Source organism: Ursus americanus, chromosome 21, assembly GCF_024610735.1.
Source record: "Ursus americanus isolate L20-20 chromosome 21, mUrsAme1.1.p, whole genome shotgun sequence".
Taxonomy (NCBI): domain Eukaryota; kingdom Metazoa; phylum Chordata; class Mammalia; order Carnivora; family Ursidae; genus Ursus; species Ursus americanus.
This window is the reverse complement of record NC_142147.1, coordinates 44,719,171-44,834,550: the sequence shown is the minus strand read 5'-3', so window position 1 is coordinate 44,834,550 and position 115,380 is coordinate 44,719,171. Positions and strand designations below refer to the sequence as shown.

At 45.3% G+C, this 115,380-nt stretch overlaps 5 protein-coding genes across 5 annotated transcripts; 4 read left to right on the top strand and 1 right to left on the bottom strand.

Annotated features, from left to right (window-relative positions):
- The first annotated feature begins 1,333 nt into the window (after window positions 1-1,333).
- Window positions 1,334-5,006, top strand: CCNP (cyclin P). Its single transcript, XM_087870788.1, has 7 exons — window positions 1,334-1,400; window positions 1,480-1,674; window positions 2,888-2,977; window positions 3,055-3,210; window positions 3,774-3,932; window positions 4,042-4,193; window positions 4,767-5,006. Exons 1-7 carry the CDS (start codon window positions 1,395-1,397, stop codon window positions 4,930-4,932), a joined length of 924 nt encoding a protein of 307 aa, XP_087726914.1. The 5' UTR covers window positions 1,334-1,394; the 3' UTR covers window positions 4,933-5,006.
- Window positions 5,007-7,506: 2,500 nt separating this feature from the next.
- Window positions 7,507-9,787, top strand: TTC9B (tetratricopeptide repeat domain 9B). Its single transcript, XM_045785395.2, has 3 exons — window positions 7,507-7,928; window positions 8,482-8,664; window positions 9,570-9,787. Exons 1-3 carry the CDS (start codon window positions 7,514-7,516, stop codon window positions 9,683-9,685), a joined length of 714 nt encoding a protein of 237 aa, XP_045641351.2. The 5' UTR covers window positions 7,507-7,513; the 3' UTR covers window positions 9,686-9,787.
- Window positions 9,788-9,958: 171 nt separating this feature from the next.
- MAP3K10 (mitogen-activated protein kinase kinase kinase 10) lies at window positions 9,959-25,293 on the bottom strand. The gene is made up of 10 exons (XM_045785372.2): window positions 23,618-25,293; window positions 19,566-19,746; window positions 16,505-16,653; window positions 15,887-16,062; window positions 15,041-15,287; window positions 13,342-13,458; window positions 12,673-12,844; window positions 12,449-12,561; window positions 11,453-12,103; window positions 9,959-10,560 (listed from the first exon to the last, which is right to left on the bottom strand). The coding sequence occupies exons 1-10, from the start codon at window positions 24,297-24,299 to the stop codon at window positions 10,238-10,240; spliced, it is 2,811 nt and encodes a 936-aa protein (XP_045641328.2). The 5' UTR covers window positions 24,300-25,293; the 3' UTR covers window positions 9,959-10,237.
- A 6,816-nt stretch (window positions 25,294-32,109) lies between these two features.
- On the top strand, window positions 32,110-110,953 carry LOC123784112 (uncharacterized). Its single transcript, XM_087870787.1, has 6 exons — window positions 32,110-34,878; window positions 36,488-36,592; window positions 94,545-94,599; window positions 94,865-94,991; window positions 96,257-96,355; window positions 106,231-110,953. Exons 2-6 carry the CDS (start codon window positions 36,537-36,539, stop codon window positions 109,089-109,091), a joined length of 3,198 nt encoding a protein of 1,065 aa, XP_087726913.1. The 5' UTR covers window positions 32,110-34,878; window positions 36,488-36,536; the 3' UTR covers window positions 109,092-110,953.
- Window positions 78,125-83,087, top strand: LOC123784123 (vomeronasal type-1 receptor 1-like). The gene has a single exon (XM_045785384.2). It carries the CDS (start codon window positions 78,851-78,853, stop codon window positions 79,751-79,753), a length of 903 nt encoding a protein of 300 aa, XP_045641340.1. The 5' UTR covers window positions 78,125-78,850; the 3' UTR covers window positions 79,754-83,087.
- Window positions 110,954-115,380: the final 4,427 nt, after the last annotated feature.

The following is a 115,380-nucleotide window of genomic DNA, read 5'->3' as shown; positions in this document are numbered from 1 at the left end:
TGTTCAGGCAAAGGGAACAGCAAGCACAAAGGCCCTGAGGCCAGCAGGTGCTGATGTGTTTGGGGAATGGAAAGAGACCAGGGTGTGTCAAATGGAACGCGGGAGGGGGAGAACAGAAGGAAATGGGGTTAGAGAGGTAACAATGGGCTGAAGGGACCGTGTGGCAAGGTAAGGAGTTTGGGTGTTATTGTGTGACAGGAAGTCATTGGTTCAGCATCTCATATTCCTCTGCTGGCTTTTCCAGTCTTGCTGACCTCCCAGTGCTTGAAAATAGCAATTCCTTTCCTACCTTAGTGCCTTTGCTCACGCTGTTTCCACCATTTGGAATATTCTCCCCTCCCTTTGCATTCCTGGCTCCTTGCCTTTCAGGTTTCACTCCAACATCACCTCCTCAGAGATGCCCTTCCAGGCCATGGTTCTAAGTTAGGTCCAGCCTGTTCACTTACTCATCCAACAAATATTTCTTGAGTACCTGCCACATGCCAAACTCCGTTCTAGGCACTGGGAATACAGCAATCAAAACACCAGACAAGCCTTGCCCTCCTGGGGTTCACATTCTCATCAGGAGAGAGACAGTAAATAAGATCGGGCTGTAAGTGCTAAGGAGAGAGTAAGTTACAAAGAATGGTGATAGGAAATTCTCAGGATAGCCCTTTTCACAGGGAAGGTAGCGTCTGAGTAAATACCTCGAATGAGGGATGTCTGAGGGAGGAGCATCTCAGGCAAAGGAAACAGCAAGGGCAAAGGCCCTGAGGTAGGAGCGTGCCTGGTGTGGGTGAGAATGAGCCTGGAGGCTGGTGGGGCAGGAGAGACAGGAGTTGGGGGGAGGGTTGGGAGATGAACTCAAAGGTGTGTGGGGATGGGTGGGAGGATAATAAAGGACCTCAAGGACTTTCAAATTGAGGGGGATGGGAGCCACGATGGAGTTCTGAACGGAGGCAGAGTGTGCTCTGACTTGGGTGTGTGCAGGATCCCTTCTGGCTGCATTGGGGGAACAGACAATGGGGGTGGGAAACGGGGAGCAGTGAGGAGGTCGCCGTGCTAGTCCAGACCCATCGCTGGCCACTTGTCTTACTAGTTTTGAAACAATCCCTAGTTTATAGCTGAGGAAAGGGAGCCTCGGAGGGGCTGTTTCTGATCCTATAATAAGTAGGAGGGGCTGTTTCTGATCCTATAATAAGTAGCAGGAAGAGGATTTGACTCCAGCTGCCTGACCTTAGGTTCGGAGGGGCCAGAGCCAACCTGCATAGTATTCGCCATCACCTCTGCACCTGCCCCTGTGAGGCGTGCTCAGCGCGCATGCGTGCAGGCACAATTTAAAGCGCCCGCCACGGATCCTTCGCTCCAGCAGGAAGAGGGCCTCTCGGCTTGGTCCCCCGACGCCAGCGTGGAGGATGCTGGTGAGATGCAGCCTCCAGGGCCCCGCCTCCGGGCTCAGGCCTCCCTCCAGGCGCTGAGCCGCATCCCTCGCCCTTGCAGAGTCCCGCCGCCGCCTCCCCCGCCCCTCCCAGCGCCCTAGGCCCAGACAGCATCCCCGAGGGCACGAGTGTGTCTCTAGGACGCCGGGAGAGGCCCCCTGGGCCGCGCGCGCCACCGGGGCTGGCGGAGGCGCTGAGCGCGCTGGGGCTGGAGGGAGAGCGTGAGTACGCTGGGGACATCTTCGCCGAAGTCATGGTGAGCGAGCCCCGGAGGGCAGCAGAGGGGTTCGGGTTGGACGAGGCGAAAGCTGACCGCTCGCCCAACACCCATTCCACAAGCCTTCCCGAACTCCCACCTGCCTGCAGCCCCTTCTACTCGTCCCTCCCATGTATTCGTTTACAAACCCTTGGCAACTTATTAACAAATGTTTCTGAGCATATTCTAGGCCCTGGGGATGCCGTGATGAACAACGTGGTCCGCTCTCATTGTGGACAACCAAGCAAACGTAGGCGGTAATAGCAGAAGGGAGACCAAAGTGCACACCCGGTCACCTCCAGATACCTGTGCAGGATAGAAACTGTCCGAAGAAATACTGCAGGGATGCAGTCGTTTCAGAAACTGAAGTGGGTGGGAGTCTCTCTTCCCAGCCAGGGACTCTGTTAGGAACTGAGATGCAGGTGTGATCCAGAGAGAAATCCCTGCCCTTGTGGGGCCAGCAGCCTAGGGAGGCAAACAGAACACAAAAGGAAACACCAGATGTCTCCAGACTGAAAATACTACGAGGACCATAAAGTGCTGACACAGAGTGGGGTGGGTGCAGGGAGAACTCTGCAGAGGAAAAGTCCAGGGAATTTGAGCTGAGGTTTCAACAATGCAAGGACCTGGGGAAGAACCATTCCAGGTGGAGGGAACGGTGCATAAGTGCAAAGGCCCTGGGGTAGGAGTGAGCCTGTCCTAGTCTAGGGCTAGAGAAGGCTGGTGTAGCTGGAGTGTGCGTTGTGAAGGGAGAGGGGAAAGAGGTGGTGTTGGCGCCGGGGGCGGTGCCTGAGAGCTAGCAATTAGGATTTTCTCCTGAGGGTACTGGAAGCCGTGGAAGGGTTTTAAGCTGGGGAGTTCCTTGGCCAGTTTTGTGTTTTAGAAAGACCCTTCTGGGAGCTCTGAGGAGGATGGGTTGAGGGTTGGTGACCACTAGTGGTCTGGATATCCAGGGGGGAGAGGCTCAGGAAGAGCCGTGGCCATGGGGGCTACAGATTGGAGAGGTGGAGTGGGGAGGCGTCCCGAACAAAGTCCAAGGCTCTAATGCGGATAAGGAATAGAAGCACATTTGGAGAAGACGTTGGAGGCCAGTTGCAGTGTGGCGCTCACGCTTGGTCCAGTTGGTGCGAGGAGGCTGCTGCACTTGGGGCTGGAGCTCAGGCGAGAAGCCGAGGCACGTGTGGAGAGTGAGGCCATTCCTGCCCAACCGCAGGTGTGCCGCGCGCTGCCCTGGAGCGCCCTGCCCCGGACCGTGACCCCAGAGATGCGCGCGCTAGTGGTGGACTGGCTGATTCAGGTGCACGTACGTATCCGGCAGGGGGCAGCGCTGAGCCCGAGTCGCAGCCTAGAGCCCTGGTGGTCACTCACGTCCCTCCCCAGGAGTACCTGGGCCTGGCGGGGGACACGCTCTACCTGGCGGTGCACCTGCTCGATGCCTACCTGCGCGCCCGCCGAGTGCGCCTACACCGCCTGCAGCTGCTGGGCGTGGCCTGCCTGTTCGTCGCCTGCAAAATGGAAGAGTGCGTGCTTCCTGAGGTACTCTCTGGAGTGGGGCTTGGGAAGGTGGAACCCTCGCTCGTCGCGTCATAGATGGAACACCTACTGTATGCCGAGCTAGCGCTTTACCTATTCTTGGAATCCCAGCATATCTGTATGAGACCAGGGCTTCCAATGCGTCCTTTTAGCAGAGGAGGAGACCCAGAGAGAGGGAGACGTTTGCCCAAAGCAGGTGGGACTTGGACTCAGTCTTGAATAGTTATAGTCGCTGTAGTGCTCCACTAGTTAGAGGGAGCCTTATCAGAGCTGCCTGGAGATGTACGGAGTCATATTTCCGTGTTATAGACGAGGAAACTCCGTCTGTTTCAGTGACGTCCATGTCACACGGTGTGAAAATGGTAGGGTTTGAACTTGAACCCAGGTCTTTCTGTTCTGAAGCCTTTGCTCTCCGTGGCTTCCACACAACAAATCAATAGCTCCATTTTACAGACCAGGAAATCGAGGTTCAGAACGGAGACTGAACCGATCCCAGGCGCGCCTCAGGGCAGGGAGCAACCAGCCGGGGTCCAAGACTCTCCCACCCCTTTCCCCGCCATCCGCAGTCGGCCTCCCTCTGCCTCCTCGGCGCTGGCTCCTTCTCGCGGGCCGAGCTTCTGCGCGCCGAGCGCCGCATCCTGAGCCGCTTGGATTTCCGGCTGCACCACCCGGGTCCGCTACTCTGCCTCGGGCTACTTGCCGCGCTGGCCGGAAGCAGCCCCCAGGTGCGGGGCGGGGGCGGGGGCGGGGGGAGAAAGACCTGCGCGGGTGGGGGCGTGGCCTGTACCGGGTTAGGGGCGTGGCCTGACCTCCCCGGGGGCGGGGGCTTGGCAGGTGATGCTACTTGCCACCTACTTTCTGGAGCTGTCTCTGCTGGAGGCCGAGGCCGCAGGGTGGGAGCCTGGTCGGCGCGCAGCTGCGGCGCTGAGCCTGGCGCACCGCTTGCTCGACGGGGCGGGCTCCGGCCTCGAGCCCTCGCTTTACAGGTATGGCTCCAGGGGAGGGCCTCTGTGGCTACAGGAACCTACTTGCCAGTCTTTCCCATCTCCTAGAATGAGAGACCATGGCGGGCAGGAGGCACCTAGACTTGATTTTTCTGGATGTGAGAAAATGGTGTGTCTGCCTAGTCTGGGGGCTGTCAGAGAATGAGGGGTTTGTCCAGATTTGGGGACCCTTAACCTTGCCCCTGGGTGGAAGATCCTAACTGCGTTCCAGGGTTGAGAATGAGCGGTCTGCCAACCTCGAGTCCCCCAGCTCCCCTGATGGCCGCAAATGGGGCGCCCCCCTCCCTGTTAACCATGTCACTGGAGGCCGGGGTGAGTCCTCTTTTCTCCCAGTCCATCCCCCATCCTCCGGGGTACAGCTGGATGTCTGCATCCTCAGCCCCGCTCCGTCCCTCCCCGAGGTTCCGGCTCTCCACTGGCTCGAGAGAGCCCCTGAACGGTCCTCGGGGACCCCAGTCAACGAGTCTTCTCAGCCTCGCGCCCCCAGCTCCGAGAACAGGTCGTCTTCACCGCTGCCCCTGCCCCCGCCTCAGTTTCTTCGTCTCCCCGCCGCAGCCCCGCAGAGCTGCGCCCGCTCGAGCCGTGCATGGCCCGCGCCGCGCTCCGAGGCCCCGCGCCCGGCCGCGCCGCCATCTTCCTCAAGTACGCGCGGCCCCAGCGCCAGGGCACCAGCCTCGCCGCCGCCCGCCTGCTCCGCCGCCCCCAGCCCGGGCCTCCCTGAGCCGGGAGACCCCATCAAAAAAGACTGTCCGTGTGTATCCGTTTCCCACTTCAATAAAAGAGGTTTTTGTTGTTTTTGTTGTTTTTGTTTTTAATTTTGAGCGCTCTCTGTCCTCATTGGGCGAATTCCGACCCCTGTCTCGCTTTTGATCGGTCACTTTCCAGGCCTCTCATCTTTCTGATTGGATGCTCTTTACCGAGTCCCTTAATGGCTGCCGGGAGACACGTTGCAAATTCTGGACCCTTCCGCTAGGGGGCACTGGCGGACTTCCGCAAGCGCGGCTCCGCGAGCTAAAACTAGGATCCCCGGCGCGACTGCCTGCTGGAGATAAATGGACAGAGATGCTGCAACCTGAGTGGTTCTCCGTCTCAGAGTCGAGAAGAAACTGGGAGGGATGGGGACTGTGGGAAGCTGTCCCAGTCATAAGGAATGCTACGTCAATGGTGCCAGATTTTCAGATTTTGTTCACGTGAATTTGAAAATCTACAATTCCATAAGTATCTCTACTTCCATATGTTAGCAACTAATTCAATATTTTGTAATGGTTGCACAAGCCCAGCACATCACAGGGAGTCATCAGTCTGGGATAGTATGGGTCTTGGATAGCATGTGTTCTATGAATGGGATCTGATTTACTTAACCCCTAGGGTGCCACGGTGCGAATAGGTATAAATTGCAGCCCCGGTCTCCTAGGGGTGTGCTGTGGGTGTGAGTTAATAGAGATGTAGAGCTTTAGGACCGTGCTTGACACCTAGTAGGTCCTATGGAGTTGCTAGCACTGCATCCCAGCAGGACTGCGAGCTAGGCACACTTGTCCCCTGTTTCTGCCAAACCCCCAGCACCTAGCTATTTAGCAGGTGCTCAGAAAATATTTGTTATAAACCAATGGACCTCCACGTTTTTTAACTAAAAACACGGCTGGGGTGATCTCAGGAATTCAACCTCAGGAATATTAATTAGACTCTTAACCAAGCCTAGGTTTGGAGGTGCAAGAGAGGAGGAAGTTTTTGCCCTGGAGATGTTCATGGTTGGAGGACCAGAGAGGGGAGAGACTCATTCAGCAAAGCTCGATAAGAGATGGAAGCAAATATTGCCGTTGGGACGGAAGGTGCTGTGTTCAGTTTTGGACCTGCTGGGTGGGACCTGCCATGTGGCCTCCAGGAAGAGGATGTGCAGTGGCAGGGGGAGGGGAGAGTGGAAATAGAAGCTTGGTGCTTGGGGCTGAGGCCCAAGCCAGGGTCTGGCAGGGAGCGGGAGAGGGTGGTAATACATGAAGCACATAAAGTTATCCCTTCACTTATTCCTTCAGCAACTCTACATGGATGCTGACTCAGCCATGCACTTATGATCACAGACCTCACAGTCTCATGGGTGATAAGAAACGGGGCTTGTTAACTGTCCATTCCTGTGCCAGGCCCCAAGCTAACTGCTTTATCTGCGCAACGTAATTCAGTCCCTATGACTACTCTGAAGTAAACTCACTCGTTATTCCCAGGTTACCCAGAAGGAAGGCAAGGGGGAAGCCAAGGTCCCACCACCAAGTGAGCAGCTAAGGAGGGTTGGAGATCAACCATCTTATTCACCCTGTTTTTCTCTTAAAAGCCTCTCATGTGCTTCCTTCTCTGTACACTCTCGTATTATTGTGCTGCTCACTCTGGGCTGTTGCTTGTCTGCATTCCCACTGCTTTTCCTACCCAGACAGTGAGCTCGAGGAGAGCAAGAAGCAGATCTCTTTTGTTCATTGAGTTATCCCCTCCTCCAGGAAGCCTTCACTCACCACCTCAGTCTAGGGCAGGCGCCTCCTCTGGGTCCTCACAGCCCGTTGTGCCTCCCCCATGCAGGGCTCGACCCACTGCCTGTGCCTTCCCTGTCCCACCCTGGCCACTTTGCCAGAGCTTCCCAGGCTAGCCCATCAGTGCTGTCACTGTCTGGTCACTGGTCTGTCTCCCCGCTGGACTAGGGGCTCAGTGAGGGTAGGGGCTGAGGCTCTCTAAGTCCCTGCTCTTTCCTGGCATCACCCAGACCAGAGCTGAGCACAGAAAAGATATCAGTGAATATTTGTTGCATAGATAAACAAATGAGTTTCCAAGTTGCTATCATTGTCCTATGGTACTGATGAGGATATAGAGTTCCAGGTAATTTGGGTGATTTGTCCAAGTACTACAACTATTGAGAAGAGCAAGGAATTGAATCTGGGCAGCCCAAGCCCATAACCCGTGTTCTTATCTAAATATGTGAAACGCCTAGGGGTCTGAAAACCTGCTTTCCACGAGGTTGGTATCTTCCAGCTCTTTCCCCCAGACTTGTCTTTTCCTTCCAGAAAGCTTTGGGAGCTTTGGGCAGGGAGGAGGAGAGCAGGCAGGAGGGTGGGAGGTAAGTGAGAAGAAGGGAGAGGCCGGTTGGAGAACTAGGGCTGGGGCAGATTTGGAGGATAGGAAGGGAAAGTCCTGAGGGGTTTCTCCAGACCCATAGGGGGCAGGCGGAGTCGGCTGCCGGAGGTGCGGGGGCGGAGAAAGGGTGGGGACCGGCCCCGCGGGGGGCGATGCGGTAGCTGCAGCGGCGGCCGCAGGAGTTTCCCACAATGCAGCGCGGCGCGCTGTCCCCGGTGCTGATGCTCAGCGCTGCCCCGGAGCCTCCGCCGCGCCCGCCTCCCGCCCTCTCCCCGCCGGCCCCGGGCCCCCGCCATGGCTCGGCTCGGCCCAGCCCTGCCCCCGAGCCGTCGGGGGGCCTGGGCGCGGCGCTCGACAGCAGCCTGCGGGCCGCCGTGGCGTTCAAGGCGGAGGGCCAGCGCTGCTACCGAGAGAAGAAGTTCCGGGAAGCCATCGGCAAGTATCATCGGGCACTGCTGCAGCTGAAGGCGGCTCAGGGGGCCCGCCCTGGAGGCCTGCCCGCCCCCGCCCCCGGGCCCGCCAGCAGCCCGGGGCCAGCCCGCCTCAGCGAGGAGCAGCGGCGCCTGGTGGAGAACACGGAGGTGGAATGTTATGACTCTCTCACGGGTATGGGGCCGTCGGGGGGGCGCAGAGGATGCATACGGAGAGAGGTGGGGAGTGACGGGCAATCATGAAGCTTTGGGCGGGGGGTTGGAGGCTTGAAGGGCCCAGACCTGAGGTCTGTGAAGAGAGACCCTGGAGCTTATCAAGGAGAGGAGTTCAGGGTGTAGGGGAACACAGGGATGGAAGGGCTGGGATGCAAGAAATGGGCTTTGGGCTGTCACCTGCGAACGTCAGGTGAGAAAAATCTTATCCTGGATTAGCGATTCAACGCCCCTCCCTCACCTGAGATAGCCTTTAGTACTCTCCCCTGCAGAAACTTCCCCGCTAATCGCCCGGGAGCGCCTGTCTGTGTTTTCGCTCCCTCTAGCGGCGGCGCAGATTGATTCTATCCTGATTGGTCAGAAGATCGGCGGCCCCGGGGGCCTGACCCTTAGGCCCCGCTCAGCGACGGGAAAGGGCTGGGGGTTCCTGTAGCCTGAAGGCCTGGCTCCTAGAAGTCAGGTGAGGTCTAGGGGTGCTGCCAGGCTCTTTGAGCACCTGTCCGGTGTCCCCACAGCCTGCCTGCTGCAGTCGGAGCTGGTGAACTATGAGCGGGTGCGTGAGTACTGTCTCAAGGTCCTGGAGAAGCAGCAGGGCAACTTCAAGGCCACCTACCGCGCCGGCATTGCCTTCTACCACCTGGGCGACTATGCACGCGCGCTGCGCTACCTGCAGGAGGCCCGCAGCCGGGAGCCCACAGGTGAGGGCCAGAGGAAGCAAGGAAACAAGGAAGGATTGGGGCAGCGCTGCTTCGAGGAAGTGCTGTGCCTCCTCCCCAGCATTTACTTCTCTATCTACCTACTCCTTACACACCCACTCAGGCACTCACCAGCCATTCATTCACTCCTCCCCTCCCCTCCCCTCCCCCATGTTCCCCTGACATTCACCCAACCACCTCCCATCTATTCAGTCATTGACTCATCGAAGCCTCCTCCTCACCTACTCAGCTACTCCCTACCCACTCACCCCCCATCTCCACCCACCCCCATTCTCATTCATCCACTCACTAACCCATTCACCCACTCACCTATTCATTCACCTCTTCACCCACCCACTGCTCGCGGAGCATTTGCAGGGAGGCAGACCCCAGGACGGACAAGGCTAATAAATTTGCAGGGATGGGGTCTGGGTTTGGGGGGGGGGGATGCTTGGCAGAGCTGGAGGCTTGTTGCTTGCCCTCAGGGACATCATAGTCAGGGTGTGGGGCGGGGCGGGGACAGACACAATATTGAGAGCCAATGACAAGGGAGCAGAACAGGTGCAGGACCCAGGGCTGTGGGAGCAGAGGCAAGACGAGTTTTCCTGATGAGAGGGTTAGAGGGAACAGACTTCTTGCAGATGTTATCGGAAGGTGGGCAGAAGTATGACAGCCGTCTCTGAGCAGAGGCATTCCTGGCAGAGGGCACAGCAAAAGCGAAAGCATGGAGGTGTGAAAGGCCCCGTTCCGCTTGTTGTGGCTGGGGCTTTGGGAGAAGGGCTCTGGCATGAGCAGCTGTGTGGGGGAGCCTCTGAAGGCTGGGGACAATGAGGTGTGAGCTGCCATGGTGCGGATGTCAGCCGCTGGCCCAGGACCCCCAGATAATGCCGTGCCCACCTCACCCGCAGATACCAACGTCCTCCGGTACATCCAGCTGACTCAGCTCAAGATGAACCGTTGCGGCCTCCAGCGGGAAGACAGCGGGGCCGGGGCCGGGGCCGGGGCGCGGGATGTCGTTGGCTAAGGCCAACCGAGGGGGCTTTCCCTCCCCCCACTCCCACCTCACCGTGTAACTTCCCCTGACTCGTGTGTTTGCTGGTAAAGCACTTGTCACTGGTGACCATAACTGCTTTGTGTGGTGTTCTTGTGGGGACCAGGGAGGGAACATGGGCCCCGGGCTTTGCCCTCTGGAGCTCAGAAACCCAGAGGCTCGGGGAGGAAGTGTGGGGTGGGGGTGCCCTCCTGGAGATGACCCAGGATCAGGGCCTGGGCTGGGGAAAGACACAGCCAAGAGTGGTAGGGGCAGGGGTTACCTTTAATGCTGCATTTTGTGCCGAATCCCTATGATGCCCTGTCCCTGAGTATCCCTGCCACCCTCCCCCCCACTGCAGGGTAGGCACAGGGACCCACCCTCTGGGGTACAAAGGAATAAATTAAGTGACCCCCTCCCCCCTTCCCCAATAAATAGAGTGAATATCCTGCCCAGGGCCTCTCCCCGCCTTGTGGCACGGCTGGCTGGGGCGGGGCCTGGGGCGCTACATTCATGGCTGCCCAGGCGGGCGGTGGAGGGTGGGCCTCAGCGGGAGCCATGGGCCCCACACAGGGGCACTGTGCTGTCCTGGCTCTGCCCCTCCATGTCCATGTCAAGCAGCGTGGGCTGCATGCTGGGGGGTCCAGGGCTCTCTGGGGTGTCCGGCCTGCTGGGAGGCGAGATGCTGAGTGTCCGGCCAAAGGAGACCAGTTTCCAGGGGTCCAGGCGGGGGCGGCTGGCAGCTGGCCGGGGTCTTGGGGCGAAGGTCAGGGTGGTAGGGCGGCCAGGGAACTCGGAGGGCCGGCGGTGGGTCGGGAACAAGGTCTGGGGGTCGGGCAGGCGGGGGAAGTCCAGGGGGTCTCGAGGGCCTGGTAAGAGAGGATCAGATGAGGTCAATGGGGAGGGCCAGAGGGTGGCATTGGAAAGCCAGGACCTTTACATGAGAATTGGAATTTCTGACTTCTTTTGAAACACCTGCTGATGTTGGGCCCGCTTTCCAGCTGAGGTGGGACCTTAACTTAGGCCCTGAGCACTCCTAATTGCTCACTCATCTGGGAGCCACTCTGAGCATCTTCCTTAAGCTGTCAGAGCCTGTTCCCTTGTCACCCCTCTAGACAGAGCCCTCATCCCCCCAACTCCCCTCTCAGGTGCTGGGTGCAGGGACACAGGCCGGCGGAGAGACCTGAGGCATAGCGCTGTCTCTGGAGGGCAGGGCAGCAGCAACCTCCCTAGGCGAGGGTTAAATAAAACAGTGCCTGGTAGTAGGTAGTTGACTCCTATGCTGATCGTTTTTGTCCTTGTTAATAAATGCATAGGGAACCGTCTAGACCTGAGGCATAGCGCTGTCTCTGGAGGGCAGGGCAGCAGCAACCTCCCTAGGCGAGGGTTAAATAAAACAGTGCCTGGTAGTAGGTAGTTGACTCCTATGCTGATCGTTTTTGTCTTTGTTAATAAATGCATAGGGAACCGTCTAGCACAGGAGTGTTCGCTATAGTCGTTACTGTTGCCACGAATGTCACCCGCCTGGCCCCTCGAGGCACTGAGGTTTGCCACCTCTCCTGCATCCCGGGACTCAAGCACCTGGGGACCCACAATGCCCCCAGCGGTGAGGACCCTGGGCACACAGACCCTTCCTCCCATGCTAAGCAGGAGGCCGCCCTGGCGTTGAGGGAGTGGCTGCTGGGCTGGGACCTTGGACCTTGGTGGGGGCAGGGGAGGAGGGTCGTTTTCTGCGCCCTGGGTGCGGGGCACCTCACTCACCAGGGCGGGGAGCCGCGGGCTCAGGCGCCCCCCGCTGCCCCAGCGCCCCGTCTGACGGCGTCCGCCGGTGCCCGCGGCTCACTGCGCGCGCGGCCGTCACGTGGGTGGGCGTAAGCGACTGGCGGGGGTCTTTCTTGAAGCTCTCCAGCTCCAGGTCCACCAGCGGGTTGGTGCCGGGCGGCGAGGGCGGCGGGGAGGGCGCGGCCGGCGCGGCCTCGTCGCTGTCGGAGCGCAGCAGCGAACGCGTGGAGTTGCAGTCGGACACGGACGACAGCGACACCAGGGTGGCCGAGGGCGCCAGGCCCAGGCCGGGGGCCGCGTCGTCGCGGCGGCCGGGGGAGCGCCCGGGCGGGCTGAGGCCCCGCGGGAAGCGGCCGGCGCGGGGGAAGAGGCCGTCCAGCCAGCGCCGCTGCTCTTCGCCGTCGGCCGCGCGCGCCTCGGCCACGTCGGCGCCCAGGCCCACGGCGCCCAGCAGCGTGGCGCAGCCCAGCAGAGCCAGCTCGCAGCGCCGCCGGCCGCCGTGGCCCGGCCGGCAGAGGGGCGCGGGCGCTCCCGGGGAGGGCTCGGCTGGCAGCGGCACCGTGAGGTAGGACGGGGTGGTGTAGGGGGAGGGAGGCACGCTGCTGCCTCCGTCCGCCTCCGCGAACTCCTCTGCAACCGGGAGAGGGCCGGTCACTCGCCTCCTGGGCTGGCCTTCGCCCCCGAGGTCCCCGCTGTCCCCGCACCCCCCCTCCCCCGGGACTTGGTGGCAAGGGGACTGCCCCGAAAGACCCTCCCGGCAGTGCGGCCACCAAGTCCCACCAAACATGGTTCTGGAATCTTTCTCCCCACAAAGCCCCTTGCCCCTGGGAATGACCCTGCACCCATGGGCTGCCCCCCTTTCCAGGAATGTTGCCTACTCACGGGTCCAGTGCTGTCGGACCCCCCCCATCTTGGGTTATGTTTCCCTCTAGATACCCCTCCCTCTGCATTTTAAAGGCACCCTCACCCTCTTACCCATCTCATTGAGGCTGGCAAAGCCTGGGGCAATCGGTGTGTGTTTGGGGGATTTGCCGAGATTGGGGGCGCTTGATGACCACTGTTTGCTTCCTTCCCCCAGGGCCTTCAGCCTGCAGGGGCACCAGAGATGGGGGGAGGGGGTTGCAGTGCAGGCCTGCTGGCTGCGGGGGCCTGGGGGCCAGGGGCAGGGCCAGTAGCAGTGGGCTCCCAGCGGCCAGTACCTCTCCTCCCCTCCAGCCCGCTCCTTCTGCAGGGTGGAGCTGGGTCCCCACGTCCGGCCCTTCTTCTTGCCTCCAACCAGTTCTTCCTTCTTTGGGGGCCCACTGCGGCCCCATGTCCCACTGCCACCACTGCTGCTGCCACTGCTGCTGCCACCACCGTCCACAGGAGTCACTGGGCCAAGAGAAGCTACTTGGTTACTGGGCCTTGCGCTCCTCGCCTCACTCTCAGATCCACCCTCCACCAGCAAGCCAAGGGACCTTGTTCTCTAACTCCAAACATGACCCTTCCCTTGCTTGTTCCCACCCCCGGCCTTGGCCCTTGCTGGCGGCTCTGGCAGGGACATACTTCCTTCTGATCCTGGCCCTCCTCCCTCCCTCTCACCCCGCAGGTCCCTGCTCGAACCCAACTCCTTACACAGGTCTTCCCGATGGAAAACAGCCATCTTGCTCTTTTATTCCCTTCCCTGCTTTCCTTTACAGTGCTTATCGCTACAGGAAATTGACCCGCTTCCTGACTTGTTGGCTTGTCTATTGTCTGTCTCCATGATGTGAACCAGGGAGGGGACCCTGCCTGTCTTGTCTCTGTCATTCCTCTGGCTCAGTACATGCCGTATGTGCGCAGGGGACGTTGTTGATGACGGACGGGTCAGGGCCCAGAGAGATACTCACGGCGAATGGCCCTCAGCCGGGGGATGATGCTGGGGCTCGCGGGGGGGCTGGCCCCGTCGGATCCTTTCCGCTTGTCCAGGGTTGGAGAGGCCTGGACTGTGATCTTATGCTCGAAGCCTGCGAAAAGAAAGAGACTTTCCTGAGCAAATGGCTTCGTGGGTAACCAAAGAGAAGTTCCCTTTGTAGAAGGATAGAAGGAGTGCTGGCATGGGAACAGCACTGTTTTGCATTCCCAAACCGTCCAGGTCACCTGGAGACTGGGGGTGGGGGGTGCTCACTCTTGGGCCTTCTGAATCGGCAACTCCAGGGTGAAGGACAGCCTTCTGACCATGACGAGCCCTCCAGAGACCTCTGGTGCATGCCGGAGGCTGAGAGGAAGGATCCTAATTGGGTCCCTAATTAACAAAGTCTTGACTATAGATCTAGGCTTAAGTGTCCAATGTGGTGGCCATTAGCCACATGTGGCCACGGAGCACCTCCCATGTGGGATTGCAGCTGAGGAATTGGAGAGTTTAAACTTCATCTGTGTGGTTACAGTGAATTTCAATTTAAACTTAAAAGCGGATGCTCAGTGCGGTTATTGGAAACACTGAAGCACGTTTGGAACAATTTGGGTATGTGAATCTACTTTTGTGTGTGTGTGTCTGAGCGTGTGTGAATCTACTTTCTCAACTGTAAATTTCATGAAATGCAAACGCAGGTCAAGTATTTTTGATGAAAATGCGGCGCCTGGGCCGAGATGCGCTTTAACTGTAGCATGTACAGTGCGTTTCAAAGACTGAGTGTGAAAAAAGAAGGTAGAACCCCTAACAGTGTTTCCTGTGTGGATGACATGGGACACGGTAACCTTTTGGACATATCGGGCTACATACAATATATTGTTAGAATCAACGGCACCTGTTCTCCAGCTCTTGGGGCAGCTATGAGATTCAACACTGAGCCGCGTGGCTTGCATTAGGGTTCTGGTGGCCAGCGCGGTTCCGGGCACTGCGCTATGGCTCGGAACGTCCCAGGGACAGAGTGGAGCAGACGTCACGTGCTTATGGCGGGCAGCACCGTAACAGTGCCTAGGAAGCAGGCTTCGGGAAAACACCGGCGAAACCTGAACCGACTGATTAAGCCTTGCCATCCACGTGAAACAAAAGGGGCTGAATGGCCGCAATTTCACATGGTTTAATACCACTTTATAGGAAATTCAGGGGATGGAAGGGCGTGTTAGGCGATGGGGGGGGCAGGGATTGCAAGCGGCAACGTCCGCTGCTCCCGCCTTGGGAGATGCCCCAGGATAAATGAGGTTCCTCAACGAAGTACTGGCAAGCGGGGAAAAGCAGCTGACTAAAAGATATTAAAAAAAAAAAAAAAATGTGTGGGAGACGTAACAATAAAGAGAAGTAGAAGAGTGAATGCCCTGAAAGTCAAAACAGAGGTTACTCTTGGCGGGGGGTGGGGGGGGGGTGGGGGGTGTTGTGTGTTGCTGGGAGGGGGCACGTGGAGGCCGGGGTGGGGGGCGGTGGAGGTTCTGCCCTCGTGGGGGTGATTATCTGCGCTCCTGAATCTGTGCTGTTTCCGGGTCCTTTTCCACATGGGTCATATATTTAGCAAGAAAAAAAAAAGTTTACAAACTAAAAGGAAGAGGTAAAGCCTGTCAGGGCTGCTCCCGGCAGCCTCCGGGGGGCGGGCGGCGGGCGGCGGGCGGTACCGGAGGGCAGGCTGATGTGGCTGCCGCCTTCCCGCAGCTTGAGCAGGCGGCTGCGCTTGAAGTTGCCCTTGCGTTTGCGGACCCTGGGCTTCTCCCGGCTCAGCTGGCACATGAGCAGGTGCAGCTCCCGCTCCACGATGTCCATCTCGCGCTCCGCCAGCTCCTGCTCCCGCCGCCGCAGCTGCTCCTCCTGGAAGCGCTGCTCCTGGGCGGCCCGCAGCAGCTCCTCCTCACGGCTCCGGAGCTCCTGGGGAGCAGATGGGCGGCTGGGGGCTGGGCCGAGGGGGCCTACCTATCTGCCCGCCCCACCCCCCCGGGATGGACCCCGGGGCTGCTGGGTCGGTAAGGGCACAGCACAAGCGCCCCTGGAGATGGGGCAACTCACTCTTTACCAGCCCAGCGTCCTGCCAGGACACGGGGTTGTTTTAGCAAAAAGAAAGGGGTGGCTTTATTTTTTCCCCTTTGATTTTTAATTTTTTGGCCTCTCAATTTGGAAAACTTCAAACATCCACAAAACCAGAGACAGAGTAGAGCACCCAATATACTCATCATTCGAGGTCATCAACTATTCATACTTTGCAAATCTTTTTTCATGTCACTTCTTGTCTCCTCCCTCCCTCCCACCCTCCCATTTTGGCTGCTGTGTCTTAGAATCAATCCCACACATCAGGCGGTATCACTTGTAAGAATGTCAGTGCAGGGTGCCTTTTCTTCGTATGCAAGGAAGCCCCCCTTGGCCCTGCAGGGACCCAAAGACTGAGGCTCAGGGGAAGGGTCTCTGCCCCACCGAAGGCACAGGAATGCAGGATCTCGCTCCATCCCTCCCACCCCGTCCCCTGCCTTCACCTTCTCTTTGGTCCGGAGGTCGTCAAACATGTGCTGGATCTCCAGCTTCCAGTCTTCCTGCAGCGAGTGGAAGGACTCCAGTGGCATCTGGAACAGGGCTGACTGTTCGATGACTTCAAGCTGCTTCAAGATGCTGCCGAAGTCTGGCCGCCCATGGGGGTCTGGGTCCCAGCATTCTGGGGTGGGGGTGGGGGTGAGGTGTCAGTGGCCACGTTCTGGGGCATCACCCGGCTCCGTGGAAGGCAGGGCTTCAGGGGACTGTGGACAAACAACTTCCACAGAGCCGAGGGGAAGGAAAGAAGACCCAAATACCCGGCAACATTTCACTCAGTGAAACTCTGGGAGAGAAACCTGGGGACCCGCTCCCTCACTTGTGGCAGAACCAAGGATCAGGGAGGAATCCTGGGACGAGTGAATGCTAACAGGTTGCCCTCAGGAGCTGTGGGTCTGGCCGGAGAAAAAGTGTGGGGGCCCTGGATGCAGTCTGTGGTCTGATGGATGCGGCCCCTTCTCCCTCACTCCTGGGCCCACTGGGATGGATGGGTGTGAAGGGGTGAGGCCTGGCCCAAGGGCCCCTGCCACCCGAGCTGAGCCTATCTCCACAGGGCCCTGGCTCACCCTCCAGTAGGCGGGCAAAGGGCTCGGGGCACGTGGAGGGGATGGGCAGCGTCAGCTTGTTCATAGCCACGCCATACGCCACGGCCAAGGCGTCGATTTCACGGTAGGGGACCTCACCCGTCAGCAGCTCCCAGAGCAGCACCCCGAAGCTGCAGGTGGGGAAGAGGGAGGGGTGATGCTGCAGTCCACCCCAATCCTCACCTACACCCCAGCCCTGCCTCTGGTCCCCTGGTGGGCCTCCCTCACCCCAACGTCCAGCCCTGGCTGAGGAGGCCACAAGAACATGATTGACCTCTGCTGGCCTGATCTCAAATAGATGTTGTGGGGTTGGTTCTCTCTGACGTCTTGCCTTTGCTCTCTCCCCCCTCACCCCTGCCTGAAAATCTTAAGTGTGTCCCCTGTGCTTATGGGGCAAAGCCACTTTTCTTAGTCCTGACCTCTGATGACCCCTATAGGCTTGCCTCTAAGCGCTCTCACCCCTGTACCAACCCCAGGGTCAGCTTGCAGCCACACTGAGCAAGTTGAAAAGTCCCATTCTTCCTAACCTCTGGCTTTGCACATGCTGTTCCCTTTGTCGAGGACATCCTTCCCTTGCATAACTGTCCTTTAAGTCAGAATTCAGGTGCCCTCTCTACCAGGAAGCCTTCCTTGATTCCACAGCCTCCAAAGCTAGGTTACAGGCCCCTCCTCTATGTTCCCACAAGAACCCTCAGCACTTACCTCTAAAAACCAGTTAACACTATTTAACATTTATAAAGCACTTACTCCAGGCCAGCACCGTGCTAGGCGCTCTCAGTAATCCTCACAACAGCCCTGTAAGGCAGAAGGTATTGGTATGACCCCCATTTTATCCGACCAGCAGGTGCAGGCTCAGAGCGGTTCAGTTATCTGCCTCAAGGTCACACAGCTAGTAAGCGGCCAGGTCTCAGTCCACACTTGGACTCAGGCCTGCTGGACGCCCATGGCAGTGTCCTTACTGCATACACGACCCCGGGGCGTGCACCACTCTGCTAGTTGCCTGCAGGTCTGTCTTCTCCAGGAAACTGAACTCCCTCAGGAGCCTAATGACCATTTTGTGCAGCGCCTGGCACGCAGTAGGCCCCTGGGCTCCCCCCACATCCACACGCACATTCATTCGACATATAAACACATCTGCTGCGTGCCAGACACTGTTCCAGGGCCCGGAGCAAGACGGACGCAACGTCTGCTCCCCTACAGCTGCTGGCCTCCCTTCTCGGGGCGGCACTGGCAACCCAGAGCTGGGCGCATCCTGTCTGAAATACTTTTCCATCCTCCTTTGCAGCTAAGGAAACCCCTACGGCGATGGCTCTGGCCAGCGGGATGGAGGAGGACGTGTCCTCTGCAACTAACTTCCAGGAAGCGTCCTTAGAGAGAAGGGGTGTCTTTTCAGCTTCTGTCCTTCCTAATGTGGACCTTAAAGCTGGAGCTCAAGCAGCCATTTTGGATGATGAGGTGAGCTTGGGAATGGAGGCCATGCAAGGTGGAGGAAAATAACAGTGGCTTTCAGTTGGACGTGGCGTGAATCCCCCACCTCCCCACATCACTGGAAACCCGTGGGGATGTTTGGATGGTCACAATGACCGGGGAGTGCGATGACCTATGGGGGCCGGAACTACGTATACCTGGTGTCCTGAAAAGTCCAGGGCGGGACCACACCAAGAATGATCTTGCCTGATGTCAATGACACCTCTGTTGAGGACCCCTCCCCCTGACACAGGATCCTGTCGCCGGGGGCACCACAGCAGTCCTGGGCTTTATATGTGTTTGTTTGCGTTTGGGGTTTTCTGCTCCTTGCCACTTAGATCTGGCTCTGTTAAATGTTGGGTACCACCAAGGAATGCCTCAACGTAAAGCCACTCAGAACCTTCCCCAAAGGGCTGTGCTGCTCTCATGGAGACTTCCTGTCTGATTTGTCTGCCCCAAAGCCATGACTTTCCTGCTTGTCCGTCTGGAGCCCCCGCTGAGGTCTGACCCGGGTTTGGCTCCCTCCCAGGAGAAGGCCAGGGGGTGAAGAGGTTCTGTTGCCCCCATCCAGTCTGGCTGGGGAGAGCAACAGCCCCCTCACTGGCCTCTCGCCCCCACTACTCCTGTTCCCTACAATCCATTCCCGATTGTACAGCTGAGGGAGCCTTGCAATGCTTCGCCAGACCAGGCCATTCGTAAAGGCCACTCATGGCTTTCCCCTGCGCTTAGAATAAAGCCCGGCGTCTGGTCCCCGCCCAGCTCTCTCTCCTCTGTTATTTCCTACCACCTTTCTCCTTGCCTGCTCTGCTCCAGCCGTGTGGCCTTGTGGTTCTATCTGAAGCAGACCAAGCTCATTCTTACGCTGGTGTCTCCTTTGTGGGCACTGTACCCTCTGCCTGGGAAGCTTCTTCCCCCAAACTGTGGGTGGGGGGCTCCTTCCTGTCAGCCCACACTCAGCCCAAGTATCACTTCCCAGAAAAACCTTCCTTAAAGTCATCCTCCGGCCCTCAGAGGGCTTTTCGATCAAACTCCTGGCTCTTAATACTATCTAATGCTTTGTGCTGGGGGATTAGCTCACTATCTTTTGAAAATTCTTTTACGACTTTATAAACTTAAAACCAGTGATTTCTCCAGCTTTCTTGTATGTTTATTTACTTATTTACTATCTCAGTGGGCAGGAAATGTGTCTGCTTTTATTTCCTGCTGTATCCTTAGCACCCAGTGTGGACGGACGGACAGACGGATGGACGGATAGATGGATGGATGGATGGATGCCTCCAAAAGCCTCAATTTCCTGCTGCCAAGTGGGGCAATGTGCTGGATGGTGTCTGAGGGCCCTGGTGCTGACACCCTATCTCTAGATCTTTGGAATTTTCCACTCGAATCCAAATCCTTCTCAGCTGCCACTTCAGCCAACAGAACAGACACCTGCTTTGGTGCTTGGAGGGCCTGACCTTGCCAGCAGGCCCCTTTGCCAGGCCCGGATCCTCACTTCAGTGGGAGACCACCCCTCCCACTCTGACCCCCGCCCCCGCCTCCCCCATTGCCAGGACTCCCCAGCCGCCCCCATCAGCACCTCCAGACATCACTGCTTTTGGAGAAGAGGGAGAGACGGATAACCTCTGGAGCCATCCAGGCGTAAGTCCCCGCAGCACTCATTTTGGTGGTCTTGTGCCACTCGCGGGCGAGGCCGAAGTCTGTGATCTTGAGCACCGTGTCTGCGAGGTTGTGGTTCTCAATGGCCTCCAGGATAAGGACTGGGAGGGAGGAAGAAAGGTGGGTCACCCCAGAGCTTCTGGACTGCAGACCCAAGCATCCTGGCCCCTGTCTCGGCTGGAACCCCCTACTTGCTCTCTCCCCCACCTGGAGCTGTCTCCCTCTGCGGCTGAAATACCTCAAACCCCTCCCTGCGGTCCAATCCCTACCCGGGGCTGCCATGAAGGGGGAGGGGCTTCCTCTGGGTCCGCTTCCCTCCTGACTCCAACCTGGGCTCTGGGGAGCTCATCGCAAGGTCGGTAGCCAAAGCCTTGGTTCTTCTTGGTCCAGGCCTTGGATTCCCAGCCAGCCCAGAGGTGGGAACTACAGACCACAAGCAGAAGGGAAGAACGTGGTTCTCCTTTGTCTTTGTTACCCCCTGTGGCAAACTGCATTCAGGGGGTCCCCCGTTCTACTCCTTTCTGCAGCATCCCACTCTTTGCCACGTGACTGTGCATTTCTTCCCCCCGCCCCCCCGAAAGAGGCAGAGCGTATTTCCCCCTCCTTTACTTTGGGCTGGCCATATGACTTGTTTGGGTCAACAGGATGAGGCGGAAGGGACAGAATGTCAGCCCCAAGCCTAGGCCTTCAGAGGCCTCACCTGTCTGCCTGCTCTCGCGCTTCTGCCTTCACCACGAGACCATGCTCGGCTAGCCTGCTGGTCCAAGGTACGTGGGAGCTACTTGGGGTCAAGCCTCTCTGCCTGAGCCCGACCTAAATCAGCTTACCCTCCAGCAGGCGTGCATGTGTGTGAGCAGTAATAAATGACATCAAGTTTTAAGACACTGAGTTTTAGGGGTGGCTTGTTTCGTAGCATTACTGTGACAAAATCGGACGGATATATTGAGTGGTTCCAACTTGCTGCCTGGGATTGTTACTAACGACAATGTCATCATGGCTCGTGTTTACTAGCAGCCTATTATATGGCAGGCACTGTGCTAAGCTCTTCACAGGAATTAACTGGAAAGCAGCCCATTTTAGCAACTGACAAACTGAGGCGCAAAGAGATGAAGACCTTGGCCAAGATCATAGAGCTAGAAAACTGTGCAGCAAAGAAAAGACGTGATCTAGATCTGTCTTGAGAGCCCAACCTCTTAACTGCTATGATATTCTACCAGCTTCTATCAAACAGAGGCCCCAAAGCGTACAGTGTCCTGCCTAGGTTTGAATCTCAGCTCTGCCACTTATTAGCTGCATAACCTTGTTAATGTATTCTTCTTAATGCTAAGATTTCTCCTCCGTTAAATGGAGACGGTGGTAATATTTACCTTAGCGGGTTGTAGGAAGGATTTATGGCCTGAAGCAACAGTACATCCTTACAAAATGTTAGCTATTATTATTAGTGCATGATGTCGCCATAATTGGCCCTTATTTCTCCACCTGGATCTTTGATCCTTCCTGGCTACTTCTTCCGTCATAACAGTGAGCTAATTCTACTATCATTGAAGCCCAGAGGCCTCCCTCGACTCTCTAGCACGTGACTCCATCTCTCCCTTCTTGGGTCCCACCTCTCCTATTTGTGGGGTGACCCTGCAACAGAGGGGTGACCCTGCGACAAAAGGAACACACTATGGCCTTACACTTCATCTGCGTCACCCCCTGCTTAGAAACCCTCTAAGGGCTTCCATGGCATTGAATAAAATACTCCAAATCCTCATCACGGCCCCCAGGGTCATCATGACCTGGGCGCTGCCTACGTTTCTGACCTCATCTCCTAACTCTGCCTCATTCCTCCTCTTCCAACCCCTCTGGTCTCCTTGCTGTTTCTCCAACAAGGCGTGCTCATTGCCACCTCAGGACCTTGGCCCTGCCCAGACCTTCGTAAGGCCGGGTCGTCTTTGGTCAGGTCTCCACTCCAGGATTGCCTCCGCTGACCATCTGACTGAAGGAGCTCCTTCTGCCTCATCCTCGATCTATTTTATTTCCTTCAGAGCCCTGGATACTCTATGGAAATTCTGTCATCTATCTGTCTATCTATCTATCTATCTATCTAAACATCGATCATCTACTTCCGAGTATTAGCCTCTAACTTCCATATGGGGAGATCTTGCCTGGTTCAGTCATCCCAGAGCTTAAGACAGGGCCTCGTATACTTAATTCTGCTTACAAGTTACTGGTTGAATGAACCAGTGTATGAGCGACACCGGGTGAGGGATTCCTCAGGGAAAGAGGAATGGAGGAAGCCAGACTGCGGAAGCCCTGTGACCTGTCCCAGGCTCAGAGCTGTCCCGTTGCCTGAGCAGGAAGCCCTGGACTACAGAGCCCAAACAACCCTATGTCCAGGTGGCACTGGCTGCAGGAAACCCTGGGGGCACAGGTGTGTGTCCTTACACCCCACCTTCAGGCTGTTGAATCAGCAGGGGTGAGGAAGGGCCAAGAAGAGCATGCTCAGCCTTCCAGAGGAGCACACTGCCCGTCCTGCCTCCATTTGCCCAGCATTTTGGAGCCTCAGGAAAGGCAGGAGCCATCTGTGTCTCCTGCCCCATTCCCCAGCCCTGGCACAGTGCTTGGCACCCCTTGAGCTCCTGGCGGCTCAGTGCCCAAATGCGAGGCCTGGAAGGTAAGAAACACACATCCCTCTGCTGCAGGGGCTTTGCCGTTGGTGGTGGTGGGCCGTAGAGCAATAACATTGTAAAAAAAAAAAAAAAAAAGGCGGAATGGATTCAAACAAATGTCAAGGTGCGGAATTGGCAGGAATCAGAAGTAGATGAGATGTGAGGGTCCAAAGGTGAGGGCAAAGGGAACCCGTCACGTTTCAGGTGAGGGCAGGGCACACGCTGGCCTCATTCACTGCTGAGCCCTTTCCTTAGCGCATGATTTGGCCCGGCAAACACCAAATGAAAAAAGAAAAGAATGAGTACATCAGTGTAGAAAGGAAAGGGAGTGAGGTGGGGCAGAGGAAGGATGGGAGGAGAGCCAGGAAGGTAGGATTTTGCCCCTGCTATATACTTAGGACCCAGGGCAGGGTGTGGCACACAACAGGCGCTCGGGAAATATGTGGGGAATGAATGAGATCTTCAGCTTGTGAGGACAGAAAGGGCGGAAACCACTGAGAATACATGCTCACTTAATATGTGCTAATATCACAAGAAGCTCCTGGATCTAGATGGGGGTCCTGGGGAGCCTTCCCTTCTGCCTGGCCCCAGTTCCCATTCAACCAACCAATCAACTTCTGAGAGCCTGGGATCAGCCAGGCAGCCTGGAAGCTTTTACGTAAGGCACATCCCTTTTCCTCCTCCCTCACCTCCACTTTGCCTCCGCTAGCTGGGGCAGAGAGGCCTGGGAGGACGCCAGGAAGCGGTTCTCAAATGGGGGCGGCTTTACCCCTTCCCCCTCCCCAGGGGACACTTGGCAACGTCTGGAGACAAGTTTCGGTTATCATAATTGGGGATGGGGGCGAGGATGCTACTGGCAACTGGTGGGTAGAGGCCAAGGATGCTCCTAAAACAGCCTCTGACACAGGACAGCCTCCTACGATCATCTGGCCCCAAATGTACACAGTGCTGAGGCCGAGCAACCCCGACTCCAGGCTAGGTTCTTTCTGTCTCCACCTGGCAGACTCTGGCATCGCGGTTAGGCAGTGAATGTCATGAGGACAGGCGCTGCATCTGTGCTGTTTTATGCTAAGAGTGCAGGGCCGGTTGTATTTATTGAGCTACTGTGACTGTAGGCTAGGGGACAGGTGGTTCCTCAACCTTTCTGAGCCTCCTTTTCCTCCCTTAATGGCCAAGACCTGCCTCACTTGGCCCGGAAAGTATACTGCTGCCCCTTCTCGCCCTCGGCAGTGTCGTCTGGTGTCCCCATTTCCCGCCACCTACACTTGACCTCACAAGATTCTGTGGAAGCAAGTTTTGGGGGGAGGACACCACTTACTGTTGATGGACTTGAGGTCCCGGTGGATGATGGGCACAGGGGCATCATTGTGTAGGTAGTTCATGCCCCGGGCCACCTGCACAGCCCAGTTGACCAGCACATGAGGGGGCACCCGGCGGCCTGCCAGCACCCTGCTCAGTGCGCCCCCCCTGGCATACTCCATCACCAGGCAGAGGTGTGGTGGGCTGAGGCAGGCCCCTCTGAGGGCAATGATGTTGGGGTGCTTCAGGGCTCCGAAGAGCCTGGCCTCCTGGCGCACCTGCTCTGCTGTCACTGCCGGGTCCCGCTCAGGGTCCAGCCGGGCGGCCTTGACAGCCACCTCCTCGCCGCGCCATAGGGCCCGGTAGACCTTGCCAAAGCCCCCTACACCGATGATCTCCTCTAGCTGCAGCTCGTGGAAGGGGATCTCCTGGGGCAGCTGGAGGCCCGCTGGCGCGGCGGGGGCGCCGGGGGCTACGTAGTTGCTGGGGAAAACGCCCACACGGCCGCTGGGTAGCTGCCCGGTCCACCAGCCCTCGTCGCCCGACACCGCACAGTCCTGGGAAAGCACCTGGACGCGGTCGCCCCTTCTCAGGGTCAGCTCCTCATCGCCTGCCGCCTCGTAGTCGAAAACCGCGGTCCAGACGGGCCCCGTGGGGGTCGTGCCCCACTCCTTGGCCGTCCCCCCCTCCTCTTCCTCCATGGGGGAGGGGCCGGGGGCTTGCGGGAGGCCGCTTCACACTGGCTGCCCGCGGGATGCAGAGGGCGGGCCCCGGCGGCCAGGATGGGGGGCAGTCCCTGCGGGTTCTAGGGGGCTCCTGGTGGCCATGGCTGGGGGGGGGGCCCTCCGCAGGAGCAACAAAAAGCCTCCTTCAAAGGGCAGGGTCGTCCCCTCTGATTCAGCTGCCCAGGCGGGGCGGGGTGCGGGTAGGGCGGCGGGTTCACCTGTCCCCCCCAAATGTCAGGGCGCTAAGAGGGCCTGGACGCGCGGCTCCCGAATTCCTGCCGGGGCCCGCCGGTGGGGGACGAGGGTGAGGGAAGCAGGCAGCCCCCTTCCCCGCGCCTCTCACCCCGCGCAGCTCCACCGGCGGCCCCCGGCTCCGCATCCCGGGCCACGACTGCCGGGTGGGGTGGGGGTGGCTGGGCCCGGGGGGCGCCCGCCCCGGGACGGGGTGGCGCGCCCCTCGGCCTTCTCACGCGCGGGGCGGCCGGGCGGCCCCCATCCTCAGCACCGGCCTCCCGGTCGGCCCCAGCCCTGCCCCCGCCCGCGCCGCTTCCCCGGGCCGCCGGCGGTGCCTCAGTGACGTGCTCGCCGCCGCCGCCGCCGCCGCGGTGCCGCCTGGGAGTTGTAGTCTCTGGCTGCGCGGCCTCGAGGCTGTCCCCTGGCCCCCAGAGCCCCGCTGCCAGCCTCGGGCCGCAGTGGGGGCCCCGCGGGGCCGAAGGAATCCTCCCGGGGAGATAAGTCTGGCCTCGGACCCTGGGACCAGGTGGGCCGGACGCCTGGAAGAGGGAAGGAGGAGGGGGCCAAGCGCTCCTCACAGACCCTGCGAGTCCGCGGCTCAAGGTGGGATTGACGGTGGCTGACTGGCGTCGCAAAGCGAAATATAGGAGCTGCCCCAGTGGCTGTTACTGCCTCCAGCCTCTAACGCGGCTGGGACCAGGTCCCCTTGGCTGTCCGGCCCCTCGGGGTCCCGACCCGAGGTGCACGCCGGGAAGTGTAGTCCGTTCTCGGATCCGCGCGGCGGGAGGCGGCCCCAAACGCTGGCAGCCGGTTGGTGGCTCTTGCAAGCTCGGGGGTCCGGCTGATGGCGAGGCCTCAGTGGGGAAGACCCGGCTGGCAGGACATGTTTACTGTCCGTGGGGAAATCACAGCCATGTCTTTCCCCACCAGCTCTGGGTTCTTCTGCCTCAGCAGTCAAACCTAGTAGCCTCGAGAATTCCCCACCTCCCAGAATAGGAACTTCAATTTATTGGAAGCTTAATGCGCATCTTGTGCTAAGTGGTTTGCACGCGTGGCATCATTAAATTCTCGCAAAAACCCATTTTACAGAGGACGCATTGAGAAGCAAAGTCACTTGTCCGAGGCCACAGAGGTCTAAATGGCAAAGCAAGAATCAAAGGCGGATTTTTAAATTAAACATGATTTTTAAAAAACACCGCCTTCCCGTTTAAAGAATGAGGAAACTGAATCCTTCAGAGGTTCGGTGGCTAGCTCAAGATCTGTAAGTTTGTAAGCGGCAAAATTCTGGCCTTTTTCACATGGCTTCGTCTGAGTGGTCCGGAGGTCTGGAGGGAGGAGAGAAGAGAGGAACTATGATGGGCTCTGGTTCCCAAACTCCAAAGAACTACCCCCAACCTTCACACACACACACACACCCCCGCAGCGGACTCCTGGGAAGTTTTTCCACACTGAGAGGGAAGTGGATACCTGATCTCCTTGCTACATGTCAGGGAAACTTTGGACCTATCAAGAATGTTTGTTGGAAGATAGAGTCTCCGCTTATTCTGGCGGGTTCTGCCATGACTGATAGATGCATTCCTGAAAAAACTGGGAGTTCTACAAAACAGTGTGCTAAAAATAACAAGGCTTTATAGGAAAAAGAAAACTAGGGACAGACGGTTCAAAACGTATGCAACTTTATAATCAGAGAGCTACAAAACCAGTAAGGATTCTAATAGAAATACTAGCACAGGGGCGCCTGGGTGGCACAGCGGTTAAACGTCTGCCTTTGGCTCAGGGCGTGATCCCGGTGTTATGGGATCGGGCCCCACATCAGGCTCCTCCGCTATGAGCCTGCTTCTTCCTCTCCCACTCCCCCTGCTTGTGTTCCCTCTCTCGCTGGCTGTCTCTATCTCTGTCAAATAAATAAATAAATAAAATCTTAAAAAAAAATACTAGCACAGTTAAATTTCCACGGATATTCACGCTAGCATAAATTTCCACGGATATTCGCACTTAGCAACACCTTCAGTCCCTTTGCAATCTTTAAAGGCTGGGGCTCGTGCTTCCTTCTCAGAGATGCTGGTCTGGAGATATTAATTTCTAATGGAGACCATTTCCATCGAAATTAGAAATCTGATTTAGGGGTTGTCTTCATTAATCTGTTGTTTTGATATGAGAAAATATCATTGTGGTTTCTTCATCTGCATTCACATCTTGGCTACATACCATAACATTGCAGCAAGGATTATGGTCTTTGAAACCAACAAAAGGAGCCACTGTGGAGCTAAAGGAAGAGACTTCTGCAAATTTGCAGCTTTTTGTGTGTGAAGATATTCTTTGATCACTAAGGCTTCCCCTTTAACTGTGAAAAAGCTTGCCCCTGATTCAGAATATTAACTTCCTGGAGAAAGTTGCATATTAACCAACATGCTTGTGTTATGCGACATTGTTACTCTGTTTACCAATTGCTTATGGGTTGATTCAAATCAGAGAGAGTCAGGTGGGCAGCAGAACAGGTGGTTTCCAAGTGGCTGTCTAGACTTGGATGAGCAAGGGGACCTGGCTTGAGTCTAAACATCGTGGGGTCCTGTGGGGGGGGATGGGTAGTGGGATGGAACTTGTCAATTCCATAACAAATGCTTTGGATTTTGATTGGAATTGTAATGAATAAGTTATTAATTTGGGGAGAATTTATGATTTTGTAATCTTGAGTCTTCCATCTTGGACACAGGTATAATTTTCTCCTGGAATATCTTGTATATGCTTTCTCTGGTTCTTTCACTGGGAGTTTACTGTTTTTACTTATTTATTTATGACTTGGAGTTGTTCTTCTGATCAGTTACTGCTGTTGTGTTTTTTATTGCTTATCTTGGATCTGGCTCCCTTGTTGAACTCACTCTTACCTGTTTTAAGTCTCCATACTTTCCTGGCTCGATGATCCTGTTGCAGTAACAAAATGACAGTTTAGACTTTCCAATCTTTGTAACTCATTGCTCACCCCTTTCCCTTCGGCTAAGAGTTCCAATACAATGTTACGGATAGTGGTGATAATGAACAGTGCTTGTCTTGTGCCAGACTTTTTTTTTTTTTTAAGATTTTATTTATTTATTCGACAGAGATAGAGACAGCCAGCGAGAGAGGGAACACAAGCAGGGGGAGTGGGAGAGGAAGAAGCAGGCTCATAGCAGAAGAGCCTGATGTGGGGCTCAATCCCAGATCGCCGGGATCACGCCCTGAGCCGAAGGCAGATGCTTAACCGCTGTGCCACCCAGGTGCCCCTTGTGCCAGACTTTTAATAATATTTAATTTAGGTTGTTCTGCATTTGTTTTCAGAATGGGATTGGCCCCGGGGTTTTCTTTCTTGTGCTATCCTCCCCCAGTGTTGACATTAGGGAAATGATAGCTCTGTTCTATGATTTGGGGGAACCGTCTACCTTATTCTGCAATCTGGAATGACTTGTGGTACAGTGGAGTTATTTGCTCTTTGAACATTTGGTGGAACTTGACTATAAAGTCATCCATGCGTGGTGCCTTTTTGGTAGGTCTTTGTAATGTCAACTTCTGTGGATGTTGGTTTATTCACATTTATTACTTTCTCCTGGAATAGATTTTTATAATTTATATCTGCCTAGAACAACCTCTATTTTATGTAGGATTTCAGATTCATTGGCATAATTTTATACATTTTTTTATGATTCATTTGCATCTGAAGTTATATTTCCTTTGGTTTTCCTGATATTTATTTGTTCCTTCTCTTCTTTCTCTGGACCAAATCTTATAGTTTTATCAGTCTTTAAAAAACCCCAGCTTTTTGTTTACTGATAATCTCTCCTACTTATTTTGTGTGTGGGGGGATTTTATTTCACTTATTTCTGCTTTGTTGGCTCATTCTCCACCCCCCCCCCTTAATGTTTATTTTGTTATTCTGTGTACTCCAGGTTTTGATATGTGGTGCTTTCTTTGTCATTCAGTTCCCCAAAAGTGTAATGTCGATTAACCCCCAAATTTTTTAGAAATCTCTTTTTGGATATCTACATACCTGGAGTTTTCCTTGATTATCTTTTTGTAGTCGGTTGCTGATTTTATTCAATGAACATGTTCTGAATGATATAAATTCTTAGGGATGTGCTGAGATTTCCCTTTTGACCTAGTATGTGGGGGTTTTGTTTTGTTTTGGAAATGTTCTGTGTGTTTTTAAAGGATGTTCCTTCTGATTGTTGGGATCAGGGATCTGACTATACAGGTTTATCAGTTCTCTAATTCTTATTCACTATATCCTTACTTTTTTTTCCTGTTTTATCTGTTGGCTTCTGGAAGGTATAATAAACTCTCCCATTATTAGTGACGTTATGTCCATTTCTCCATTTAGCTGTATCAGTTTTTGCTTTATATATTTTGAAGTTATATTGTTAGGCGCATGAAGATTTATGATATTAGCATGACATCAGTGAATTATTCCTTCCATCAGTATGAAATATCCTTTGTCGTCCTTCCTTATGATTTTTGCTTGTATTGCTTCCTTTTCTTAACATTTCTCATTCGCTCGTTCTTTTTTTTTCTTTTTCTGAGAACTGATTTTACCATACTGTTTTATTTCTGACACACTATTAGCAGTAACTTGTGTAAAGCTATTTTTTAAAGTATTTTATTTATTTATTTGACAGAGAAAGACACAGCCAGTGAGGGAGGGAACACAAGCAGGTGGAGTGGGAGAGGAAGAAGCAGGCTCCCAGTGGAGCAGGGAGCCCGATGCGGGGCTAGATCCCAGGACCCTGGGATCATGCCCTGGGCTGAAGGCAGATGCTTAATGACTGAGCCACCCAGGCACCCCACGTAAAGCCATGTTTTATGTCATTTTTTTCTCCCATATCTCCCTTCCCACTTCTATCTCTTCTTCCACCTCATAGCCACACTTTCTAATGCGTTTAATTTGTGGTTATTGGAATGTGCCTATATTCCTAAAAGATGTATTGTGCTTTATATGCTTTTTTTATGTTTTTAATGTACAAAAGTGGTATTAATTGAATTTCTATTTTTACTTTTTTTTGCTCAATATTGTTTTTTGAAAAATATTTATTTATTTATTTACTTTAGAGAGAGATCACATGTGTGTGCACATGCACTGTGGGGGAAAGGCAGAGGGAGAGGGAGAATCTCAAGCAGATTCCCTGCTGAGGGTGGAGCCCAAGGCGGGGCTCAGTCTCATGACTCTGCGATCATAACCTGAGCCGAAATTAATAGTCGGACACTTAACTGTCTGGGCCACCTAGGTGCCCCACTCAATATTGTTTTAAGGACATTCCATGTTGTTGTTTATATGTCTGGTTCGTTGCTTCTTTTTTAAAAAATTTTATTTATTTTTAAGTAATCTCTACACCTAACTTGGGGCTCAAACTCAAAACTCCGAGATCAAGAGTTGCACACTCTTACCAGCTGAGCCAGTCAGGCGCCCCTGGTTCATTGCTTCTGACTGCTGCATAGCTCTCCAGTTTATTAACTCACCATCCTTAATTATTCACCAACTAAGGAAGATCTACACTGCCTTGAATTCTTTGCTACTACAGATAATACTTCAATCAACAATCTTGAACTTGTATCCTTTGGGACTTGTGCAAGAGTTTTTCTGGATTATACACCTAATATTGGGATTACTGGATCATAGAATATACATACTGCATTTTGTTTTTAAAGATTTTATTTATTTATTTGACAGAGAGAGAGACAGCCAGCGAGAGAGGGAACACAAGCAGGGGGAGTGGGAGAGGAAGAAGCAGGCTCCCAGCAGAGCAGGGAGTCAAATGCGGGGCTTGATCCCAGGACCCTGGGATCAGGCCCTGAGCCGAAGGCAGATGCTTAACGACTGAGCCACCCAGGCGCCCCTACATACTGAGTTATACCAACTGGAGGTGCAGGATAATTCCAAATTCCACATGTCTTCACTGACACTAGTTCCTTTCTGAGTTTCTATTTTATTTATTTTTTATTTTTTAAATTGTATTTTACTTTATTTGTTTTCCTCTCCAAGTTTCTAAATTTGGCTACTCTGATAGATTTAAACTAACATATTGTCATTTCCTAACTGATTATGAATGAGGTTGAATATCTCTTCAGACTTGTTAGCCATTTGGATTTTCTTTTGTATTAGTTGTCTATTTTATTTTTTGCCCATTTTTTCTATTGATTTTCCATTCTTAAAAATTTGCAGGATTTTGTTTATTCTGGAAATTAATCACTTTTTTTGGGAAGCCAAAAATATCTTCTCCCAGTTTTTCACTCATTAGTTAACTTTTTCAGTTATGTCTTTGTTTGGAAGAAAACTTTAATTTTAATATGTCACATTCATCTCATTTTCACTATATTGTTTATGATTTTCTACGCTTAAAAATCTTTATTCACTCCAAAGTCATAAAGATAGTCTACATTTTTCTACTAGCTGTATTGGGTTGAATTATTTGCACCTCCCCTTCCCCAAAATACATTGAAATCCTAAACCTCAGTATTCTAGAATGTGATCTAATTTGGAAATAGGGTAGTTGCCTATTACTTAAATTAAGATGAGGTAGGGGCCTGCCCTACTCCAGTGTGACTGGCGCCTTATAAGATGACAGCCATTAGAAGACAGACACACAAAGGGAGAAAGGCAGAAATTGGCATTACGTAGCTGCCACCCAAGGAACCCCAGAGATTGTCAGTGCATCGCCAAAAGCTAGAAGAGGCAAAGAAAGATTCGCCGCAGGTTTCGGAGGGAGCATGGCCCTACTGACCCTTGATTTTAAACTTCTAGCCTCCAAAACTGGGACATGATACATTTCTGTTAAGCCACCCGGTTTCTGGTATTTTTTGCTGGCAGTTCTGGGAAAGTAATAAGCTAGCTTTATAGATTTACCTTTTCTTTCTTTCTTTCTTTCTTTCTTTCTTTCTTTCTTTCTTTCTTTCTTTTTTTTTTAAGATTTATTTATTTGAGAGAGAGCGCGCGAGCAAGCACAAGCACAAGTGGGGGAGGGGGCACAGGGAAAAGCAGACTCCCCACCGAACAGGGAACCCCAATGATGTGAGGCTCTATCCCAGGACCCTGGGATCATGACCTGAGCCACCCACACACCCTTATAGATTTATCTTTAATATTAGGTCTCTAATCCATTTACTTGACCTTTGTATTATAGTGAGCGGTAGGGAACCCACTTTTCTTGTAAGGAGCCAGCTTCCCCAGTATCCATTAGCAATCGTCTCTTCCTTTCTGATTAGGATGCTTACTTTGAAATATTGCAAGTTATTTTAGGTACACGTGTCTATTTCTGGCCTCTCCATTCTGTTCCTTTGATCAGTTTGTCTGTTCATGTGCCATATCACCTTTGTTTTCTTTTGTGAACTCTGGCTTGTTAGTATATCTTATGTGACTCAGGAAATCCCTGCCTGTGCCCCCCTTTGGTCATTCTTTTTTTTTTTTTTTTAAGATTTTATTTATTCATTTGTCAGAGAGAGAGAGCACAAGCAGGGGGAGAAGCAGGCAGAGGGAGCAGCAGGCACCCCGCTGAGCAAGGACACACACACACACACACACACACACACACACACACACACACACACCCCGCTGCAGGACTGGATCCCAGGACCCCAGGATCATGACCCCAGCGGAAGGCAGACGCTTAACCAACTGAACCAGCCAGGCGCCCTCATGCCTTTTTAACTTTTATTACTATTCTGAGTAGAATCTTATTTTTTTTTTTGTTAGAGTTTTTAGTTGTTCGCTATTGGTATAGAGGAATGCTATTCATTTTTCCAATTTGATCTTTTATTTGGTCACTTTGCTGAATCTCTTATTAGTTTTAACAGTTTGGCGTTTCTATATGGAATGCCAGATCACATCCAAATGACAATTTTGTTTTTCCTCCTCCCTCTCCGTATATGCATATTTATATACGGATTTATAATGACTGTATTTATATCCATAGTAATATTTATAAGGACTTGTTGCAATGGCCAAGACCCCCAGGAGTGAACAGTGGTGGTGATGGAGGCCAGCTGTGTCTGTTTTACTGGTCTTAAAGGGAATGAGCTTAAGGTTCGATATCAAGTGTGAGGTTTGTGATAGATTAGTCTTTATCAAGTTATAGAAGTTCCTTTCTATTCCTCATTTTCTGGGAGCTTTTATCATAAATAGATGTTGAATTATATCAAAATTTTTTAAAATTGTCGCCTGTGGAGGCGACCATGTGACTTTATTCCATAATATATATACTTTATTGCATAATATAGTGCATTACATTGTTAACCTTTGATGTTTATTAAAACTACTCAATGCCATTTTATTTTTAACACATTGTTTTTGCTTATCTAATATCCTATTTAGGAATTATATATGCATTTAGAAACTAAAATGGGCCTCTAATATTGTTTTCCCGAATTGTTCTTATTCAGTTGAGGAATCAAGGATATACTAGCTTCATGAAATGAATTTCCCTCCCCCCCCATAATAATTTGCATATAGCAGGTATTATTTGTTCTCTGAAAGTTTCATAGAAACCCCCGGTAAATCTTTTGGGGCTGCTTTTAATTAAAATTTCTGGTTCTTTCATGGTTATTGGTCCATTCAAAGCCTACTGTGTCTTCTTGTTGTAGTATTGACATTTTCTATTCTTATGGGAATCTGTCCATTTTGTCAACATTTTAAAATGTATTGGTTTAGGGGCACCTGGGTGGGTCAGTTGGTTAAGCGTCTGACTCTTGATTTCGGCTTAGGTCACGATCTCAGGATTGTGAACTCAGGCCCTGCATCGGGCTCCATGCTGGGTGTGGAGCCTGCTTGATTCTCTCTCTTCCTCTACCTCTGCCCCTCCCCGCCCCCACTTGTGCACACACTCTCTCTCTTAAAAAAAAAAATGTATTGGTTAATAGAGTTTCAATTTTTGTTTTATTATTCTAAAAATATTTATATCTGTAGTTCTTTCTCCCTTTTCACTATGAATTATGTTTTTATTTGGCATCTTTCTTTTTTCTCTCCATCAGCTTTGCCTGGAAACAGTTCAAATAGCCCACTTTTGGGTTTTTGTTAATTTTTTCTGATTTTTCTACTGTATTTCTGCCTGAAAATGTTTTTCTTCTTGTTTTTTTTAGATTTTCTCTATTGTTTCATATGTAATTTATTTTTTAAGATTTATTTATTTATTTGAGAGAGAGAGAGAGAGTGCACGCGAGTGAGGGGGAGGGACAGAGGGAGAAGCAGACTCCCCACTGAGCAGGGAGCCCAACACAGGGCCTGATCCCAGAACCCCATGACCATGACCCGAGACGAAGGCAGACTCTTAACTGACTGAGCCACCCAGGTGTCCCCTCATATACAATTTCTTAAGCTAAGGCTTTCTTCACTGGTTTTCAATCTTCTTTGATAACAATGTTGAAAGGTAGAATTACCCTTGAAACACTGCTTTTGGTCATGCTTTTATTGCCATCCAGTTATAAGGATTTCTTTCTCTGATGTTTTGTTTTTAAACTCGAGAGTTATTTGTATTCTATTATTTAAGTTTTGGGGGCTCCTATATTTTTGCTTTTTAGAGCTGCCTGCACTAGAGTTCGGACTGAGATATAACAAAGAGAGTCCAGAACAGAATGCCTCCAAAGACATTTATTTCACGAAAAAGCCCCAGATCGGGCAGGTGGCCCCACCTCATAGTCCTACCTTTGCTATTGCCCTGCTCTGAGCATCATCCTGACTCACATGGCTGACGCCATCCCCCCGTCACCAAATTCACGTCCCAGTGTGTGAGAAGACAGAACTTGCAGTATGGAGCCATTAGCTTCCTTTTAGGGACACGACCCAGAAGACGCCCACCTTCCTTCTGCTCATATCCAATTGGCCAAAATTTAGTCATATGGCTCCAGGAGGCAAAGTGCATCAACTGGGGTTTGGTCAGAAAAACTGAAATTGAACCAGTAACGTGAACAGTCTATAAGCCAAGGAGAGAGGCCTCAGCAGAGATCAAACCCGCCAGCACCTCCATCTTGGATGCATCGCCTCCAGAACCATGAGAACATTAATTTCTGTCGTTGTTTGAGCCACTCAGCCTGTGGCACTTTGTCACAGCAGCCCAGTGAACGAGTACCGTCTCTGGTGCTATACTTTCAGACACAGTGTTTGCCCTGGAAGGAGGAACTGGGCCTTGACACAGGAGCCTTTCCAAAGCTGTTCACATCACACCCATAGCACAGCCCGGTTTGGCAGCCAGACTGAACAAGCCCAGGCCTGGGACGTGTCTCACGGATGCATCAGGATGTTTCTTTCTTCAGGGTGTCATTCACGTCCTTCTGCTCAGGAATGAATCTGAGGACAGGCAACATCTTGGTGAGGCTCCGGACTCTTCCAGCTGCCTTGGCGGGGAGGACCTGTGGGATGCACTGGGAAGGACTGGGGGAGAGGTGAGAACAGCAGGGGTGAGGATGAGGGAAGAGAGAAAGAAGCCCCCTCTCAGTCATGGAACCAGATTTCTTTCAGTGGGTGTGGGGGAGGAAGGCACTTTATGAGGTCTAGAAACACACAGAGGGAAATTCAGGAAGGGAACAGTGTCTGGAGAGTTCAGGACAAGGAATCCAGAGATGGCGCAAATGTCCCGCCTCTTCTGTCTCTCTCAATTAAGTCAGGAGGCTAATTTCCTCATAGCTAATTGCATCTGTTAATGTTGATTATTTCCTTCCCTCGGTCTCTATGTATGACAAATTCATTGTGTCACTGAAAAAATATTTACTGAGCGTGAGCACTGTACTGCCACAGAGCAGTGGTGCAGACAGCGCCTGCCTTCATGCTGCTCCAGTCTGGGTGGGCAGGAGGCGCACCGAACAAGCGCCACAGGGAGTGTTGAGTGTTTCACAGGCGCCACTAGGGGGGCGCTGCAGGAGCACTCGCACAGAAAGAATACTGGCTCTGAAGGCCTCAGTGAGGAAGTTGAGACCTGAGAGATGAACGGCGGGGGGGGGGGGGGGGGGGGGGGGAGTGGAGAGAGTTCCAGGCAAAGAGAACTGTGTTGTGAAAACCCTAAAGCAATTAAAGTGTCAGTGCATGGCACTGAAGAAGCCCAGGGGCTGGACTGTGGAGTGACCAGGACGGTGGTAGGGGCTGAGGCAGCAGGCGGGAGCCTGCTGGAAGAGCTTTCTAGGAAAAGGTAAGGGTGTTAGACTCCCCAAAGGCCAGTGGGAAACTATGGATTTAAGCAGCATGACTGGATTTGGGCCCTGTTTGTTGGTGAGATGATGGACTAATTGTACAGCAAGCTGCTGTAGTAGAAGTCCAGGCAGGAAATGATGGTGGCTTGGAGAAGGGTAGCTTCTGTGGGGACTGAGAGAAGTGAGAGAACTTCTGGAACATTCTAAAGGATCTGATAGGGGGTCAAGGAGAGGGAAGAGCTAAGTGTGACTCTCAGATTTCTCAGGAGACTGTGAAGAGCTGGAAGACAATAGGGTCTAGACATCACTCTACAAGGTCTGTCAAGGGGAAGCAAGATTTTTTTTTTTTAATAGAAGTATGGGGCTGCCAGGATGGCTCAGTCAGTTAAGCATCTGACTTTGGCTCAGGTCATGATCTGAAGGTCCTGGGATCGAGCCCCACTTTGGGCTCTGCTCAGCAGCCAGTCTGCTTTTCCCTCTCCCTCTGCCTCTCCACCCGCACATGCACAATGCACTCTCTCTCTTTCAAATAAATAAATAAAATCTTCAAAAATAGAAGTATGGAGAAGGATTAACAATATCTGGAAACACCACTGGGCTGCCAATATGATAACACATTGTATTATTGTTCACAATATTTGTTGTCTCTACTGAAGGATACCCGGTGGATATCAGGCTTGGCCATATGACTCACTTTAGCCAATGAAATGTGAACACAAGTGACATGCATCTTTTCAGAGTGGAAGATTCAAGAGCCAGCTCATGGTGGTCCATGTGTCTTTTCTCTCTGCCAGGGGATTGGCAATGTTTTAGAGGTTGCCCGTGAATGAAGGGACTGGGTCCATGGGCGAAGGTGTGGAGCAGAGCCCAGCCACCCTGCGTTGGACAAGGGGACACGAGTGAGTCTCTACCATCATGTGTGTGAACCACTGGGGTTTGGGCTCATTTGTTCCTGCGGCATATGGTGACCACCCCTCTCTTCTTCTAGACGTTGAGCTGTTTGGTGAGTTGGGGGAGTGGAGTGCCTTCAGTTAGGATTGTGGGGATATCTCCAGGGAAAGAGCTGGGTTTAGTTAGGGTTAAAGTCAGAGGGAATATTCAGGGAGTGGTTTGCAGGGGTCACTGTGGAAGAGTTTGGGAAGGATGGAGGGAGGCAGGAGATGGGCAGTGCAAAAGACAACACAGAGAACGATGGAGATGAGAGAGGGAAGCCGGGATGACGAAAGGGGACTGTACTGGGGGGATTCCCAAGGAAAGCAAGATGGGAACCGTGATGAATTTGGTCATGCCGCCCCGGGAGGGCGATGGGCTCTGAGGCTCAGAAGCTCATAGTGCTATGAAAACAGCCCCTCAGTCCCTCCCGCATCTCATGATGAGACTCATCTGGCCTGAGTTGTTCATTGCTCTACCCTGAATGCCAGCTATCTGTGGATGAATGAATTAATGAAATGTATGGACCTGTGCTATCGGTCAAATCTCTCCCATCAGCAGAGGGTGCCTCTCAGCGGTCTGTAGACCAAGGCTGACTCTCAGCTCATGTTTAGTGACCATGAGCAAGTTACCCAACCTCTCTGACCTTGGTTGCCGTAGCTCTAAAATGGGATAATAATAGTTCTCTAACTCCTGGGGCTGTTCTCAGAACTAAATGAGATGCTGGACAGCCATCCAGATTTTTGGCAATTCTTTTGTCCTAATTTTAGTAATGACATCTATGCTGGCGCCCAGTGCAGACAAATATGTCACTCCTCTCCACTAGAATGCCACCCATTTCCCTCCCCCCAAGCTTTCTGCCCCCAGCCTTAGCAGAGAGGAAAAGCAACTTGTCCAAAGACCCTCTGGGCAGATTGAAGACCCAACCCAGGGCTTTTCCTACTATACCTGAACAAATCACCACCGTCTTAGAGGCTTAAAACAACACCAATTTATTATCTTCTAGATCGAGAAGCCAGAAATCTGAAACGCGTCTCTCTGGGCTAAAACCATGGTGTCACAGGGCTGCATTCCTTCTGGAAATTTGAGGGGAGAATCCATTTCTTGCCTTTTCTAGCTTCTGGAAGCCACCTGTATTCCTCGGCTTGTGGTCCCTTCCTCCATTCTCAGAGCTAGCGGTGGCACCACCTCCACATCCCCTTCTGACCCTCCTGCCTCCCTCATTCACTAATGAGGACCCTGGTGGTTACATTGGGTCCACTTGGCTAATCCAGGATAATCTTCTCAACTCAAAATCCTTAATCCTTCATCACATCTGCAAGCTTCCTTTTGCCAGGAAAGATAATACCTTGGCAGGTTCCAGGGATTTGGGCATGGGCATTTGGGGGGGGGGCATAATTTTGCCTACCACAGAGGGCAAGTTGGAAATTGGCTCTCAGGCCTCAGGGACTCTTTACATCCCTCCCAGTCTCCCCAGCTGTGTGCTAATCTCATTTTTCTTTCCTTCTTTTTCCCATTTATTTCTGGCCCTACAACTCATTTTTTTTAAAAAAAGATTTTATTTATTTACTTGAGAGAGAGAGAACACAAGCAGGGGGAGAGGCAGAGACAGAGAATCTCAAGCAGACTCCTCACCGAGCATGGGACCCAATGCGAAGCTCAATCCCACAACGCATGACAGCATGACCTGAGCTGAAACCAAGAGCCAGATGCTCATTCCACTGAGCCACCCAGGTGCCCCTACAGCTCATTTTAAAACAGATATCATCAGCTGGAGGCATTTGCTCCAAATCCCCTAATCCTTATGAATGGTGGTCCAGGTTAAGGCCCCCTTTGATTCTGTCCACCTGAACGAGCTTGATCAGACAGGGTCTCTGGGTGGATCCTCATCCAGGGGAGCACAGCCCAAGAGAAATCGAATGTGAGCCACCAACGTGAGTCACATATGCAATTTCGAAATTTCTAGGAATCTCATAAAAAAAAAGTAAAAAGAAATAAGTGGAATTAATTTCAGTGATATGCTTTTTATTTAATCAAATATAACAAAAATACCATTTCAGATGCATCCAATATAAAACTTATTAATGAGATAGTTTATATTAAGCCTTTGAAATCTGGTGTGTATTTTATACTGCAGCACATCTCAGTTCAGACTGGCCAACTGTGCCGGCGGCTACCATGTTGGATGGTATGGGCCTAGAACAAAAGCTTTGCAAGGGCCCCGGGCCTAGAGCAGTCCCTGGTACAATAGGGCCTTTAGATCTGTTGAATGCAAGAGCTAAAGGCTTAGGTTCTTTTCCGTATCCCTGGACAGCTGACCCCCGGAAGGAAGGAAGCCTAAAGAGGCGGGTCCCTTCTATCTGATTTGCATAACCCCTCCCAGGCATTTATAATTCAAGCAGTTTCTCTCTGCTGGTTCCCACTGGGTCTACTCCTACCCGGACAACCTTGAAAAATGCACTGTGGAGCTGTGCTCTGTGCTTAGTCCTACCTGGAAGGTAAAGGACAGAAAGGGAACGCTCCATGGAGCCAATTCCCTGGGGACCTCTGGGGGTGGGTGGGTCAAAAAGAGTGTCCCCAAACATGTCTTACCCAAGACGCTTGTGATCTGGTTCTGGTCTCTATTCACCTCCTGCCTTATCACCTTGTTAGGGACTAAACTGTGTCTACCCCCTCCCCCCAAATCTGTGTGTTGATGGCCTAACCCTCAAGGTGACTGAATTTGGAGATGGGGCCTTTAGGGAGGTAATTAAGGTTAAATGAGGCCATAGGGGTGGAGCCCTAATCCCATGGGACTGGTGTCCTTGTAAGAAGAGGAAGAGACACCAAGGATGCGCACACACCCAGAAAAGGCCATGTGAAGACACAGGGAAGCCATCTGCAAGCCAAGAAGAGAGGCCTTAGGAGAAACCGGCTTCGCGGACACTTGATCTTGGATTTCCGGCCTCCATAACGGTGGGACAGTAAATGTCTGTTGGCTAAGCCCCCCTTCCCCCCCTCCGTCTGTGGTGTTCTGATATGGCAACAGCAACAGCCAACCAATAACACAAGCCCCTGCTCTTGCCCATCCTCAGCGCTGCCCTCCAGCTATGCACCTGTCCTTCAGCAAGTTAAACACACAGTTGCCACTTTGCTCAGCAATTCCGTTGTGAAGTAAACGCCTAAATGCCCAAGAGATCTGAACACACGTTCACACAAAAACCCGTACACGAACGTTCACAGCAGCATTGTTTGTAGTGGTCAGAAGGTGGAAACGGGCGCCTGGGTGCCTCAATTGGCTAAGAGTCCAATGCTTGATTTCAGCTCAGGTCAGGATCTCAGGGTCATGAGATCGAGCCCCGCATCGGGCTCCACGCCCTGCATGAGATTCTCTTGAGATTCTCTCTCTCCCTCTGCCCTCCTGCCCACCCCTTAAAAAAAAAAAAGTGAAAACAACCCAAATGTTCATCAGCTGATGAATGGATAAACAAAATGTGGTCTAAAATGAAATATTATTCAGCCATGAAAAGGGATGAAATTCTGAGACATGCTATCACATGGCTGAACCTTGACAACATTATGCTTGCTGAACGAAATTAGACCTAAAAAGACAAATGTTGTTATTCTATTTATATGAATTGTCCAGAAAAGGCAGATCCGTAGAGACAGAAAGTGGATTCGTGGCTGCCAGGGAATGAGGGAAGAGGGGACCGGGGAGTGACTGCTAGTGGGGATGGGGTTTCTTTTTGGGGTGACAAAAATATGCTGGTCATGGGGTGCAGCACACTGAGAATGTGCTGAAAACCACTGACTTATACCTTGAAAACGCTGAATTTGATGGCATGCCCGTGACATCTCAGTGTTAAGAACCACATGCTGCCATATTGGATTTCCTTCAGCTCCCTGATTCTGCTGTATCACGTCACCTCTGAACCTGCATGTGCAGTTCATTCTACTCATCACCACCTCCCTTTCCCCCTACTGGTAAAATTCAGGCTCTACAGCGTCCAGGAAGAGAGGGCTTTGCAGGTGAGAGTTGTCGTATTGTCTGCATTGACTTTAAGATACTTCCATGCATGCTGAGGAGCGGAGCTGGGGTTGAGGATGGGCAGGGCGGGCAGTGGGGTGGGGTGGGGAATTGTTTTCACTATAAACTCGACGTAGATCTATTCTTTATTTTATTTTATTCATTTTTATTATTTTTTTAAAGATTTTTAAGTAATCTCCACACCCAACGTGGGGCTCGAACCCACAACCCCGCGATCAAGAGTCACACACTCTTTTGACTGAGCCAGCTGGGCGCCCCTCTAGTTTTTATTTTAAAAGAAAGAAGAGTATTGTCAAGATGGTTATTAAAAATTGGAAGAAAAAAAGACACCTGGGACAGAGTGATGGCTGTGTGGGCGTGCTGTTTGGATCTACACTGCATGTGGGATTGTTATCGTTTGAAGGACCCTAATTGCAGGGCCACACTCCCGAGGTGGCTGCTAGGGGCATTTAATGATTTTTCCCGGCAGGCAACACAGAGGGTCTTTTATTTATTTTTTTTTAAAGGTTTTATTTATTTATCTGACACAGAGAGAGAGACAGCCAGCGAGAGAGGGAACACAAGCAGGGGGAGTGGGAGAGGAAGAAGCAGGCTCCTAGCGGAGGAGCCTGATGTGGGGCTCGATCCCAGAACGCCGGGATCACGCCCTGAGCCGAAGGCAGATGCTTAACGACTGAGCCACCCAGGCGCCCCAATCTTTGAACTAGCATAACAGATCTTAGACTTGCTTTCACTTTAGTAAGATGAGTGATAGTCAAGATGTAGACTGAGTAGACACACTAAAGAGGCTCCAGTCCTGTGAGTCCAAGAGCCTCTACTCTTGGCGATCGCACCATAGCCTTGGAGTTTTGGGACCCTGCACCCCCTGGTATGGGGGTTGCTGCCTTCTGATTGTGATGAGACTGGCTGACCTATGACTACCGTACAGTTTCATCTGTTTCCAGAGAACCTTTCATACAACAATGTGCCTCACATGGCAGAAACTGGGCCTCACCGATTGTACGGGGGAGGCTGTATGGCTGCTGTATTGTGGGTCTGCCAAACAGTGTTATATAGTGACAGCACTCAGACAAGCCGTGTTTTGAGGAGACACACTCCCTGGCAGTGAGTTGTGGGCTGGACACCTAGTGCTCTCAATGACGGGGCGACCGACATCTCCAATGACTGTGAATGGCCAAGCTGGCTGTGAGGGATGAATTGTGCCCTCCCCCGCTTTGCCCCCATGAATGTGTGGAAGCCAAACTCCCAGTACCTCAGCATGTGAAAGAGAGGTCTTTACAGAGGTATCAAGTTAGAATGAGGTCATGAGGGTGGCCCGAACCCAATAAGGCTGGTATCCTTATAAGAAGAGGAGATTTGGACGCAGGCACGCATAGAGGGAAGAGGATGTGAGGAGGCAGGTAGAAGATTCTGGAACAGATCCTTCCCTCTCAGCCCTCAGAAGGAACCAGCCCTCCTAGCACTGTGTAAGCCTCCCAGTCTGTGGTCCTTTGTTACAACGGCCCCAGCAAACTAATACACAAACTAATTACGTGCATTTGCAGCAAGGTGTCACCTGCCAACTGTGGTCACTGGGTTGGTGACACTTCTGTCACCCAAGAACCGCTCTTTCTTCCTTAGTCCCCATCCTCGCTGTAGCAGGGTCTCAGCAAGCTTCTCCTTTTATTACAAAGGCATTGTGGCCTCTGTGACTGCTAGGTCTCTCAGAGTTCTAGGCCACCCCAAGGCGCCAGCGGAGCCACGGCCACAGTGTGGGACCTGCTGAACTGTGGGGGCAGGGCCCTGCCTCCACGCAGCCTTGCAGCCGCTGCTTGGGGACATGGACGCAGGAGGCATTGCAAGCAGCAGGCCCAGGCAGTTGGCTGGAAACCCAGAGGGGCTCTTCTGCTTTGCTGTTCCTTTGAGGGGCATTTGCTGTTAGGATACCCGAGGCCAGCACTTGACCCCGCTTAATTAGCTCTTTCCCATGTGGTGTGCCCCCAAGGCCCAGGAAAGTTACTCTGGTTTTTCAAATGACTTCACAGCAAGAGTCAGAGGGATGGAGGGTGGTGTGGCTGAGCGGCTCTTACCTGGGTCCTTCTTTTGGAGAATATTTTCTTTTTTTCTGGGGGAGACACTAGCAGCAGCCAAGCTAGCTGGTCAGCGGGGTGCATTTTGGGGAGAAGACAGAGCTGCCCCAGAACAGCTAGGAGACAGAAGGAATCCGAAGCAAGGGACTTACTGGGCAAGAAACCTGCTGTAGGTCAGATCACTGTCAATCACTGAACATATTACTGCTTTTAGTTCTTAAAACTATGAAGTGAGTACCACTGACCATACTTCAAAGTAAATCGCTCCAAAAGCGAACATTTAAATTCTATCTAAAATCTCAAGCCGTGGGATGCCTGGGTGGCTCAGTCAGTTAAGCGTCTGCCTTTGGCTCAGGTCATGATCTCAGGGTCCCAGGATCGAGCCCCACATTGATCTCCCTGCTCAGTGGGGAGTCTGCTTCTCCCTCTCCTCCTGCCTCTCTCCCCTGCTTGTGCTCTCTCTCTCTCTCTCAAATAAATAAAATCTTAAAAAAAAATTCTCAAGCCCTATGCTTTGGATCTAATACACATCACCTCATGAAATCCTCACTGGGATGGATGAGGTCGGAGCCGTCATTACCCTCCCTGTTCTGTGGGAAAGGCAGGCAGGTCCCGGGCAGTTGGATCCTTTGCACAAGGCCACAGGTTGGGCAACTGCTGAGTTGCTCTGACTTCAGAGCACCCACTCATACCCACCGCACTCCGCCTCCCGGTCAGCTGAGACTCGCATAACCATAAACTTGCTCGAGGTGAAATAGTCACGATCTGGGGCTGCCTTGGAACTCATCAAAAGCGCTGTAGCATGCACTCAACAAATATTTGATAAGCATCCACCCTAAGGAAAGATATTGTGACCCCCCGCCCCGCGAGGAAAGATAACGTGCAATCTGGAGACCAAAACCTACAATTACTGCCCAAAAGGAGGCTCGGCATAGTGGAAAGACAGTCATGCAGTTATAACCCCACTCAATGGACGAAAAGGTGCCGAATCCTGTGGGATCCTCTAAAGAACCTCGAGTTGGCCTTGAAAGTCCTCACAAATGAATTTATGTGGGAGAAACACCAAACAAGACTGGCCAGAAATCACTTTTTTTTTTTAAAGTATTGCCGTAGAAAGAGAGAAGAAAAGCAAAATCACTCTTAACCACATGATCATACAAGAAACCTAATTAATAATAGCCTTTGAGTTTAAGAACAAGCTTAATAGGGGCACCTGGCTGGCTCAGTGGGAAGAGCGGGCAACTCTTGATCTTGGGGTTGTGAGTTCGAGCCTCATGTTGGGTATAAGAGATTACTAAAAAAGAAACAAGCTTAGTTAACTACTTTTGAATTTTTTATATCATCAGATACGATTTTATAAACCATTTCTAATTTTCAAACCAACCATTGCTGTTCATCTATAGAATTCATCTAAAAGTGTTTGGGGCCTTAAAAAGACTTCAGGTATAAATATCTTTAACAGGAAAGAAAAACTAGCAAGTTTCATTAGCACTGGGAGTCTTCTCATCTTTTTTCTCCTTGGGTGTTAGAAGCTCGAGAACAGTAAATACTGTCAAATTCAAAAATACATTTGCTTTGAGATTTCCTCTGGCCTTCAAATTCAGCTAATGCTTTATCGATTGAAAACTAATTTCCGTTCTTAAAGGGGGAAGCACATCTTCGATCTGTTGTTTTTCTCTAGAAAGGGGGTTTATGTGTTTCTCACCCAGATGCGGGAATAGTCTATTCGAAGCATAGCAACTTGGGAATATGATTTGCTTTAGGAAAGTAAGATTTATATATTTCTGGAACATAAAGTTCAGGAGGGGGGATGAGGCTAGGCTGTAACTGCAAATAACTTAGTTTTTTGTTTTTGATTTAAAAAAATAACTTCAAAGAGCCTTTTATGCTGCATTAAAAAGCTAGATTTCAGGGGCGCCTGGGTGGCTCAGTTGGTTAGGCATCCAGCTCTTGATTTTGACTCAGGTCATGATCTCAGGGTCATGAGATTGAGACCTGCAATGAGCTCTGCGCTCAGCGGGGAGTCTGCTCGAGATTCTTCCCTGCTCCATCTGCTCCTTCCCCCGCGCTCTCTAAATAAATAAATAAAATCTTCCCCAAAAGCTGGAATTCCACTGGAGTTGGCTGGTAGGCAGTAAAGAGGAAAAGTTCTGTTACTTTGCCTACTCGTGGCCCTACTCTTGGTACTGGTCATCGACTATGTGGAGGATTTTCCCACAGCTAGAAGTTCTCCAGTTCTCTGGAGACACTGAACACTTGACTGGATGTGTTATAATTCAATTTAATTCTGACTCAATCTATCTGGAGTCAGCACAAGACCTCACACATTCAGGGCTCAGTCCCGCAAGACTGGCCCCTCCCCAGATGCCAGTCGAAAGTTCTGGCTGTACAGGTTACTTGCAACTTCCGTCTGACTTGTATACAAATTGCGGTTCCCGTGACCCCGTCCTTGGGGGTCCATAATTTGCTGGAACAGCTCACAGAACTCAGGAAAACAGTTCACTTACAGGATCACTTGTTTATGATAAAGGATTCAACTCAGGGACAGCCAGATGGAAGGGACGCAAAGGGCAGGAGGTGGGGAGAGGGGTGTGGAGCTGCCACGCTCTCTCCAGGGATGCCACCCTCCTGCCATCTCCCCGTGTTCACCAGCCTGGAAGCTCTTAAAAGCTCTGAGTGAAGCTCATTACTTAGGCATGACTGCTTAAATCATTGGCCTTGGTGGGGGGTGCCTGGGTGGCACAATCAGTTAAACATCCGACTCTTGGTTCTGGCTCAGGTGTGATCTCAGGGTCCTGAGATGGAGCCCCTCATTGGGCTCCTTGCTCAGCTTGGAGTCTAATTAAGATTCTTTCTTCCTCTGCCCCCGCCCCCCTGCTCATGAACTCTCTCTCTCTCTCTCTCTCTCTCTCTCTCTCTCTGTCTCTAAAATAAATAAACAAATCTTTAAATCATTGGCCTTTGGGGATTAACTCAACCTCTAGCCTCTCTTCCCTTCTTGGAGGTCAGTGGGGGCAAGGCTGAAAGTTCTCGGAGGTCAGTTCTCTGGCAAACCGCCCCCAACCTAGGGGCTTTCTGAAAGTCGCCGAATTAACCCAAAGGCAGGTGGGGTTGAAAGGGGGCTTGTTTTGAAGAGCCAAAGACGTTCCTTCCACTTCATCACTCTTATACCACTTAAGGAAATCCAGGGGTTTTAGGGACTCTGTGTCAGGAAGGGGGACAAAGACCAAACATATGTTTCTCACTCTAAATCACAAAGTCACGGACAGCTATTGAAAGGTTTTTGGCAAGAGTCGGAAACGATCGGTTTTCCCGATGTGTAAAGTGCCCTTGATGGCACCCCAGGGATGGACTGTAGAGGACCCAGAAGACCATGAGGAGTCAGTATCAATGATGAAGCTATTCTCTCTGAGCTCCAACCCCCGCCCCTTCCTCTGCTCTGCGTTGTGATGTGGAGCTGGGAAACCACAGTTCTGCTCTGCCAGATGGTTCTCTGTGAGATCCTGGCAATAGCGTTTGCTAGACTGCAGAAGTCAGGTGATTAACTCGTTCCGCTTGGCCCAGGACTTTTCCCAGCTTTAGCACTCAAAGTTCTGCCTCCGGGGAACCCCTTCCCCCGGATGGTTGGACACCCTATACGCAGAAGGAACTTGCCTGCTGTTTCCGAGCGCGTTCCCCCAGCCATGCTTCTTCCTGTGCCAGCACCCCCAAGCCAGTCTCTAGTTTGCTAGCGCGTGCAAGATCAGGTTCATCACAAACAGCAGCACCAGCCCGCGGGTGCCCTCTCTTTAGCGTCTCTAGGGGGCGCTAGCTGCTTCCTGCAGCTGCTAACTTCTATGGTATCCCGGGGCTGGGCCTCTCAGAGCGTGGTCCCCTCACCAGCAAGCAGGGTCAGCAGGCCCCAGGGAACTTGTGAGACATGCAGTTTCAGGCCCACCCCCCAGACCCATCAGAGACTCGGACTCAGGCCCAGCAGTCTGTGTTTTAACAACCAGGTCTTCCAGGCTATTCGGCTGAAGTTTAAGAACCTCCGTCTCAGAGTCCTCTTTTGTACCCTCAGTCGCCTAGATAATAGCTTTATATCAAGTTGGCAATTCCTTAGTTATATTCCATGTGTTAAAGTCTCTCTGTTAAGGGACGCCTGGGTGGCTCAGTTGGTTAAGCGGTTGCCTTTGGCTCAGGTCATGATCTCGGGGTCCTGGGATGGAGCCCCCGATCCGGCTCCTGCTCAGAGAGGAGTCTGCTTCTCCCTCTGCCCCTCCCCTGCTTGTGCTCTCTCTCTCTGTGTCTCTTTCAAATAAATAAAATCTTAAAAAAAAAAAAGTAATCTCTACACCCAACATGGGGCTTGAACTCAAAACCCCGAAATCAAGAGTCGCATGCTCCACTGACTGAGCCAGCATGGTGCCGCTCAGCGTAGTTTTTAATTTGTGGTTTTAAAAAATTATTAGTGAGGTGGACCATATTTTTATATCCATAAAGGGCATTGACATTTCCTTATATGGTGAGCTTTCTGTTCATATATCCTTCCCACTTTCAAAACGTTTCTTGGTCTTTTCCCCCTCGTTTAAAAAAAATATTTATTTATTTATTTATTTATTTATTTATTTATTTATTCGAGAGAGAGAGAGAGAGAGAGAGAGTGAGAGAGAGCACGAGTGGGGGTGGGGAGAGGGAGAAGCAGGCTCCTAGCTGAGCAGGGAGACCGACGCCGGGCTTGATCCCAGGACCCAGGGATCATGATCTGAGATGAAGGCAGACACTTAAAGGACTGAGCCACCCAGGAGCCTCACCCCTCAATTTTTAGATGCTTTTTTTGTATCTTAAGGATATGAACCCTTTGTGATACAAGTTGTAAATATTTTTCTCATTTTGTCATCTGTACTTTTTAGTTTGTGTAGGGTGGTTTAAGTTTTGAAGTTGCCAAATGTTTTCATTTTTGTTCGGTCATTTAACAAGATTCTCTTTTCGTCTTTTGACAAATTTTTGGAAATTCTGATGAACAGTTTGGAAATTTTCCCCAGCTCCTGCGTCATTGGCAGACTCAGCAGTGTTTTATTATTTGAGGGTTATATTTTTTCACTTAGATCTTTGATACACTAGTATACATTATACAGTATAGTATCAAATGTATTTACATAAGCAACTGGTTCTATTTCTGGATTTTATAATTTTTCCCTTGATCTGTATGCTTATTCATGTACCAATAACACATTGTTTTATATCGGTTTTAGTATCTGGTAGAGTTACTCCCTGGGCTTTTCCTTCTCCTCCTTCTTCTTTTTCAGTTTCCCCCCATCTTTGCGTGTCGTACTTCCAGATGAACCCATAATCAAGTTGTTTGGGTCTAGGAAGAAACCTCGATGATATTTTTATTAGGATTGTGGTACATTTGTAAACTAACTCGGGGGCGATTGACCTGTTTGGAATGTTGGCAGAAGATCGGTTTCCATCCTCGGAGTCCAGGCGCCATCTGGTGGCCACTGCGCACAACAGCAATATTGTCTTTTAAAAAGCCACTCAAAGCAATAAACATTTATTATCACACGCACTTTCTGTGAATCAGGTACCGGGGAGGCTTGGATGAGTGGTTCTGGCTTAGAGCACTGGCAGTGAAGACATTTTCCAGGGCTGCAGTCATTAGAAGGCTTGACTGGGGCTAGGGGATCCCCTTCTAAGATGGCGCAGTCACACTCGCGGAAGACAGTGGCCTTCTCCATAGCATGCATCTGGCCTCCCCCAAAGCAGGTGGACCCAGAGAGACTGAGGCAGAAGCTACAATACTAGATAATTTTAGATTTGGAAGAAAGTTGAGATCGTACAGGGAGTTCCTCACCTGATGTTAACATTATAATACAACGATCAAACCCAGGACATGAGCATCGGCATCATATTATTAACTAAACTGCCCACCTGATTTGAGTTTTAACAATCTTTCTACTGATGTCCTTTTTCTGCTCCAGGATCCAACCCAGGATTCCACACTGCATTTATTTGTCACGTCTCCTTGGCCTCCTATAGTCTGTCGCAGTTCCTCTGTATTTCCTGGCCTTTCATGACGTTGACACTTTTGAAGAGTACAGCTGTTTTGCAGAATGTCCCTCAAGTTGGGTGTGTCCACTGTTTTTCATGGTTGAACTGAATTACGCATTTTTGCCAAGAATACCACAGGAATGATGTTGTGTCCTCAGCGCGTTATGTCCGGGGCTTCCTGATGTCCGTGTGTCCTATCACGGGCGATGTTGACCTTGACCACTTGGTTGTAGTGCTGTCTGCTGCACTTCTCCACTATAAAGGTACTGTCTTTCCCTTTGTAATTAATAATTATATTCAGGGAGATACTTTGAGACTATACACATCCGGTTCCCTCAAACTTTTGCCTACTAATTTTAGCCTGCATCGGTGCATCTTGTCTGCAACAGTTATTACCGGGTTATGTGCCTGATAGAGATTTCTCATGTCATTTTTTCCTTCTACGTTTATGAATTCGAATTCTGTTGAGAGTAAGAGCTGTCCCTTCTCCCCATTTACCTGTTTACTGGACCCTTTCCTTAGATCAGCATGGACTCACAGATACTTATTTTCTTCTGTGAATTACAACCTGATACTGACTTTTGACTTTTTGAGGGTTGCCTGGGTGTGAAATGTCATGCTATTGTGGTTTTAGTCAGAATCTTTCTTTTCTCTTCTTTCTTTTTTAAAGATTTTTAAAAATTTATTCATTTGAGAGAGAGCGACAGAGCATGAATGAGTGCAGGGGCAGAGGGAGGGGAAGAAGCAGACTCCCCACTGAGCAGGGAGCCCAGTGTGGGGTTCAATGCCAGGACCCTGGGATCATGACCCGAGCCGAAGGCAGACACTCACCTGACTGAGCCACCCAGGTGCCCCTTAGAAACTTTCTAAATACTGAATTCTAATGAGGTCAGACATCGTTGATTTTTCCTGTGCTGGCCTCAATGAAATGCTATTTTTATTTTCCTTTTGTTTCTCTAGGTTAGGATGTCAGGTTCACAGTACAGGTACAAATGAATCGATGTCTTGGGAAGTATGCCTGAAATACTTTAGGGTCTGTATATATGGACTGTATGTGTGTTAAGTGCAACTTCTAAGCTTTATGTACCATCTGTATGCTGATGAACCCTGTTGCAGTAGAGCCCTTTGGAAGCGGACACTGAGATGCAGTGTGAAGTGCAAGGTATTTATTAGGGATTGACACCCATGGGAGGGAGCGAGGAACCAGTGTTGGGTGGATGGAGAATTTGAACTGTGATCCAGGCCCAAAGTTGGCCTTGACTGACCCCACAAGGAGCTCTGGAGCATGGATTGTCTACCATAGTTGACCCTTGTTTGACTCAGAGCCTACTGGAGTTGTCCCCTGTGTGGCTCATATTCCTGGGTCTTCTATCCCTGACTCTCTCGGTTACCGATGGGGACAGCCATCTGTGAGCCTTTGGGCAAGGTGGTTCTGTGCACCCAGGGCCCAGCCTGAGGGAGCTGACAGCATTCCCAGTGGCTGGAGCAGCAAGTCTTACCTTGAAGGGGGACCTGGGCAGGGTATCTCTGCCTCCAGCATTCGTCCCAGATTTCTGTCTCAGGTGCAGAACTGTCCCCTGAATTCTGCCCTTGGATGTGCGATGACTCTCACACGGCTGGTGTCCAAGATCAAGTTCCTGATCTTCTCTCCCAAATCTGCTCATCCCGCAGGCTTCCCCATCTCAGTTACCGACAACTCTACCGGTCCTGGTGCTCAGGCCAAAATCTTTGGAATCATCTTTGATAGATTCCCCTCTTTATTCTGTACGTCGCCATCTGATCTGTCAGCAAATCCCATTGACGAAATATCCCAAATGCGAATACCTTGGACCAAGACACACATCATCTCTTCCCTGGGTTTTTGCATTTGCTCCCTAACTGCACTCTGTGCCTCCACCCCTGCCTGGCTAAACTATTCTCTCGTTGAAATGCACACTGGAGCATGTCCTTTCTCTGCTTATTACTGTCAGTGGCTTCACTAAGAGCAAAATCGAAATTCCCCTCAAAGGCCTATAAGGCCTGGCAAGATTGCCCCCCCTACCACCACCCCCATTCTGGGCCCTGTCAACCCTGACTTCCATCTCCTCTTCCCCTCCTTGCTCACGGCACTCTGTCTGGAATTTCCTTCCCCCAGGATCCCCATGGCTCCCTGTCTCCCATCCCTCAGGCCTCTGCTCAAAAGTTGCCTTCGGAGTGAGGGTGTCTCTGGCCACGCCTTTTAGCTCCCGGCTCCTGCTTTGGTTCCCCTCCCCTCGACTTCCTGGCATGTAATCCTCCATTGCAGTAATCACCACCTGATGTAATTTACTCATCATGTTGTTTGTTATCTGTCTCCCCATCAGGCTGCATGAGACACACAGGGGCAGCAAATTTTCTCCCCTGTGTTCTTGCTGAAACCCCAGCATTAGAACAGTGCTTGGACAGAGTAGGGACTCAATAAATATTTTTAAATGAATGCAGGAGTGAATTTATACAGCGCTTACCACTACCTTAGAGTGAATTTGTTCCTTCTTTAATTTTAATGGTACTATTGGTTATGTGAATGCATTTTAAGGAGGCATTCAAATATTAGAGGAAACATGAAAGTCCCCAACACAAAAGTCCCCCTTGACATGGGTGGTGGGCATTTTACTTTTTTTTTTTTGGTCTACCCAGGAGCCAAGCATTTCTTCTTCTTTTGTGAGACTGCTGAGCTCTGTGGGTCTGGGAGGGGAGGCAAGTTAGCACAGCCCATTGAAGAGACGGTATTAGTTTCCTCTTGCTGCTGTAAGAAATTGCCACAAACTTAGGGGCAAAAAGAACAGGAGTTTATTTTATAGTTTTGGAGGTCAGAAGTCTTACTGGGCTAACATCAAGGATTGATTCCTTCTGGAAGCTCTAGTGGAGAACCCACTTCCTTGTCCTCTGGTTTCCAAAGGCCACCTCCGTGTCTTGGCTCCTGGCCCCTTCCTCCATTTCCAAAGTCAGCCATGTTGCTTCTTCCTCTCTGACCTCTGCTTCCATCCTTCCATCTTCTCTCTCGAACTCTGATCCTCCTGCCTCCCTCTTATAAGGACCCTTGTGATGACATTGGACCACTGGAACAATCCAGAACAATCTCCCCATCTCAAGATCCCTAACTTCATCACATCTGCAGTGTCCCTATTGCTGTGTACAGAAACATATTCCCATGTTCTGAGGATTAGGACAAAGACCTCTTTGGGGCCGTTATTCAGCCTGCCCGGAGGGGTAGTCTCTCTTTTTTTTTTTAATAACTATTTTTTTTAAAGATCTTCATTCATTTAGTTGAGAGAGAGAGAGAGAGAGAGCGTGAGCACAAGCAGGGGGAGGGGCAGAGGGAGAGGGAGAAGCAGACTCCCCACTGAGCAGGGAGCCTGACATGGGGCTCGATCCCAGGACCCTGGGATTATGACCTGAACCTAAGGCAGATGCTTAACCAACTGAGCCACCCAGGTGCCCTGAAAGAGGACTTTGCCTCCATTTTGAACTCAGACTTTCTAGTTGGGTTCTTCTTTCCAGCTAATCTCTTGGCTTAGGCAGAAAACCCTGAGGGCACAGCATCCCCCATGGGAACCACAACTACCCCCTCAAGCAATAAGGACTGTTCTGAGCCAACCAGACCCCACCCATGATTGACTCCAAGACAGTGATCCATTTGCCCGTCACTGCCCACCTGCACATACCCACCCAACGTTGCCCCACATTTCCCTTATATAAACCTGGAAGTGTTTCTGGCACTCTAGACATGGTCTTGGAGCCACTAGTCCGCTGTCTTCCCGGGGCTGGCCTCACTGAAACAAATCCCTTTGTTTCACTCCCACTCATTTCTCTGCCTTTGGCTTTTGTCAGCGGCGAATGGCGGAACCTGGTCTGTTTGGGACCCCTGGAGCCAGGTCCTCTTGTACCCCTGAGCCCTGGCTATAAAATGGTAACTGAGAAACTGCCAGACTGTTTTCCAAAGTGGCTGCACCATTTTACATTCCCACCAGCATTGTATGAGGGTTCTGATTTCTCCACGTCTTTGCCAGTTATTATTACCTATCCTTTTGATTACAGCGATTCTCATGGCTATAAAGTGGTATCAACCTGTGGTTTTGATTTGCATTTCCCTGATGGCTAAGGATATTGAGTAATCTCGTACTTGAAACATTTCTCAGTTTTGACTTCTAATATAGGTAAATGTTGATAGAACTCCCATAAATATGAGCTCACTGGGGTCCTCAACAATTTTTAAGAATATAAATATAGCCTAATACCAAAATGTTTGAAACCCATGGGACTGAAGTTGGGGGGCAGGATTTACAGATCGTTTGGGTCCTGCCCATAGTGTATCAGTCAGATACCCGCAAACGATCCACCCACAAATTCAGTGGCTTCAGCAAACATTTGGTGGCCCTGCATCAGGCCCCACAGTGACTGGGCTGTTCAGGCTATAAATAGTGGTGCCTGCCCTTTATATGGCCTGTTTATAAGTGGGAGAACCAAATAAACCCCTTATTGTTTAAACCATCTGATTCGGGTTATTCCTCTTGTTTGCACCCTAATTGATATTCTATAAAGAAGCCCTAACAACTCTAACAGGCAAGCACTATGATCATTTTCTACAAAAGGACGCTGGTGTTGAGAGATGGAAAGTCACTGTCTAGGGACACCAGGTAGCAGATACACAAGATTCTTTTCTTGCCCCAAATCATCTGCAGCTGGGAAAGGGTCAGAAACAAAAGAAAAGCGAAGCCTCCTAGACAAACACCTCCCCTCGCCTGGGCTCTGAGTTTGAGAGGGGTAAGCCCAAGCTTAAGGTCACCAGCAAGGAATGCTCACACTCAGGGCTGCCGCTTTCCAATCTGGGGCTCTGGTCTTGGGGAGAATCCCCCATGTGGGGTGTCTCTCCCCATCCTTCTACCAGGCTGGAATTACGCAGTTAGTGTTCCGCTGCCATGCTGGGGGGCCCAACGTACCTTGCTCAGCCCCAGGCTCCTCACGGGGAGTGAGGTGGCAGTGGAGGAATGCCTGGTCTGGGTCTGGACCTCTCTGAACAACGTGTGTCTAGAGGCCACTTCCATCCTGTTTAACAGAGGAAACCATCATGCAGTAGGGCATGGACTTGCCCAAGATCATTGAGGTAATTTTTTTGGAGCCAAGGTTGGAACCTATATCCTCCTGCTATCAAGTCCTTGGTTTTCTACACTCAATTGACTTTATTTATTTTATTTTTTAAAAAGATTTATTTATTTATTTTAGAGAGAGAGAGGGAGGAAGGGGGAGAGGCAGAGGGAGAGAGAATCTTTAAGAAGACTCCCTCCGGAGCACAGAGCCCAACTTGGGGCTCGAGCCCACGACCCTGATATCATGACCCATTCAGTTGACTTTAAAGACAGAGGACAAGTAGCCTTTTCTTTCTCTCATCTCCTAAAGGGCTGTGGGTGTGCATGGTACAAAAGAACAGAGAGAGAGAAGCACTAACAATAGCAACATTTATATAGGACTTACTGAGTGCCAGGCACTGCTTTAAGCACCTTACCTTCTCTGCATTAACTGGTTCAACCCTAGTGAGGTGGTGGTTGTTATTACCCTCATCCCCATTTGACAGATGAGAAAACCGAGGCACAGAGAGATTATGTCATTTGCCTAGTGCCACCAAACTAGTGAGGGGTTGGGCTAGGATTTGAGTCCAAGATGTCTGATTTCAAATTCCATGAGTCAAACCCCGTTCTCAGGAAATACCAGTAACTTGGTAGTTTGTAGACCCTGACTTCCACAGTACTGTTTCTTATCTCCTCCATTGAACCAGAGATCTGCAACTTCTGCTGTCATCACCATGCCACCTCTGGAATGCTTGTGGCTGCTGTCCATCATTGAAGTCCTACTATGTGTTGGTGCTTTCTGTATAGTCTTTCTATCTTTTTAAAGATTTTTTATTTTTAAGTAATCCCTACACCTGACTGGGGCTCAAACTCGCAACCCTAAGATCAAGAGTCACACGCTCCACCGACCAAGCCAGCCAGATGCCCCTAATCTTTCCATTTTTATAAACACTTGAAAAGAAGGCATTTTAGGGGCGCCTGGGTGGCTCAGTCAGTCGAGCGTCCAACTCTTGATTTCAGCTCAGGTCGTGATCTCAGGGTCGTGAGATGGAGCCCCAAGTCAGGCTCCATGCACAATGGGGAGTCTGCTAGAGGTTTCCTCTCTCTTTCTCTCCCTCTGCCCCTCCCACTCTCTCAAATAAATAAATTAATTAATTTAAAAAAAAAAGAAAAGAAGGCATTTTATCCCCCATTTTATTTTATTTTTTTACAGATTTTATTTATTTGACAGAGACAGCCAGCAAGAGAGGGAACACAAGCAGGGGGAGTGGGAGAGGAAGAAGCAGGCTCCCAGCAGAGGAGCCTGGTGTGGGGCTCGATCCCAGAATGCTGGGATCATGCCCCAAGCCGAAGGCAGACGCTTAACGACTGCACCAAACCCAGGCGCCCCTTATCCCCCATTTTAAGATGAACAGACTGTGGATCAAAGATGTAGTGTAATTTGCCCAGATCAAACATTTAATTAGGAAAGGGACTTCTTTTCCATGGCTAGGTGGACTCTGGATGCAAATGAAATTTCAAATCAAGGAAAGGTAGACAGCAGAGTAGCAACACTTAAACTGATTGCTAACAACAAATGCTGCTGAGTGTGTGTAGAAGATGATGGGCTCATAAACAATGTTGGTGGGAATGTAAATTGATGTACTTTTTTGGAGAAAAATCTGAGAGTTGTCGGTGTAGTATAAAAACACACGTACCCCATGACTCAGCCATTCTGTGTATAGAAGTCAATCCCACACTGGGGTGCCTGGGTGGCACAACGGTTAGGCGCCTGCCTTCAGCTCAGGGTGTGATCCCGGCGTTATGGGATCGAGCCCCACATCAGGCTCCTCTGCTATGAGCCTGCTTCTTCCTCTCCCACTCCCCCTGCTTGTGTTCCCTGTCTCGCTGGCTGTCTCTATCTCTGTCAAATAAATAAATAAAATCTTTAAAAAAAAAAAGTCAATCCCACAAAATCATTTGAGTCTACAAAGACATAGGCCCAAGGATGTTCACTGCAGTTCGTTTTATAATAGCGAAAATACTGGAAACAGCTTAAGTACCTCTCAATATAGGTCTGGTCTGGCTAAGTAACTGTACTTGCAAAAAAAAAAAAAAAAAAGGAGTACCATGCAACCGTTAAAAAGAACATGGTAGAATTGAACACGCTGATCTGGGAAGAAGCCCAGAGCATATTGTGATGCCAAAAATAAACATTTAGATAAATTTTCTTAGCATGATTACATATTTGATAAAAATGCATGCATATGGTTTTCTCTCTACATATATACACATACACGTACAGAGATTGCTCATGGAAAAAAATTTGGAGAAACAAGTACTAAAGAGCTAACAGGTCTTATTTCTTGGAGTTGGGATAGGAAAACTTTCCTGTTTATGTAAATTTCAACAAGTGATGGGATTGTGGGTGATTTATGCTTTCTTGATTCTGTTTCTGTTTTTGATATTAAAAAATACAGAAACTCTCTGACACACATATCCCAGATATATGGGCTCACACTCTGGGGGCCTGTGGTAGAATACAGCCTGCAGATGTATTAACTTGGCCCACATTGTAATATTTTTCCTAATCAAATAATGATTGATATAGTTATCAATATTTTATGTAGTGGGACATTTCACATAAAAGTTCAGATATCTGGGTGCTTTTGGAAAACAAGCAGGAGCTCTGACAATACTAGGCTTGCCTCCATGGCACAGTGAGCTGGAGCTGAGTGATGGGCAGGTACCCTCCAGGTAATAAAAAATTCCAGCCTTCTTATTGTCTTCTCTATCCAAGATTCAATGTGAGTTGCTATTTATCATTATACCTGCATTATAATTATTTTTCTTAAAAAAAATTGACATGGGTAATCGTTCTTTCTGATGGCTGAGTAATATTCCATTGTATATATGGACCATGTCTTCTCAATCCAGTCATTTGTTGAAGGGTATCTCAGCTCCTTCCACGATTTAGCTATTGTGGACAATGCTGCTATGAACATTGGGGTGCATATGGCCCTTCTCTTCAGTACGTCTGTATCTTTGGGGTAAATACCCAGTAGCGCAATTGCTGGATCATAGGGTAGCTCTATTTTTAACTTTTTAAGGGACCTCCACACTGTTTTCCAAAGTGGCTATACCAACTTGCATTCCCACCAACAGTGTAAGAGGGATCCCCTTTCTCCACATCCTCTCCAACATTTGTTGTTTCTTGTCTTGTCAATTTTTGCCATTCCAACATTTGCAGCAACATGGACGGGACTGGAGGAGATTATGCTAAGTGAAATAAGTCAAGCAGAGAAAGACAATTATCATATGGTTTCACTCATTTATGGAACATAAGAAATAGCAGGAACTTCGGTAGGAGAAAGAAGGGAAGAATGAAGCGGGGGTAAACAGATGGACTCTGGGAAACAAACTGAGGGCTTCAGAGGGGAGGGGGTGGTGGGGAATTGGGATAGGCCGGTGATGGGTATTAAGGAGGGCACATATTGCATGGAGCACTGGGTGTTATATGCAAATAATGAATCATGGAACACTACATCAAAAACTAAGGATGCACTGTATGGTGATATTTTTATCATATTTTATCATAATAAAAAATTATTACTAAAAAAAATTGACATGGGGCGCCTGGGTGGCTCAGTCAGTTAAGCGTCCAACTCTTGGTTTCGGCTCAGGTCATGATCTCGCCATCGTGGGATCAAGCCCCACGTCAGGCTTTATGCTCAGTGTGAAGTCTGCTTCAATTCTCTCTCCCTCTCTCTCCCATTCTCTCTCTTTCTCTCTCTCTCAAATATTTAAACATTTTTTTAAAAATTGACATATAATTCACTTGCTATAAAATTCACCATTTTAAAGTGTGCAGTTCAGTGGTTTTTAGAATGTTCACAGAACTGGGCAACCACCACCACTATATGGTTCTAGAACACTTGCACCACCTCTGAAAGAAATCCCAGATTCGTTTGCAGTCACTTCCCATTGCCTTCTCTCCCAGCCCCTGGCACCACTCATCTACTTTCTGTCTCTATTGATTTGCCTGTTCTGGACATTTCGTATAAGTGGAATCATTTGTGTCTGGCTTCTCTCACGTAGCATAATGTGTTCAAGGTTCATCGACGTGGCAGTGTTTATCAGTACTTCATTCCTTCCTACCGCTGAATAATATCCCATTGTATGGATACGGTACAATTTGTTTATCAATTATCCCTTGATGGACATTTGAGTTGCTGCCGCCTTTTGGTTATTGTGAATAATATAAATGCTCTTATGAACGTTTGTGTGGGAATTTTTGCACAAACGTGTGTTTTCAGTTCTCTTGGATATATACTGAGGAGTTGAATTGCTGGGTCATATGGTCACTCTACGTTTGACTTTTTGAGTAACTAACAAACTTTCCAAAGTGGTTGTGCCACTTTACATTCCAGCAATGTATGTCGGTTCCAGTTTCTCTACATCCTTGCCAACACCTGCTATTTTTTGTTGACCATAGCCTCCCGAGTGGGTGTGAGGTGGGTATATCACTGTGGTTTTCATTTGCATTTCCCTGAAGGCTAATGATATTGAGCAGCTTACATGTGCTCATGGCCCACTTCCATACTGGAGAAATGTCTAATTGAATCCTCTGCTGGTTTTAAATTGGGTTATCTTTTTGTCATTAGTCTGTGAGGGCTCTGTATTGGGGATACTAGACCCTCATCAGATATGTGATTTGCAAATATCTTTCCTATTCTGTGGGTTATCTCTTCAGTATCTTGATTGTGTCCTTTGAAGCACAGAAGTTTTTAAAGACTTTATGTATTTATTTTAGAGAGAGAGAGAGTGTGAGAGTGGGGGGAAGAGCAGAAGGACAGGGAGAGGGAGGGGGAAAGAAGCTCAAGCAGACTCCATGCTGAACATAGAACCTGACGGTGGGCTCGACCCCATGACCCTGAGATCATGACCTGAGGCAAAGGCAGATGCTTAACTGACTGAGCCACCCAGGCGCCCCTAAAACATAAAAGTTTTTAAACTTTGATGAAGTCCAACGAGTCTGTTTCTCTTTGGTTGCTTATGATTTAGGTGAAACTTTTGCCTAACCCAGGCTCATGAAGATTGTGCCTGTGTTTTATTTTAAGTTTAATAGTTTGGCCCTTACATTTAGGTCTATGATCCATTTTGAGTTAGTATTTATATGGTGTGAGATAGGGATCCATTTTCATTCTTTTTTGTATGGAGACCCAGTTGTCCCAGAACTTTTTTTTTTTTAAGATTTGTATTTATTCACTTGAAAGACACAGAGAGAGATAGCATGGGGGGGGGGGAGAGGCAGAGAGAGAGAGAAACAAACTCCCTGCTGATCAGGGAGCCTGATGCAGGGCTCGATCCCAGGACCCTGGGATCATGACCTGAGCCGAAGGCAGATGCCCAATCGACTGAGCCACCCAGGCACTTCCCCCCACCAGAACTATTTGTTGAAAAAGATTTATCCTTTCCTCATTGAGTTGTTTTGCATCCTTGTCAAAAATAAACTGACCATAGATGTATGGGTTTATTTCTGGACTCTAATTCTATTGCATTTATCTGTGTCTATCCTTATGCCAAAATCACCCAGTCTTAGTTATTATAGCTTCATAGTCAAGTGGAATTATAAAGTGTAAGCTCCCCAGTATTGTTCTTCTTTTTCAAGGTTATTTTAGCTATTCTGGATCCCTTGCATTCCTTATGAATTTTTGGATAAGCCAGAATTTGGGTAGTATCGATAGATTTGGGTTGTATTGCCATTAAACAATAATAAGAGTCCTGATTCATGAACATGGGATGCCTATCCATTTATTTAATTCCCTTCAATGATGTTTTGTAGTTTTCAGTATAAAAGTTGTACACTTCTTTTGTTAAATCTACACCTATCTATTTGTATCTTTTCGATACTATTATAAGTGGGATTGTTTTCTTAATTTCCTTTTTGGATTGTTCGTTGCAAGTGTATAGAAATAAACTGATTTTTGCATATTGATCTTGTATCCTATACCTTTGCTGCACTGAGTTATTAGTTCTAATAGGTTTTTGTGGATTCCTTAAGATTTTCCTTTTTTAAAAAAATATTTTATTTATTTATTTGACAGAGAGAGAGACAGCCAGCGAGAGAGGAATACAAGCGGGGGTGGGGGTGGGAGAGGAAGAAGCAGGCTCCCAGAGGAGGAGCCTAATGTGGGGCTCAATCCCAGAACACTGGGATCATACCCTTAGCCAAAGGCAGACGTTTAATGACGGAGCCACCCAGGCACCCCTCTTAAGATTTTCCATATATAAGATCATGTTATCTGCAAATAGAAAGTTTTACTTCTTTCTTTTCAATCTGATGCCTTTTATTTCTCTTTATTACCTAATTTCACTTGCTTGAACCTCCACTACAGTGTTGACTAGAAGTGGTGAGATAAAATATTTTTATTTTGGTCCTTGTCCTGATCTTAGTGAGAGAGCTTTTTAGTCTTTTACTGTTAAGTATGATATTATTGTGGTTTTTAAAAAAATCTTTTTCTGTATCTATTGAGATGATCATGTGGTTTTAATTTCCTTGTTTCTTTTCATATGTATTTTTTAATATTTTCCTAGCATTTGCCTCAGGCCATACTTTCTTATTTCTTTGCACGTTTCATAATTTTTTTTTTGTTGGAAACTGGACATTTTGGCTTTTATAATGGGCAACTCTGGAAATCATATGCTCCCCTCTTCCCAAGGTTTGTTTTTGTTGCTGTTTGTTCTAGTGATTATTTTAGTGATTTTCTAACTTTTCCAAACTAATTCTGCAAATTCTTTCTTGTGTGTGGATACTGAAATCTCTGCTCAGTTATCTTATGGATCAGTTAGTGATTGGACAGAGATTTCTTGAGATACCTGGAGACAGTTTCCCAGTTTTTGCTGAGGGACCTGTGTGTACGTTGAGACATGCTTTCAACACTTAGCCTGTCAGTTTAAAATTCTGCCTTTGCCTTCACTTTCTGCTTGTGCAGAGCCTCAAGGTCAGCACAGTGTGCAAACATGGACTTTCTCAGGTCTTTCCCTGGCATGCACACAACCTTGGGCATATTCATAGCTCTATGTATGTGTACAGCTTTCTAGATTCTCAGCCTATATCATAGATTTTCAAAGCCCTTATAGACATCTCATTCTCCAGCTCATTCTTTTAAGCCTTTTGGTTAGTATATTGTTTGTCTGTACTGTTATCCCCCACTTCAGGCAGCCATGGGGTTGAACAACTGCCTGTACCTTTTCTGACAGATGCCACCATCTGTGAGAAGGCTTTTTATACTGGGAAAAGCTCTAAGGTCAAATACAGACAGACTTGCAAATGGGGTCTTCCAAAGATCCACAGGTCAAATAATGACAACTCTTTGTGAATGTGGCTTTGAGAGAGCTCCGCCCTGTTGTACTCCATCTGGTGACTGCAAGGCTGCTGATTTTCATCTTGAATGAGGGCTGTTATCTTTCAAGGCTACTGTGGGGCTGGAGGGCAGGAGAACTGGACAAGGGTAAATTAAAATGTCTCAAATCTCACTGTTCTTATTGAGATTCTGCCATTTTTCTTGAATGAATGCACCTCACATTGCTGCAAGCCCTGATTGATTTCCAGAATCCTGAAAAAATTATATTCTGGACTCTTTTTTGGCAAGTTTTCTCATTCATGTTATGGAAGAGAAAAAAATTTTGGTGGTCCTTACTCCACCATTCATGCTGATGCCACATAATTTTTCCTATGACATAGAAATACTCCTGTGCACCTTGTTCCTATCCAATGTGATGAAAGTAGATTGAGAGCATTGCATGCTTCCAGAAAAAACACTGTGGTAGTCACCTGGACTGTTTGTAACTGGTTTCTCCTCCTTTGCACCCTGTTAAGCATAGCCATGCAACATGCATTAGTAGATGAAATATGAGAAGTGACATTTAATTTGTTCCTGCTCTTTCCCATTGCTGTAGTGATCATGGAAACACATTTTGAGCTTAATCTCTATCAGACCAGCTCCTTTAATGACTGGAATGAGTATAGCCTTTCTGTTGATCCATACTGGACATGTAGTATGAGCAATAAATGTACTTGTATTATGTTAAAGCATCATGATTTGGGGGGCCTTCTGTTACTGCAGCATACCTGAGGCTATCCTGAGTAGTATAAATGATGAGAGCATACTTTTTTGTGAAGAGTATTTCTATGTTCTGTGTGCCTGGTGAGCCCATGTTAAAAGAATACGAAATAAGATATGATTATGAAATAAACCATAGTAAAAAATGATGGCCAGCAAAATACTTTAAATTCAATATGTTAAACAAGGAAGCTATAGAACCTAAATGAAATTAACTCTATGAAATCATTTCAGAGGAGATAAAACAAGGTCTGAACAAATGGAAAGCCAAACACGGGGCATTAGAAATAGAGCCCAGAAAAGATGTGATTTTTATTACATGTAAAGGTAGTATTTGAGTTTGGCAGGAGGAGAATGGTTTATTTAAAAACTAGTGTTGGCATAACTGGAAGAAAATGAAGTATGATCCCCCTATCATGCCAAAAAGAAAACAAATTCCAAATGGATAAAATACTTAAGGATAAAAAATCTACAAAAATCTTAGAAGAAAATCGAACAGACTTTATGTACAATTTGGTAATGGGCAGGATCCTTTAATGAAGATAAGGAATCTCAAGTCCATGTAATAAAATATTAATATGTTTAGCAATATAAAAATCATGTGGCAGGGGAGCCTAGGTGGTTCAATTAGGTGTCTGGCTCTTGATTTTGGCTCTGGTCATGATCTTGGGGTTGTGAGATCCAGCTCCGCCTCAGGCTCCATGCTAGGCATCTCTCCCTCAGCCCCTCCCTTCAACTTGCTCTTGCTCTCTCTTTCTCTCTCTCTCTAAAAAAAAAAAACAAAAAAACAGGGGCGCCTGGGTGGCTCAGTCGTTAAGCGTGTGCCTTCGGCCCAGGGCGTGATCCTGGCGTTCTGGGATTGAGCCCCACGTCAGGCTCCTCCGCTGGGAGCCTGCTTCTTCCTCTCCCACTTCCCCTGCTTGTGTTCCCTCTCTTGCTGGCTGTCTCTCTCTCTCTGTCAAATGAATAAATAAAATCTTTAAAAAAAATAAAAAAATAAAAATAAATTTAAAAAATCATATGGCAAATGATGTCATAAACAAGGCAATGGGCAAAATTATAGCACACAAGGCAGATGAAAGATAGTGAGGCAAATAAAAGAATGATAATCAAATAGAAGATTAGGCAAAGGATATAAACAGACAAATTAAAGAATTGAAAATCCAAGAAGCCAATAAACACGAAAAGATGTTTTGCCTTTAGTATCCAGGGAAATGGAACTTAAAGCAACAATGAGACATCATTGTATGACCACTCACTAGCAAAAGCAAAAATGACAAAGCGAATGCTGATGGGAATGCTGGGGAAAAGATCCTTTTACATCTTGCTGGTGGCAATGTGATCCGTTACAGAAATTTTGGAAATCAATCTGGCATTATATATTGAAATAAAAAATACACATACCCGGGGCACCTGGCTGGCTCAGTCAAAGCATGCGACTTTTGATCTTGGGTTCGTGAGTTCAAAACTCATGTTGGGTGTAGAGATGACTTAAAAATAAAATCTTAAAGAGAAATATGCCGAGGCCCAGGGGTGGCACAGTCGGTTGAGCGTCCAGCTCTTGATTTTGGCTCAGGTCATGATCTCAGGGTCATAAGATCAAGCCCCCTGTTGGGCACCATGCTCCGTGTGGAGTCGGCTTGGGATCGTCTCTCTTCCTTTCCCCCTCCCCCCACTCGTGCTCTCTCTCTCAAATAAATAAATAGATAATAAATAAATAAATAAATAAATAAATAAATAAATAAATAAAAATTTAAAAATACTCATACACTTCAATCCGGAAATATTCTTCAAGTCTACTCTATGGAAATAAAAGTATCACTACATAATGATGTACATGTGAGGTTTTCCTTATATTGGAGTTGGTAAAAGGAGGAAACTAACATCAATCATAATTCCCACTAGGGAGTGGTTGGATAAATTGTGGTACATAAAGTTTAGATAGATAAAAGAATGAGTTAAAGACAAGCCAAACTTGAGATATAACCACTAGGTAGAGTTGTGAAGATATCAACATCAACAGATGGATATATGTGGCACATAAAACAAGGACAAAATGTGTGTGTGTGTGTGTGTGTGTGTGGCAGGTGTGTATAGAGATATCGAAGCACATGGTGGTAGAAAAATCCCAGCATAAGATATAAAGAAGAGGACCTAGAATTATGCCTCTTATTTACACTTGTCACAGGTTATCACAAGTCTCTGAGGTGGAGTTAGGTCTGATATTAGAAGCTATGGGGGCATCTGGTGGCTCAGCCAGTTAAGAATCTGACTCTTGGTTTCAGCTCAGGTCGTGATCTCAGGGTTGTGAGATGGAACTCCACATTGGGTTCTGTGCTAAGGTAGGGAGTGAGCTCGAGATTTTCTCTCCCTCTTCCTTTGCCCCTCCCCCCACACTCTCAAAGAAATTAATTTTTTAAAAATAAACTATGTAGAGTCTTCATATTTACTTATAAATAGGTACAGTAAATTAGTGTTCTCATAAAAATAAAGACTTATGACCAATATATCAGAAAATGTTGCACGATGAAAAAAATATATAGCTAAGTAAAAAGGAGTGAAATGTTAAGCTTTTCTGTTTTTTTAATAAATTTTTTAATAGAAGCATAACATACAGAAGAATGCAGTCTTGATAAATGCACAGCTTGATGAGTTTCTAAAGCGAGCACACCTAGGTAACCATCACCCAGGCAAGGAACAGAATAGTAACAGGATCGTATGAGTCCTCTCAGTGAATCACTGAACCTGGCGGTGGTGATCTTAGGGACCTCTGATACAGCTGGTGTCAGAATTGGGATTTGCTGGACCCCCTGACTCACTGAAATTTGGCAGGAGTGGTTTTGGGAAAAGGAAATGAAGATGAAGGGGTACGTGTAATGAACCTTTGGTTCCTGGGTGACTGTGGAGGCATCCATGGTATGAAACAGTGCTGAGCTATAGTCTCTTAGGAGAGGTAGAAATTAGTGATGGAATATGAAAATAATACAGTTAACCCTGGAACAATGGGGGTTTGAACTGCTTGGGTCCACTTCCATGCAAATTTTTTCTATAAATACAGTACAGTGCTGTAAATGTAGTTTTTCTTCCTTATGATTTTCTTAATACCACTTTCTTTTCTCTCACTTTATTGCATATATTATATAATTTAGTATATAATACATAAAACATATAAAATATGTGTTAATGGACTTTATGCTGTCAGTAAGGCTTCTAGTCAACAGTAGGCTATTAGTAGTTAAATTTGGGGGGAGTCAATAGTTATACACAAATTTCAACTGCAGGGGGGTGGTGGGGGTCAGTGCCCCTAACCCCTGCATTCTTCAAGGGTCAACTGTCGATCATCTCCAGGATATCCAGCTGCTTTCGGCATTACTGGCTTAAAATGAGGGGGAGAAAAACGCAGCCTGAGGGATGCTTCTAGTTTTTGTTTTCTTCTCCAGGAGGAGGGGAAAGGACCCCTAAATCCCCTCTCTCCTTCCCCACTTGCATTCCAGCCAGGATTTCCCCCTGAAAGTATAATATTAACCTTGTAAATGCTGAATTTACTGCTAGAGGTTTAAGTAAATTTTCAATGGGGATGAAGGCGGGGGGGGGATATTTTAACTGCTTTGTATCTTGTTACTCTTGCATATGGATGTATGGTAAAAATATAAAATGTTAAATACTTGGAGCGCCTGGGTGGTGAAGTCAGCTAAGTGTTGGACTCTTGATTTTGGCTAGGGTCCTGATCTCAGGGTCATGAGATGGAGCCCTGCGTGGGGCTTTGCCCTGAGCACAGAGTCTGCTTAGGATTCTTTCTCCCTCTGCCCCTCCCCCCCACAGACAAACCAATCAATCAATCAATCTTTAAAAAATGTTAAATGCTTTTAATTTCCTAAGTGCTGGAGGGATCGTCCTTATAGAAAAAGCTGCAAAGAAAAAGTGTTAGCAGGCCACGATTTCCTAGCTTTTTGCCCCTGGTGGGTGGATTAGAATGAAATTTTCTGAGTATTGGAAACAGAACCAATTTCTATAGCTGATGATTTTTTTACTATGATTTTTGTCTGTCGGAGACTCAGAAAAAAGGAGACAGCATAAAAATAGAGGCATTCTCCAGTTGGAGATATACTCTTGCAGTTGTAAGGTGCTGATGAGCTCTTGAACCCCTATATCTGACAGTCCTTAGAGGCTGGAGATTTTCTAGCCAGAGGTACACAGTTTGAGTGGATCAATCCGGACTCTAAGTGTGGAAAGATGAAAAGGGCCTTTACTTGTCCCTTGAGCTTAGAACATGGCTGTCTGGCCCTACAGTGTCTTTGCTGCTGAAAAAAAAAATTGCTGGCTTTTTAAAGATCCTGGATGAACAGATCTAATTGCCTGGTCCTGACTCTAAGTAAGAACCTAATCTGAGCTGTGATGAACTGCAGGTATAGGGCTCAATAAAGAGAACTCAAACTCTGGGCCTGTCACAGGTGTAGGGCATCCCTCGGTAGGGGCCAGACCTGTGTGACAATGTTGTGCAGGCTGGCTGGACCATCTGGGTCACTTACAGGTGCCCACAGGAAAGGGTTTATTCTCTGATCAGACTATTTAAAATTGAGCTCCTAGTCAGCTCTGCATTTCTAATGTAGACCAGCTGCCCTCCTAACTTGTGATTCCTGTCCTAATGTTGCGGGTTGGAGGATCCAGGACATCACCAGAACTGTGAACCCTTCCACCCACTCCTGACAGATCAGACTTTTGACCGCTCTCATGGGGGATGTCTCATTTCTCTCGACTTGTGTTCACCTTTTTGGATTAATTTCAGTTTGCAGCCATGGAGTGATAGCCTGACTCTACCTCCCTCACCTTTCTCCTGGTACATGTGCCTTCGGAAAGCAGCGCGGTTATTCAACACTGCTATCCCAGAAAGGGATTAATCATTTCTAGACTACGAACTGGATAAGGAATCAGGATGAAAGGGGTAAGAGATTATGTAAGCTACTTTGAAATATTTGAAAATTCAGGATTCCATCCTGACCAATTTCTGAACATAATGCGTCTCAAGAAGGAAGCCTCTTGAATTTCTTTGTGAATTCTAGCGGTAGACTTTTCCCCCCAGGGTAAAATCTGAGTTCTCAGTCTGTTTCTGAGTCTAGATTGGTTAATAACCCAAGGGAGAAAGTCATTATGGATGCCCAGTGGCAATTTGCCACCCCTCTAGAGAACTTCCAGATCCCGCCCCCCCCAGCTGTCCTCAAGGACCTTCCCCCAAGGGTACTTTGTCTCCTATGTACCTGGATACCATGGGAAATTCAGCCCTTGTTTTCTGGGGGTTGGGATCTAGTTATTTAGCCTCCTGCTTGGCCCAGTTTTGTAATTCACCAAATGTCATAAGTAGGATATCAATTTTTTGAAGCTCCTCAACTCTCCAGTTGACCCCTTCCACCCTCCCACAACTTCCAAAAGCTCTGCAGGTTTCTCTGTGGCTCAGCCTAGATACACCATCTTTGGACCATACCCTGAGTTTGCAAATGACTCAGATAGACCTGAGGATCCTCAACATTTGTCCGAAGGATTCTTCCTTCTCTAGGATTTTATCTCCATAATCTTCATTGCTTCCACAGCCCTCCGATTCCCTTGAAATATGGTTGTAGTAATTGATCTGGCTTTTCTAGCTGTTCTGAGCAGAAGCACTGGTTTGCTCCAAACAGCTCCATCCTGCCTGGACATGAAAGTCTTTTTCTGTTTTTCTGTTTAACTCAACTTCATTGCAGTGTAATCCACAGACAGGAAAATGCACCATTATAAGCACATTGACTGTTATAAGGTCAATGAGTTTTGCCAGATGTGTACATCCGTGTAACCACCACTACGGTCAAGATAGAAAACATTTCCACCATCCCAAAATGTTCCGTCATGTTCCTTTGTGGTCAATTACACCTCCTTCCCCAGCTACAGGCAACTAGGCAACCACTGACCTGCTTTCCATCACTCTAGATTAGTTTTGACTTTTCTAGAATTTCATATAAATGGAATCATACAATATGTAGTCTCTTGCACCTGACTGATTTGTTCAGCAAAATGTTTTTTTGAGATTTCTTGTAACTGTATCAGTTGTCAATTCTTGAGCATTCCATTCTTGAGTTGTCCACTCTTGAATTCCATTCAATCATATCATTGTTCATTGCTGAACAGTTCTACGAATATACCATAATTTGCTTATCTAGTCACTGAGTTGTTTCCGACTTTGGCTGCTATGAACATCATGCATAAGTCTTTGTGTGGACGTATTTTTCATTTCTCTTGGATTAATATGTAGAACTGAAGTTGTGGAGTCATATGGTAAGTATATTTTGAGTGTATGAAAGTGCTGAACTGTCCTCCAAAGTGGGCATCAACATTTCACATCTGCCAGGAAAACAGAAGAGGTCCAGTGTTTCCTGATCTTTAGTCTTTCTGATTTTAACAATTTGAGTGCTTGTATAGTGGTATCTTACTGTGGTTTTGTGTTTCCCTGATGTCTGATGATGTTGAACATTCTTTAAAATATTTATTTATTTATTTATTTATTTATTTATTTATTTATTTTTTTTTTTAAGAGAGAGAGAGCACGAGCAGGGGAGGGGCAGAGAGAGGAGCAGACTCCCTGCTAAGCAGGGAGCCCAATGCAGGACTCTATCCCAGGACCCTGGGATCATGACCTGAGCTGAAGGCAGATGCCCAATCAACTGAGCCACCCAGGTGGCCCATGTTGAACATTTTTTCAAGTGCTCATTGACCATTTATATATCTTCGTTGGGAAGTGACTGATCTTGCTTGTTTTGAAATGAAGTTGTTTTTATTCTTCTTACAGATTTCAAGAGTTGTTTATATATTCTGGATCCAAGTTAGATATAGTGCTATAAATATTTCCTTCTAGCCCATGGTTTGCCTTTTTATGTTCTTAACTGTAAATTTTGAAGATCAAAAGCTTTTAATTTTGAAGAAGTCCAATTTTTTCTTTTATGGTTTTACTTTTTGTGTTCTATTTAAGAATTCTGCACCTACTTCAGGGAAACAAATATTTTCTTCTGGTGCATTATAGTTTTAACTTTTATATGTAGTTCTATAATCAAATTTGAGTTAATATTTGTGTATGATGTAAGGTATGGGTCCAGGTTCTCTCTCTCTCTCTTTTGCATATGGATGTTGAATTGTTCTATAAGTCTTGATATGAATTTTTAGAATGAATTTCTTATGTAAAGCTAATGGTTGGGTCCTGCCTTTTTATTTTTTCAATTTTATTTATTTAAGTAATCTCTGTACCCCGTGTGGGTCTCAGACTTGTGACCCTGAGATCAAGAGTTGCATGCCTCTCTGACTGAGCCAGCAAGGCGCCTAGGCTACTATTCTCTGCCTTTTAGTTGAAGTATTTGTACCATTTATAAATAATGTGATTATTCATATCATTGAGTTTAAATCTACCTTTTTTGATATCTTCTCTCTAATTTCACTCTCTGTTGCTTATTTTTTCTCCTTTTTGCTTTTTGGGTTAATTGAGGGGTTTTTTGTTTGTTTGTTTTTAGTATTGTTATCTTTGTTATTGGCTTATTAGCTGTATATCTTATTGTATTGTTGTTGCTCTAGGATTTACAGTAGACAATTTATCAGTCTACTATCAAGTAATATTGGACCACTTCACATGTAATATAGTAACAACAATGTATTTCCACTCATCCACTCATTCTTTATGCAATTGACATAGATTTTATTTCTACCTATGTTATAAACCTTATAACATAGTATTATAATTTTTATTTTTAAAATATTATTTTAGGGACACCTGAGTGGCTCAGTTGGTTAAGCGTCTGCCTTCAGCTCAGGTCATGATCCCAAGGCTCTGGCATTGAGCCCTGAGTCGGGCTCCCTCCTCAGCTGGGAGCCTGCTTCTCCCTCTCACTCTCCCTTTGTGCCCTCTCTCTCTCTCTCTCTCTCAAATAAATAAATAAAATTAAAAAAAATAAAATAATATTTTAAGAAATCAACAATGAAAAAAAAAAACCCTTTTACATTTACCTATGTATTTTCCATTGCAGCACACATTATTTATTTGTGTAAATCTAGATTTCCATCTGGTATCATTTTTCTTCCACTTGAAGAACTTCCTTTAACTTTTCTTCCAGTGAAGTTCTGTTGGTGATAAATTCTCTGTTTTTGTTCATTAGAGAAAATCTTTCTTTTTATTTTTTTGAAAAATATTTTAAATTCCCTTGAGAGAGAGATTTTATTTGGGTGTAAAATTCTATGTTGACAGTTCCCCCCCCCTTCTGCTCTGTAAAAATATAATTCAATTCTCTTAGGGTCTGTGTAATTTCTGATAAGAAATCATTGTTTCTAAGCTGGGGGCATCACAATGCCGGATTTTGAGCTGTACTACAAAGCTGTGATCACAAAGACAGCATGGTACTGGCACAAAAACAGACACATAGACCAATGGAACAGAATAGAGAGCCCAGAAATGGACCCTCGGCTCTTTGGGCAACTAATATTTGATAAAGCAGGAAAAAACATCCGGTGGGAAAAAGACAGTCTCTTCAATAAATGGTGCTGGGAAAATTGGACAGCTACATGCAAAAGAATGAAACTTGACCACTATCTCACACCATACACAAAAATAAACTCCAAATGGATGAAAGACCTCGATGTGAGACAGGAATCCATCAAAATTCTAGAGGAGAACATAGGCAGCAACCTCTACGACATCGGCCAAAGCAACCTTTTTCATGATACATCCCCAAAGGCAAGAGAAACAAAAGATAAAATGAATTTATGGGACTTCATCAAGATTAAAAGTTTCTGCACAGCCAAGGAAACAGTCAGAAAAACTAAGAGGCAGCCCACGGAATGGGAGAATATATTTGCAAATGACACTACAGATAAAGGACTGGTATCCAAGATCTACAAAGAACTTCTCAAACTCAATACACGAGAAACAAATAAACAAATCAAAAAATGGGCAGAAGATATGAACAGACACTTTTCCAATGAAGACATACAAATGGCTAACAGACACATGAAAAAATGTTCAAAATCATTAGCCATCAAGGAAATTCAAATCAAAACCACACTGAGATACCACCTTACGCCAGTTAGAATGGCAAAAATAGACAAGGCAAGAGACAACAATTGTTGGAGAGGATGTGGAGAAAGGGGATCCCTCCTACATTGTTGGTGGGAATGCAAGTTGGTACAGCCACTCTGGAAAACAGTGTGGAGGTCCCTTAAAAAGTTAAAAATTGAGGGGCGCCTGGGTGGCACAGCGGTTAAGCGTCTGCCTTCGGCTCAGGGCGTGATTCCAGCATTATGGGATCGAGCCCCACATCAGGCTCCTCCGCTGTGAGCCTGCTTCTTCCTCTCCCACTCCCCCTACTTGTGTTCCCTCTCTCGCTGGCTGTCTCTATCTCTGTCAAATAAATAAATAAAATCTTTAAAAAAAAAAAAAGTTAAAAATTGAGCTACCCTATGATCCAGCCATTGCACTACTGGGTGTTTACCCTAAAGATACAGATGTAGTAAAGAGAAGGGCCATATGCACCCCAATGTTCATAGCAGCAATGTCCACAATAGCTAAATCGTGGAAGGAGCCGAGATGCCCTTCAACAGATGACTGGATTAAGAAGTTGTGGTCCATATATACAATGGAATATTACTCAGCTATCAGAAAGAACGAGTTCTCAACATTTGCTACAACATGGACGGCACTGGAGGAGATAATGCTAAGTGAAATAAGTCAAGCAGAGAAAGACAACTATCATATGATTTCTCTCATCTATGGAACATAAGAACTAGGATGATTGGTAGGGGAAGAATGGGATAAAGAAAGGGGGGGTAATCAGAAGGGGGAATGAAACATGAGAGACTATGGACTATGAGAAACAAACTGAGGGCCTCAGAGGGGAGGAGGGTGGGGGAATGGGATAGACCGGTGATGGGTAGTAAGGAGGGCACGTATTGCATGGTGCACTGGGTGTTATACACAACTAATGAATCATCGAGCCTTACATCGGAAACCGGGGATGTACTGTATGGTGACTAACATAATATAATAAAAAATCATTAAAAAAAAAAAAGAAATCATTGTTTCTTATTTTTGTTCCTCTTCTTTTTTTTTAACGATTTTAATTATTTATTTGAGAGAGAGAGCGTGAGTGGGGGGGGGCAGAGGGAAGAGAGAAGCAGTCTCCCCAGTGTGCAGGAAGCCCAATGTTGGGCTCCATCCCAGGACCCCAAGATCATGACCTGAGCCAAGGCAGACACTTAACTGACTGCGCCACCCAGTCATCCCTGTTCTTCTTTTTCTAACGTGTATTTTTCTTTGGCTGCTTTTAAGACTATGTTTAACTAGTTTTCAGGACTTCAGTTTTTATGAAGTGTTTCTTGGATCTGTGAGCTTATAGTTTTCACCAAACTTAGGAATTTATTATACATTATTCCTTCCAAAATATGTATTCCCCCCCTTTTAAAAAGATTTTATTTATTTATTTATTTGTTTATTTGAAAGAGAGAGAGAGAGAGAACATGAGCTGGGAACAGGGGCAAAGGGAGAGGGACAAGCAGACTCCCTGCTGAGGAGGGAGCACAATGCAGGGCTCGATCCCAGGACCCCAAGATCATGACCTGAGCCAAAGGCAGACACTTAACTGACTGAGTCACCCAGGTGCCCCATATTTCCTCCTTTTCTCTGAGGATTTTTATTATGTGTATATTAGCCTACTTAATATTATCTCACACACAAATGAAGCTCTATTACCTTTTAAAAATTAACTCTTTTGCTTCATTTTGGGTAGTTTTTACTGAAAATTCTTCTAGTTTACTGACCTCTTCTGTGTGTAATCCATTGTTAATCCCATCTAGTGACTAAACAAACAAACAAAATATACAAACGGATCTGTTTTATTGGCTTTTTTCCTCCTGTTTAGGGTCATATGTTTTCTGGTTTATTGGCATACCTAATAATTTTTAATTGAATGATGAACATTGTCAATTTTACTTCTTCTGATATACAGTTAATTTACTTGTGGTTCAGTTTGATTCTCTCAAAGCTTACATTCAAGCTTTGTTAGCTGGGTTTAGAATAACCATCTTTAGAGAGATATTTAGTCCAACCAGTAAGGCATGGCCCCTCTGGTGCCTCAACTGAATGCCCAAAGTGATTAGTGAGGACTCTCCTTTCTAGCTGGTCATAACTTGAACACCTTCCAGCTTTGAATGAGCTCTGGGAATGTTTAGTTCATAGTTACCTGTCTTTTATATGTACAACCTTACGGAGTTTTACCCTATGCGTGTACAGCTTAGTATTCAGTGAAGACTCAGGGGCGCCCCATGCAGATTTCTGGGACTCTTTTTCTATATAGCTCCCTGTTCTCTCTTATTGCCTCTCTAGCCTATTATGTACATATTCTTAGTTTTCTTTTTTTAAAGAAGATTTTATTTATTTGAGAGAGAGAGAGCACAATCAAGAGTGAGAGAGAGTGAAAGAGAGCATGAGCAGGCAGAGGAGGGGAAGGGACAAGCAGACTCCCTGACAAGCAGGGAGCCCAAGGTGGGGCTCGATCCCAGGGTCCTGGGATCATGACCTGAGCTGAAGGCAGATGCTTAACCAACTGAGCCACCCAGGCACCCCACATATTCTTAGTTTTCTGTCATGTCAATTCATCCCAACATTTCTTTTTTTTCTCCCTGTAGTGTAATTTATTGGTCAGTCTTTTGTTAATCCTAGTGTCCTTAATTCTTTTCTTATTTCATCACCCTGACCTGGAAAAACCTCAGCATTGATTGAATCTAGTGTCCATTCCCCCCGCTGTGGCTACGCTATGGCAGTTTTGTGCAGCTGAATATACAACTTGGTAGATTGGTGTCAGCATAAATATTTCACTGGAAATAACCTGAATTGCTCCTAGCAGATCCCTTCTATTTCATCTTTCAACTCTTTCTACCATTATCTGCCACTGGGCTTTCAAATATTCTTAATTATCCTCAGATCTTTATGCTTCCTCCTCTCTTTTAAGATATGCTTGTCTCCTAGAGAGGTTTAAGTTATCTGTTGAGAAATCCCTTGTATTTCCTCCCACAATTCAGAATGATCCTCACTTTACACCCATTCTTTTTTTAAAGTTTTATTTATTTAATCTCTACACCCCACTGGGGCTGAAACTTGTGACACCGAGATCAAGACTTATAGGCCCCTCTGACTGAGCCAGCCAGGTGCACTTAGACCCATTTTTTTTCCCTAAGCTTATGTTAAGTGGGTAATGTATTCCTTTTTAAGGCTAAGATTAATTTTTTGCTAATGCATGGATCCTGTGTTTCTCCTCCTCTGCCTTTTTCTTTTTACCTAGTAATGGACTTTGATCTAATTAATATTAAATATATCTTTACTGTAATCCAACAAATTGGATTTACCCATCAGTATTTAAACTCTCTCTCTTCCCCCAGGAAGTTCTGGTTACTATTTTACGGTTACATTTATTGGTAGAGTGATCTGTACTCTCCACCATTTCTTCACTCCGATACACCGAGTGCATAATAAATTGACCTTCCATCACACAGCCCCATCTCATTTATTTTATCTTTTATAATGGGTCTCTGTCACTACCTGCTGCCTTGTTTATTTATTTATTTTTTAAATTTTCATGTAGTTATTTTAAATAATCTCTACACCCAATGTGGGGCTCAAACTCACAATCCTAAGATCAAGGATCACATACTCTTCTGACTGAGCCAGCCAGGTGCCCCTCTTCTGTCTTGTTTAGATATCCCCCACACTCCTTCCTTGGAAGGCCTCTTGTTTTCTCTACCAAATCTATGAGAGGTGGAAGTCATCCAGGCCTATGGGATCTACAAATTATCTTCTAGGAAGTATACCCCTCAGAGATTTTCAGAAGATAGGGAGTGCAGAGTCACGTGTATTCTCCAAGCCCTCACTGTTTGGACCTCACAATTATTTGACCTCATCCCTGTAGGGAATGCAGGAAAATGTTTTCTTCCAGTTCCCTCTGACAGCATCTTGGGATATTCTCTTGAAACACTCATAATTAATTTGGATAATTAGTATGCTGAGCAAAAAGTGTTTAGAGATTTTTCTTGGAGGCCCTGTCATTGATGCTAGAAGTAACATAATAATCACAGCAGTGAAGAGATGAGGTCAGTAAAACCAAGCCTATAACTGAGGTTTCAGCTTTTCCCTCCCACGGCAAATCTGATAAACATTGGGTCTACCATCTTCTAACAAAGGTTTGCTCAGGTGAGTGGAGTTTTATTTGAGATTTAGAAATTGTCTGGGAGAGAAAAGGGGTGAATATTCAGAGATGGGAATCTACACAATGTCTGGACAATAATGCCTTTTCATGAGAACACACAAGAATTCATGGTAGAGCCTGCCTTACTGGGAAGGGATGTTCTCTAATCATTTGGAGATTCTCTTCCTCTTGCCCACTTGCCTACGGTGTCTCCTTGATTCTTTCCCTGCATTAGTTCTGTCCCAATTTTTACTCTGTTCTTTAATTAAACCTTAGTCTGAGATTCCTTAAGTGTGGGAGCAAGATGAGTTAAATGTATAATAGAGAAAATTATAGGTCTGATGCATAGACTGTCTTAAATAAATATTAATGTCTTCTGTTTCCGTTGGACCTTGTCTGGATGAGACTGAATTTGGGAAATTTACTTATATGGGAGACTGCAATGTGTGCACTGATGAAAAATTTTAAGACATTGTCTGCATCTTAATTAGATTGGTACACTAAGAAATTATATTTTATTGTAGATTCTGATCTTCTAATCAAAATAATATATCTTGGAATACATACCAGATCCAATTAAAGAAGAAGGCATCCTTACGAGTGAATATCTCACAGCTGGGTTCTCATTTCCAATAGCATACTTGGGTTCAAAACCAGAATTCTGAGATGTGGTATTGGTCTTACAATTAGACATCTGATGTGGATCCTGCCTTCTGCTCTGTGTTCCAGGGACATAAAAATCCTGAAAGCAAATATGGTGGATCATGGTTATGGCTAGCACAGGGTCAGTGCTCACAGGGGCTTAAAGATTTGGTGAAATCTCACTGAATCTCGGGGTGCATGGACTTTAGGGAGCCATCTTCACTTTTTTTTTTTTTTTTTTTTGCTCAAGCACAGAGCCCATACAGAATTCATCATCAGTCACAGTACTCTCTTGGTCAGCTGCACCTCCGCTTCTATTTCCATTTGCATGTGTGTCTGGTTCCTGCTCTTTCTAATGATTTTTTTTTTTTTGCCCTGGAATTTATTTGTCTGTTAAGATTTGATTTGACAACCCAACTTTATATTTTCCAAATCATTCACCAATTATTCTGGTTCCTCATACCAGATGGCTATTTTCTAATTTGTTGAATTTTCTATTTATAATTTTTTCTGGACACTTCATCCTGACCCATTGATATGTTTTACTGTTCTTCAATTGTACCCACACTTTAATTGCTGTAATAAGTTCTAGGAAATCAGGTAGGCAATCCATTGTTATTATTATTTTTAAAAAATGAATCAGTTTCTGTATGTTTGAAAATTTGGGTAATAAAGCATTGGGGAAAATGACTTGATTTTCTTGTACAATTATAGCTAAATTTTGAGACAAATTGCCCCGTTCCCCCCAAAAATTATCTTGCTATTTTGACTGACATTGGATTGAATCTACACATTTGAGGAAGTTTCAGATCTTGACGTGTTATATCTTCCCATCCAAGAACATGGAATGAGTTCCACTCATTTAAGATTTTTTTGTGCTATTTGCTTTTTTTTACTTTTATATTTCCAGCACATTACTGATCTAGTTTGGTTCCAAGATTTGAAATCTGTTTATGTATAATATATTTTAAAATTTTTCATATTTATGTAACATTTGAACAAATTACTATGTTATTACTTCTAAAATATTTCAGTATGTTCTTCAAAATTTACACATAAAAATGATCTAATTTTCGGGGCGCCTGGGTGGCACAGCAGTTAAGCGTCTGCCTTCAGCTCAGGGCGTGATCCTGGCATTCTGGGATCGAGCCCCACATCAGGCTCCTCCGCTATGAGCCTGCTTCTTCCTCTCCCACTCCCCCTGCTTGTGTTCCCTCTCTCGCTGGCTGTCTCTGTCTCTGTCAAATAAATAAATAAAATCTTAAAAAAAAAAAGATCTAATTTTCAGGAGGAATAACTTTTTCCTGCCATTTTATTGACTGAGCCAGAAAAATAATGAATAATCGAGGCACCTGGGTGGCTCAGTCGGTTAAGTATCTGCCTTCCACTCAGGTCATGATCCCAGGGTCCTGGGATCAAACCCACCACCTCCGGCTCCCTGATCAGCAGGAAGTCTGCTTCTCCCTCTGCCCACCTGCTTGTGCTATCTCCCAAATAAATAAATTTTTTAAAAATCTTAAAAGGGACGCCTGGGTGGCTCAGTTGGTTAAGCGTCTGCCTTCGGCTCAGGTCATGATCCCAGGGTCCTGGGATCAAGTCCCACATCGGGCTCCCTGCTCAACAGGGAGCCTGCTTGTCCCTCTGCCTGCTTCTCCCCCTACTTGTGCTCTCGTTTGCTCTCTCTCTGTCAAATAAATAAATAAAATCTGAAAAAAGAAAAATAATGAATAATCGTGTGCCTGAGATCATATTAGTCTTTTATCCCCCATGAAATGAGATTGTTTCTAATATTCATTGTCATACTAATCATGGGTAGTCTTGGAATATATCTTTGTTAATGTTGTATTATTATTAAGATATAATATACTGCTCAATTCAGTTTAGGTCCTTGCTTCAAGAGTTGTATTAAAAAATTACATTGGTTTATAGAAATATAACATTTGACAAAGTGTATTTGATAGGATCCAGTGCAACATAAGATACTTGGATACCTATCTTTCAGATAGGTTAAGCTTTTACATAAACAAAACCAAACAAATGCTCAAATCAAGCAAGAACACGCAGTTTCAAATAACACACAAATAACACTATTTTTTAAAAAGATTTTATTTATTTATTTGACAGAGAGATGGAGAGCACAAGTGCGGGAGCTGCAGGCAGAGGGAGAGGGGGAAGCAGGGAGCCCAATGCGGGACTTAATCTCAGGACCCTGGGATCATGACCTGAGCTGAAGGCAGACACTTAACCAACTGAGCCACCCGGGTGCCCCTTTATGCACTATTTTATTTTTTTATTTTTATTTTTTAAAGATTTTATTTATTTATGTGACAGAGAGACAGCCAGTGAGAGAGGGAACACAGCAGGGGAGAGGGAGAGGAAGAAGCAGGCTCCCAGCGGAGGAGCCTGATGTGGGACTTGATCCCGGAACGCCAGGATCACTCCCTGAGCCAAAGGCAGACGCTTAACGACTGCGCTACCCAGGCGCCCCTATGCACTATTTTAAACTATTAAGTAGAGAATATGCATTCCGTGTTAAGAAATCTGTCAATGTAAAGGAATATTGAAATAACTTTTGGCATAAAAATAAATAATTGAAATAACTTTTGGCATAAAAACAAATAATTATTTGTTTATTCATGTAATAGATATTAATTGACTCCTGCTAGTAACAGATTGTTCTAGACGCCGGATATGGACTGAAAACAGGTAGACGAGACCCCTGTTTTCATGGCTCTCATAGTTCTGTAGGAGGAAGAGGTCTTCCTTTGATAGAAATAATGTAATCCAATAAGATAATTTCAATTGTTATAAGTACCACAGGAGATTTAGTAGGTGATGAGGAGAAAAAAAGAAAACTTTAGAAATGGGATTTTTATGCATGACAAGGGGATAGGGTTCCCAGAAAGGAGTTTTTAAAGAAATTATGGTGAGAACTGTAGTTCACTTGACTTGAAGACATTCATGTGTTCCTTCTGTTTCTCCCCAGGTTCTATGGACCTGAGAAAAATCATACCTCAGTCACCTAGGCAATGATTTCTGCTAACTTTGCAATAGGTATGGTCATCCTTGCTCAGACTGGAATAGGGACTATGGGTAATGTTTTACTCCTTTGTCATAATGTCTGCTCTCTTTTTAGGAGACATAGATTGAGACCATTAGGGCAAATAATCAACCATCTTGCTTTAGCCAATACTTTGATCCTTCTTTGTGGAGGAATTCCTTTGACAATGGTAGCCTTTGGGTTGAAATATTTCCTACATGATGTCACATGTAAACTTGTCTTTTATTTTCACAGAGTGGCCTGGGGAAATTCTCTTAGCACCACCTGTCTTTTGGGTGGTTTCCAGGCCTTGAGTATTAATCCTACAAACTGTAGATGGGCAGAACTCAAATTCAAATCCCCAAAGCATATTAATTCTCCATGTATCCTGAGTTGGATGTTTCATTTGCTAATAAACATCATTGTTCCCATGAGAGTGAGTGGACCAAAGAGTAGCAGAAATATCAGTGTGAAATCAAATCTTGGGTATTGCCCTCATTGGTTTATTAACACAATTACAGAATCATTATGTTTAGTTATTTTCACCTCTGTTGATGTTATTTGTTTGGGACTCATGATATGGGCCAGTGGATACATGATATTTTTCCTTTATAGGCACCAACAGCGAGTCCAATACATTCACAGCACTAGGCAATCCTCCCAAATGTCCCCAAAGATCAGAGCCACAAAAACTATCCTGATACTTGTGAGCACTTTTGTTTTATTTTATTCTCTCTCTTCTGTTTTTGAAACGTATGCTTATTATTTTGACAACCCACAGTTGCGGCTTGTGAAAACCAGTGTATTTCTAGCATCTTGTTTTCCAACCCTCAGTCCCTTTTTGCTCTTAAAAAATGATCCTCATATTTCTGGCCCCTGCTGTTCCTGCTGAGGAAGTTGTAGAATTTTCCCAACTTCTGACAGCCTTGTACAATGTTCATTCACCCATCGATCTCCTTCTGTGAAGTAGATGAAGTATATTCTCCGTATCACTGATGTGTTAGACACAGTGGTGAACAGCAAGGGTATCTGCTCCAATAAAGTCTGTGGAGAATCCAGACATCAAACAAATAAGTGTATATAATTGCAGTCACACAGATTGGTGCAATGAGGAACTCAGGATAGTAAGTGTAAGGACTGTGGAAAGCTTTCCTTTGTATCTGAAGTTTATGCTACTTCCTGAACATTTTGGAGGAAGTTTGCCAACCATAGTGGGTGTTTTAGGTAAATGGAAAAGCACGTTTGAACACCATTTCCAGGAAGGAACACAGAACATACAAAGAACCGAAAGAAACCCCGTGTAACTTTTGTGCCAAGAACGAGGGACTTCGGCATGGGCCGAAGGGTGGGATGACAATTTGCTAGGTTTTACAGATTAGGTTAGGAATTTGTACCATGGGGGCACCTGGGTGGCACAGCGGTTAAGCGTCTGCCTTCAGCTCAGGGCGTGATCCCAGCGTTCTGGGATTGAGCCCCACATCGGGCTCCTCCGCTGGGAGCCTGCTTCTTCCTCTCCCACTCCCCCTGCTTGTGTTCCCTCTCTTGCTGGCTGTCTCTATCTCTGTCAAATAAATAAATAAAATCTTAAAAAAAAAAAAAGAATTTGTACCATGAATCTCAACAGCAGTTTCAGACAATTTAAGGATTTTGTCAAGGAGAAAGGAGGCATTTTTTTAATGTCCAATTTGCATAACAATTATGAGCATGGTTTATTGAATTAAGCAAGAGTGAACTTGGGAAGAAGATACAGGAGACTTCTGAAGTCAACAAGGTGAGAGAGGATGATGCTTCTGATAAAGATGATGAAAATCAACATGAGGAGGAGGAGCACATGGACTTGAGAAAAACTTCCTTAGGAAGAAGTATGCACTGAACTTAGCGATCATTTTACAAATGGTTATTTAAGGCTGGTGGGGACAGTGCCTCACCATTCTCTTAAGACTTGGGCAACTGGATGGATTGTGGTGGTGTTCCTTGATCTTCAGAAATTGGGAAGCTGTCCTTGGGATGTAGAAATACTGCACATTTTTTTTTAGCACGTGGAGTGCATGCACAGTGGAGTGTGCATCATGAATGCATCTGGTGAAGTATCATACACATGTATCTCTGAGTGGGGGACAGATGGAAGATTTGCTTTGGAAATACACATTTGGCTGTCAACAGCATATATGGGTAATAGGGACTTAGGTAGGGTTGAAATAAGAGAAAAGGCATTTTGAGAGTGGAGAGAATATGCCTGAGAACTTAGTAACAAGTTAGCTTCATTTCAAGATCTGATAGAGTCACAACTAATGAATCATTGAACACTATATACAAAACCGATGATGTACGATACAGTGGCTAACTGAACATAATAAAAAATAAATAAAGATCAGATAGAGGAGGAAGATCTACACTTCATTCATTTATTCATTCATTTTAACAAGAATATTCAATGCTCCCTTACTATATGCCAGTCACTGTTATAGGTGATGTTATATATAGTAATATATAATAATACATATGATAGGAAAAAATAATGGTCCTTATGGAGTTTACATTTCTACTGGGAGTGGCAGAAAATGTTAAATAGATAACACTATAGTATTTCAGCTGCTGCTAAGTGCTCAATTGAAAAGTAATCAGTAGGAAGGGGACAAGGAATGCCCTGGATGGTTCAGTTTTGTTTTGTTTTGTTGAAGATTTTATTTATTTATTTATTTATTTGTTTGTTTGTTTGTTTGTTTGTTTATTTTAGGGAGAGAGATAGAGAGAGAGTGCATGCACATGAGTGGTGGGAGGGGGGCAGAGAGGGAGCGGGAGAGGTAAACAGAATCTTAAGCAGACTTCCCCTGAGTGTGCAGCCCATGAGACATGGGGCTTGATCTCATGACCCTGAGATGATAACCTGAGCAGAAACCAGGAGTTGGACGCTCAACTGACTGAGCCACCCAGGTGCCCCCTGGGTGATTGTTTTAAATGATCTGGTCAGGAGATCCCTTCCTGAGAGTGTGATATTTGAACAGAGTCCTGAAGGACTTGAGGGAGAAAGTAAAGCATACAGTGTTTGGCAAGAATATAGAGGGTGGAGGGGATAGGTAGAGGAGAGACTGAGGAAGGACAGTTATTGGTATGTTGAGGGAATAGTAAGGTGACCAGAGGGGCTGCCAGGAGACTTGGGAATAAGCAATAGGAAGAGTTAAAAGTGCCAGCTTATATGAAGTCTTGTAGGTAGTGTAATTATATTGACTTTTTTAGGGAGCCGTTAGATGTTTTTGAACAGAGGAATGACATGATCCTATTTATTTTTCTGAAAGAATGATGATGGTGGTTTTATACTGTATCAATTCCAAGAACTCCCTTCCCAAACGGTTTCAGGATAGGGTTGGCGGAGGCGATGTTTGTGCCATATTTAGAAGTTGGAAGAGAAGCGGTAGCCATATGCTCTGAAGGGCAGTGGGGGCCCCAGGTGCTGCCACAGCTCCCCACGGTGCTGCTCATCTGCTGACTCACCAGCAGGCACGACGCTCCAGCTCCTGCCAGGAAACCTTGTTCAGCTCCTCCTAGCACTGCGCCAGGTGTGTGTGTGCAGCCCATGACTCTGTGCCCCCTTCTGCAGGTCACCCACGTTGTAGGAGGTGGAGGTCGTGAGACACCGACACAGGTCCCACTTTGTCTTCACTCTCTCCTATTTCACACCCAGCTTTTATATCCTGACTCTGTGGCCTGCCAACCTACGGTGACCTCAGGCCCACCACTGGACCTTCATGGCATCCCATAGACTTCTTTACCAGCTCCCACAATGGTGAGAGTTCTAATTCTTATTTTAAAATACCCTCATATTCCATACCCCTCCCAGTGGTTCTACTTCTCTGATTGAATCCTAACTGATACAGTGATCTTCCTCCTGGGTTCTTGCTCAGGAGATCAAAGGACACTAGAAGGCAAACTGTGATAATCCAGGTGTGGTGTAATGGAAGTGGTGAGCATTGTTCAAATTTGCATATATTTTTACGTATTTGCCTTTCTCCTTTTCTGAGGCAATTACAATCCCCAGGCAAACATGAGTCTCTCTCTCTCTCTTTTTAAGATTTTATTCATTTATTTGAGAGAGAGTGAGAGAGATCACAGAGGGAGAGGGAGAAGCAGACTCACCGCTGAGCAGGGAGCCCGATGCGGGGCTTGATCCCAGGACCTTGAGATCATGACCTGAGCTGAAGGCAGATGCTTAACCGACTGAACCACCCAGGCGCCCCAAACATGAGTCTTTATTGTCTTGTTATTTCTGTGCCAGCTTCCAATACAGATGAGATTTATAAAAATTCCAGGCTCTTGTTTACTCCACATGATGTCTTTTTGCCCCCATAAATTTTATGGCAGTATAGCATTCATAAGGAAAGAGACCCAAATCATAAGTGTGTGGACTGACATTCTCACAATGTGTGTGCTCTGATGAAACCAAAATCCAGATTAAGAACATACCAGTACCAATATCCTAGGATTGATTTTTATGCCATAGTGAAGTCACTAATCCCAAAGGTAACCCCATCCAGATTTCTAACACTGTACATTAGTGTCATTCTATTTGAGCTCTGTATAGATGGAGTGAAGCAGTATGTACATTACACCTGCCTTCTGTGGCTCAACATTATGATTCTGAAACTCACATCTGTTATTGTGTGTAGTTGAAGTTTTTAAGATTTTTAAATTTTTAAGTAATCTCTACACCGAATGTAGGGCTCGAACTCACAGCTCCAAGATCAAGAGTCAAGTGCTCTACTGACTGAGCCAGCCAGAGGCCCCTGGAGTTGAAATTCTTTTATTCTCATATCTGCATATTCTTCCATTGTGTAAATACAAGGCAATTTAATCCTTCTAGCGTACATGTTCTTTTGGCTTGTTTCCAGACTTGGCTATTAGAATAGTGCTGTTATAAATTTGTTTGTACATGTCTTTTGAGACATTTATACAAGAATCTCTTCTGAGAATATAGTGAAAACCGCTGGATCATTTGGTAGGCATATTTTAGCTTCTGTAGACAATACCAAACAGTTTTCCAAAGAGTTTGTAACAATGAATTGATATTTCCACCAGCAGTGTATGATAATTCCGTTGCTCCAAATATTCCCCCAACATTTGGCATTGTCTATTTCTCCCCCATTTTAGCCATACTGATGAATGTGTAGTGATATCACACTGTGTTTTTAATTTTCATTCCCCTGTGACTACTGAAGTTAAGAATCTTTATGTATGTTTTTTGTCCATTTGGCTGTCTTCTCTTGTGAATTATCTTTCAAAATGTTGCCTTGGGTGCCTGGCTGGCTCTGTCAATGGAGTATGTGACTCTTGCTTTTCAGTGTAGAAGTCTTACACATCCTTTATTAGATGTTTCTCTAGATAATTGATGTTTTTGATGCAATTTTAAATGGCGTAACTTAAAAAAAAAAGATTTTGTTTTTAAGCAATCTCTGTACCCAATGTGGGGCTCAAACTTACAACCCCGCGAACAGCCAAGCACCTCTAAATGGCATCACTTTTAAAGTTTCTTTGTTGAAAAAAGAAAAAAGTTTCTTTGTTGGTAGTATTTAGAAAGTACATAGAAATAAAATTAGTGTTGTATTTTGAATTTGAATTCAGCAACATTGCTAAATTATGGTATATTGCTTTAGATTCCATTTTATTATCTATGTGCACCATGATGTCATCTGTGATAATAACAGGTTTATTTATTTTCATCCAATCTATATGCCGTTTATTCATTTGTCTTCCCTTAAATTCATTGGATAGAACCTCCAACAAAGTGGTGAGAATGGGCATACTTGCTTAATTCTTATCTTAGGGGGAAAAGCTTTCAATTTTCACCATTAATTATAATAATTCATCGTTATGATTAGCTGAAGAAATTTTAAATGTTATTGTAAGAATAAGGAGGTTTTCTTCTGTTCTCAGTTTGCTAAGAATTTTGCATTTCTTGAATAAACCCTATTTAGTTGTGATATATATTTTATTTTTAATTGATTTATTAGTATTTTGATAAAGAGTTTTGCATCTATGTTTATGAGATGCATTTTGAAATGTCCTTATCAGGCTTGGTATCAAAATTACTGGACTTTTACAATGAGTTGCAGAGTGTTTCCTTCTTTCTGTTCTCTAGATGAGTTTGTGTAAGATTAATATTATTTCTTTCTTAAATGTTTAGAATTCCCTGGTGAAGCAATCCACACATGGAGTTTTCTTGTGGAAAAAATTTAGAGTAGTGGCCCAATTTCTTTAATGGAGCTAAGAGAATTCAGACTTTCTATTTCTTCTGTGTCATTCATAGGTTTTATTTTTCAAGAAAATTGGTCATTAAACTAAGTTGTCAAATACTGAAATTTTATTTATTGCATTCTCATTATCTTTAAAATGTCTGTAGAAGGATGCCTGGGTGGTTCAGTCGGTTAAGCATCTGCCTTTGGATCAGGTCATGATCCCAGGGTCCTGGGATCGAGTCCCATTTTGGACTCCCTGCTCAGCGGGGAGTCTGCTTCTCCCACTCCCTCTGCCCCTCCTCCCCGCTCATGCTTTCTCTGTCACTCTCACATACTCTCTCTCAAATAAATAAATAAATAAAATATTTTTAAAAAAGAAACTGTGATCATTTTTTCCATTTCTTGATGCATACTTGACAACAGCAGAATCCCTGCATTTCCTCCTTAATATGAAGAGTGAGTACTGTTATTATAGGAAAAGTTCTTGGAAAGTCCTTGGAAATTAATCTGACTGTTGCAATAGCAATTTGCAAGTGATATATCTATATATCTATATATATGACATTGCAAGGAGAGTGACATCATCAAAGAATAAAAGATGCAAATATGGTGACTCCTATCACATCTCCACTTACTTCACTTGTTTAGCTTGTGTCGAAATGGATGGAGTTTGGATAATGACTGTAGTTTATCATTAAATCAATCAGGATTCCTAATTTCTGTGTGTTAGATGATGGCAGGTTAAACTCATAGTAAATGCCAGTAGTACAGAGGTCTCAGTTATGTCCCCCAAATGAAAGTCATTGCTACAGTTAGCAATTCTTTCTACTTAGAAGCACAGTGTTGGGGCATCTGGGTGGCTCAGTCAGTTGAGTGTCTGACTTTTGATTTCGGCTTATGCCATGATCTCAGGGTCATGGGATTCAGCCCCACCTCAGGCTCTGCACTGGACAGGGAGTCTGCTTGGGATTCCCTCTATCCCTCTCCCTCTACCCACTTCCACCCCACCCAGTCCGCTTGCTCGCTCTCTCTTAAAAAAAAAAAAAAAGCACAGTGTTTATTTGGTTTTGGTTTCTGCACATTTTAAACGGTACATACACACCATTTGAATCTGCTGCTCTGACCCATTGTCTGAACGACTTACAAAATAGGCAGTATTGATTGGGTCCCAAAGCTAGAGAAGATTTGGCAAGTCTTTTTTAAAAAATTTTTCAAAGATTTTACTTTTAAGTAATCCCTACACTGAATGTGGGGCTCAGACTCACAACTCTGAGATCAAGAGTAGCATACTCCACTGACTGAGCCAGCCAGGCACCCCTCTTTTATTATTGATGTACTTCATTCTCTTAGTTTCTGAACTACCATATTCTTTTCTGCCCCACATTCTTTGCTGCCCACTTCTTTTGGGCTAGATCTCTTAACTTTGTAGTACACCAGGGGTTGTTCCTAGTTCTCCTCCTCTTCTCTACCTTCATATTCTTTTTTTTTTTTAAGATTTATTTATTTATTTATTTATTTATTTATTTATTTATTTGAGAGGAAGAGAGAGAGAGAGCGCAAGACTGCAAGAGCAGAGGGAGGGAGAAGCAGACTCCCAGCTGAGCAGGGAGCCCAACATGGGACTCGATCCCAGGACCCTGGAATTATGACCTGAGTCTAAGGCAGATGGTTAACTGACTGAGCCACCCAGGTGCCCCCATATTCTTTTTTTTTTTTAAGATTTATTTATTTATTTGACTGGGAGAGAGAATGCAATCGGGCATTCTCGGGAAGGGCAAAGGGAGAGACTCTCAGGCAGACTCCTTGCTGAGTGCAGAGCCCACTGCAGGGCTTGACCTCACAACCCATGAGATCACAACCTGAGCAGAAACCAAGAATTGGACACCCAGCAGACTGAGCCACCCAAATGTTCCTACCTTCATATTATTTTTATGTATACACATCTGGTTATTTGGTTTAAAAAAAAACATCAAAATAGACCCATCCAACTCACTCCCATCTATATGTAAATAACTTTTAATAATGCCTGCAATAATCTTTCTCTTTAGCTTAACACTTATATTCATTGGATATTTGCTGGGATTTCTAACATGAATGTGTCTAAAAATGGACATTTTTTTTTCTACTGGCCTCACCCATTTTCTGTTTCTCCTGTATCTCAGGAAATGACACCAGGCTGCCATAATTTTCTTTAATAAATCCTTAGAAATCAGTCTGATTACCTCTTGTGTTGGTGATTGCTGACATAAGGGATTGCTTAAAGGATTGCTGTTGAGAATTTGATAAAGGGATAACATACAAATACGTGGGCAGCTTAACGCAAAACAATAAAGCATGGAACAGTTTTCTGAGGCTTGCAAGCCTGGGGGAACCATTATAGCACCTAAGTTTGGAAAAGCAAGGTAAGGAGTAGTTACTGGACACAGAGAAGTAAGGCTTACCAAGCAAAACATGTGATGAGACCTATGGTGTGTGTGTGGGGGGGGATGTCGAAGCCAACCTTGACTGATTAGGGATGGAGGGAGCTAGGGAAATATGTAGTCCAATTTCACTCTCTTCCTGCTCGCCAGTCTTATACTGGTGTAGTCCATTGATACAGCCCATAATGAATAGCTTTGGAGGCACAGAGCAATGTAGAAGTGGGCAAAGAGCAGATGTGGAGGGACACAGGGAAAAGATACATTTCAATGACCCTTTCTTTCACAATCCAGCTTATTCACAAGTGCCTTTGGCTCTATTTATGAAATATGACCACTCTATATCAATCTCTCTATATACATTGCTTCTGCATTAGTATAACCCATTATTTTTGCCCTGAATTACTGTGTTATCTTCCTAATTTGTGCCACCTTTCAATTCTTTAACCTCAAAGAACCCAAGTTTTATATTGTAAATTATATGCAATGAAAACCTTCCTGCTTAGAATTCAGCTTCCAAATCTCATGGAACTAGAAAAGGACCATCACATCAAGCCTAAACAATTAGAAAGAAAGAGATGATAAAGGGCAGAAATAAGTGAAATAGAAACAAATAGAGAGTACAATAGAGAAAAACTACATCAAAAATCTTGCTATTTATGCAATTGGTTAGTCCAAGACAAAAAGAGAGGAAACACAAATGAACAATATCAGGAATGAGAAATGAGGCATTAATATAGATCATACAGACATCAAAAATGTAAGATGTTATGAAAAATGTTAAGATGGTAAATTGGACAATCTGGTGAAATAGACAAATTCATCGAAAAAACTTTGCAAATTTATTTAGCAGAAGAAAGAGAAAATCTATTTTAAATTTTATCATAAAGAAAACTCTATGCCTAAACACGATGGAAGAAATTGCATCAATCTTGCAAAAATTCCTCCAGAAAACATAAAAAGGGAACACTTCCTGACTTTTTTTGTGATCCCAGAATAAACTTGATTCCAAAATCTCATGAGGCTCAAGATTGCTTATGTGAAGTCGTTTGTGCTTCCATCTGAATATTAGGATTTTTTTTTCTATTTCTGTGAAAAATGCCACTGGAATATGATAGGGATTGCATCGAATTTGTTGATTACTTTGGGTAGTATGGACATTTTAACAATATTCTTCCAATCCATGAACACGAGATATCCTTCCATTTATTTTTGTCTTTTTCAGTTTCTTTCATCAAGTATAATTCATGCACATCCTTGGTTAAATTTGTTCCTAAATTTGTATTATTTTTGATGCTACTGTGAATGAGACTGTTTTCTTAACTCGTTTTTCAGACAGTTTGTTGTTAGCGTACAGAAACACAATTGAGTTTTGTACCTTGATTTTGTATCCTGCAACTTTACTAAATCCGTTTATTCCACCTTCTTTGGTGGAGTCTTTAGGGTTTCCTATATATAAGACTCCGCCTTCTCTAAGAGTTATGTTCATTTGCATTTTTCTCCATAAAGAGAAAAGTAAGTTACACTGAAGCTCTAAGAAGAAGCAATGTTCTTTCAGAAGCATCCTCAAGTTATCAGCCGCCTGCACCTGCGCACTCCTGGGGCTGGAACTCCCACAAATCAGTGGTCTGAGCTCCGTTAGGGGCGGGCCCAAGTTGCATGCCGGGAACAATCTGAGCTGCAGAACGCTAGGCTTCTGAGGCATTTCCCTTTTGGGACTGCATTTCCCAGTGGCCACCACGCCGAAGTAGCGGCTACTTCCGGCACCCAAGGGTCGTTGTCCTGGTCGGGTGAAGCCCTCAGGTCGAGAAAGGAGTCGTTGGCTGCCAGAGGCCTCTGCTGAGCAGGACGCCAGCCGGAGGGACCCGCCAGTATGGGTGGGCAGAGAGAGGCGCTCAGGACAGGGCGCTGACAGGCACCCGAAGGAGCTTTCCTCGAGCGCGCGCGCCCAGCGAGGAGGGGGATTGTGCGACCGCGAGGGGCGGACGTGGAGTGTGGGGGTGTGTGCGTGAGGGCGCGCCTGGTGCCTCGGTGCTGCGGTGACGGGGGGAGGGGGCGTGTGGACACTGAGCGTGCTTTGCTGTGGCTCTGTGTGCGTGTGTGTGTCACCGGGACCAGTGGCCCGCCGCTTCCTCACTCTTCTCCCCTCCCAGCCACGTGGCTGCAGCATACCGATGTCCCCAGTAGGGAGGTCAGATACTGAGCCTAGAATGAGAGTTTCCCTCGGAAATCCCAGGCCTGGACATGGGGCGGGAATTTTAGTGCTGCAGGTGCCTGTCTGGGTCCCCCACGGGGGCAGCTGCATGTTCAAAACCACCGCATTCTCAGAGTAATGTCCTCAGAAACCAGCTTCGAACTCGGGGACCGAGTCCTCCTTTTATTCCCATCCCATTTTGTGCGAAGTAAGGGAGGTGTGGCCCTGGAGGGTGCTTTCAGATTTAGTCCGCGCTCCAAGAAAAGCCTGGGGTCTCATGCTCGCCTTCTTCTTCCCCAGTCGTACCATTATCCAGAAGGACCCCGAGGAGGATGAGAATATTATTGCTGCATGTCTAAAGTCAAGGGTGAGCTCGTGCTTTGTTTTGCTTAAGAAATGCGTTTTTGGTTTTAGAATATAGACGTTCCAGTAAGTTTTCAGGAAATGTAGGGAGACGTGCAAATTGGTACCCCACCATTTGGTCCCCCATTGCCCCTCACCTCTTCACTTAATATTCACTTGGTAAATAATCTGGTAAATACCAAAAGCAGCCTGGTAAATTGTTGACATCTTGAGCACTCCCTTTTTCTGAGATGACACAGAAGTAAACCTCCAGCGATTAATGTTAAAGCTTTATTTTAGACTCTGATTTGGTAAGAAGAAAATTAGTGTTTAGGTGGAATCATACACTGGATATCTTTTGCTCTTTAAGGGCCTGCTTTTCAAAGCAAGGGAGGAAGGGAGATGGTTAGCTGATTTCAGTCAGTCTGAGGCTTTCAAAAATGGGAAAGTGATAGCAACACAAGTTGGTATCAGTAAGAGACAGGATTTTTCCAGGGAATTCCATCAATTGAAATTTGTATTATTGGCCACATCTGTTTGAAGTTGGCAGCTTGAGTTGTATGTTGGGCTTCCTTTTGTGTGAACTGTCAGAAGCAGTATAATGTGGTTGAGAGTAGGGGCTGTGGATCTAGAGTATCTGGGTTGGAATATTGGCTCTCTCTTTCTGGCTGCCTCAGGTTTGTAATGAACATCAGATGAGCAGTGCCAGGCATACAGTAAGTGCTTGATATGTGTTAGCTGTTGTTCATGTGTGTTTTAGCTCATTCCTCTCCATTTCTGTACAACAGGGGCATTAGGAATATGTGATCCATGGTGATTGCTGCCTGCATATTGTGAAAACAAGTGAGGTGCTCAAGTGATCTAGAATAAAAATTCTTGGAGTGCTAGGGTGGTTCAGTTGGTTAAGCATCTGACTCCTGATTTTGGCTCAGGCCATGGTCTCAGGGTTGTGGGATCAAGTCCTGTGTGGGGCTCCATGCTGGGTGTGGAACCTGCTTAAGATTCTCTTGCTCTCCCTCTGCTCCTCCCTTCCCCTCTCTCTCCCTCCAAAAAAAAAAAAAAAAAAAAGAGGAATAAAAGTGCTTAACCTGAATTGCTATGATTCCATTTATGGTCTCACTGGACCACAGATCCCTTGAAATAGTATACCAAAGTGTTATGGTGGATTTTGTGGGGAAAGTATATAATTTCATGAGATTATTCAAAGTGTGCATGACCTAAAAGGCTTGGATTCATCGGTGTAGATCAGTAGTTCTTAACGGGTGTGTGTGTGAGTGTGAGTGAGATTTTGCCCTCCAGGGGACATTTGGTAATATTTAGAGGCAACTTTGGTTGCCACAGTGGGGGCAGGGATACGTGGATCTAATAAGAAGAGGACAAAGATACTACTAAACATTCTACAATGCACAGGATAGCCCTCCCCACCCATCTCCCCACAACAAAAAAGTATCTGGCTCAATATGGTATTAATGCTGAGGATAAGAAACCCTGGTCTGGCATCAAAAGACTGTGATACTTGGAGTGATAATTAAAAAGGTCTTGTACAAACTGAGTAGTTAAGCAAATCACACTAGACTTGTGATGGAGTATTATGCACTTAAGAAAATTATGTTCATAAATAATCATGAAAAGAGAAAACATTTGCTCTCGTGTTAAGCAGTATTCGTGTTAGGAACAGTAATACCTAAGAAGATGTATATGAATCCCATTTACTAAGTGAGGGCATTCTATGAGAATTCTCTCCAAAATGATGTTTTCATCAGTTTCTTAATGAAGAAGAGAATCAGGCCTGGTACTGTGTATATCCCATGCATTTTCTTAGTCTGCAGGTGCCACTTACCTGCATTATGTTCTTTTGGAGAAGAATCTTGATCATGAAAATTTCTAGTTATATTGGTGAGATACAGCTAAAGGATGTTAGAACTGGTTGCTGTTACTTGTTATAGTCACATTGTTTTCTTTGTTGACTCTCATGACAAGCTCAGTTCTTTAATGATTGGAAGTACCCACTTCCTGATAGCTGTTTTTATTTTTTTGGTTTAATTTGGAAATAGCTTTTTTGTGGGGTTTTGTTGGGAGGTTTTTTGTTCTGTTTTGTTTTTTATTTAGAGAGAGCACTTGAGCAGAGGGAGGGAAGGACAGAGAGAGAGAGAGAGAAAATCTTAAGCAGTCTCCCCCTCAGCATGGAGCCTGATGCGGGGCTCAGTCTCACAACCCTGACATCATGACCTGAGCCGAAATCAAGAGTCAGACACTTAATCGACTGAGCTACCCAGGCGCCCCTTTATTGTGTATTTTTGATTATGAAATAGTGCGAAACGATTCTTTTTAAGGCACTTAAGAAGGAAGTTAAAATTATAGTACCACCCTCTAGAGGTTATTATTGATGCTTTGGTTTATATTTTTCCAATTATTTTTTCTGTGTGAATACAAGAGTTTTTTTTTTTTTTTTTTTAAGATTTTATTTATTTATGTGACAGAGAGACAGCCAGCGAGAGAGGGAACACAGCAGGGGGAGTGGGAGAGGAAGAAGCAGGCTCATAGCGGAGGAGCCTGATGTGGGACTCGATCCCAGTACGCAGGGATCACGCCCTGAGCCGCAGGCAGACGCTTTAACGACTGCGCTACCCAGGCGCCCTGAATACAAGAGTTTTGTTTCTGTAGAATAGAATCAGAATCAGTTCAAAAAACAAATCTAATCAAGTCATCATTTTCATTCCTTTCTGGGTCTGTGAAAGAGAGCATTGTACCATTGCCTCTCCCTCTGAGGCTTCTGTGCTGGAAGGCTCCTTTTCTCCTTGTCTTTATGAGAACCCTCTCTGCTAATGGGATTCTTTAAGAATTGCATTCTCCAGGCTAAGCTCTGCATATTTTTGGTTAGCATTCTACGAAAGAGCAGGCCTTACACTGTATTTTATTGTATGACTTACACAAGAAAAAGGGAAACAGTGGAGTTAAGTCTTTAACAAATGTAATCTTCTTTATCCTCAGTAATAAGAATGACACAGTTAATAAGCAGTTAATATTAAGCAGTTAATATGTGTCATTACGCATTTCCGTTGAATTTTCTTAGTATTCTTTTAGGTTTCTTATTTCTCCAGCACAGAAGGTGAACACTGAACAAGCATAAATGTATAGTAGAGGATGACAGAGCCCATCAGAAGAAGTCATCTAGCGTACTTCGAGATAGGAAAGACACATCTTTTGGTCTATAGGGTCACCACGCATTGACCAAATTATAAGCCCATGGGATTTCTGTAGAGTTAAAGAAACTCTGTTGGAAAATTTGTACCTTACTTAGAAATTCTAAATCTGTTAAATGCAAAGTGACTAATAGCAGAAGACGATACAGTAGCTGTTTAGGGAATATCGTGGCCGAAATGATAGGTTTAAAGACATAGTAAGCCTTTCAAATGTGTACAAGACATTTTTTCTAGAAATTATTATAACCTGCTCAGATAAATGTAGACATCTTAAGTGTTGGTTCAAGAATTGGGAAATAAAGGAAACAAACCCCTTAAGTAAAAACAAGAGTTTATTAGAATATCCTGAGTTTTTCCAAGTTTGTAGGGAAGCTGTCTAAGTAAAAGATTGTCATTCATCTGATTTGGAGAACAGCTTCCTCATCGGAAAAAATATATATAAACATAAATATACATATATGTATGTGTTTATGAATATAACTGTGTATACATTCCAAGTTAACGCCTTGCCATAGTTACAATTATGAAGCACTCTTAAGCAAAAAGTAGAGATTGGGGGCCACAATACAGTGACAAGAACTGTTAACATGACATAATTTTCTAGAATTTTTTCTATCATTGTCTGTTAGTCTTTATATATACACACATGTATTTTATAGATGTAACCATATTCTGCATCCTATTTCATAACCTGAATTTTCTGCTGACTATGTATCTTGAACATGTAATGACTGCTTATGTATTTCATTACGTGGGTGCCCTGTTGTATTTAACCAGTTGGCTTTGGACTTAGAAAGCCAGACACTGCCTGAGCAAGTCCATCTACATCCTTCCCAGTTTTCATCCTTGCCCCACTTCCCCCAATCCTATTTTCACAAATAGGTTCCAGTGTGGATGATGTGACCCCCTTCTCAGCCCTGAAAGGTGGGACGGGGGGGAGGAGGATCTGCACGGAGCAGGATGAGGGGCCCAGTCTAGGCCTAGTCACGTGTTCCAAGAATGGAGGATCCCTCAGTGCTGAGATATTTTGGAGGACGGGTTCCCCAGGCCTCGGAGGAGAGCTTAATTTTGTCTAGACTCCTCATGTTTGATGCCAATTTGTACGGGGGGTGGGAGGAAGAGGCAGAGGGACGGAGGAAAAGGGAGATTGTGTGAAATAGAGAGGGATAGGAGAGGAATTTTAGGGAGTAGCTGGAACATAGAAGTGGAAGAAAAAATTGCTGTATTAATTTGAGTCCCTTAGAGAGCACTAAAGGCACAGCTTGGCTTAAGCCCTTCTTTTTTTTTTTCTCTCTAGGAGGGGAGGCATGAAGAAGATGGACCAATTTTGTCATTCTAAAAACATGGCCTATGTAAGTTGTTATTTCTTCTCCTGAAATATAATGACTTCACGTTTTGTTATTTTTTTAGCCACTCCCCACCATGCGGGGATCAGTAGGTTATCCCACAGCACATAGCAGGTCTGTTGTGCAACAGCAAGATTCTTCAAGAACTGGCAGGCACCCTGCGAAGCGCCATATTGCCCCTGCCCTGCATGGCAGTTCTTTGCCGCTCTCTGTTCACCTTACAGTAATTTCCTGCAGTTTCACGGTAATGCATGTGTGTGTGTGGTTTCAGGGATCTCTGTCATTCGGGGACGTGGCCATCAGCTTCTCCCAAGAGGAGTGGGAGTGCCTGGACCCTGCCCAGAGGGCCTTGTACAGGGACGTGATGTTGGAGACCTACAGCAACCTGGTCTCAGTGGGTAAGTCTATCTCCCCCAATAGTAGTTCATTTTACAGATTAATTAAGATTACAATAAAGGGACGACTGGGTGGCTCAGTTGGTGAAGCATCTGCCTTCAGCTCAGGTCGTGATCTCAGGGTCCTGGGATCCAGCCCTGCGTTGGGCTCCCTGCTTAGTGGGGAGTCTGCTGCTCCCTACCTCCCACCCTGCTCGTGCTCTTGCTTGCTCTCTCTCTCTCTCAAATAAATAAATAAATAAATAAATAAAATTCTTTAATATTACAATAAAATTAGTATTGAACAATTATAATTAATGATTTAAATTTTAAAATTTAATTTCATAATTTAACTTAAAATAATTTTAAACAATTAATAATTTAATAAATTATTAATATCTCTTCTCTGGAATATCAGCTTTCTTCACTGTGAGTTTCAGGGCCATCTTTTATTTATTTATTTATTTATTTATTTATTTATTTTTAAGATTTTATTTATTTATTCGACAGAGATAGAGACAGCCAGCGAGAGAGGGAACACAAGCAGGGGGAGTGGGAGAGGAAGAAGCAGGCTCATAGTGGAGGAGCCTGATGTGGGGCTCGATCCCAGAACGCTGGGATCACGCCCTGAGCCGAAGGCAGACGCTTAACCGCTGTGCCACCCAGGCACCCCCAGGGCCATCTTTTAAATAGCTGAGTTCCTTCTTGTTCCCAAAGGAAATCGTTTGGAATTTGTCAGATTGAAAATGGGCGTGTCCATTTTTACAAATTTAGGGACGCCTGGGTGGATCAATTGGTTAAGCGTCTGACTCTTTTTTTTTTTTTTTAAAGATTTTTATTTATTTATTTGACAGAGAGAGAGACAGCCAGCGAGAGAGGGAACACAAGCAGGGGGAGTGGGAGAGGGAGAAGCAGGCTCATAGCGGAGGAGCCTGATGTGGGACTCGATCCCAGAACGCCGGGATCACGCCCTGAGCCGAAGGCAGATGCTTAATGACTGCGCCACCCAGGTGCCCCTAAGCGTCTCCCTCTTGATTTCAGCCCAGGTCATGATCTCAGGGTCATGAGATCAAGCCCCGCGTCAGACTCCACACTGGGTGTGGAGGAGTGCTTGAGATTCTCTTTCTCCCTCTCCCCCTATCCCCTCTAAAAAAATATTACTACAAATTTAATCAGATCTCAACCAAAGTTTTTCAGTTTGTTTTGCTTTGTGGGGTTTTTTTTTTGTATATTAAAAAATTTTTTTTCTACACCATGTATCATGTCATTTATTTTTTCGTGTTTTTAAGCAGGAAGTTCCATTTCCAAGCCAGATGTGATTGCATTATTGGAGCAGGAGAAAGAGCCCTGGGTGGTTTTGAGGAGAGAAACAAGCAGATGGTACTCAGGTGAGTAGGGGAGAAGCCGGCAGAGAGGATCAGGGGGTGAGGGGTCATACCCCTGAGATGTGGTTTGGAAAAATGCCTTCAAAGACCCAAGGCCTGTTGGATAAAAATGCCTGAGATCTGAGAAGGAAATAAAGATCACACAGTGTGGACTTTCTAAGGAACTCCATCTTTCCCTAATCATCTCCAATTTTTGTTCTTTTATTTCTTCTCCTTTTAGTGGAGTGAGTGCCCTCTTTCCCAGTGTAACCTTTTTTTTTTTTTCTTCGAGATTTTATTTATTTATTAGAGAGAGCACGCTTGTGAGCAGAGGGAGAGGGAGAGCGAGAACCCCAAGTAGACTTCCATGCAGAGCGCATAGCCCACCACGGGGCTCGATCCCACAGCCCCGAGAGAGACCATGACCTGAGCTGAAATCACGAGTCAGACGCTTAACTGACTGAGCCACCCAGGCACTCCCACCATAGAGTAACCTTTTAACATATATTTTTCATCCAGCTGCTTTCCAGTTCTGCTTTTGCATTTAAATTTCTATATGTGTTTCCAGTGTCAAAAAATATATTCATATATTCAGCAATATTTATCAAGAGTCCACTCCAAGCAAAGCACTGTGCTTGGCACTGTCCGTACAGGGAGATGAACATGACCGACAGGGTCACTGCTCTCATGGCCTTTACCTGCAGTTGGCAAGACATGGATCAATCAAGTAAGCAGAGTAAATCAGTACTGTCGGGAATCATGCTGTGCAGACAAGTGTACAGGAGCAATGCGGTGGAAGACAGGCTTGGGTGGTTAAGGAGTGTTTCTTGAAGTGGGTGTGCTTGCACAGAGTCGTGAAGAAAGCGTTGGGGCCGCAAATCTGGGCAAGAGCATTCTAGTCTGAGCTGGTCGCACAGAGGCCCTGAGCAGGAAGTGGTCTGTGTGTGCCTGGGAGCAGTAAGAAGGTTGGAGCAGAAGAGGTGAAGGCATGGTGGAAAGGGAGGTCTGGGAGTTAGGCCAGGACCAGATCCTACAAGGTTCTGATTGTCATTGTGAAGAACGTAGAATGCTTTCCAAGAGCCACTTAGAGCCATGTTCTGATCTATGTTGAAAGTTTTCCTCATTTCTTCGTTTTTAAACAAAGTATGACAAGAATACAGAAAACCACGTAACACAAAGAATTGCTTGATTAAGCATCTTAAGGTGCCCACACTTGTAACCACCAGGTCATGAGTTAGGGTTTTGCCAGCTGTCCCAGAAGGCTGTCGTGTGTCTCTTTGTACTCACAGACCTTCCCCTCCCTGCAGAAAAGGTTTTCTCCAGAGCTTTATTGTCTGAGTGAACACCTCCAGTCTGATTTTGTTTTACCTATCTTTTTTTTTTTTTTTTAAGATTTTATTGATTTATTTGACAGAGAGAGACAGCCAGCGAGAGAGGGAACACAAGCAGGGGGAGTGGGAGAGGGAGAAGCAGGCTCCCAGCGGAGGAGCCTGACGTGGGGCTTGATCCCAGAACGCTGGGATCACGCCTTGAGCCGCAGGCAGATGCTTAACGACTGAGCCACCCAGGCGCCCCTTACCTATCATTTTAAAAAGTCTTTTAAGTCTCTTTTAGGTTAAAGGTTCCTCTTGATTTTTTTGTTAACAGGTTTTTCTTGATTAAATTAGATCATTTGTCCTGTAGTTTCACACGGTCTGGATTTTGCTGACGGCATCTTGCTGGAAATGGAGACACATGTTCCTCTGTCTCCTATTTCCTGTAAGGATAGTTGGGTCTCAGAGCTTAATCAAACTTTTGGGAAACTTTTTTTTTTTCCTAGGTGATGGTGATAATCTTCAGTCCTTTGGTGTGTGATGTCTGGATTTCTCATTTTAGTGATATCAGCAGCCAGTGACAGGCAGTTACTATGTCCTTTAATTCATTTGAAGTTGTAAATTGGTGGATATTCTAATTCTATCATTTATTCTTTATTAGCTGGAATGCACCTGTAAAAAGAAACTTCACCTTATTTACCACTTGGTTACTCAGTTATACAGATAATATAGAAAATTGAAGATAAATATTCTTTTCCTTTGTTTACTAATTTTCTAAGTAATTAGTTGGTTTCTTACATCCTTTCAAAGGTGACCCATTTGGGGGGCACCTTGGTGGCTCAGTTGGGTAAGTGGCTGACTCTTCGTTTTGGCTCGGGTCATGATCTCAGGGTCCTGTGATCAAGCCCTGCGTTGGGCTCCCTGCTCAAGGGGGAGCCTGCTTCTCCCTCTGCACCTGCCCCCTGCTTGTTCTCGTTCTCTCTCTCTCTCTCTCAAATAAGTGAGTAAAATCTTTAAAAAACAAAAAAGAAAACTAGATTCACCAGTTGTGAACATTTGGCCGCCTTTGCTATATGTATTTATGGATCTAAATGTTTGAAACCTTTTTTGCTGAACCACGTGTAGGTCTAAGTCAGATGTTGTGACACATGTTAGCTAAACATTTCACTTTGCATCTTCTAAGAGTAGGAAAGGTCCTAATAACCTTTCATTATGCCTAATTAGCTTCATTAACTGAATTAACCGAAACAACATACGATTGTCACACCTAAGAAAAACCCCATATTTCAGGAGTGTCATCTACAGTACAGCTCACAGTTAAATTTCTTTCATTTCTCTTTAAAATTTTTATTTTGGTTTTATTTATTTATTTATTTATTTTGTGGGAGTGTGTTTTAGTTTAAGATCTAGTCAAAGCTCATGAATTGATTTATGGATAGGTTTCTTTTTAAAACATTTTTATTTATTTTTACTATTTTTTTTTTTGGTTAGGTTTCTTTAGTCCCTTTTTATCTAAGGAGCTTGTTTGCCTTAAAATTTATTTTAATTTTATTTAATTTTATTTATTTTATTTTTTTATTTTTTACTTTGACTTTTCTCTCTCTCTCTCTCTCTTTTTTGAGTCTAAGTCCAGGCTAGTTTACTTAAACCATGACATTCTGAATTTTTGTGATTTAAAAATTTTGCTCATGATTTGGTTCTGAAAGCTCTACAATAGATTCTAGTAGCATCGTGTGAAGAATCACATAACGTCATGTCTCTATAGATTACTGTGATTTTGACCAACAAAGTAGGGCTTTCCATTTCCAAAATATGAATAATCTCTGATATTGAGTTTTAGCACGATTTTATTATGGCCAGGCAATATATTGCTGTATCATTATATATCATGATATATATAATATATGATGTGATCATATATATATCATATACAATATTAATTATTTCACTCCTTTGATGTATGTTGAGAGTGCTTTATTTTATAGCCCAGCATATGGTCAGTTTTTATAAATGTTCCGTATGAATGAAAAAGGAACTTGTGGGGCGCCTGGGTGGCTCAGTTAAGCGTCTGCCTTTGGCTCAGGTCATGATCCCAGGATGTGGGGATCGAGCCCCATGTTGGGCTTTCTGCTTGGTGGGGAGCCTGCTTCTCCCTCTCCCCCTGACTCATACTCTCTCTCACGCTCTCTTTCTCAAATAAATAAAATAAAGTCCAGAGTATCTATAAATCGCATCTTCTTTACCCATTTATCTGTGGATGGACACTTGGGTTGCTTCCATGTTTTGGCTGTTGTAAATAGCACTACGTACAGTAAACGTAGGGGAGCGCATATCTTTTCAAATTAGTGCTTTCATGTTCTTTGGGTAAATACCCAGTAGTGGAATTGCTGGATCCTATGGTAATTGTATTTTAATTTTTTGAGGAACCTCCATACTGTTTTCCACGGTAGCTGCACCAGTTTGTGCACAAGGGTCCCTTTCTCTTCACAAATTTTGTTATTTCTTATGTTTTTGATTTTGGCCCTAATAACAGGTGTAAGATGATACCTCATTGTGCTTTTGATTTACATTACATTTTCCTGATAATGAGTGATGTTGAGCTCATCTTTTCATCTGTCTGTTGGCCCTCTGTATGTCTTCTTGGGAATAATGTCTATTCAGGTCCTCTGCACACTTTTTAATTGCACTATTTGTCTTTTTGGTGTTGAGTCATATAAGTTCTTTATGTATTTTGGATATTAGCCCCATGCCAGATATATCATTTGCAAATATGTTTCAAGGAATTTATTTCTTTTAGGTTTTCCATTTGCTGGCATATAATTTTTCATAGTATTCTTTTATAATCCTTTATACTTCTGTAGTGTTGGGTATTACGTCTCCTCCTTTATTTCTGATTTTTATTATTGGATCCCTGTCTCTTTTTTTCCTGGACGAGTCTGGCAAAAGTCTTATCAGTTTTGTTTCAGAGAACCAGCTCCTGGTTTCATTGATCTGTCCTATTGTTTTTTTAGTCTCCATTTCATTTATTTCTGTTTTAATCTTTATTATTTCCTTCTTTCTACTTGCTTTGGGTTTTGTTGGTTCTTCTTTTTCTAGCTCCTTTAGGTTTAAGGTTAGGTTGTTTATTTGAGATTTTTCTTATTTCTTGAGGTAGGCCTGTATTGCTATAATCTTGCCTCTTAGAACAGCTTTTGCTGCATCCCAAAGATTTTGGCCCGTTGTGTTTCATTTTCATTTCTCCCTGTGTATTTTTTATTTCCTCTTTGATTTCTGGGTTGACCCATTCATTGTTTAGTAGCATTTATTTAGCCTCTGTGTATTTATGTTCTTCCCAGATTTTTTCTTGCACTTGATTTCCAGTCTCATACCATTGCAGTCAGAAAAGATGCATGATATGATTTCAGTTTTTTTGTATTGAGACTTATTGTGTGGCCTAACATGTGATCTGTCTGTAGAGTGTTCCGTGTGCACTTGAAAAGAAAATGTATTCTGCTGTTTTTGGATGGAATGTTCCGAATATATCTGTTAGGTCCGTCTGGTCCAATGTGTCATTCAAAGCCACTGTTCCCTTGTTGATTTCCTGCCTGAATGATCTATCCATTGATATAAATAGGGTGTTAAAGTCCCCTACTATTATTGTACTACTGTCAGTTTCTCCTTTAAGTCTGTTAATAGTGGCTTTATGTATTTAGATGCTCCCATGTTGGGTGCATAAATATTTACAATTGTTATATCCTGTTGTTGAATTCTTCCCTTTATCATTATATAATGTCATTCTTTGTTTCTTGTTATAATCTTTATGTTAAAGTGTACTTTGTCCAATGTAAGTGTTGCTACCACAACTTTCTTTTCGCTTCTGTTTGCATGGTAGATGTTTTTCCATCCCTTCACTTTCAGTCTGTACGTGTCTTTATGCCTGATGTGAGTTTCTTGTAGGCAGCATATAGATGGGTCTTGCTTTTTTATCCATTCAGTCATCATAGTCTTCTGATGGGAGCATTTAGGCCATTTACATTTAAAGTAATTATTGATAGATATGTACCTATTGTCATCTTGTTACTTGTTTGATGGTTGTTTTTGTAGTTCGTGTTCCTTTCTTCTCTTACTTCTTCCCTTGTGGTTTGATGGCTTTCTTTAGTGTTATGCTTGAATTTCTTTCTCTTTATTTTTTTCGTGTGTATCTATTACAGGTTTTTGATTTGTGGTTACTGTTAGGTTCATATATAACATCCTATATATCTAGCAGTTTATATTAAGGTCGTGGTTGCTAAGATTTGAATCCATTCTAAAAAACTAAATTTTTACTCCCCCATTCCACTTTATGTATATGATATCATACTTTACATCATTTTATTTTGTGAATCCCTTAGCTGATTTTTTATAGGTAAAATTGATTTTTACTTTTGTGCTTTAACCTCTATACTGGTTTTATAAGTGATTAATCTACTACTTTTATTATATGTTTGCAGTTTTCTGTCATAATTTTCTTACTCCTGATTATGGCCTTTTCTTTCCATTCAAAGAATTCCCTTTAACGTTTCCTATAAGGCTGGTTTAAGTGGTGATGAACTCCTTTAACCTCTGTTTGTATGAGAGACAATCTCTCCTATTCTGAATGATAACCTTGCTGGGTAGAGTATTCTTGGTTGCAAGTTTTCCTTCCAGTACTTTGAACGTATCATGCCGCTCCATTCTGGCCTGTCATGTTTCTGCTGAAAAATCAACAGAATAGCCCTATGGAGTGTCTCTTGTATGTAACTTTTCTTTCCTCTTGCTGTTTTTAAAATTCTCTACTATTACTTTTTGCCATTTTAATTACCATGTCTTGGTGTGGACCCTGTTGGGTTAATTTTATTGGGGGCTCTCTGTGCTTCCTGGAGCTAGATGTCTGTTTCCTTCTCCAGATAGGGAAGTTTTCAGCTATTTTTCCTTCTTCTTCTTCTCCTCCTCCTCCTCCTCCTCCTCCTCCTTCTTCTTCTTCTTCTTCTTTTTTTTTAAGATTTTATTTATTTATTTGACAGACAGAGAACACAAGTAGGCAGAGTGGCAGACAGAGGGAGAAGGAGAAGCAGGCTCCCCACTGAGCAGAGAGCCTGATGCAGGGCTTAAGTCCAGGACCCTGTTATCATGACCTGAGTCAGAGGAGATGCTTAACCAACTGAGCCACCCAGGCGTCCCTCAGCTATTATTTCTTCAAATAAATGTTCTGTCCCCTTTTCTCTCTCTTCTCCTTTTGGGATCCCTATAATTCAAACATTATTATACTTGATGTTACTGGGTTTTCTTAATCTATTCTCATTTTTTATTATTCTTTTTATTTTTGCTGTTCAACATGATTGCTTTTCATTACCCTACTTTCAAGGTTGCTGATCCATTCTTCTGCTTCCTCTAATCTGCTCTTGATTCCCTCTGTTGTATTTTTTATTTGTCGTTGAGTTCTTCATCTCTGATTGGTTCTTTTAAATATTTACTGTTTGTTTTCAAAGGTCTCACTAAGATCATCCACTCTTTTCTCAAGTCCAGTGAGTATCTTTATGACTATTACTTTGAATCCTTTATCAGGTACATTGCTTATCTCTGTTTCATTTAGCCCTTTTGCTGTGATTTTGTCCTGCACTTTCATTTGGGACATATTCCTCTGTCTCCTCGTTTTGTATAACTCTGTGTTTGTTTCTGTGTATTAGGAAAGCAGTTACAGCTCTTAATATTGAAAGTAGTGACCTGACGAAGGTCCTGTGGTGCCCTGGGGTGAAGTGTCTGTTGTTCACCAGAACCAGACGCTTCCGGGGTGTCTCCTGTGTGGGTTGTCTGTGCTTTGCTGATGTGGCAGAGCCTCTTTTGCCTTCGGTCCATTGACTGCAATGGCTCACTTTGCCTGTTCTGGGCAAGGTTTGGTCTCTGTGCTGTTAAGGGATCTGTTGGGGGCCACTGGGGACTTGCATTTCGGTGGGATCAGCAGTCAGACTAGATGCCTGCTCTCAGCTTGTCTGCTGGGGCTGTAGTTGCACCAACTTGTGAGGCACTCTCCCTGCCTTGTCCCCTGAGAGGAGGCTAGTCCCCTTGTTCACTGGTAGGCAGGGCTGGCAGTCAAACTGCCTATTCCTAGGCCATCTGCCAGGGCTGAAGTCGCACTGATCAGCAGGGTACTCTCTGTACTGCTAGCTATAAGGTTTGGTTGCTGAAGCTGTGGGCACACTGGTGTACGTGATTATCCTTCCCCACTCCACAAAGCAAGAGTCCCTTTGGAGTGGCACTGGTCCCGACTGGGGCTGCTGGCAGGGTGTGTTGGGGCTGGAGCCCCTTCGGAGTGGGGTGGGTTGGATGGGGCAGATTCTCAGGAGAATGAAGGTGGGGCACGCAGTGCTGGCAAGGTAGGTGGTGTGTGTTTGCACTGGTTCCCTAATGCTTCCAGCTATCTAGGCAGTGGTTGGGAGTGGGCAGGGAATGGTTTCCACCAGGTCTTTTGTTCTTGGGGAAGTTTCCTGAAGATCCCTGTCCCTCCAGCACACATTTTGAGATTAGTAAATAAATATTCTTCACATATACCCAAGGCGCTTTTCAAACTGCTGCTTTTATGCTGTATCTCAGTAAGTTGTTTGTTTTGCTGGCTCTTTAAGGATAGGGACTCAAGTTTCCTATCACCCTCTGGCTCTCCCAGAACTAAGTCTGCTGATTTTTAAAGCACTCAGAGTTAAGCTGCACTGAGTGTTAAAACTTGTGAAGCGAAGCCCCACTGGTTCCCAAAACCAAATGTAATGGGACTCATCTTCCCAGTGTGCATCCCCCATACTTGGGGTGCCTGGTGTGGAATCTGATCCTCTTGCTTCTTTGGGTTTGTGGTGTCCCTCCTGTTTGTGGTTATTCTTACTGGGGGTTTGGTTGCCAACTGCATCTCCACCCCTTCTGCCCTTTTTGATGTGGTCTCCTCTCTGCGATTACCTGTGGAAAGTCTGTTCTGCCATCCTTAGGTCATTCTCATACTTACACTGATGTGGCTGTTATCTTGGTGTGTCTGTGGGAGCCCAGGATCCTTCTGCCCCACCATCTTTGCAGAACTCTTTCTACATCCTCTATATTTTTGTTGCGACTTTCTGTTTTTCCATTTGTTTCAAGAGTATTTATGACTCCTTATTGGAACATTTGCATAATTATGGTTTTAAAGGCTTTGTTAGGTAATTCAAACATCTGTCATCTCAGTGTTGGCATCTGTTGATTTTCTTTAACATTGTGATACAGGTTCAAGCTTCAAGTTTCTACTTGTTTTCTGTGGTTTTTCCCATTATGACATATACGTGACCAGTTGGGCTCTGATGTGCATTTGTTCCCATTTGAAATAAGTAATATGAGAATGGTTCTGTTTATCAATTTTAATAGTTTTGAATGAATGGTTACTATGATAAGCCTTCCCCAGTGGCTCATTTTTGCATTATATACCTTTATTCTCAGCCTTACTTCTTTTATGAGTACTTTTCTGATTACTTAACACCTATTGTGTGCTATGGGCTTATTATTCAGTGGTGAATGCTGTCAGGATCGTGTCTGCTCCTTAGGCATATTTAGGAATAAGAAAATACACAGAATGAGAAATGAGCTAATGAATGAATGAACGTATAATTAAAACAGAATTGTGAAGGCAAGGAATGAGACTCTTTAATAGGGAATAAAGGAGAGGGATATAATTAGATGGGCCCAGCAGGTATAGCTGTTCTGAGGACAACATTTCTTTTGAAACTTAAAAATGAGAGTGTTGTCTCCTACGAGCAGCTCAGACCACAGCATTCTTGTGTGATGAAATAATCTGACCAAAGCATGAAGATATTGAAGAAAGGTTATATCATGTTTGAAGTGCTAAAAGAAGACAGTGTGGTAGAGATAGGGTCCAAAGGATGACAGTGGCTTCATAGGTGGTCTCGTTATCCGTAGTAAGGGTTTTGGATTTTATTGTAAGAGTAAAGACAAATCATTCAAAACAGTTTTAAGTATGGATCTTTGAACTTTGATCTGCATCAGAATTATCTGATAGAGATGTTAAAAATACAGCATCTTGGGGCGCCTGGGTGGCGCAGTCGTTAAGCGTCTGCCTTGGCTCAGGGCATGATCCCGGTGCTCTGGGATTGAGCCCCACATCAGGCTCCTCCACTGGGAGCCTGCTTCTTCCTCTCCCACTCCCCCTGCTTGTGTTCCCTCTCTCGCTGGCTGTCTCTCTCTGTCAAATAAATAAAAAAAATCTTTTTAAAAAAAATACAGCATCTTAGGACTTATTCCTAAAAATTCTGTTTCTGTGCACTGAGTTGCTTGAATATCAGTATTTATAAAAGCTTACCAAAGGATTTTGATTAACACCTAAATTTCACAAAGTTAATCTCTTCCCCTATTATGAGCATCACCATCTAACATAAATTTTCTTTATTTTTGGAGCTCTTCTTATCCTTTTTCAAATTATCTATAAGTGTATTATATCTATTTCAGTATATATTCAATTTTTTTCTATATGTATATATATTTTTAGAGTTATATATTCTTTAATGGATTTTGTATTGTGTGTACAGGAAGATTAAATGTGTTTGCTTTCTCCTTTTCTTTCAGATTTGGAGTCAAGTTATGGAGCTGAGAAATTATCTCCAGAAAATTATATTCATGAAATAAATTTGCCTAAACAGAGTATAAAGCAAATAAGTAAAACTCTTGGCCTCAAGGCCTCCAATTTTAGAAATGACTCAAAATGCAGAAATAGATTTAGGGGACAACAGGGACATCAAGAGGGGTATATTGGGCAAAAGATAATAAGCTATGAAAAAATGCATACTTCTAGTCATCGTACTTCTCTTATTTACACTACAGATAAGCCATATGAATGTAAGGAATGTGGGAAGTACTTTAGTCGTGGTTCAAATCTTACTCAGCATCAGAGTATTCATACTGGAGAGAAGCCCTATGAATGTAAGGACTGTGGGAAGGCCTTTAGACTTCTTGTTCAACTTACTCGACATCAGAAACTTCATACTGGTGAGAAACCCTTTAAATGTAAGGAATGCGGGAAAGCTTTTAGTCTTCCCACCCAGCTTAATCGCCATGAGAATATTCATACAGGTGAGAGACCATTTGAGTGTAAGGAATGTGGGAAGTCCTTTAATCGTAGCTCAAACCTTGTTCAACATCAGAGTATCCATACGGGTGCAAAACCATATGGATGTAAAGAGTGTGGGAAAGGTTTTAATCGTGGTTCAAATCTTGTTCAACATCAGAAAATTCATTCTAGTGAGAAACCCTTTGAATGTAAGGAATGTGGGAAGGCCTTCAAATATCATTACCAACTTATTGAACATTGTCGAATTCATACTGGTGAGAAACCTTTTGAATGTAAAGAATGTGGGAAGGCCTTTAGTCTTCTGATAGAGCTTGCACGACATCAGAACATTCATACTGGTGAGAAACCATTTAAATGTAAGGAATGTGGCAAGGCCTTCAGTCGTGGCTCGAATCTTGTTCAACATCAGAGTATTCATACTGGTGAGAAGCCATATGGGTGTAAGGAATGTGGAAAGGCTTTTAGACTTCACCTACAACTTGCTCGACATCAGAAAACTCATACTGGTGAGAAACCCTTTGAATGTAAGGAATGTGGCACAGCCTTCCAATATCAGTACCAACTTTTTGAGCATCAGCGAATTCATACAGGTGTGAAACCCTATGAATGTAAGGAATGTGGGAAATTGTTTCGTCGTGGTTCAAACCTTATTCAGCATCGGAGTGTTCATACTGGAAAGAAACCTTTTGAATGTAAGGAATGTGGAAAGGCCTTTAGACTCCATATACAACTTACTCGACATCAGAAATTTCATACTGGTGAGAAGCCCTTTGAATGTAAGAAATGTGGAAAAGCCTTTAGTCTTCTCACTCAGCTTAATCGCCATGAGAATATTCATACAGGTGAGAAGCCATTTGAATGTAACGAATGTGGGAAGTCCTTTAATCGTGTCTCAAACCTTATTCAACATCAGAGTATTCATGCTGGCATGAAACCATATGAATGTAAAGAGTGTGGTAAAGGCTTTAATCGTGGTTCAAATCTTATTCAGCATCAGAAAATTCATTCTAGTGAGAAACCCTTTGAATGTAAGGAATGCGGGAAGGCCTTTAGGTATCGTTACCGACTTACCGAACATCATAGAATGCATACTGGGGAGAAACCCTTTGAATGTAAAGAATGTGGGAAGGCCTTTACTCTTCTGACACAGCTTACTCGACATCAGAACATTCATACTGGTGAGAAACCATTTAAATGTAGGGAATGTGGCAAGGCCTTCAATCGTGGCTCAAATCTCGTTCAACATCAGAGTATTCACACTGGTGAGAAACCCTATGGATGTAAAGAATGTGGAAAGGCTTTTAGACTTCACCTACAGCTTACTCGACATCAGAAAACCCATACCGGTGAGAAACACTTTGAATGTAAGGAATGTGGGACAGCCTTCAGACATCAGGACCAACTTATTGAGCATCAGCGAATTCATACAGGTGTGAAACCCTATGAATGTAAGGAATGTGGAAAGAGCTTTAGCTGTGGTACAGACCTCAGAGTACATCAGAGAATTCACACTGGTGAGAAACCCTTTGAATGTAAGGAATGTGGGAAGGCCTTTCGACATCATTACCAATTTCTTGGACATTACAGAATTCATACTGGTGAGAACCCCTATGAATGTAAGGAATGTGGGAAATGCTTTACTTGTGGTAGCGAACTCAGAGTACATCAGAGGATTCATACTGGTGAGAAACCATATCAATGTAAGGAGTGTGGGAAGGCCTTTAGTCGTAGCTCAAACCTTATTCAACATGTTAAAATTCATACTGGTGAGAAGCCCTATGAATGTAAGGAATGTGAAAAGGCTTTTAGCAATAATTATGAACTTACTGTACATCAGAGAATTCATACTGGTGAGAAACCTTATGAATGTAAGGAATGTGGGAAAACTTTTAGACTTAGTTCAGTCTTTACTGCCCATCAGAGAATTCATACAGGGATGAAACCCTATGAATGTAAAGAATGTGGAAAGACCTTTAGTTGTAGCTCAAACCTTATTCAACATGAGAGGATTCATACTGGTGAGAAACCTTATGAATGTAAGGAATGTGGGAAGGCTTTTAGACTTAGGTCAGTTTTTATTGCCCATCAAAGAATTCATACAGGTCTGAAGCCCTATGAATGTAAAGAATGTGGGAAAGCCTTTACTGTGAATGGTCAGCTTACTCGACATCAGAAAACTCATAATCGTCAGAAGTCCTATGAATATAACAAATGTGGGAAAACCTTCACTGGATATGAACAACTTACTCAACATCAGAGAGTTCATAGTGGCAAGAAATCCTATGAATATAAAAAAATGTGGGAAGACTTTTCATCATGGACTGAGATTTGCTCAACAGCACAGTATTCCTACTGGTGAGAAACTTTGGGTCTGAGTAATATGGAAAGAATTATAGTTAAAGCAAACACCTTAGTGTTGAGAGGACGTTTTGGTGAAAAAGTCTTTGAATGTAAAGAAATGTCGGGTAGCCTTCATGTTCACAATTTACTAATCGTGAAGGATATTTTCCTAGGTATATTAATTTCATACACTTAGAAAAGCCTTCAAATTCAAACTGGAGGAAAACTGTTGTTGGAACAAATGTAAGCTAACAACGACCTGAGGCAGGTGCTTTGTCACCATTGCCATTTCACAACCTGTGTGACATTAGGTGCCTATCCACTTTGAATCATTTGTAAATGGCAACAATAGTGAGTACATACTAGTGCAATATGGGAATAAATGTGTTATAGTACACACAAAATCCTTACAAGAGTATTTGGCACATGCTTGTGCTCATAAAGAATAACTTTTATGTTTCATTAGCATTGTTGATGACAGGAAACCTGTATTATTGTGAATAATTTAGAAAAATCTCACCCATTCCTTCATTATTAAATTTTAAATAAGTTCTGTATAAAATTTCGTGGAAAGTAAAGACTACGAGAGGATTTTCATTAAGAGTTCATTCCCTAAGTTACATCAAAAAGTTAATTTTGGGAAGAAATCCTATGGATTTAGGGAGTGAGGACATGTTGAAAAACCAGCTGTTGAAGAATCAGGGAGAGGTTTTTAAGTGATTTGTCTATAAACATGTCAACAGGCAGAAAATGTATAATTTATTTCTCTGTCCAGAAGTGAAGATAAATATTGGTGAAAGAAAAATAAAAGCTATCCATTTATAAATTTTTCAACTTTATCATGAAAATTGCACATATGAAAAAGTTGGAAGAATAAACATGAGTATACCCCTACGTAGATTCAAAGTTGTTAACAATTTGACATTTATTTTTCTGTATATTTTTTGTTGCACCATTGAGAATATGTTTTAGACATCATGATACTTTCCCCTTTATTACATCAGTATGTATCTCCCAAACATAAAGAAAATCTCATATAGCCATAGTACCATAATTACGCTTAAGGAAATTCTCTGTAATTCCACAATATCTATCTTATTTTCTTTATTGACCTCTAAGATGCCATTTACTGGGGTTCATCTTCTAAGTATAATGCATTCCAGATTCCATACTGTATTTGGTTGTTAGCGCTCTTTATTCTTTTTTAGTTTACAACAGTGACTCAAATTTTCTTGGATATCAGAATCATCTGTGGATCTTAGTAAAAATACAAATGTCCGGGACCACTGGACCTCTGTGTTTTTTCTTAGCTCTCCGGGGGATTTTGGTATGCACTGTGGAGAGCCACAGATCTAGAACATTTCTCCTTTTTCAAAAATTCTTTTTTTTTTTTAAGATTTTATTTATTTATTTGACAGAGAGAGAGACAGCCAGCAAGAGAGGGAACACAAGCAGAGGATGAAGCAGGCTCTCAGCAGAGGAGCCCGATGTGGGGCTCAATCCCAGAGCGCTGGGATCACGCCCTGAGCCGAAGGCAGACGCTTAACAACTGAGCCACCCAGGCACCCAATCCTTTTTCAAAAATTCTTAAATAATGTTGACTTTTTGAGAAGTCCAGAAAAATTGTCTGCCATTTGTTTAGATTTTTTGTTTCTATAGTGTCATTTAGCTGCCTTGTTTGTATTTTCTGTACAAAGGAGATTGGGGGAGGTGGCACCTGGGTAGCTCAGTCGGTTAATCATCTGCCTTTGGCTCAGGTCATGATCTCAGGGTCCTGGGAACGAGCCCCACATCAGGCTCCTTGATCAGCAGGGAGCCTGCTTCTCCCTCTCCCTCTGCCTGCTGCTCCCCCTGCTGTGCTCTCTCTGTGTCAAATAAATAAATAAAATCTTAAACACACACACACACACACACACACACACACACACACACACACACACACACACACACAAAGGAAATTGGGTCTAGAGGCTTCATTGGGTTCAGATCACATGTTTTAAGGGGAGAATACTTTGTAGGTTATGTATGTATATCATATTACAACAGGTTAGAAAGCATTTAAGGACAGGTCATTGCTTTGTTAGTAAAACTAAGTTTGATCATTTGGATAAGGTGATACCAGATCTCCATTGTAAAGCTCTGTAGAGAGACTGTCACCTCTTTGAAAATTTATAATCATGTATTTAAATCTTGAATCAAAAAGAAAATTAAAAAATAGACTATTCAGGAATGAATTGCGTTAAAATGCAAACATGATTGAACTTGTGTAATGTGGCTGAAGCTAAACTCTGTACAAAATAATTATCCTTCAGTGGATACAAGAAACCAAAATTGTTTTGACCAGAACCTTCTTTTGTTGTTCAGCATTTTGTCCCCAGCACCTTTATTGTGTCTGGCATGGGAGAAATTGATAAACCATAGGGGGAAAAATTGAGCCTTCTGGTCAAGAAGCTTTAAAACCAAACAGAATAAACCTTAAGCTAATATAAGGGATCAGGACAGTAAGAACGAGGATTAATTTGTAATTTCTTTGATGCTGAGTGATGTTGAGCATTTTTTCATGTGTCTGTTGGCCATTTTATGTCTTCTTTGGAGAATTGTCTGTTCATGTCTTCTGCCCATTTCTTGACTGGATTTTTTGCTTTTTGGGTGTTGAGTTTGACTTCTTTTTTGTTTATTGTTAATATTTTATTTATTTATTTATTTATTTATTTATTTATTTATTTATTTATTTATTTATTTGACAGAGAGATTGAGTGCCAAGCACAAGCAGGGGGAGAGGCAGAGGGAGAAGCAGGCTGCCCACTGAGCAGGGAGCCCAATGCTGGGCTCAATCCCAGGACCCTGGGATCATGACTGAGCTGAAGGCAGGTGCTTAACCAGCTGAACCACCCAGGGACCCCTGAGTTTGATAACTTCTTTATAGATTTTGGATACTAGCCTTTTATCTGATTTTTTATCTGATTTTTTATGGCTGAATAATATTGCATGTAATATATAATATTCCATATAAATATTCCAGTATAAAATACACACCACATTTTCCTTATCCTTTCATCTGTTGATGGATGTGTCAATTACTTCCATTTCTTGGCTGTTGTAAATAATGGTGCAATGCACATGAGGGTGCTGATGCCTCTTTAAGATAGTGATTTCATTTTTTTATTTTTTGGATGTCTACGCAAAAGTGGGATTGCTGGATTATATGGTAGTGCTATTTTTAATTTTTTGAAGAATCTCCATACTGTTTTCCATACTAGCTGCACTAATTTATATTCCCACCAATTGTGTACAAGGGTACCCTTTTCTCTACATCCTTACCAGCTCTTATCTCTTGTCTTTTTTATTACAGCCATTCTAATATAGGTGTGAGGTGATATCTCACTGTGGTTTCAATATGCATTTTCCTGATAACTAGTGATATTGAGCACCTTTTCTTGCACCTATTGGCCATTTGAGTATCTGTGGGAAAACGTCTTCAGGTTCTTCACACATTTTTAAATTAGATTATCTGGGGTTTGTTGTTTGTTTGTTTTGCTATTGAGTTGTATGAGTTCCTAACAACCTCTTATCCAGTATGTGGCTTGCAGATGTTTTCTCCCTCCATAGGTTGCCTTTTCATTTTTTTTAATCTCATTTATTTAACTGTGCCGAAGTTTTTGGTTTGATATAGTCCCACTTATTAATTTTTTCTTTTGTTCCTTGTGCTCTGTGTGTCATATGCAAAAAAATCCTTGCCGGAACTTTTTGCCTGTGTTTTCTTCTGGGAATTTTATGTTTTCATGTCTTACATTTATTTAAGTCTTTAATCCATTTTGCACTAATTGTTTTGAGTAGTATAAGAGAGGAGTATAGTTTCATTCTTTCACATGTGAATATCCAGCTTCCCCGCACCATTTATTGAAGAGACTGTCTTTGTGAAGTATTCTTGGCTGTCTTATCAAATATTAATTGACCATGAATGTATAGGTTTATTTCTGGGCTCTTAATTCTGTCCCATTGATCTATGTGTCTGGTTTTATGATGATACCATACTGCTTTGATTACTATAGTTTTGTAATATAGTTTGAAGTGGGGAAATGGTATGTCTCTGGCCTTGTTCTTTATCAGGATGACTTTGGCTCTTCCAGGCCTTTTGGTTTAAAGTCTATTTTGTCTGATATTAGTAGTCACACTTGCTCTCTTTTGGTACTTTTTGCATGGAATATTTTTTTCTGATACTTTCAACCTGTTTGTGTCTTTGGATCTTATATAGATGGATTATGTATTTTTATCCGTTCTACCAATTACTGTCTTTTGATTGGAAAAGTTTAATCCATTTACACTTAAAGTAACTACTGATAAGGAGGGTCTTACTTCTATCATTGTGTTATTTGCTTTCTATATGCTTTATGGATTTGTTGTTGTTGTTCCTCACTTCCTGCATTACTGTCTTTTGTGTTTAGTTTTTTTTTGTTTTTTTGTGTTTGTTTGTGTTTGGCACAGGAATGTTTAAATTTTTTTTCTCATTTTCCTTTGTGTATATTTTCTTTGTAGTTACCATGGGGATTATATTTAACATCCTAATTTGAATTTATACCAGCTTAATTTCAATAAGATACAAAAACTGCACCTTTACAGCTCTGTATCCATCTCTTTTGGTTGTTAATGTCACATAATTATGTCTTCATACATTTTGTGCCCCAAAACATGAGCTAATAATCTTTTAAATGCATTAGTCTCTAAAAGAGACTGATTTGTTTCTTAATATAGACAATAAGATTCAGAGTAAAAACCAAAGTTACAGTAATATTAGATGTCCAGTTATTCCCAGCCTATTGATAATGATGGATTTGGCTAAGAATGCCTGAGGCACAGGGCACCTGGGTGGCTCAGTCGGTTGGGTGTCCAACTCTTGATTTCGGCTCAGGTCATGATCTCAGGGTTGTGAGATCTGAGATCGAGCCCTGCATCAGGCTCTGCACTAGGCATAGAGCCTGCTTAAGATTCTCTCTCTCCCTCTGCCCCTCCCTGCTCTCTCTCTCTCGCGCGCTCTCTCTCTCAGGGGGAAAAAAAGGAGTGCCTGAGGCACTTGCTCAAGCCCATAGTCCTTGTAGCAAGCCCTCACAGACATTTCCCCCACTGGGACCAAAGTTGTGGCTGGACCAGCCCCAGTGGTTCTTATGATTTCAAGATATACCTCAGCAATGACCATCAGAGAACTTCGAAGAACAGGCATTATTACAGGTCCCAGAAGATACATGGCGCATCCAAGGGCCACACAGGTTGCAGGTATAGGGAGAGAGTGTGCAGACCTGGGGCTCTGCCTTTACTAGGAACTGAGGGTGGGGTGTCTGGGGTTTCACAGTTTCACTCCTTATTGGCTAATTAAAAGCCTGAGTGGGAATTAAGGTACTGGAAGGGAGAAGCAAGGTTACTCAAGTGGTCAATTATCTAGATTACCCAGGGCTTTTTGTTTTTTGTTTTTGTTTTTGTTTTTTGTTTTTTAAAGATTTTATTTATTTATTTGACAGAGACAGAGACAGCCAGCGAGAGAGGGGACACAAGCAGGGGGAGTGGGAGAGGAAGAAGCAGGCTCATAGCGGAGGAGCCTGATGTGGGGCTCGATCCCGGAACGCCAGGATCACGCCCTGAGCCGAAGGCAGGCGCCCAACCGCTGTGCCACCCAGGCGTACCCAGGGCTTTTTGAAACAAGGAGCTTCATGAGTAAGGGTGGCCTAATTCCTTTTTTGGTTGTTTTGCTAGTAGTTGTGTCAAACAGCTGGCAATATGTCAATTCAAGATGGATGTCTTTTGAAATGGATGCCTCAGTGACCAAAAGATTAATGTCAGGTACTTACACTATCTATTAACAAAAAACTTAATGTCAGCACTAATTACTACGCTAGCTTTTACACGAATTGTTTTTTCTTTAAATGCATTAAGCTTTTAAATCACATTAAAAACAAAAAATACAATTACAAACCATTGTTTACTAGTTTGCTAATTGCTCAGGTATGCTTCGTTTCACCTTGCAAGACTCCCTTGAACATTTCTTGCAGGCTGGGTTTGTGAGCACCAACTCCTTTGACTTTTGTTGATCTGGGAATGTCTTAATTTCTCTTAATTTTGAAGGGCAGTTTTGCTGGATATAGGACTGTTCTCTGGCGTTTTGCATATATTGACCCACAGTCTTCTGGCCTCCAAAATTTCTGCTGAGAAATCTGATAGTCTTGTCGAGTATCCCTTGTATGTAATGATTCACTTCTCTCGTCACTTTCAAGACTGTCTTTTGAAAGTTTGTAATGTGTCTTGTGGATCTCTTTTTA

Bases quoted from the DNA above. Each gene is read 5' to 3' on its own strand.
- CCNP (XM_087870788.1), top strand. The intron at 3,933-4,041 runs GTGCGGGGCGGG...GGGGCTTGGCAG, and splicing joins TGGCCGGAAGCAGCCCCCAG to GTGATGCTACTTGCCACCTA. The intron at 4,194-4,766 runs GTATGGCTCCAG...TCCCCGCCGCAG, and splicing joins CTCGAGCCCTCGCTTTACAG to CCCCGCAGAGCTGCGCCCGC.
- TTC9B (XM_045785395.2), top strand. From the start codon at position 7,514: ATGCAGCGCGGCGCGCTGTCCCCGGTGCTGATGCTCAGCGCTGCCCCG. The intron at 7,929-8,481 runs GTATGGGGCCGT...GTGTCCCCACAG, and splicing joins ATGTTATGACTCTCTCACGG to CCTGCCTGCTGCAGTCGGAG. The intron at 8,665-9,569 runs GTGAGGGCCAGA...CCTCACCCGCAG, and splicing joins CCGCAGCCGGGAGCCCACAG to ATACCAACGTCCTCCGGTAC.
- MAP3K10 (XM_045785372.2), bottom strand. From the start codon at position 24,299: ATGGAGGAAGAGGAGGGGGGGACGGCCAAGGAGTGGGGCACGACCCCC. The intron at 16,654-19,565 runs GTGCTGATGGGG...CCCCACCTGCAG, and splicing joins AAAAGCAGTGATGTCTGGAG to CTTCGGGGTGCTGCTCTGGG. The intron at 10,561-11,452 runs GTGAGTGAGGTG...CTCTCTTACCAG, and splicing joins GCCCGCGGCTCCCCGCCCTG to GCCCTCGAGACCCCCTGGAC.
- LOC123784112 (XM_087870787.1), top strand. From the start codon at position 36,537: ATGGGCGAAGGTGTGGAGCAGAGCCCAGCCACCCTGCGTTGGACAAGG. The intron at 94,992-96,256 runs GTAAGTCTATCT...CGTGTTTTTAAG, and splicing joins CAGCAACCTGGTCTCAGTGG to CAGGAAGTTCCATTTCCAAG. The intron at 96,356-106,230 runs GTGAGTAGGGGA...CTTTTCTTTCAG, and splicing joins AACAAGCAGATGGTACTCAG to ATTTGGAGTCAAGTTATGGA.
- LOC123784123 (XM_045785384.2), top strand. From the start codon at position 78,851: ATGATTTCTGCTAACTTTGCAATAGGTATGGTCATCCTTGCTCAGACT.